Source organism: Mobula hypostoma, chromosome 7 (assembly GCF_963921235.1).
Source record: "Mobula hypostoma chromosome 7, sMobHyp1.1, whole genome shotgun sequence".
Taxonomy (NCBI): Eukaryota; Metazoa; Chordata; class Chondrichthyes; order Myliobatiformes; family Myliobatidae; genus Mobula; species Mobula hypostoma.
In genome coordinates, this window is record NC_086103.1 from 168,465,196 (window position 1) to 168,609,374 (window position 144,179).

The window sequence follows — 144,179 nt, forward strand, 5'->3', positions numbered from 1 at the left end:
TCTGATGAAAGGCCTAAAACATTGACTATTTCTCTCTACAGATGCTGATTTCCCCTGCTTGTAATTATTTCAGATTTCCAGCATATTTTATTTTTGGGTCAGCATGAGAGCAACAAGGTAAATGGGAAGGAGGAAGCAGAACTAGAACAGATACAGAGATGCTGAAGATATAGACAAGGGCAAGTTGACAATCTGCGAAAATTCAAGGGAGAAATGATTGGACAACCACAGAAAATATATTGCACAATAAGATAATGGAATTTGATAAGAAACACATCCTCTAAAATGTTAGGTAGCAGGAAACAAAACATTGATTTGATATTGTGTAAATTTCTGTCAGAAATGAAAGGAATACAAATAGTGTAGAAATATTAACATTCACATTGCATGGGAATAAGCAAACAATATGAACCATCAGTGAGAAGGTATATGGAAACATAGAAACATAGAAAATAGGTGCAGGAGTAGGCCATTCAGCCCTTTGAGCCTGCACCGCCATTTATTATGATCATGGCTGATCATCCAACTCAGAACCCCAACCCAGCCTTCCCTCCATACCCCCTGACCCCTGTAGCCACAAGGGCCATATCTAACTCCCTCTTAAACATAGCCAATGAACTGGCCTCAACAGTTTGCTGTGGCAGAGAATTCCACAGATTCACCACTCTCTGTGTGAAGAAGTTTTTCCTAATCTCGGTCCTAAAAGGCTTCCCCTCTATCCTCAAACTGTGACCCCTCGTTCTGGACTTCCCCAACATCGGGAACAATCTTCCTGCATCTAGCCTGTCCAATCCCTTTAGGATCTTATACGTTTCAATCAGATCCCCCCTCAATCTTCTAAATTCCAACGAGTACAAGCCCAGTTCATCCAGTCTTTCTTCATATGAAAGTCCTGCCATCCCAGGAATCAATCTAGTGAACCTTCTTTGTACTCCCTCTATGGCAAAGATGTCTTTCCTCAGATTAGGGGACCAAAACTGCACACAATACTCCAGGTGTGGTCTCACCAAGGCCTTGTACAACTGCAGTAGTACCTCCCTGCTCCTGTACTCGAATCCTCTCGCTATAAATGCCAGCATACCATTCGCCTTTTTCACTGCCTGCTGTACCTGCATGCCCACTTTCAATGACTGGTGTATAATGACACCCAGGTCTCGTTGCACCTCCCCTTTTCCTAATCGGCCACCATTCAGATAATAATCTGTTTTCCTATTTTTGCCACCAAAGTGGATAACTTCATATTTATCCACATTAAATTGCATCTGCCATGAGTTTGCCCACTCACCCAACCTATCCAAGTCACCCTGCATCCTCTTAGCATCCTCCTCACTGCTAACACTGCCGCCAAGCTTCGTGTCATCCGCAAACTTGGAGATGCTGCATTTAATTCCCTCATCCAAGTCATTAATATATATTGTAAACAACTGGGGTCCCAGCACTGAGCCTTGCGGTACCCCACTAGTCACCGCCTGCCATTCTGAAAAGGTCCCGTTTATTCCCACTCTTTGCTTCCTGTCTGCTAACCAATTCTCCACCCACACCAATACCTTACCCCCAATACCGTGTGCTTTAAGTTTGCACACCAATCTCCTATGTGGGACCTTGTCAAAAGCCTTTTGAAAATCCAAATATACCACATCCACTGGTTCTCCCCTATCCACTCTACTAGTTACATACTCAAAAAATTCTATGAGATTCGTCAGACATGATTTTCCTTTCACAAATCCATGCTGACTTTGTCCGATCATTTCTCCGCTTTCCAAATGTGCTGTTATCACATCCTTGATAACTGACTCCAGCAGTTTCCCCACCACCGACGTTAGGCTAACCGGTCTATAATTCCCCGGTTTCTCTCTCCCTCCTTTTTTAAAAATTGGGGTTACATTAGCCACCCTCCAATCCTCAGGAACTAGTCCAGAATCTAACGAGTTTTGAAAAATTATCACTAATGCATCCACTATTTCTTGGGCTACTTCCTTAAGCACTCTAGGATGCAGACCATCTGGCCCTGGGGATTTATCTGCCTTCAATCCCTTCAATTTACCTAACACCACTTCCCTACTAACATGTATTTCACTCAGTTCCTCCATCTCACTGGACCCTCTGTCCCTTACTATTTCTGGAAGATTATTTATGTCCTCCTTAGTGAAGACAGAACCAAAGTAATTATTCAATTGGTCTGCCATGTCCTTGCTCCCCATAATCAATTCACCTGTTTCTGTCTGCAGGGGACCTACATTTGTCTTTACCAGTCTTTTCCTTTTTACATATCTATAAAAGCTTTTACAGTCCGTTTTTATGTTCTCTGCCAGTTTTCTCTCATAATCTTTTTTCCCCTTCCTAATTAAGCCCTTTGTCCTCCTCTGCTGAACTCTGAATTCCTCCCAGTCCTCAGGTGAGCCACTTTCTCTGGCTAATTTGTATGCTACTTCTTTGGAATTGATACTATCCCTAATTTCTCTTGTCAGCCACGGGTGCACTACCTTCCTTGATTTATTCTTTTGCCAAACTGGGATGAACAATTGTTGTAGTTCATCCATGCAACCTATAAATGCTTGCCATTGCATATCCACCGTCAATCCTTTAAGTGTCATTTGCCAGTCTATCTTAGCTAATTCACGTCTCATACCTTCAAAGTTCCCCTTCTTTAAGGAAATAGCAGGGGCTACCTTGGTGTTTCTCGGACACTGGCCTCTTCAGGAAGAACATGTTGCAGCTGCCACTGAGATTCATCAGCCTGGGTGATGAACCCTATTGGTCGCTAAGCTGAGGGAGACCACTGACCCACTGGTGAGGAGTGCCAATGCCCCAATCCCTACTGGCTGTAAATGGAGAGCTCAAGCTGAAGTAGACTAGGCCATCAGCAGGCTGCAGCACTGAGGTTGTTGGCAGAGTCCAAGCTGAACATGCAGGACGTAGTTGGGGGAAAGCAGCATGTTTCTGGTCCAAGACCTCAAAGAAAGAGAGGAAACCGTGGTAGTGGAGGAGGCGACAAGGACAGAGCAGGAGCACTACAGGGTGAAGGCAGTGGCAGAGGGCTGCCAGGGAATTTGGACAACATGGGAAGATACAATCAATAGGTCATTCAGCTGGTCTGACCTGTGGAAGCTCCCACAAGCCAGACTCAGCTTCCTCATCAGGGCAACATATGACACCTTGCCCTGTCCCCGAAATCTTCACCAGTGATTCAGCAGTGAGGATAGCTGCCACCTGTGTGATACCAGTGCAAACCTCCAACACATTCTGGCAGGATGCAAAAGGCACTGCAGATCACAGCATGACCAGGTCCTAAGGAAGCTGGTGGAGATCCTAGAGGAAGGATGCGAAGAGCAGCCTTTCCCCAGCAGGACAACTCATGCCATTTGTTAAGGCTGGTAAGAGCGCTGAATGCACCCGCCCAACAGCTCCTTCAGGACTCCTCTCCACAGGCAAGGAATGGAACATGGGGGTGGATCTCGGCACACAGCTACAGTTCCCCGCAGAAATCACTACCACATCTCTCCACTCAGAGTACTGTGGGCCATGGCTGCCAAGACAGTCCTCCTCATTGAGTTAACCATCCCATAGAAGGAACGGGTGAAGGCTGCCCACGAGTGGAAGAGGCTGAAGTACCCAGACCTGGCAGCTGAGGGCAAGAAAGCTGGCTGGAGGAGCATCATCTACCCTGGAGGGAAGATGCTGGGGATTCATCAGCTCACCGACAAGGTTTCTCCGTGATATAGCAGTGACTGGAGTGAGGCCCAGGAGGGCCACCAGAGTTGGCTGAAGAGGCAGAAAAGGGCAGCTTTTGGCTGTGGCTGAGGAGGAAGGACAGAAATTGAGGGACCATTGGAAGCTGCAGGGGGTATCCCTGCCACTACTCCGCCAGCAGATGTACCAGAGCTAAGGGAGCGAAACATCAATGCGCATTGGTCCCTGCAGCTGACCTGAAGACACTGTTGGAGGTGCAGCAGGCAGCAATGCCCAGCAGGAAACAACATCTCCCTGTAAATCTCATTGAACAGAAAATTATAGGTAGGGTATCACTTCCTTGTGAAGGGATTGCCATGTCCTTTGCCCAGAACTTTCCTAGCAGAAAGTAATAAACCATCTTTACTTTTTATTTGATTCTGCAAAATTTGAAGCCTATCACAGAGAAGGATTATATTCATTTTACTACATTAGTTATATCGTTGCAGGCTGAGTTTTTCCAGCAATTTTACTTTGGTACACATCCTTCGATCAGCAGCAAAGATATATTGAACTCATGTAAGGCTGAATTTAAGAATTTTGTGCATTGCTCAAGTTTCCATATTAAAAAAAAGAACTTAGAGTGGTCAAGATTTATCGAATGGTACCAGGACAAAGAAATTACATCCACTGAGAACAGATTGTAACATTTTACTTTAGAAGATAGAAGACTTGTGGGACACATGACAGAGATCTTTGAAATTATTAGTATTGTGGAGAGCTACACTGGTGAGTTAGGGACATGCCGGTCATAGCAGGCAAAGTCAGCTCTAGTGGACTGGGTGGATGAGATCAACAGTAAGATCCAAAGGTCAGAAAGGCAGTTCTGCAACGCTTTGTGGATAGTAATGGAATGACAAGGCACAGAAGTCGCGGTCATAAACTGCAACTAAGGAAGAGCCTAGTTGTGATGACTATTCGTACCACTGGACCTGGACTTCTGAGGTCAAGAGAGTGAAATTGCCCTGGTGCAACATCTTTTCCATTTTAAAATCTCTCCCACACCAAGGTTTCCTTGTGAAATTCACGTCAGAAGAACTGAACAAATTTTAACTGTCTTTGTCCGATACAATGGACAACCAATCAATCACTGGTTGAAGTTTTGCTGAAGGATTTCGGCCCAAAATGTCGATTATACTCTTCCCCTAGATGCTGCCTGGCCTGCTGAGCTCCTCCAGCATTTTGTGTGTGTTGCTCAGATTTCCAACATCTGCAGATTTTCTCTTGTTTTGAAATCATTGTGGAGAGAACATTTTCACAAGAGACTCTAAGATAAGCTGTAAACTACAAATAAATCCTACAGGAAATGTTAGTGCTAGTTAGTGCTACTACCTTACAGCCCCAGGGCATTATCTTGACCTTAGGTGCTCCCTGTGGATTTCCTTTCAGTGTTCCAACTTCATCCCACGTCCCAAAAACATGCTGGTAGATCAATTGACCCATTATAAATTACATCTAATTATAGTCAAAGCTGTTTCTATAAAAAACAAAATCACAAACATGTAAATATACATAATTTCTTAAAAGGCATCAAAAATTAACACAAAATCCTTCAACCATCAGACTCCTGAACCAGCATGGGCAACTTCATTCACTTTAACACAGAACTGATTCCACAATCTATGGACTAACTTTCAAGGAAGGACTCTACAACTCACGTCTTTGGTATTATTTATTTATTCGCATGGTTCATCCTTTGCACATTGGTTGCTTGTCATTCTTTGCGTGCAGTTTTTTATTGACTCTATTGTACTTCTTTGTTCTACTATGAACGTCTCCAAGAAAATTGATCTCAAGGTAGTATATGGTGATATATACATTTGAAGAAATAACACGCAAGACAGACAGAAGAGAATTGGTGGATGTTGTGTACTTGGATTTTCAGGAGGCCTTTGACAAAGTGCCACACACAAAGTTGCTTCACAAGTTAACAGCCCATGGTACTAAAGGAAAGATACTAGTATGGATAGAGCATTGGGTGATGGGCAGCAGGCAAAGAGTGAAAATAAAGGGAGTCTTTTCTGATTGGCTGCCAGTGATTAGTGGTGCTTCACAGGGGTCTGTGTAGGGAGCGTTACTTTTTACATTATATGTCAATGATTTGGATGATGGAAGTTTGGACATGATACGAAGATGGGTGGAAAGGCAGATCGTTTTGAGAAGTAGGGAGGCTACCCAAGGACTTAAGACAAATTAGGAGAATGGACAAAGAAACGGCAGATGCAATACAGTGCTGGGAAATGTATGGTCATGCACTTTGGTAGAAGAAATAAAAGACCATAGGACACAACTACAGAATGGAGATGAGGAAGAATTTCTGCAGACAGAGAGTGGTGAATCTGTGGAATTCGTTGCCACAGGCAGCTGTGGAGGCCAAGTCATTGGGTATATTTAAAGCAGAGGCCGATAATTCTTGACTAGTCAGAACATGAAGAGATTTGGGGAGAAGGCAGGAGATTGGGGCTGAGAGGGAAAATGGATCAGACATGATGAAATGGTGAAGCAGACTGGATGGGCCAAATGGTCTAATTCTGCTCCTATATCCTATTGTCTTATATACATGTACTTTGATAATAAACTTACTTTGAACTTTGAAAATGTTGTACATTCTGACCAGCATGAACCACAAAGAGGGAAGTATAAATAACATGAATACTTTTGTGAACAGTATCAGTTTTGCACTGTTTCTTTCCATTTGACTTAAAACCACAAAAGACAGCATTGAACTCAGAACGAACAACAGAGCAGAAAAATGGAACTAACAATTTGAATCCATGACCTGCAAAATAGAATCAACGCCATCAAAAAAATTCTTCAATTAGCTACAAAATGTTTATGTATTATTTTAATAGCTTTAACCTAGTGAGAGAGAGAGATTTGAGAGATTTATAGTTATACTCTTAAAAGTATACAGTGAAAGGCAGAGTGGTTTCTGTTCCCTTGTCACAAACGCATCAACACTTATGAAAGTGTAAACAGGCCAAATGGCATTTGCAGTTACATACAGCTGAATTCTGGTGAATGCATGTGTATGCTGTCACTTAACATTTTCGGTTAACAAAACACTGACGGATTCTTGATTTTTCCAAATGAAAATCAATAAAACTGATGATGCTGGAAATATTGAAACAAAGCCAAAAGGTGCAGGAAACACACACCCGTGGAAAGAGAGAGTCGTTGTTTCGAATCAAACAGCCTCTGTCAGAATTAGATAAAAGAGAGAAATACCAAGTTTGTTTTAAGTTGCTGGGAAAAGGGGTATGGATAGGTAAGAGAGAGGAACAGCTGTGACACCACGACACGGTCACCTGACCAGTTGGCTACGTTTGTTAGATTTTGCACTTTCAAAGGCTACCAATAAAATCATAAGTCACCTATACAAGCCATTATGTTTAACCCAACTTTCATTTTGAATCCAAAATGCTTCAAATTTAAAGTCTTAAATCTCATCTGCTGAAATTTGCCCAAAATGTTGCAATAACCATTGCACAATTTAATTAATGAGGATTCTTCCCTTGCCAGATACCCGTTTCATTAGCTTTATTCAGCAGTATAAAGACAATTATTTTTTTATTTTAGAATAAACTTATAGACAATGCAATGAATATTAAACAGGTTCCTGTCTCACTGAGACTACATGAATATTACTGAAAATGACTGAAAAGTTAGCATTAATTTATGATGATACTTTATAATGTAATACCAACCAGCAGCCATCTAGTAATTGTGAGCACATGCTTTTACATTTTGGATTGGCTTTTGAAAAAACTTATCAAGACTTATTAACTACAGCCACCGCTCTTAGATGGCATCACAGTTAGAAGGTATTTTTGTGTAATCGCCTGCCACTGAGGATTGTAGCAAGTACAACTTTATGAGCTCATTTAAAAGGGTTCCAACACGGCAGTCCGAGGATATTCCAATGCAATGCTTTGTCGAAGCATCTTCATGATAGCCACCATTAACTTTGTTCCATTCCTGCCATTAAAGATGATGCCAAGGATTCCACTGTTGAGTTAAAAAGAAATCAGATTATCTGTTAAAGTCATAACTGGCCTTTATTATAAAAACAATGCAGGTACACTTTAATAAGATTCAACATGCAAATTAATTTGTTCAGTTCCTTGTAATTTCAATGTTTCACCACAAAATTTCAGACATCACATACAGTACTCAGTTTGAGGATAAAGGGGAAGCCTTTTAGGACCGAGATTAGAAAAAACTTCTTCACACAGAGAGTGGTGAATCTGTGGAATTCTCTGCCACAGGAAACAGTTGAGGCCAGTTCATTGGCTATAATTAAGAGGAAGTTAGATATGGCCCTTGTGGCTAAAAGGATCAGGAGGTATGGAGAGAAGGCAGGTATAGGGTTCTGAGTTGGATTATCAGCCATGGTCGTACTGAATGGCGGTGCAGGCTCGAAGGGCCGAATGGCCTACTCTTGCACCTATTTTCTATGTTTCTATTGTGACGAAAGTACACATAGACTAAGATGTTAACTGTCCTGTGCTGGCACCAGTGGGATCAGCAGTTTGTCTGCCACTTGTCTTCAGGAGAAAGAGAGATAAGGAAAACAATGGAGCAGCATTTGGAGATGTTAATAAAGGGACGGGAGAGTTTAACGGAAGGAGACACGGTCTGAGAGCTGTCAAGATCAGCTCCTCTTTGAACCCTGAACTGTTTGAAGTGATGGACAGGCGATACCCCAGCAGGGGGATAAAAAGGGACAGGTTCGCTAAGGCAACACACACGACACCACAAGGTAACGAGACCCTGGAAGCGGTGCGCCTCCCACAAGTTGGTGGGAGTTTTGGAGGGCTGGTCGCGGGACCAAGCCATAGACGCACAGGGTGGAAAGGTACGATCGGCGGGAACCTGGTGTGTGTCCGCCCTTGCCTGGGTGCCAGGTTCACCACAGAGGAGCGATCGTATCTGAAAATAGAGGGGTCACAGTTGGTGACCTCAGAAGACATTACAAAGGGCTCGCCCGAAAGTTGACTGCGAAGAATATCGAAGGTCTGTGTGGGAGCCGTTTGAATATTCATTGGCTTTTGCTCTCTCTCTCCTTCACCCCCCCCCCCGTCCATCGCCACGGCAGTGATTACTGTGAACTGAACTGAACTCAATTGAACTGAACTTTGCGTCACTTTGAAACTGGTCACTTACCCCTAGACGACGATAGAGCTTGATTGATCCTGTAATCCTAATTCTGTGTACATGTGTGTTTATCATTGCTGAACTGTTGCATTTATATCCTTACTATTAGAGTACTGTGTTGCTTATTTCTTTAATAAAACTTTCTTAGTTCCAGTAATCCAGACTCCAACTGAGTGATCCATTTCTGCTGGTTTGGCAACCCAGTTACGGGGCACGTAACATAAGTGGGGTTCTCGTCCGCGATTTTGAACGCTAAATTTGGGACGGAGTAAATTGATTGGGTTAAAATTCCCGAAAGAAAGAAAAGGCAAACAGCAGAAATGGAGATTGAGGAATTTCTAAAGGCGCCGACCTTGGAGGCATTAGAGGATGCCAGGAAAGCGGAATTGGCAGCTGTGGCCAAACGGTTGAATCTTGTTAAGGGGAAGTCGACAATGAGGAGAGAGGAGATGCACAGAGCTATCTAGAGCACTATGTATCTAAAGGTGTGTTTCCCCAAGGGGAGCTGGAGGTGGTGTCTATTGAAAAACCTGCTGAAGACACAGTACAGGTGCAGATTGAAAAATTGAGACTCGAGCACGAGTTCCGGGTACGGCAGCTAGAACATGAAGAGAAACAGTTAGAACGACAACGGCAAGAGAGAAAGAGGCAGTTGGAGCGAGAAGAGCAGCAGTTAGAAAGGCAGGAGAAAGAGAAACAGTTAGAACGACAAAGGCAAGAGAGAGAGAGAGAGAGAGGCAGTTGGAGTGAGAAGAGAGGCAGAGGGAAAGGGAATTTGAGCTGGAGAAATTAAAGATAAGGGCAGAGCAGGGGCCCATGCCGAACCAAGGTGGAGGGTTCAGGGCGACCCAGGAGGTTAGGCTGGTTCCCCCATTTGATGATACCGATGTGGATCGGTACTTTCTCCATTTCAAAAAAGTTGCTACAAGTCAGGACTGGCCGAGGGATAAGTGGGCTGTTTTGCTTCAGAGTGTACTAAAAGGGAAAGCCCAACAAGCTTACTCAGCTTTGTCCGCGGAAGATGCCCAGAGGTATGAGGTGGTGAAAGAGGCCACCCTCAGGATTTATGAGTTGGTCCCGGAGGCATACCGGCAGAGGTTCCGGAATGCGAGGAAACAGTGGGACCGCACGTACTTAGAGTTTGCCCGTGAGATGCGGACATATTGTGAGCGTTGGTGCGCCTCGAAGGGAGTGGATGGGGATTATGACAGACTGCTACAGCTGATCCTAATTGAGCAGTTTAAAGGTTGTGTCCCTGAGGGTATGAGACCCTACCTAGATGAGAAAGAGGCAGCCACGTTAGCCGCAACTGCTAAGTTAGTGGATGAGTACACGTTGACGCATAAAATGAAGTTTGCCCCAAGTAAAGGCTACCAGAAGGGTAGTCAAGACGGCGGGGAGAGTCCGCCAGAAAAGTCAGAAAGTAAGCCGGGGACTAGTGAGAAGGATAAAGTAGACCGGGAGCAGTCTGGTAGGAAGTCTCCTGGGGTCATCTGTTATAATTGTGGGAAAGTCGGACACTTTGCGTCCAGCTGCTTTGCCCCAAAAAAGGAGACGGGAAAAGGAAAAACGGCGATTTTGACTGGCTGTATCGAGCTGGTAAACGAACCGCTGGGAGAGGAAAGATCTGCCAAAGTTCAGGAAGGGCGCGGGAGGTTATCTCGACCGGATTGGTGTCAGTGAAGGAGGGGTTAAAACCAGTTCCAGTGCAGATCTGGAGAGACACGGGAGCGTGTCAGTCATTGATATTGAAGAGTGTATTAGAGTTTAGCTCAGAGACCCAGACTGAGGAGGTTAAGGTCAAAGGTATTGGGGAAGGGACAGAGGCAGTCCCTTTGCACCAGATACACCTACAAAGCAACCTGGTCTCTGGACTAGTCACGATCGGGGTGAGGCCCGAATTACCGATGAAAGGCGTGGAAGTCTTGCTCAGTAATGACCTCGCCGGGAGAATCGTGTTCCCAGCCGTGAGATTGACAGGTCAGCCTGTCAGCATTGAGGCCCCGCCCATGGACTCACAGGTTCATCACGGGACTGCCGAAGTAAATTTAGCTGAGACGTACCAGGAGGAGGTAGAAAGTGAAAAGAAGGAGTGTAGTGAAACAAGAGGTAGTGAGGGAGCTGAGACAGACTTGGCATTAGCCAGGAAGGAATTTGTGCAGGCGCAGGAGCGAGACGAGGGGCTGATGGTTTTGGCGGAGACAGCTCTCTCTGACGCAGAATTAAGAAGGGAGCCAGTAGGCTATTGTGTGGAGGAGGAAGTGCTAAGGAAGAAAGGGAGACCAAGTACCGTACCCGCAGATGAGGAATGGGGGGTGGTGCAAAAGAGTTATGGGGATGAGATTTTTAACCTGGCCCACAAGGTACCCCTCGGTGGACATTTTGAGGTGCTGGAGGAAACAGTTAGTGGAATCATGAAAGAGGTTTACCGGCTGCACAGGAGGAAGGATGTTATTGATTATGGCAGACGCGAACTGAGACGGTCACAGGCTTTTGATATGCTAACAAACCTAGTCGGTGTTAGCGCGGAAATCAATGAAGCTAGGGTCCTCCTGATAAGAGAAAAAAACCATTTTGAAAAGATGAGTATGGTATCGACCAGATGGGAGAAGGCTATTGTTTTGGCCAGCTCTGCTGATAAGGTCTCTCCCTTAATCCCCGAACAAAGCGACTCTTTAGGAGAAGTAATTAAACGGCTCGCACACGTGTGTTTGATTGTCCCGAGGCGATGCAAAGAACTGGGACGTTGGGTGGTGTTTGTCACGCTGGGTCAGCCTAGTGAGCAACACCCCTATAGAATGAGTGATTCAGTGATGAAAGGGCTGACGAACACAGAAGTGTGTATTGGTGATATGATACGGCTGTCTGAAGCCAGCTTGATAGTGAACCTTGAAAAAATTGAGTTCGGCCACACGAAGGTCACTTATCTGGGAATTGTGGTAACACAGGGGCAGCTGGCAGCGATGCAAGCTAAAGTGCGGGCTATCTCTGACATCCCAACCCTGACAGACAAGAGGGCCCTCAGAAGGCTCTTGGAGATGGTGGGGTACTGTAGGAAGTTTTGCAATAACTCTGCGGTTACTATCCCTCCCCCTCCTACTAAGCCCTTGCGAGAGAAAACTAAGTCGGAATGGGACGACCCTTGTTGTTGTGGTCCGGGACGAAACCCAATGAGAGGTTACATTGATCGCAATTCATCGGTATTTTTGGCCACTATGAAGTTTGCTAAGTTGGAGCCTGGTTTAAGGGATTATTAATAACACATATAAAAGGAACAGAAAATGTGATCGCTGACTGTCTGTCAGGTGTTCACAACTTAAAATTCGCTGTATTAGCCAAATAGCTGATGAAGATGTATATCTGTGTGTATCAAATAATGTATTCATGTTTGTAATTTTTACCCCGGTAAAAATCCTTAAAAGTGAGGGGTGTGACGAAAGTACACATAGACTAAGATGTTAACTGTCCTGTGCTGGCACCAGTGGGATCAGCAGTTGGTCTGCCACCTGTCTTCAGGAGAAAGAGAGATAAGGAAGACAATGGAGCAGCATTTGGAGATGTTAATGAAGGGACGGGAGAGTTTAACGGAAGGAGACACGGTCTGAGAGCTGTCAAGCTCGGCTCCTCTTTGAACCCTGAACTGGTTGAAGTGATGGACAGGCGATACCCCAGCAGGGGGATAAAAAGGGTCAGGTTCGCTAAGGCAACACACACAACACCACGAGGTAACGAGACCCTGGAAGCGGTGCGCCTCCCACAAGTCGGTGGGAGTTTTGGAGGGCTGGTCGCGGGACCAAGCCATAGACGCACAGGGTGGAAAGGTACGATCGGCGGGAACCTGGTGTGTGTCCGCCCTTGCCTGGGTGCCAGGTTCACCGCAGAGGAGCGATCGTATCTGAAAATGGAGGGGTCACAGTCGGTTACCTCAGAAGACATTACAAAGGGCTCGCCCAAAAGCTGACTGCGAAGAATATCGAAGGTCTGTGTGGGAGCCATTTGAATATTCATTCGCTTTTGCTCTCTCTTTCCTTCACCCCCCGTCCATCGCCACGGCAGTGATTACTGTGAACTGAACTGAACTCAATTGAACTGAACTTTGCGTCACTTTGAAACTGGTCATTTACCCCTAGACGACGATAGAGCTTGATTGATCCTGTAATCCTAATTCTGTGTACATGTGTGTTTATCATTGCTGAACTGTTGCATTTATATCCTTACTATTAGAGTACTGTGTTGCTTATTTCTTTAATAAAACTTTCTTAGTTCCAGTAATCCAGACTCCAACTGAGTGATCCATTTCTGCTGGTTTGGCAACCCAGTTACGGGGTACGTAACACTATGTACTGCTAACTTTGTGCTCTTGACACTTTGTGAAGCTGTTGAATTAATATTGACAAATGCAGCACTAATTTGATACAAGAAACCAGAAATAAAGGGAAATTTTTTAAACTGGAACTTCATTCCTTAGAATTAAGAAGATGCCAATGTGTTTTCTGTGCCTTACATCTTGGTTTGAGGAAAAGTTGTCTTGTTTCGATATACACTATATGGTTATATACATAATATACATGTATATAGTTAAATGACAATAAACTTGATTTGACCTGACTTGACTTTTAGGATTTCAGTGAAGTGTTCGAGTGAGTTTTTTTGGGTAGGTGATTTGTTTATACTTAAATGAATTTGGCCACCAGACTTCTATTTTAACTGTTTGACAATGCACTTCCTAAAAGGGTGTGAACACCAGGTGCTTCTGGCACCGTAGTTCCGTAGTTTGACCAGATGCCGTAGTTTCGAAGACAGTATTATCTATACATTAAAAATATTAATTGTCTTCTATGTTAGCACATACGCCAAATAAATGTATCGTAAACTTAACTTACATTCCTAAAGGCTGTAGATACCAACCCAGATACGTTGGCGTCGGAAAGGATGGTGTGATTTGTGTGTGTAGCTTCAATAGGAGCATTATCTATGCATTGTCTATAACTTTTTAAGTAGCGATTGCCTTTGTGTTTCGTATAGAAATATCGAGCCCACATTGAGCTAGCAAACCTTTCTACCGAAAGCATCTCCATACGTAGATGCCTGCTGTACCTTGTTGTGTTGAATAAAGAAGCTGCTTTGTATCTACCAGTGACTCTGTCTCTCCGGTAATTTCATCCACGTGACAACATGAAGCAAGGGAAACTGCGTAAGTGCAGAAAAGCAGCAGAGATAAAAGATCAGCAATCAGCTTACTGAATGGCAGAGCAAAAAGAACTTAGTAGCCTTCTTGTTCTTCTGTTTCGGATACAATGTTATGAAGCTATTAAGAATTAAACAAGGGTCATAACAGCACAAACGTAAAAGGTGCGTTCAGTGTCACTCTTCAGCAAGAGATCCAGTCACAAGATTCAGCGAAAGAGCTTATTGGAGATGAGAGGGAAATTTTGATCTCAAATGGGAACAGCTATTGAACTCACTTTTGAAGTTTGACTGAACCAGTGAACAGATCAACAGTGAAGACAGAATTAAAGGAAGAAATCAAGGGACGGAGAAGTATACCTTGCAGGATTAGAACTAAGGCTTGGATTGTGTTGAGTGCCAACACAGAATCAGGCGAATGGCCTCTGTTTATGTTGGATTATTTCATCTAACACCCACCAAGCCAAAATCAGAATCAATAACCCACATCCGTGCCATAATCAATGCATTCTGCAGAGATGAAACTAAAATAATTAAAGACACAATCCATATACTGATCGCTGCTCTAAATACATTACCTTGATGGCATCTAACCATAGTCCCTGATTATATCTTGTCATGCATTGCAGTTCAGGCAGAAAACCAATAGTTGTCGAGAAGTGGGAACCTTATAAACTGAAACTTACAATATGTACTAAATTTAAAAGTTGATTTGACCATATTTCTAAACATTTCGAAACAATTCCACACAATCAAACTAACTGCTTGTACACATATCACTGATTCTGTAAATCACTATTTACAAAACAGGTACTCTTGACAACAAATTCAAAACAGTATTCAACACAGGAAAGGCATGAGCCAGAAATCTGTAATGAAAATGGAAAATATTAGAAAGGCTCAACGGGGTGGGCATATGTTCACATTCTCTCTGAACATGATGCTTTCATCTGCTGAATACTTTGAGAAAAATTGTTTTTGTTTCAAAACAATGTTTGATTTTTCATTTTAGTTTCTGGAATCAATTGTGCACAGAAATCACCACTGCTAAATAGTTGATATTTAAATAGCTGATTTATAGTACTGATATTCTGTGACAGATTTCAGTTAAGCTATTACAGCAATCGATGGGCACTGAAGTGGAAAAAACCTTGTTGACGGTTATTTCCCTTGATTTAAAAGGGCATCTATAAAATCAAAATGACCTTAAATATTTTCTTTGCAGCAAGCACAAGGACAGCTGTTCTATAAACAGCAATGTGGTTAAGCAAAATGAAACCATAGGTATTTTTCTTATTATTTTGGCATTCAACAATTCATTCTCTCATGAAGGCATTAGCCCCTTGACCAGAGTAGACTTGATAGCTACTCTCAACAATTTTTAAAAAACAAGTAGACTTACGGTGAGGAAATGATCCTCGACAAACAGCCTTGTTTAGTACTGTCACCAGAAACATATGGCAGTTTTTGAAGTCAGATTCCATTTTCTCAATAGATTCAATCCTAGAAAAAAATAAAAGGTGGTGACATGCAACTTCAGCTCTAGAATCAGTTCCACATATGTGTTATGTTTTCTATAAATTTCTGAGTGAGATATAAATATAAATAAATGGAGAGAGAGAAACTGCAGTCATATCTATATACTTTTTTAGATTAGTATATCATATACTTTTCAATTTATCAGGCCAGGCAGCATCAATAGGAAGAAGTAAAGTCGACATTTCGGTCCGAGACCCTTCGTCAGGACTAACCGAAGGAAGAGATAGTAAGAGATTTGAAAGTGGGAAGGGGAGAAGAGATCCGAAATGATAGGAGAAGACAGGAGGGGAAGGGATGAAGCTAAGAGCTGGAAAGTTGATTGGCAAAAGGGATACAGAGCTGGAGAAGGGGGAGGATCATGGGATGGGAGGCCTAGGGAGAAAGAAAGGGGGAGGGGAGCCCAGAGGAAGATGGAGAGCAGGCAAGGATGATTGAGAGAGGGAAAAAAAGGGAGGGGAAATAATAAATAAATAAGGGATGGGGTAAGAAGGGGAGGAGGGGCATTAACGGAAGCTAGAGAAATCAATGTTCATGCCATCAGGTTGGAGGATACCCAGACAGAATATAAGGTGTTGTTCCTCCATCGTGAGTTCCTATATTGGTGAGACCTGACGCAGACTGGGAGACCGTTTCGCTGAACACCTACGCTCTGTCTGCCAGAGAAAGCAGGATCTCCCAGTGGCCACACATTTTAATTCCACGTCCCATTCCATTCTGATATGTCAATCCATGGCCTCCTCTACTTTCAAGATGGAGACAGGTTGGAGGAATAACACCTCATATTCCGTCTGGGTAGCCTCCAACCTGATGGCATGAACATTGAATTCTCTAACTTCTGTTAATGCCCCTCCTCCCCTTCTTACCCCATCCCTTATTTATTCACCCCCCCCCACTTTTTTCCCCTCTCTCTGTCCCTCTCACAATCACTCCTTACCTGCTCTCCATCTTCCTCTGGGCTCCCCTCCCCCTTTCTTCCCCCCCCCGAGGCCCCCATGATCCTCCTCCTTCTCCAGCTCTGTATTCCCTTTTATCAATCAACTTTCCAGCTCTTAGCTTCATCCCTCCCCCTCCCATCTTCTCCTATCATTTCAGCTCCCCCCCCCAATCTCTTACCATCTCTTCTTTCAGTTAGTCCTGACGAAGGGTCTCAGCCCGAAATGTCGACTGTACTTCTTCCTATTGATGCTGCCTGGCCTGCTGCGTTCCACCAGCATTTTGTGTGTGTTGCTTGAATTTCCAGCATCTGCAGATTTTCTCGTGTTGCCTTTTCAATTTATACCAGCCTTTCACACCTTACCGCAAAAAGTGTAATCATTCAGTGTACTATTTTGGTTGCGAAGAATCCTCAAATAATATAGTTGCACCCTTCCATTGCTCAACTATAAAGCAGAACATACAGGCAATAATACATGATACAAACACAAATAACTGTAGATCCTGGAACCTGGAGAAACACACTAAAAAATGGAGGAATTCAGTAGGCAGCATCTATGGAGAGAAATGGACGATGGACATTTCGGGTCAGTCCAGCTGAAGGGTCTTGTCCTGGAAGGTCTATTTTTCTCCCTGGATGCTGCCTGCCCCTTAATTCCTCTGGCTTTTGTGCATTGCTGCAGGTAATAATGCATAAATTTAAAAAAGGTTTACCGCAAATAGGTAATATCTGACAAAGTTATGTAGAAATGAAAACACTTCATAAGACCTATCCTTGAAAAACACTGAACCCATGATCAAAATAAAAATTACATACTTCGTGATTTGTTATACCAGGTGCAACAGAACTTTAAAAATAATATGAATAAAAAGATATAAAATACATTTTTTCTATGGCCAACACTAATTCAAAAGGTGATGCAAAAATAGCCAAACAGTTGGAATGCATCACTGTAACACGGAGATCAGGAAAATAAGTCAAAGTTGAGGAATGCGCACAGCAATTAAATGTTCAAGACCAGTAATCTAGAACTCTACAAGACGACAAGGTGCAACCTACTGAAGACTATCTTAAGAGTGATAAAGCAAAACCGAGTGAAGTAGAGATAAAGTCGGATGCATGTCAGCTCCGGCAGGGTTTTCAAGCCATCACTTCCTACTAAGTGAAACTTAACATTATAAACGGCTACATACATCAAAGTTGCTGGTGAACGCAGCAGGCCAAGCAGCATCTATAGGAAGAGGCGCAGTCGACGTTTCCTATAGATGCTGCTTGGCCTGCTGCGTTCACCAGCAACTTTGATGTATGTTGCTTGAATTTCCAGCATCTGCAGAATTCCTGTTGTTTGTGATTATAAACGGCTGTTAGTCTTCATTCCCAGATGAGCTCAACACTCATCTTTCAAGAGGTGAACATTTGCAAGGCCTCAAGCCCCAATGGTATATCTGGTAGGACACTGAAAACGTGCAAATCAATGGACTGGAGTGTTCAAGAACATCTTCAATCTCTCACTGCTGCAGTTGGAGGTTCCTACCTGCTTCTAAAGGTCATCAAACCTACCAGTGCCCAAGAAGAGCTACCTCATGATCATTGCCCAATTGTCCTCACATCTACTGTGATGAAGTCCTTTGAGAGGCTGATCATGTCTAGAATTAACTCCTGCCGAAGCAAGAACCTGAACCCATCTCAATTTGCCTACCACAATAGGTCTAAAATGGATGCAATCTCATTGGCTTTCCACTTAGCTATGGACCACCTTGAAAACAGCAATACCTATTGAATGTCAGAATGCAGTTTATTGATTACAGCTCAGCATTCAACACTATCATACCCTCAGTACTAATCAACAGGCTTCAAAACCTAGGCCTCTATATCTTCCTCTGCAACTGAATCTTTGACTTCCTCGATGGGAGAGCACAATCAGTGCAGATCTGAAACAACATCTCTTCCTCACTGACAATCAACAATGGCGTACATCAAGGATTTGTGTTTAGCTTGCTGCTCTACTCTCTCTACAACCATGTCTGAGTGGTTAGACACAGTGCAAACACCATCTATAACTTCATTGATGATACAACTGTGGCTGGCAGAGTCTTAGAAGATGACGAAGAGGCGTATGGGAGCGAAATAGTTCAGCTGGTTGAGTGGTGTCACAAAAACAACCTTGCACTCAACGTCAGTAAGACCAAGGAATTGATTGTGGTCTTCAGAAGGGGAAAATCGAGGAAACACACACCAGTCCTTAATGACTGGTCAGCAGTGGAAAGGGTGAACAGTTTTAAGTTCCTGGGTGTCAACATCTCTGAAAATCTATTCTGGGCCTAACATTACAAAGAGGGCAAGCAGGCAGCTGTATTTCATTTGAAGTTTGAAGAAATTTGGTATGTCACCAAAGGCTCTAACATATTTCTACAGATGAATCATGGAGAGTGTTCCAACTGGTTGAATCACCTTCTGGTATGGAGAGGCCACTGCATAGGAATGAAAAAAGCTGCAAAGGGCTGTAAACTCAGCCAGCTCCATCATGGGCACTAGTCTTTCAACCATTGAGGACATCTTCAAAAGTTGGTGCCTCAGAAAGGGAGCATCTACCACTAAGGACCACTACTACACAGGACATGCCCTCTTCTCATGACTACCATCAGAGATGTGGTACGGGAGCCTGAAGACACACACTCAGCGTTTTAGGAACAGCTTCTTCCCCTCCACCATCAGATTTATGAACAGACAATGAACCCATGAACACCATTTCACTATTTTTGCTTTCCTTCTTTGCACTACTTACTTACTTTTTTAAATATCTATTTCCTACAATAAGTTATAGCATATTTTATGTATTCCACCATTCTATTGCTGGAAAACACCAGATATCACAACATATGTCAATGATAATAAACCTGATTCTGAACCTGCAGAATATGATAAGACATTATTTCTCATTTTAAGGAATTACTCCATATCATCAGAACAAAATACAAACACATTTTACTCCATTTTAGTAACTTCTGGGCTGCTTCAGTAATGCTGAATTTTCAATCTATAGGTGGAGGATTGAAAGAAGTATTTTAATGTACAATTGCCAATATTTAAAGATCATAAACATAAGATACATGCTACGTACTTTGAAGCTCCTAAGCTAGTTTGCCAGCGATCTGCAAACATTAGAACCAAATTCAGAACTTTCATGATTGCTTCCTTCACAAAGCTTATCTGAAAGAAATTTCGTAACACATTTATTAAATACCACATGTAACAGCATAATCTGTTCAAGTGACTATAATTGAAATATATTAGGCAGATTTGAAAGGATTTGTTTTGATAAAATTACTTACTGGCTGTCTTTCTGATTACTGCAACAATGTTTCATGCAAAAATGTTATATTACTTGTTAGAAAATTCCTTCTAATTGTTACATGGTTAAAATCTACCTCAAAAGCGGTCTCAGAACATCAAGATTCAAATTTCAGGGAACCTTAAACTCGGAACAATCAAATTAGCTTACTTTTTCCCGCAGTAAACAACGATCATAAATTGTAGATAAATATCTGTAATGAATTTTTATCAGTTGGTCCAAATCCTTAGCTTCCTCAATTTGGTGCTGAAACTCCAGACCTGTACTATGTAATATCTAAAAACATAGTAAAGAACAGTTAGTATCAATTAGTTATTGAGTAGTCATATTTAAAAACATACATCATGTAAAATATATGAATGTTACAGTAAATATTACAGCCTTGAAACAGAAATCAATGGATTTCAAAATAGTTAAAATTAAAAATAAAATTATGTTTTACTACATGTATTATTGCTTTCACAATGTGACAATTAAAATAATTATACTTAAGTTTGTAACAGTGCGAATGTTTGCTAGATAAAGAAACCAATCAGTCTCTTGTAGCTTTTGATGCCACTTATCAATGTAAAGTTCCTTCCAGTTAAATGAGTTAACCCCAAACCCACTAAATTTTGCAATTTTTAATATGACGAAGTTAGGTTACAGCTTAATAAACCACATAGAAGTATTTCAGGGTAACATGCTGCCAAAGCACATGAGTGTTTACAGACAACTTGTATAGGTATAGTTCATACTACTCACTTTTAATAAAATTAAATTACATCAACAGAAAAAAAATCTGCTTTGACAGGCAGTTAAATGTAAAGCTGTATTGCTGTTATATGGGAATTTAGGATGACAGAAAATTCCAATTATTTTCTCATTAATTTGCCTATAGCTATTAATTTCAACAGAGTTAAATATCTTAAGCTTAGGATTTATCCACAAAAAAAGCTGAATCTGAAGCAGTTTTATTATTACTGACATATGTCATGAAATTTGAGTTTTGTGTCAGCAGTACAGTGCAAATTATAAAAATTACTATAAGTTACAACAGCCCAATTACAACCATTTCCATGTCTCAAGTGGCAGAAGGTTTAATAAACAGAGAAGAAGGGAAAAAATAAATTAGGGCTTAGTTTACTGCACTTTGGAGGTTGGTTTGTCAAATTTTTCAAAGCTATGCAAGCCCTGTGTTCTAGGCTTGCAGTGTCTATTGTGGGCATATGCTAATTCTAGGCACATGGAGTTCAGAAGGAGAATCAATGTGAGGGCTTAAACAGATACCATGAATGAACTAAATTCTTCTGTCACAATCTGACTGATTTGAAATACTAAATTTATAACATTAAAATGAAAACAAACTACCCTAGAAGAATTGACAAAAAGAACAGATAGTGCTTTGAGAAATTTACATAGGGAAAGATGTACAAATAAATAAAAAGAAAGAAACAAGCTAACAGGTTAATTCTCGGAAAAGTGAAAGTAAAATTCAGCTGCAAAGAAGTTAACACATCAGACAATTACCAGGAAAAAAAAATCAAATTTATGTTGGCAAGAGTAGAATGGTTTATACTTCATCAGAACAATCACTACAATAATTTAACTTTTCTCATTTACAAAGAAAGCCTCACCCGTGTCATAATATAATTATGTAAGCTGTTGACAAAATGCATAAGTTTAACTCTAAGCAGAAACATCCTGTGAATTTGCTGTCTGACAGATGTCTTCTGTGCTTGAAATGACCAACTGGAATCCTTAATAAGAGTTGCTTGCGCTTTATCATAAGCTTCATCACATTCTGTAATTACAATTGTTTGAACAATAAATAATTTTATAGTTCACAATGTACATACACATTACGATGCATTTAAAATTCCCATGGAACAGAGTTCGAGGTTGTCAAATATTTTGTTCCTTCTCGGATTTTTTTCTTCACATTAAATTCAAGTAAAATGGAGCAGGCACAACGGACCTAATTCTGTTCCTATGTCTAATAGTCTTCAATTTTTTTTTTCCTCTCTGCAAATTATACACAGGGCAATCTGAAAATTTAGACAGCTAGCCATCTAGTTAAGGACAAGCAGTATATTACTCCCTCATCAAATTAGATGAACTAAAGTTAAAATTGTGAGAGAAAATAAAGAAAACAAAGTTAGATTAAATGAGAGTTTAAAAAGTGGATAAAAAATAAAAATTATTAAATGTTAATCAGGAATGTTTTATCTGAACTGATTTCCTCTTCACTTATCTAGGGACATAAAGCATGGCAACTGCTGCAGCTGAGGTTTTTAGTGAGTTAGTTGAATAAGTATGGAAAGCTTATTTTCTCAGTGCCTGCAGCCCAATAATACCCACGAGCAATTGAAAATGCCTCAAATTTTGAACTGATATTTCAAAAAAATTTTACCCAATCTATTTAAAAGGGAAAAGACTCAGACTTTTATCAACATTATTCATGCCAATTCAAAGCTCTCTGATTTTATTAAATGATGTAACAAGCTCAAAGACCTGATTGGGCAACTCTGTTCCTGTTTCTTATGTTCCAATTAGCTGTAGGTAAATTAAATTGGTCTTTCATCTGGTACAATTTCTACAACTCAAATTAATCGCATAAAAATAACCAAATCAATTTCTGGGAGAAGATTTAATACCAAGAATCATTCAAAATTACAGCAAATGCCTAAAACTCTCCAACTACATTGAATAAAATGACATGGATAATTTGGAAAATAATTGCAAATGCATTTTTTTGGTAAGTAGATTCATGCAATTCAATACTCAGACAAGCACTATTACAAAACGGCATCCCAAGGAATGGAAATGGATAGAAGAAAGACACATTTATCATATAAATGTTGGCAACGGCTTATCTGGTAAGCAAGACAACAGTTTTCTCTGGTAATGACAACACTTTGATAATGGTAACAACCATTTACATTTTCACATAGATTAAGAGGACAAAAATAACTTTCATTCCTTAATCAGTAATGCTTAAAGCAGCTGCAGTAGAATAGTATTTAAAAATTTTACTGCATTCATAAATACTTTTAGAACATTATCGGGCATATTTATTTTTACCTGGGGGTAAGGGTAAATGTACATAGAGCAGTACTAGACTTTACTAGACAGGTATATGGAGGAATTTAAGCTGGGCAGGGTTTGAGGGTCAGCACAACATTGTGGGCCGAAGGGCCTGTAATCTACTGTAGTATTCTATGTTCTAATACAGCGTGGAAACAGGCCCCTTAGCCCAGCTTCTCCGCGCCAACCAAGATGCCGATCTAAACTGGTCCCATTTGACTGTGTTTGGCCCATATCCTGTTCAAACTTTCCTATTCGTATGCTTATCTAAGCTTTATTGGATATTACTAGCACATCACTACCAATAAATTTTTCTTATGAAAAATTAGTCTATCTTACCATCAAACCTCAGAACATCAAGACTGTATTTAGCCCATTTAATTTGCAACAGAAGTATAAACACTTGATTATAAATCTTCTGGTATTCTGAGCTGATAACAATATCAACAGGCCAAGGTACCTGTTTTCAAAAAGAAAGAAAACAATTTGCAACCTTTTGAGCAATACTGCAAACCAATTCAAATTGATACTTGAATGTCTGAGAGAAAGAACCTTAAACACACCTTGTAGCTCAATGTGAGACCATCAATAGAATGCACAGGAAGTCTCTTTTTGCCGATGTCAACATTTTCTAAATAAATGGACAACCTAGAAATGAAAGTTCAAAGACAGATGAAAATACCAAGCAAAATATAAACTACAAACAAAATATAATTATTGGATAAGAATTAGTCACTGAAGTCCAATTGCATAACAGTGGATGGTCATGCCTTACAAGATGTGCGTCAGACTCTCATTTTATCAAGTGGCTTGTCAGGAGCTTCAGGACAAAAGTTTAAATTTAAAACAAAAACAAACGAGGAATATTCAAACAGGGGCAACCTGTGCAAGATGGACAGATTGCAGCTAAACTAAAGGGGATCCAATATCCTGGCTGGGATTGCTAGTGCTACTCAGGAGGGTTTAAACTAGTTTGGCATGGGGATGGGAACCAGAGCACCACATCAGAAAGAATAGGGCAGATAGTCTGAAGTGTGTATATTGTACTGCTTGGAGTATTACGGGTAAAGGCGATGAACTTAGAGCATTGATCAGTGCATGGAACCATGATTTTGTGGCCATTATAAAGACTTGTTTGAAAGAGGGACAGGAATGGGTGCTTAATATCCCAGGGTTTTGATACTTTAGAAAAGATAGAAGGGGAGGTAAAAAGGTGGGGAGGGGGTGTTTCACTACTAATCAGGGACAGTATCACAGCTGCACTCAAAAGGGACATAATGGAACTGAGTCTATATAGGTAGGACTCAAAAATAGGAAGGATGTAATCACTGATGGGATTGTACAACAGAATTAATAATCACCAGGACATCGAGGAACAGATATGCAGTCAGAATAAGGAAAGGTGTAAAAACAATAGGGTTGTCATGGGGTCTTCAACTTCCCTAATATAAACTAGGATCTTACCAGTGCAAGTGGTTTAGATGGGGCAGGGTTTTTTTTAAGGCACATTCAGGAGGGTTTCTTAAATTATTATGTAGATAATCCAACAGAGAAGGGGATATACTGGATCTGGTGTTGGTAAATGAACCTGGGCTGGCCAGGTGACTGACCTGTAAGTGGGTAAGCAGTTCATGAACAGTGACCACAACCCCTTCAGTTTGAAGATGATTATTAATAAGGATAAGTATGGACCTTGTGGGAGAATATTAAACTGGAGTAGGGCAAATTACGATGGAATTAGGCAGGAACTAGGAAGAGTTAATTGGAACAGCTGTATATGGGCAAGGCCACATCTGATATGTGGAGGGTGTTGTTTAAAGACCAACTGTACAGAATACAGGACAGACATGTTCCAGTCAGAAGGAAGGACAGGGACGGTAAGATAAGAGAATCTTGGATGTCAAGGGATGTGATGAACTCAAGAAGAAAAGGAGAAGTATGTAAAGCTTAGGAAGCTAGAATCAAACAGAGTCCTGGAGGATTATAAAGAAGTCAGAGAAAAAAAACTCAAGAAGGGAATTAGGAAAGCCAGGAGGGGCCATGAAAAGTCCTTGGTAAGCAATTTTAAAGAGAATCCCAAGGCATTCTCTATGTACATCAGGAACAAGATGATAACTAGGGAGAAGGTGGACCACTCAAGGATAAAGGGGAGAACACTTGTTTAGATGCAAAAGATTTGGGTGAGGTCCTTAATGAGTACTTTACATCAGTATTTACCAAGGAGAAGGACGTGGAATATAGGGAGATCAGCGCTGAGAACATTCATATGCTGAGGCATTTTGTAGTAAAGGAGGAGATAATGTTGGGTCTCTTAAAGAACATTAAGTTGGATAAAGTCCCCAGGGCCTGATGATAAATACTCCAGGTTACTGAGAGAGGCAAGTAATGAGTGCTGGAGCTTTATCCAATATCATTGTGTCCTCTCTAGTCACAGGCAAGACCCCGGAAGACTAGCGAGTAGCTGATGTTGTTCCACTGTTCAGGAAGGGAACTAGGGATAATCCTGAAAACTATAGACTGGTGAGTCTCACATTAGTGTTAGGGAAGTTACTGGAGAGGATTCTTAGGGACTGGATTTATGAGCTTTTGAAAAACCATAGCCTAATTAAGGAGAGCCAGCATGGCTTTGTATGGAGCAAGTCATCTTTTACTTATTCGATTGAGTTTTTTTTAAAACCAGGTGACAAGGGTGATTGATGAAGGTACTGCTGTAGATGTTGTTTGCATGGATTTTAGTAAGGCGTTTGACAACGTCCATCATAGGAGTCTCATCCAGAAGATTAAGATGTGTGGGATCAATAGTGAACTGGTTTGCCCAAAGAAGACAGAGGGTGATGGTCAAAGGGATTTATTCTAGCTCAGGGTCTGTAATTAGTGGTGTTCTGCAGGAATCTGCACTGGGACCTCTGCTTATTGTAATATATATAAATGCCCAGATTAAAACATAGATGGTAAGTTTGCAAATGATATGAAATTTGGTAATGTTGTGAAAAATTAGATGACTGCCAAAGAATACAGCAGGATATAGATCAGTTGCAGATATGGGCGGAGAAATGGCAGATGAATCCAGTGCGCATGCGCCGGTCGTGCATGCTGCCTGTTACAGCCATTCCAACCAGTATTCTTACTTTTTTCTTCTTACTTTTTAACACGTTTTTTTTTTGTTTTTTTTCACGGTAACACGTGGAAGCTGCATCCTCTCTCACATGCTGGTAGAGAGAGTTTTATTTGGGTTTTTAGCGCTGGAAATAGTTACATTCCGACACGTTTCATTAGCGGGAGAGAAGCATGGTCGCATTGTGTACTCCAGGGACCAGCTGACTGAGCTTATGCCAGCCGGTTTAGCGAGCAGAGCGGCGGACTCCCCTGCTGAAATCTAGAGGAAAACACACAGAGGATGCAGAGGGGGATCACAAAGGCGAGAAAAGAGGACCGGGTTGAGACAATAGAGACTTATGGAGAAGAGGAGTTCGGTGGGTAATAAAATAGACAAGTTCACGGCACTAGCCAGGCGTCAGGGAACATTTCAGGAGTGCAATGTTATGTGTTTCATTGGAACGGGGCTGCACGAGGACATACCCCATCAAAACTTTTCCATGGACGGCTTCCAGACCATTCGGGTTGACCGGAAGTGCACTGAGAACGGTAAGCGTAAAGGAGTTGGGTGCTTACTGTTCTGGTTAACAACAGATGGTGCAATCCGGGTCATATTACGATCGAGGAACATGTTTGTAGACCGGATATTGAACTTTTTGCTGTTGGACTTCGGCCATATTCCACTGAGATACAACACTGGGCGGCACGGGAGGTTGTTCCTGCCTGTGGCCATCGAACTTTGCAGCTCCTCCTGTGGAGGGTCAGACACCCTGAGCCAACAGGCTGATCCTGGACTTATTTTCCATCTGGCATAGTTTGCATTTTGTTGTTTGACTGTTTGTGGTTTTTGTATTGCTATATTTATGCTCTATTCTTGGTTGGTGCGGCTGTAACGAAACCCAATTTCCCTCGGGATCAATAAAGTATATCTATTTGTCTAAACCCGAGCAAATGTAAAGTTCTGCACCTTGGTAGGTCAAATGTTGAGTCAGTACACTGTTAACGGCAACACCCTCAACAGCGTTGATGAGCAGAGGGATCTTGAGTCCGAGTTCATAGCTCCCTGAAAGTGGCTGCACAGGTTGATAGGGTAGCTAAGGAGGCATATGGCATACTTGTCTTTATTAGTCGAGGCACTGAGTTCAAAGGTCAGGAAATTATGTTGCAGCTTTATAAGACTCTAGTTAGGTGGCATCTGAAGTATTGCATACAGTTCTGGTCACCCCATTATAGGGGGAATATTGAGGCTTTAGAGAGGGTGCATAAGAGGTTTACCAGGATGCTGCCTGGATTAGAAGGCATGTGTTATAATGAGAGGTTGGACAAACTTGGGTTGTTTTTCTGGTGGAGACTGAGGGGAAATCTGATAAAGGGTTACAAGATTATGAGAAGCATAGATTGAGTAGACAGACAGTATCTTTGTCCCAGAAGGCATGCATTTAAAATGAGGGGGGTAATTTTAAAGGAGTCGCGAGAGGCACGTTTTTATTAAACACAGAGTGGTTGGTGCCTGGAATGCGTTGTCTGGGGTGGAGGTAGAGGCAGATACAGCAGGGACTTTTAAGGAATGTTTAGATAGGCACATGAATGCGAGGAAAATGGACATTATGTAGACATAAGGAATTAGTTTAGTTGGCCAATTGATTACTAACTTATTTGGTTTGGCACAGCACTGGAGGCCAAAGGACCTGTTCCTGGTCTGTACGTCCTATATTCTCATTTGCTTGTCATTTTTCTACCTACTGCAAAGAAACTTTTCAATGTCCTGATCTAGAACAAGATTTTGGAGAATAGGGAATAAATTTCAATTAACTAATTTAAATGTATTTCACTACAATTCATCAGTTTTGGAACCAAATGTTGTTGGTGAAACATGGCTGTAATTTCAACCTAACAGATGGATATCATAGAACCATAGAAACTACAGCACAAAACAGGCCTTTTGGCCCTTCTTGGCTGTGCTGAACCATTTTCTGCCTAGTCCCAATCATGGTACTATTTGAAGAACATCAAATCCTCTCCAAGGTCACTAATACTTATAATGTCTTTGATTAAATACCTTCAGGAAATCGAAAGACGTGAACCTACCGAGAGCTATCTTCAGGATAGCGTTGTCCAACTGCCTCTTGTAACCGGCCGTTTAAAAATGACAAGTGTTGCCAGGATTCTTTCTCCTTTACTTTATCAAAAATAGCTACATAGAAGTCATACATGGTCTCTCCAGCTTCCAAGAGAAAGAAATTTCTCATGGCTTGAAGATATTCCACAAGCCTGAAGGGAAAAACAGTTATTAATTACATTATTTTTAAACACCTTGCCCTCAAAAATTGCCAATGTGGGAAAATGGTTTAATTCCATTAATTTCAAATGAATAATTAGCCAGAGTCAGGCAAGAAAAAAATGAGAATGAGCTTTAGGTGGCAAGTTCAATAAAGCATTGAAAAAAGTTCAACAATTCATTCCACTCATTTCATTTTCTTGCTGTTAATTGAAGCATGTGAACCCCTAGAAAAAGGGCACTGTTGGCTGGGGTATAAAATATTTCTCATTGCACCAAACAATAATTAGTCTCGATATCAGATATCTGAACTTGCAGTTAAAGTACTTGAAATGTAAATTAATTATGGAATCAATAAAATCATGACTATAGTCTTTGTCTTTTTAACAAAAATATAAAATAACATAAACTAATGTAAATGCAAAACTCAGAAAGAAATTAAGCTAGACTTTTAAATATTTGTCTATTCTTGTAGAAATGAAAGACCAAACTGGATATACAGTCTAATTTTGAGGCACGTTTATCATATATGTTGTTTCTGATTTGTTTGCCAGTCAAACAAATTGTGCCAATTAACCCAACATTGGCCTTGCTGTTCCCTCTAAAGTACCATTTATTAAAGCTTCAGACAGCTGAATTTTTATTATAAATTAGGATATGAACAGTTGAATAATTTGTGCTAGATAACTGCAAAGCAATAACTTTAGAGCACAAACATGTAACTTTAATTTGCCTTTAACTAATTATATTAGCTTAATCTTAACTGCATCTCAAGTACAAGAATAATACTACGTTTTCTCTTACTTGTAATCTGTCTTCAGAGTTTGCATTAATTTTCCGCAACATTCCAGGTACCGTTTCTCTATGTGAGGATACAAACATGAGCGAAGCGTGAGCTCAAATGCCTGGCAGGTCACTGATTCTGAGGATCTATCCACATTGACATCGCCACTGCTGAATCTTTCATGAAAATCATTTTGTTCCATGTATAACCTGCAAAAGTTAAATCAATGACAATAAATTGTCACATCAGGATTTTTACTACAGTTGAATTAGTATTCATACACCAAATGCATTACATTTTAAATACCACAGAAGGATTCTATAGAATATTCAAGATTTCTGTGTAATATTACTGTGGCATACTTTTTTCATTGACCAATAATATTTTAAATATTCAAATTTGAGAAATCAGTTAATATATTTTAGATGCTGAACAGTAGTAGTACCTTAAGTCTCTAATAAAATTAACCAACAGCATTAGCACAAATTTACTTATAGACTTCTACACTATAGAAAACATCTTCTATTTATGCTTTGCAAAATTACAGCTATCAATGCAAAGAAGAAGAAGAAGAAAGCCCTTAACTCCAAGTGGAGTAATTGGGACGCCGTCATGATGGCATTTATTTTTAGCAGGCTTTCTTATTTTTATGAGGCCAAGTTGCTAGCTTGACACTCAACCCAGTACGGATGGAAAGCGTGCAAAGGAGCCGGCTGGATTTGAACTCGGGAGCCTTCGCTCCGAAGTCCGGCGCCGATGCCACTACGCCACCAGCTGACCAATCAATGCCAAAAAAGTGTTCTGATATTATCAAGAATAGCCACAGCTAGATCATGTATCATGTAACGGCGAAAACGCCACAGATACTTTGCTCTTATTATTTAGAGATACAGCGCAGAAAAACTCTTTTGGTCCATTGAGCTGCACTGCCCAGCAACCCATTGATTTAACCCCAGCCTAATCACAGGACAATGTACAATGACCTATTAACCTACTAACCAATACATCTTTGGATTGCAGGAGGAACTGGAGAACCTGGAGGAAACCCACATGCACACAGGAAGAACATACAAACTTTCTTACAGAGGAACTGGAACTGAACTCTGAACTCCAAGCTGTAATAGCATTGCATTAACTACTATACAACCGTGGTGACCCATATCTAGTAGTGTATTTGAACTCTGAACTTCCACTATATCATAATATATTCACATTAAATTACACTTAACATCTTTGGACAAGGATGTTAAAATTTGCTACTTATTGAGAAAATCCGCAGAATGGCAACTATTCCATTCCCAATAAACTTGATAAGATCCAGAAAAAAAAGGTTACTACTAATATATATTAGCTCATTTGCACTTTGTAAAGTCCCACATACTTATCGATTTCCATATTATAGAAAGCATTTTCTATTTATATTTTGCAAAATTACAGCTGTCAATGCAGAAAAAAATATTATGTTCTAATATTATCAAGAGCAGCCACAATCTAGTATCACGTGTCAGATAACGGTGAAACTGAAGTTGCAGTTTTAAATACACAGACTTCTTCGGCAAGTGCAACTTCCTGTGATAAGGGTTTAAGAGATGGTAAAGTCTCCCCAATCAATGTACTATTGAGAAATGTACTTGCTGGAATTTCATTTTGGTACCAAGACTATGAGTTAACTCAGCAGACTGGGCGAATACAAGAAACAGTCATGTCTAAATGAAAATGCTAGGTTATGCACCATGAGTTCCAAATGATGACAATGCCTATCACAATTATAAGTGATGTACTTTTGATGTCTGTCAATAGCTCATTACTGCAGACTAGGATCATCTGCTTACTGATTCTTCCTCCTCTGTCTGTAGGAAGCACATCTTGTTTTCAATTTACAACAAAAAGTCTTTTTGAAATTATGCCTAAGCTAATGAGTCATTACTAATGTGCTTTAGGAAAATGAGACTTATGGAGTTGTTGTGTAGTTACTAGTGGGAGAAGCCTACAATAGCAAAATGTACAATTATGCAGATGTTAATGTCTAATCTGGGAGCATTTGAAGTGCAGTATGTACATTCACAATGCCAATCTTGATCAGTACAAAATGTGGGTGAAAGGAAGTTACCAAAAATAAAGTATCCAAATGCCAGTGGCTCACCAAATATATACAGTATACAGTAACACTTGTGCTTACAATAATCATTGTTAATCATTGAAGCATTACCTTGCAAACGTTATTGCTAATAAAGGATCATGAACATCATCGAGTTCAAGGTGCCGAGCAACTATAGACTGCACCTTGATCAAGCTTTCTTTAGTGGCTTGTTGCTCTGGAACCGTACGTTCACAGGATTCAGCACCCTCCCCATAACGAAGGCAGGACTGAAGTGACTCCAGGAATAGCGCATACAAACTTTTTCTTTCAGCATCTACAAAGAAAATGTGCCAAGTGAATTTCATAAAACTACATCTATTCCCTTAATAATATGGATGTATGATTTGTATGAAGAATGAAAGAAAAAAACACAAATGGGAAGTGAGGAGGCATGAATTTCTTGAAGGCTCTGAAAATTTAAAACAGTATCTCTTGTATTTTTTTCTTCAGTATATTTCTGTCCTCACTGCCAACCAGACTGACAGGCTGCTCGACTAACTGATTGGACAGTTGCCAAAGGGAGTGGATGCATCAGTTAAGTACAATTCACAGCAGGTATAGAAAGACATAGGGAATGAAAATGGGAGGAGCATGGGGAAAGGAGGAAAACCAGGCACATCAGGGAGAGGTCAAGGCACTTGGTCATTACAGGACAAATTTTTAGGGAAACTATGAGCAAGGCATCGAGGCTAGTGGCACACTGCTTCGATTCCTCAACAGTGTTTCAAGGGCAAATCTGTTATGCTGAAATTAAACTAGTTAAAATGAAGCCTCAAATAATTTAATTACTGACCAAATCCAGAGAGCAAGATGTCTGCCTTCCTGTCTTAAAACTGGAAGTACAGAAAGTCATTTTTCATATCATTGATCTGAACATACCCATTTTCACACAGCGAATTTTATGCTTTTTACCTGATTTATTAAACTACGCACGTAAGTAATTTTATTGTGATACAAAATACTGAGGCTTTTGTACTAAATAAAATAACACAAGATCACTGCTCAAAAATTAATTATTAAATATAACAATCAAATTCAAATTGTTCAATCTAATATCATAGAATGTATACAGTATGCAACCTGAAATTCTCACTCCACAGATATCTGCAAAACAAAAATGCCCAAAGAATGATTGCTAGTAACATCAGAACCCCAAAGTCCTCCCTCCCCCATACACAAGCAGCAACCAAACCATCACCCCTCCCCCTCCCATACACTGCACCTGCAGAAGCACTGACCCCCCCCAACCATGCAAGCAATAGCAAAAGCCCCCAGACATTAAAGCCTTGCAGACGACCTATATCTATACTTGCCTTGCTTTCATTTAGAATACTGCAGCTTGAATCTCTTGCTCACAGAGAAACTATGGTAATTACTCAATTCTCACTTAAACAAGTATACTGCCAGACATTAAGCTAATAAACTGTTACCCAAATCCTTATCTCCACTTGGCTGGACTAGCTGGAGTCAGTTCAAACTCAATAACCAGATTTAAGGCAAAAATTGTTTCCTGTATTAAAGTAACTATTTATATGGGCTGATGAATTTAACCACCAAGTTGAAGTAGATGTTCTCACTCCCTATTCATTTCACTTTTTTAAATGTTATTTCACACAAGGGCAAAGTGGAATCTTAACAACATATTGTGCAATAGCAAATGATTTTTTAGGCTCATGAAGCTATTACCAGATATGAGGTCCTAAACTACAAGAAAAATGCACGGGGTAAAGTTCAGATACTTTTGTACAATGCACATAAATGATAATTTGCCCCATAAGCCTCATCTGACATGAGCCATTAATTGATTGTGAATAAATAAGCACAGTGATGGAGCAAAGGTGTGTCCAAGTTCCAACTCCTTCTGTTGGGGGTCAAGAGAATAAATTAGTCATTTAGGACACTCAAAACATTACATAAGTAGATTCTTAATACATCAACTTCTTCTCACTCAAGTTGAGTGAGTAAGAACCTGAGTTATTAAAACAAATCAATGATCCCAGGATAGTATCAGAACTTGCAATTTTGAAATGCTTTCTATTACAATGTACGCCAGATCAGACTGGTATTCTGATTCTCCTCTTCAGGCACACTGCTGGTGTCTTCCCCAGTGAAGACTAATGTAAAATACTTAAGAGTCCATCTGGTCATTTCTTTGTCCCATTGCAATTATTTTCCTTACCTCGGTGAGTGTTTTCCATTGGGAGGCCTTGGTTGTCCTTACTTTCCAGGTTCTTGAGCAGCTGCATTGATTTGCCAGCCATAATAATCTGTTTGATCACTGGTTTCAGGAAAGAGACCATTGTGTGTTGCTTACTGGAATTTTCTTGATCAATGGTGCCACTGCTGCCTGCACCATCATTCGTATTTTCATTCATTCCAGTCTTTTCAGACACGCTAAACAACGTACAAGTAGAATGCCAGAAATCTCTATGATTCACTGGGACATCTTTGTTTCTAGTGTATAAAATAAATTGGTGATAAAAACATCATTTAAGGAATAGCTTCAGTTTCTCGTTGCCATTGTTTTAATACGTTTCCTGAAATATCATTAGTACCATTGTACAGTTACTCATGCCTTCTACACAACACCAGTAAATGGCAGGCAAATTATTTATTTTACCCTTGATGACATAATTATCCCTTAATAAATATTTACTATGGTGAGTCAGTTGCAGAAGTTTTAAAACATTCTCTATGGGTAAATTTATGCATAAAGCAACGCAGAGGATTGAAATGATGTTAGTGAAGAATGAGGTAATTTTGAACTTTAATTACAACTACATAACAGCTCAACATGAAACTAAATAGTACAGTATGTATATGCTCACCTATTTCAAGAACAATCCAAATATAAGTTATGCATTTTCTGCCAATGAACGAGTTTTTTTTCCTGAAAAACTACAATGGCGTCTACTTGATGTAAATGCTTGTGCAAATCACTCAATGCTCAATATCTCCTGTCTTCATGACAGCTTTGACACTGATTATTTCTTTCTACAAGCCAATACGCTTTTAAATTCACGTCTGTACATTGTAACAGAATCATAACGCAGATTTTTACTCCCTCACATTGTGGGATGGGTGTATGATTTAGATAAATTCAATCAGAGCTTTTCCTCATTTAAAAAGCTGGCCTACCTTGCCAGTGGAAATGATTCCAATATCAATTTTGTATAGTTTGCCATTCTCAGAAATTATTCCATGCAAGTTCCATGAATTTACTCTCAATGGCTAGTTTATTAGATACTGGAGTGGATCCCAGTGCTGCTGTAGCTCATCCACTTCAAGGTCTGATGTGTCATGCATTCAGAGATGCTCTTCTGCATACCACTTAAGTGGTTATTTGAGTTAGTGTCACCTTCCTGTCAGCTTGAAACAGTCTGGCCATTCTCCTCTAACCTTTCTCATTAACAAGGAATTTTCGCTCATAAAGCTGACACTCACTGGATGTTTTTTTTTGTTTTTGCACTATTCTCCATAACAGAGACTGTTGTACCTGAAAATCCCAGATCAGCAGTTGCAGATCACCCCGTCTGTCACGAACAATCACTCCACAGCCAAAGTCATTTGGATCACATTTCTTTCCCAGTCTGATATTCAGTCTGAACAACAGATGAACCTCTTGACCATGTCTGCATGCTTTTATGCATTGAGTTGCTACCACACGATTGACTGATTAGATATTTGCATTAACGTGCAGGTATACAAGAGTACCCAATAAACTGAGTGTATATTAGCATAGTAGTTTATCTAAGTCCTAATCATATAGGTACTATAGATTTATTACGTTTAGCCTCATTTCCTTAAAACTCAAAATACCAGATGCCTTTTTTTAAAAAACAAAACACATCACCGTCTTGAAATACCCAATCTTAGGAACATGAGCCCTTAAGTAACACAATTCAGTTGCACCCTTCAGCATTTTGTATTTTGCAGTGCCACACAGGGTTTCCTCTGTAAACCACCTTACTTAACAACTTTTCATATTAGATGGCGAATGACACAGTGCTGGATTGGGCTGAACTCAGCTGGACAGAGTATGCCTGGAATCTTGATGACATTTGTGGTTTGGTGTTCTTCACTTGTTTTCTTTGTTGCTTGCATGGTTTGTTTTTTTTAATGCGGGGGGGGTTGGTGTTTTTCTTTGAACAGGTTCAATGGTTTTTTTGTTTCATGGCTGTCTGTGGGAAAATGAATCTCAGGTTGCATACTGTATATGTACTTTGATAGTAAATGTACTTTGAATCTTTGAAATGGCAAATGTCCAATCGATTTACAATTCTCTCCAATGTTTGCTGAAAGACTAACTTGGATGCCCCGAGCAAATTTCCAGAATGTATGCTTAAAATCATCTCTACATGTAACCAAACATGGGTCCTAAATGACAATGCAGACCCAATTTTTCAGTTTAAATAATATTGGACTCGGAACGGCAGCTACAGACAATGTAGTGGAAAAAATCAAGAAGGGAACTTAAGCTGAAGCTGTCAAAATCACGTACCCCTTTTCTAGAAGGGAAGCGGATAAGGAGAGAATAAGAAAAGATCTACTTATTCCCTTTTCTTTCACCATAATATTGTCCAGCGATGTCTTAAATACTTGTCAAATTTTTACCTCTTAATTTGTCATTTTTCTGTTTTCTCCAGTCTTGTTCTTCCTCTTCAGAAAATATTGAACAGTAGTTGAATGCAATGTGTAATGCATCTTGCTCAGAAAGTATAATAATAATAATAATAATCTTTACGGCTTATTTATTTATTATTATTATTTATTCTTTGTTTTTGTATTTGCACGGTTTTTTGTCTTTTGCACACTAGTTGTGTGCCCAGTCTGTGTGGTCTTTCATTGATTCTATTACGTTAATTGGATTTATTGAGTATGCCCGCAAGAAAATGAATGTGGTGATATATATGTACTTTCATAATTAATTTACACTGAACTATTAATGCTTCAGAATTAAAAATGAAGATTTCATCATTTTAGTTCTAGCCAACTCAAGATTAAAATCATCTGTCTCTGAAGTCACCAAGATCATTGAGGTTGTCAAAAGCCAGGAATTGAGCTAGAAGCCTCTCTGGTCTGTCAGATCAACAAGTAACCACAAAAACCACTCAAGTAGTAGAAAAAATGTTCCCTTTTCTACCCCCCCACCCCCTCCAAATTTGCTCAGCCTCTTGTCAGTGAACTACTTATTAGGACACAGTTTCATAGGCAGCTCAGGGTCTTCAAAGCTCACACACAAAGGTCTACCGTATATGAGTCGTGCAAGCTATCCATCTATGGAAGTATTACAATGAAGCATAACTCTTGTCTTCAGTGCACAAAATTCACAGACAAAACTCCAATCAAGTTAGCCAGAGATTCTGAGTATCAATTTTGGATCACTTTTCCGTTCTAACCAGTGTACATAAGACAATGTAACAACTTTACCATTACCTAATTAAGACAAATTAACTGCACTACACACTGAATTAACCAGCTGACTCATCAATGATCTTAAGTATAGATTTCTCTTTCTAGCCATGCACGAGAGGGCAAGGAAGACTAAGAGGAAATTTATCTATCCAGAAAAGCTTAGCACATACTCAAACTACAAAAAGTCTTATTTTTCCCCCTCACTGCCCATACAGACAGTTCACCCATACCCTTCTATGAAATGGTATCTCTTTATGTAAATAATACTAAATGCTAAATTTATCAGATCAGTTAAATGCAGAACAGAATCATAAATAACTCCTAAAAAGACTTTGCCCAGTAAATTACAATCAGTAACAAATATAACATCATACAATGTAATGAAGGTGATTAACAATTTTGTACCTCTGGATAATGAATTCTTTTGCAGGGTCAGACAGATTTCCATGGACTATCCACTCATCCACAATTTCAAGATAGGGCCTTACAGTTTCCACCCACAAAGAGAAGAGAAGAGACACCTGCAAAGAGAATGTTAGAGACAGTTCAACTCAAGATAGCCTCACATCCAGGAGGTACAAGAGCCTCAGGACTCGCATTACCAACTTCAAGACCAGCTACTATCCCTCAACCATCAAGCTCTTGAACAAAAGGGGATACCTACACTTAACTTCAGTTACTCCCATCATTGAAATGTTACCACAACCAACCACTTCACTTTCAAGGACATTTTATCGCATGTTCTCGTTGGCTATTGCTCTGTATCTATAATTACATTTCTATAGTTCGCTGTCTTCTGCGCTCTAGTTGATCTTTCATTGATCCCGTTTTAGTTACTAGCGATAGATTTATTGAGCATGTCCATAAGAAAATGAATCTCAGGTTTGTATATACATGTACTTTGAAGAATAAAATTTACAGTACTTTGAACTTTGAATTGTTCTGACCATATTCAATCTCCAAGATTGTGATAACCAACTGCCTCTACAACCAGTCCTTCTTTTCCAACCAGATACCAGGTCAAGAAAATGCACATAAAATTAGGAACTTTACCAATAAATATCGCCATGTTTATTGTGTAGTTGAAAGCAGTATCATAAGCTTAAATGCCCAGGAAATAAACAGGGAAACTAAGTACATGTAATAATAATAAACCAATTTCAAATTACTTAGTAACAGATACTTTATACTTTATTGTCGCCAAACAATTGGTACTAGAACGTACAATCATCACAGCGATATTTGATTCTGCGCTTCACACTCCCTGGATTACAAACATTAAATATTTAAAATATTAAAAACAGTTAAAATTAGTAAATATTAAAAATTTAAATTATAAATCATAAATAGAAAATAGAAAAATGGGAAATAAGGTAGTGCAAAAAAACCGAGAGGCAGGTCCGGATATTTGGAGGGTACGGCCCAGATCCGGGTCAGATTGCAGATAAATACATACTATGTTCTTTAGATTTTTTTTGTGATGGCAATTCTGCTAAATATGAGACACAGCAGTTAACACACCCCTTCACTACCACTACTTCATCATTTACTGTCAGTCTATCATGTAGCCATGTGGCTTATTTGCCAGTCGAAAGCCGCTTCCGCTGTGTTAACCGTTGATTGGTCCGTTTAAAAACTGCCACTGCTCTTTCTCATTGTTTGGACTGCGCACACAGCACTAATTTCCGGTTCTAAGTTCCTCAGACGGCATCTGGTTCCGGGTGCCTCAGAGGGTAGCACATGTGGGTTTCTCTCTCTCTTTCCCTTTGTCTCCAGGGCATGTTTCACAGAACCATTGGGGAGTTATGCTTTGCAAGCACTTTTCAATAGATAGATAACTTATTGATCCTAAAGTTAATTACTGTCACAGTAGCATTACAAGTACATAGATATACAAATATTAGAAGTAAGAAAGAATAAAAAATAAGTTACTTCAAACAGTCTAATAGGAGGGGGTCATCACCTCCCCGGCGATAGGTTGACTCATTAGAGACTAATGGCTGAGGGTAAGTGTGACCTCATATAGTGATCTTTGGAGCAGTGCAATTGTCTTAGTCTATTACTGAAAATGCTCCTCTGTTCAGCCAAGGTGGCATGCAGAGGGTGAGAAACATTGTCCAGAATTGCCAGGATATTCTGTAGGTTCCTTTGTTCTACCACAGCCTCCAGTGTGTTCATTCCCAGTCCTATAACAGAGCTGCTTTCTTATCAGTTTATTGAGCCCACTGGCATCACCTGTGTTGATGCAATTGCCCCAGCACAGCACCGCATAGAAGATTGTACTTACTCCAACAGACTGGTAGAACATGTGAAGGAGAGGCCTGCATACTCCAAAGGACCTCTAAGTAAGAATCTGTTTGTCGAATTTTTAGTTTTGTTGTTTGTGTAACTTGGGGGGACTTAAATGTTTGGTCAAACCTTTTACTGTTTGTAGATAAATGATTAATATTTGTTCATAGTCAGTGTTTTCTGTCTCACTCACCAAACCCATGAACCTGCTTCCATGTTACACAGTCACCTTATATACAGATACTCCTGTGCCAAGCATAACTTTACAGACATAAATCAATCTATGCATAAGCTATCTTATGTATTTGTAATTATTGTGTTCTTCATCTTTCTTTTGTGCTACATTGGATCCAAAGTAACAATCACCTTGTTCTCCTTTACCTTTGTGCACTGGAAATGACATTAAACAACCTGAAATCTTTTACACAAGAACGCTGTTGAAGGTAAAAGTGCTTCAACAGGGCCATCTACATGGGAACTATGGTTTTCAATCGGAACACCCATGCTGCAAAACACAAGGCTGACAATAGGAGGGTACTAAAAACACTTAGCTGAATGTAAATATGCACCTGCCAAATTCAGCTTGAATGGGTAGTTATAACAACAATGTAAAGGGAACTAGGAAATAAGCAGTTGGTCTTGTTTTTGTTAATGATGTTCTTACCTCTGCAGGGAAATAACTTGACTAACATTAACATGCATTAACAGAGATGGAATAGAACATGGGTTGGTTTGTACGTGGCTCCACAGTTACAGAAATGGCTCCAAAAAGGTTCTTCAAGGAAAATGCGAAGGCAATTAAGCCAATGGGCATGACACGGCCAGAGTATGGGATCTTCAAATGCAATCAGTCACTTGCTCCCCTATACCTTATTGGCTGCACTGCTAACTACTGTACATACCTGTGCTTTGAATGAAGATACTGTAATTTTATCACTAAAATGTTGAGATCTGTTTCTAGTCGCTCCTTTTGTTTTAAACATTGCTATTCTGCATGATTTTGATTGGGATGGCCTGCAGATAAAGAATGACGCACTGGATTGAACTAGAAATGAGACAAACTGAATGTGTCTGGACTCTTTCAATTTTATGTTTTATAGTCTGAGTTTTTCACTATTTTTTCTGCCATTTGCGTGATTTATTTTTCTTTTACACATGGGGGGGGTTGGTTTGATTTTTTTTTGAGAATGGCGTGCTTTGTAAAGTCAGAGGGGACAGATCTGGGCTAGACGAGATATCCCCCCAAGTTATTCCAGGAAGTAAAGGTGTCAACAATATTTGCGTCATCCCTGGCCATAAGGGTAGTACAAGAGGATTGGAGGATGGAAAATACCGTTTCATTATTCAAGAACGGTAATAAAGATAATCCAGGGTACTGCAGACCAGGATCAGTGAGTCTTATGTTAGTGGTGGGTGAACTATTGGAAAGGATTCTTAGGAACAGGGTATATAAGCATTTGGAGAAGCATTATCTTAGTGGGGATAGTCAGCACAGCTTTGTGGCTTCACAAAGGTCCTGTCTGATGAGCCTAACTGAGTTTTTCAAAGAGGTGACAAAACAAATTGATCTGGGAGAGCAGTAGATATTGAGCATATGGATTTTAGTAAAGCATTTGACAAGGTTTCCCTTTCCAAATCCATGCAGTTAAGTTACCATGAGGCATGAGATTCATAGTAACTTAGCTGTGTAGATTTGGAATTTGCTTACCCACAGAAGTCCAAGGCTGGCAGAAGATGGAACATATTCTGCCTGGAGGTTGGTGACAAATGGGCTCTGTCTGAGACCCCTTACTCTTTGTTCTTTTTATAAATGACTTGGATGAGGAAATGGAAGGACGAGTTAGTAAGTTTGCAGATGACACATTGTTGATAGTGTAAAAGGCTGACAGAGGTTACATGTGGAATTGATAGGATGCAGAGCCGAGCAGAAAAGTGGCAAATTGAGTTCAATCTAGAAAAGTGCAAAGTGATTCACTTTGGAAGATCATATGTGAAGGTGGAGTACAAAGATAATAGCAAGGTTCTTAACAGTGTGGAGGAACAGAAAGGATCTTAGGGGCAATGTTCATAGATGCCTCAAAGTTATAGCTTTATAAAACTTTGGTTAGATCACACTTATTGTGTTCAGTTCTGGTTGTTCCAGTAAAGGAAGAATGTGGAAGCTTAGAGAGGATGCAATGTAGAGCTGCCTCGATAATGCCTGAATGAGAGAGGTCTTATGAGAAAAGAGTAAGCAGGCTAGTGTTTTTCTCTTTGGAACAGAGGATGATGAGAAGCAACATGATCGAGGTGTATAAGATTATGAGAGGTATAGAGTGGACAGCCTTTTTCCCAGGGCATCAGTAGCCAATACAAGTGGACATCCACTTAAGGTGAGTGGAGAAAAGCTTAGGGGAAATGTCAGAGGTACATGTTTTTTTAAATTTTACAGACTGTCAGATACTCTCAGATAGACACATTGCTATAAGAAAATGGAGGTTCATGGGCTGTGTAGGAGGAAGGATTGGATTGATCACAGAGTAAATTTATATAGGTCAGTTTATCATTTGTGGGTAGAAGGCCCTGTACTGTGTTGTGCTTTACTGTGTTCTATGTCGTAGGACATGGATTGCATCCAGCAACCCAAATGAGCCACTCACACTATTGAATGGTTAAAATAAATATCCTTCCGCTTAACCCAAGAATCAATAAGAGTAATTAATTATTTACTCCACAACAGTGGGATTGCTTTTAAGAGCTGATCAATTAATAGGGCAGAGTGATCATACTGTCAAAAGTGTCTGACCTTTAGCAACATGCACAAAATACTGGAGGAACTCAGCAGGTCAGGCAGCATCTATGGAGGGAAATAAACAGTCTCAGCCTAAAACATCAATGTTGTCTGACCTGCTGAATTCCTCCAGCATTTTGTATGTGTTTCTCAAGACTTCAACGAGCCTTTGGGAAATGCAAGGAAAGCCAAGCATCTGGAAAAACCAACAAGGTTACAAGGATACAGAATGTGCAAACTCCACAAAGACAGCACCAAAGGTTAGGACTGAACCTGCACGGTTGGATTCGTAAGGCAGCATCATTCTATTCTCCTTCCCCTCACATTCCAATGACTTAGATGAGGATATTAAATGTAATATCTCCAAGTTTGCAGATGGCATGGTGGGGTGGGAGTGGAAGCTATGAAGAGGATGGAGAAAGCACCACTGTGATTTGACAAGCTGCGTGAAGGAGCAAATGCAGTTTTATGTTACAAGTAGAACACAACTTAAAATATTTAAGTTGCCTGTCCACAGAGTTCTCATTATCACCATGCAAGTTGATAGGGTTGTTAAGAAAGCATATAGTATCTTGGCCTCCATTAGTTGGGGAACGGAGTTCAAGAGTCATGAGGTCATGTTGCAGCTCCAGAAAACTCTGCTTACATTACACTTGGAATATTTGCTCAGTTCTGGTCACCTCATTATAGGAAGGATATGGAAGCTTCAGAGAGTGTGTAGAGGACATTTACCAGGCTGCCTGGATTAGAAAGCATGATTTATGAGGATAGGTGGAGCAAGCTAGGGCTTTTCTCTTTGGAGCGAAGGAGGAAGAGAGGTGAAGTTAGAGGTATACAAGATAAGAGCCATAGATAGAGTGGATAAGCAGAGACATTTTTCCTAGGGCAGAAATGGCTAACACAAGGGGTCATAAGTTTAAGGAGATTGTACGAAAGTACAGGAAAGATGTCAGAGTTAAGTCCACTCCCTCACAGAGTGATAGGTACATAGAACATACCACCAGGAGTGGTGGTAGAGGCAGATATATTAGGCACATTTAGGAGAATCTTAGATAGGCACATGGATGATATAGAAAAATGGAGGGCTCTGTGGGAGGGAAGGATTAGATTGATCTTAGAATAGGTTGAAAGGTCAGCAAAACATTACCAAAGGGTCTATACTGCGCTTGAATGCTGTATGTTCCATGTTCCAATTCACAGCATATTCTGTAATATGGTTATCACACTTTAATTCAATATCAGTAGAACAACAAGTAACTTAAAAATTATTTCACTCCACTGCACAGCTACAAATGATCACCTCCTTTGCTACTCAGACATTTTTCCAAAATAGGAAAAATGGCAAACAGGTTAATAAGATACCATGCCCCGTAACTAGTGCAGTCTAAATTATGCATTTCATAAACTTGTTGGTGGGCGGTGGGAAGGAATAGCATGAAGATAGTAAAGTGATCATATCAGAAGCATTACTGAAATTATCAAAGTGGATGACAACAACATGAAATTCAGATAAAATAGATTGCATACAGATATATAGATAGCTAGGGTGCCCAAGACGTTCACGTCTTTCTAGTTACCAAATAATAATACTATTGAGCTAATACAAAGCTTCTAGTTTCTGGTTCCCAACCACCTTCCTATTTTAGACCATTAGACCATAAGTCATAGGAGCAGAATTAGGCCATTTGGCCCATCGAGTCTGCTCCACCATTCAATCATTGCTGATCCTTTTATTCCCTCCTCAACCCCATTCCTGTAACCTTTGATGCCATGTCCAATCAAGAACCTATCAATCTCTGCCGTAAATGCACCTAACGACCTGGCCTCCACAGCTGCCTATAGCAACAAATTCCACAAATTCACCACCCTCTCTCCGCATCTGTTTTAAATCGATGTCCCTCTACCCTGAGGCTGTGCCCTCTTGTCCTAGACTCTGCCACCATGGGAAACATCCTTTCTACTTCTACTCTGTTTAGGCCTTTCAACATTTGAAAGGTTTCAATGAGATATGCCCCCCCACCCCATCCTTCTAAATTCCAGCAAGTACAGACCCAGAGCCATCAAACGTTCCTCGTATGATAACCCTTTCATTCCCAGAATCATCCTTATGTACAGCCTCTGGATCCTTTCCAATGCTAGCACATCTTTTCTTGGACGAGGAACCCAAAACTGTTCACAATACTCAAGGCAAGGCCTCATCAGTACCTTATAAAGCCTCAGCATCACATCCCTGCTGTTGTATTCTAGACCTCTTATAATGAATGCTAACATTGCATTTGCCTTCCTCACCATTGACTCAACCTGCAATTTAACCTTTAGGTGTTCTGAACAAGGACTCCCAAGTACATTTTCATCTCAGATTTTTGGATTTTCTCCCCATTTAGAAAATAGTCTGCACATTTATTTCTACTACCAAAGTGCACAACCATGCATTTTCCAACATTTTATTTCATTTACCACTTTCTTGCCCATTCTCCTAATCTAAGTCCTTCTGCAGCCTACCCATTTCCTGAACACTACCTGCCCCTCCACCAATCTTCATATCATCTGCAAACTTGGCAACAAAGCCATCTATTCCATCATCTAAATCATTGATATACAGCATTAAAAGAAGCAGTCCCAACACCGACCCCTGCGGAACACCACTAGTCATTGGCAGCCAACCAGAAAAGGATCCTTTTATTCCCATTCACTGCCTCCTACCAATCAGCCAATGCTCTATCCATGCCAGTAACTTTCCTGTAATGCCATGAGCTCTTAACTTGGTAAGCTGCCCCATGTGTGGCTTCTGGGAGTCCAAATATACAACATCCACTGCACCCCCTTTAACTATACTACTTGTAATCTCCTCAACAGCTTCATCTGGCATGATTTTCCCTTAAGGAAACCATGCTGACTTTGTCCTATATTGTCCTGTGTCATCAAGTACTCCATAACCTCATCCGTAAAAATTGACTCCAACATCTTCCCAACCACTGAGGTCAGGTTAAATGGACTATAATTTCCTTTATGCTGCCTTCCTCCTTTCTTAGAGTGGAGTGACATTTGCAATTTTCCAGTCCTCTAGCACTATGCCAGAGTCCAATGATTTTTCAAAGATCATTGCTGATGCTTCGACGATCTCTAGCGCTACCTCTTTCAGAACCCTAGGTGCAGTTCACCTTGTCCAGGTGACTTATGTACCCTTAGGTCTTTCAGCTTTTTGAGCACCTTCTCCCTTGTAATAGTAACTGCACTCACTTCTCTTCCTCCACACACTGGAACATCTGGCACACTATTAGTGTCTTCCACAGTGAAGACTGATACAAAATACTCATTTAGTTCATCTGCTATCGCCTTGTCCCCCGTTATTATTTCTCTAGCCTCATTTTTTAGCCGTCCTATATCCACTCTCATCTCTCTTTTTTTTACATACTTGAAAAAGCTTTCACTATCTATTCACTTTGATATTGTTTGCTAGTTTGCTTTCATATTTCATCTTTACCCTTCTAATTCTTTTTGTTGCTCTCTGTAGGCTTTTAAAAAGCTTCCCAATCCTATTTCTTCCCATTAATTTTTGCTTTGTTGTATGCCCTCTCTTTTGTTTTCACATTAGCTTTAACTTTCCTTGTCAGCCACAGTTGTACTATTTTGTCATTTGAGTATTTCTTCCTTTTTGGAATACATCTGTCCTGCACATTCCTCATTTTTCCCAGAAACTCACACCATTGCTGCTCTGCTATCATCCCTACCAGAAGCTCCTTCCAATTTACCTCAGCCAACTCCTTTCTCACACCACTGTAATTTCCTTTACTCCACTGAAATACTGCTACGTCAGACTTCACTTTCTCCCTATCAAATATCAAGTTGAACTTGTGATCACTGGCCCCTAATAGCCTCCAGTTCATTGCATAACACCCAATCCAGTATAGTTGATCCTCTAGTAGGCTCAACAGCAAACTGCTCTATGACAAACTACTCTAAAAAGCCATCTCGTAAGCATTCAACAAATTCATTCTCTTGAGATTCATTATCAACCTGAATTTTCCAATCAACCTGCATGTTAGAATCTCCTATGTCTATCATAACATTGCCCTTTTGACACAGCTTTTCTATTTCCTGTTGTAATCTGTGGTCCACATCCCAGCTACTGTTGAGAGGCCTGTATATGACTGCCATCAGAGTCCTTTTACCCTTGCAGTTTCTTAACTCAACCCACAACGATTCAACATCTTCCAATCCTATGCCACATCTTTCCACTGATTTGATGCCATTCTTTACCAGCAGAGCCACGCCACCCCCTCTGCCTACCTTCCTATCCTTCCAATACAATGTGTAATACTGGACATTCAGCTCCCAACTACAACAATCCTTCAGCCGTGATTCAGTGATGGCCACAACATCATACCTGACAATCTGTAATAGTGCAACAGGATCATCCACTTTATTTCCTATACTCTGTGCATTGAAATATAACACCTTGAGTGCTGTATTTGCTACCCTTTTTGATTTTGCATCCCTAATGCACGGATACTCACCTTGCTGCCTCAATTTTGTCCTATCATCCACTTGCCCTTCCACGCAGTCTGACTGCATGCTACCTTTGCTTTTCTACCATCCGTCCTATCCTGAGCCCCTTCATTCCAGTTCCCACCCCCCCTGCCAAATTAGTTTAAACCCTTCCAACAGCTCTAACAAACCTGCCCGCAAGAATATTGGTTCCCCTCTGGTTCAGGTGCAACCCGTCCCTTTTTGTACCGGTCATACTTCCCCCAAAAGAGATCCCAATGATCCAACAACCTGAAGCCCTGCCCCCTGCACCAGCTTCTCAGCCACACACTTATCTGCCAAATCATCCTGTTTCTACCCTCATTGGCACGTTGCACAGGTGGCAATCCAGAAACTACTATCCTGGAGATCCTGCATCTCAGCCTTCTGCCTAGCTCTCTTAATTCTCTCTTCAGGACCTCATTGCTTTCCCTTCCTCTGTCACTGGTACCAATATGTACCAACACATCTGATCCTCTCCCTCCCGCTCTAAAATGTTGTAGATGTGATCAGAGTTGTCCCTGACCCTGGCACCTGGGAGGCAACATACCACCTGGGTGTCCTGTTCACATCCACAGAACCTCCTGGTTGTTCCTCTGGCTATTGAGTCCCCTATCACTACTGGTCCCCTTTTTACCTTCTGCTCAGTGCCAGTAACCCAGTCTCCGTGGCGTTCCCCTGTGAGGTCATCACCCACAACAGTATCCAAAACTGTATACTTATTTTTGTGGGTAATGGCCTAAGGGGTGCTCTGTGTTAACTGTCTATTCACATTTCCATTTCTCATGACAGTCACCCAGCTCCTCGCCTCCTGTAACTTCAGGGAGACTACCTCCCTGCAACTCTGATCGATTATCTCCTCACTCTCCTACACAAGTTGAAGGTCATCCAGCTGCTGTTTCAGATCCCTAACACGATCTTCAAGGAGCTGCAGCTGGATGCACTTCACACAGATGTAGTTCTCTGGGAGACTCTGGGTCTCCCAGGACTCCAACATCCAGCATGAAGAACACACAACAGCTATTTACTACATGGAGTACAGCAAGACAGAGATTAAAAAAAAAGGAATCTTAACAGAAACTTACCCAGAGCCAATGCCTCTTCCAAGCCGAAGCCTCTTTTGAGCCAAAGCCTGACACTCCTACTCTCACCACCAGCTTTCTCCCAACAATAGCCACCCCGATAACAGCTGCCCTGTTGTCCCTTCTGTATTTTTAGTTAATTCGCTACGCTCTGCTCCTGCAACTAACTGGGCCTCCAGAATGTCCAAACACCAACAAAGCTCTCCTTTTAAACAAGCATCGCCAACCTGTGAGAAACCTTGTTGCTGTGTTCCGTTCTCATTGACTGGGCCTCCAGAATCCCACTGATTGGGCCTCTGGGACTTTTAACCAATATACTGTCCTATGCAAAAGTCTTACACACCCTAGATACAGTGCTTTGAAAAAGTATTCAGCCCCCACAACTATATATTTTCACATTTTACTGTCTCATTTTCTAAATCTAAATTTAAAATATATTGAAGTATGATTTTTAAGCTAATCTACAAAACATCATATCAAAAGAAAAACTTCAAAACCTGTCAATAATTCACTAAAAATTAATAACCAAAATTGTGAGGTTGAAGAAGTATTCATCTGCTCTGTAATTACCAAGCTAACTTTCCTCAGGTGCAATACTACATATTACCTGACCAACCCACTCAATTTCAAGTCAGGGAAATGATAATAGAGAAGCACAAATCTGGGGAAGGTACAAGACCATCTCATAGGCACTAAACAACTCTTGGAGTTCAGTACAGTCTATTATGAAAAAGTAGGAAAAATATGAAACCACAGCCACACTGCCTATGTCAAGCCGCCCCTCTAAATTTCATCACTGGAGAAGAATGGCACTTGTAAGAGAGGATACTGTGATGCTAACTGTCATGAGTGAGCTGCAAAAGTCAGTGGCTGCAACTGGATATGAAGTTCATGGCTCTACAATCCCAAAGACCCTGCACAAAAAGGGTATTTTAGAAAGAGTGGCAAGAAAGAAGCCCTAGCTTTAAGAAAATTGTCCTTGCCTGTAAAATGTGGAAAAAGATGAGATTAAAGTGGAACTTTTTGGCTTCAAGACTAAGTAATATATGTGGCATAACTCAATAAAGGCTGACTACCAATTTTCTGGAAACTGATGGTTTGATACTCTTTTAATTTTGATGAAATTATGTGATGTCGTTTACTGGGCGGCCACCAGATGGCACTGTGTGAGGTGCACGCAGCACTATCTGTGGCGAGACTCATTTTGACAAAAGCACACTATTTTTATTATTTACATTGCACTCATTGGTGGTAGTTCCAATATTTTATGCTTATTTTATGCGTTTAACCCTAGCTATGGCTTCTAAAATAAATACAAGTCCCAGTGGTGGTATCAAACATAAACATCAGTCCATATCGATCTAAGAGAAGGTTGAAATGTTGTAAAAGCTGGACCAAGGTGTTTCTGTGCGTAAGCTGTGTGGCTTATATGGCATTGGGTCGCCAAGTGTGTATGACATAAAGCACCAAAAAGAAAAAAATGCAACTCAATGCAAATGGTGATTTGCTAAAGCAAATGAGCATTAGAAAATCTATAAAAGTTGGTAGGAGCACTAAGTATGATTGAGTAATGACTGAATGGTTTCACCAGCTCCAGAATGATGGAGTTGACTTATCCGGTAGTATGATAATGAACCAAGCTAAATTGTTAAAGAACATATAGTGAAGAATAGCTTCAAAGGTTTAAGAAGCACCATGGAATTTCCACGCATAAAGTGTGTGGAGAAAAATGTTCTGCAAACCATGAAGGAGCTACCGAGTACATGGATGAATTTGCAAAGCTCATAGCTGACGAAAATCTCAGTCCTGAGCAGGTGCATAATGCAGATGAAACTGCATTATACTGGCGATGCACACCTCGGAAAACGTTAGCAACAGAAGACAAAAATGTTCCCTCAGGATTCAAAGAGCACTGAGGCTGTCTACAAGAACAGTCAGAGCCGTCTCTATTTCCTGAGGAGACTGAGGTCCTTTAACATCTGCCGGACAATGCTGAGGATGTTCTACGAGTCTGTGGTAGCCAGTGCGATCATGTTTGCTGTTGTGTGCTGGGGCAGCAGGCTGAGGGTAGCAGACACCAACAGAATCAACAAACTCATTCGTAAGGCCAGTGATGTTGTGGGGATGGAACTGGACTCTCTGACGGTGGTGTCTGAAAAAAGGATGCTATCTAAGTTGCATGCCATCTTGGACAATGTCTCCCATCCACTACATAATGTACTGGGTGGGCACAGGAGTACATTCAGCCAGAGACTCATCCCACCGAGATGCAACACAGAGCGTCATAGGAAGTCATTCCTGCCTGTGGCCATCAAACTTTACAACTCCTCCCTTGGAGGATCAGACACCCTGAGCCAATAGGCTGGTCCTGGACTTATTTCATAATTTACTGGCATAATTTACATATTACTATTTAACTATTTATGGTTTTATTACTATTTATTATTTATGGTGCAACTGTAACGAAAACCAATTTCCCCCGGGATCAATAAAGTATGACTATGACTATGACAATCAATCTAAGGAGTTACCATTTTAGGGTGCTCCAATGCAGCAGGTGCTCACAGAAAGAGTAAGTGCCCTAAGGGGCTTGAAAGGTGTTAAAATGTCCCGGTAGCATATCGCGCAAATAATTACCATCGATATTATGTTAGAGTGGTTTGAAACATATTTTGTGCCAGAGCCAGAGCACATTGCACATCTGTAGGGTTACCCGAAGATTGCAAAATTCTTATTTTGGATAACTGTTCAGCTCACCCCAAAGTTGAACTCCTGTATAAGAATGTTTTACAGTGTAATAGCCACCAAATTGTACATTCCTTATCCAACACCAAGACCAAGGAATACTGCACTCTCTAAAGGCCAAGTATCACTCACTTTTCATGAAGAGGTGAATGCTGGCAATTCTGTACAGACATTTATTAAAGAATTTAACATGAAAGATGTTCTTTGGTTCATTGCTCGAGGGTGTGAGAAGGTAGAACCTTTAACACTAAAGAATGGCTGAAATAAGTTGTCAACAACTGACGAAGGGTCTCGGCCTGAAACGTCGACTGCACCTCTTCCTAGAGATGCTGCCTGGCCTGCTGCGTTCACCAGCAACTTTGATGTGTGTTGCCTGAAATAAATTGTGACCTGCCTTGATGTTTGATAATGCACCTGAAGAAAAACTTGAAGATGATTTTACAGGATTTCGTGTACCAAAGGAGAAAGCAGTTGTTCATGATTTGCCTGCGTATGCAAAAAGCGTGAGAGGACCCGCTTTCAAAAATACGGCAAGTAGTCTTAACGAAGAAAATCTACGTAAGTGGATAACTGTTGATGACGAAACACCTGTTGTGCATCACCTTATGGATTCGGGAATTATAGACAAGTGTTCTGAATGCTGATAAAAACACTGCAAGGAATGAAGATGGCAGCAATGATTATGAAACAAATGAAACTGAAAGATTTACTATTGACAAGTTAACTGAGTTGTTGGGTGATTTAATCAAAGGGTTAAAGAAATGTACCTTTGTGACAGGAACAAGAGCTAATGAATTTTTATTTGATGCAAGAAAAAAAATACACAGGGAGAGATTAAAACACATGAAACAATTTCGGCTGGATGAAATGTTTAAAAAGATAACTGAGAAGCAACCGTTTTTGTAAGCACAGTAATTAATAAATCTACATTTAATTTTTGTGTAATTAACAATCCTTTTTAAGCTTCTACAATCCATTTGGGCCAATATTATTGCATGACCTCTTTGAATCCAGCAAAAACATTAATCCAGCAAGGCTCAGGAACTGAGGGTCCTGAAAAATTGGTGGTCAACCTGTACTGCACATCAGCCAGGTAGCACCATCCCTACTGTAAAATATGTTGGAGGTAGCATCATGCTAAAGGGATGCTTTTCAGTATTAGGGACTAGAAATCTGGTCAGGATTATTGGAAAGAGGAATGCTGGATAAAAACCTACTGGCCTCTGCCAGGAAGTTTAAACTGCGGAGGAACGACAGCAACCCAAAGCACTTTGCCAGAATAAACATGGACTGCTTTCAAATGAAGAAAATTGATGTCCTTCAGTGGCCCAGTCAGAGTCCTGACCTTAACCCAATCGAAAACCTCTAGCAAGACCGAAAAATTGCTGTCCATTGCCACTTCCCGACTAAACTTGCACAGCTTGAGCAATTCTGCAAGGAGGATGGGCAAACCTGGCTCCATCACATTGTGCAAAGCGAACAGACACTTATCCACAAACACTGCTAGCTGTAATAGCTGTGAGAGGTGGGTGGTTCAACTAAATACTGAGCAAAGTGGGACGAATACTTCTGAACTGCTGACATTTCAGTTTTTGAATTTTTAGCTTTTCCATGATTCACAATTTCCCGTTTTTTGGGCTCTGCTGTGAAAAGGGAACATGTGATTCACAAATAAAAATTCTCAGTTAAATTGATCAAAATCCCTGATTCTAATACTTACTTATGTGAACAAAGGATTGGGGGCAGAATACTTTTACCAGGCACTGTATATACAGTATAGGTGCCTTATGACTTTTGCACACTACTGCAGATAAATACATAAATAAAACCGGAACATGAGTTGTAGAGTCCTTGAAAGTAGGTCCATGGCTTATGGAATCAGTTCAGAGTTGAGGCAAGTGAAGTTATCCACCTCAACAGCACCTCCTGTCAAAAACTGTCCATTGGTCATTACCTGCCATAGATCACCAACTTCCCAAAAAAGGAAGAGAATATTACACGTGGGAACGAAAGTAAAGTTACATAAATCTTGTATTTTACTTTTTTTTTTAAATAGTCCTGACCCACCTCGCAACCCAGCTATGTGATAATAAAAGATGCACTCACCGTCCGTTCAGCAGCTTCTCCTACACTGTCATATTCAATAATAGCTTTATACAGTGTATTCAGTAAATGGGAAGCTCTTATTACATTTGGAGTATCGGGCGGAACCTCTGCTACTCCTGTGCTGAATACTCTTTGAAGCATCTTAAGTTGTGACAATCGAGGAGCCAGTTTCTCAAGTACTGCTGCCAGGGTAACCGTCTCATCTTAAAACAAAAATACATACACACAATAAGTAACATAACATAGGAGCAGGTGATAGCCAATTGGTAAACCAAAGTCTGCAAAAGAAGGGATAAAATGTTATATATATTGCCTTCAATAAGTATGTATTCAATCCTATGAATGCTATGTAGAAACCAGGAAAAATTAAATTAATGCTCAACAATAAGATCAATTAAGAGTTTGAAGTTAATAAAATAGGTAAAGCTGAAGACCAGACAGTGGTGGCATGGTAGCATAGCGGCTAACGTAGAGCTTTATAATGCCAATGGCCCAGGTTCAATTCCATTGCTGTCTGTAAGGAGTTTGTATGACTTCCTGTGACTGCGTGAGTTTCCTACACAGTTCCAAAATGTATGGGTTAGTAAGTTGTGTTCAAGCAACACACATCAAAGTTGCTGGTGAACGCAGCAGGCCAGGCAGCATCTATAGGAAGAGGCGCAGTCGATGTTTCAGGTCGAGACCCTTCGTCAGGACTAACTGAAGGAAGAGTGAGTAAGGGATTTGAAAGTTGGAGGGGGAGGGGGAGATCCAAAATGATAGGAGAAGACAGGAGGGGGAGGGATAGAGCCAAGAGCTGGACAGGTGATAGGCAAAAGGGGATACAAGAGGATCATGGGACAGGAGGTCCGGGAAGAAAGACAAGCGGGGGGGGGACCCAGAGGATGGGCAAGAGGTATATTCAGAGGGACAGAGGGAGAAAAGGAGAGTGAGAGAAAGAATGTGTGCATAAAAATAAGTAACAGATGGGGTACGAGGGGGAGGTGGGGCCTTAGCGGAAGTTAGGGAAGTCGATGTTCATGCCATCAGGTTGGAGGCTATCCAGACGGAATATAAGGTGTTGTTCCTCCAACCTGAGTGTGGCTTCATCTTTACAGCAGAGGAGGCCATGGATAGACATGTCAGAATGGGAATGGGATGTGGAATTAAAATGTGTGGCCACTGGGAGATCCTGCTTTCTCTGGCGGACAGAGCGTAGATGTTCAGCAAAGCGGTCTCCCAGTCTGCGTCGGGTCTCGCCAATATATAAAAGGCCACATCGGGAGTACCGGACGCAGTATATCACCCCAGTCGACTCACAGGTGAAGTGTTGCCTCACCTGGAAGGACTGTTTGGGGCCCTGAATGGTGGTAAGGGAGGAAATGTAAGGGCATGTGTAGTACTTGTTCCGCTTACACGGATAAGTGCCAGGAGGGAGATCAGTGGGGAGGGACGGTGGGGACGAATGGACAAGGGAGTTGCGTAGGGAGCGATCCCTGCGGAATGCAGAGAGAGAGGGGGAGGGAAAGATGTGCTTAGTGGTGGGATCCCGTTGGAGGTGGCGGAAGTTACGGAGAATAATATGTTGGACCTGGAGGCTAGTGGGGTGGTAGGTGAGGACCAGGGGAACCCTATTCCTAGTGGGGTGGCGGGAGGATGGAGTGAGAGCAGATGTACGTGAAATGGGGGAGATGCGTTTAAGAGCAGAGTTGATAGTGGAGGAAGGGAAGCACCTTTCTTTAAAAAAGGAAGCCATCTCCCTTGTCCTAGAATGAAAAGCCTCATCCTGAGAGCAGATGCAGCGGAGACGGAGGAATTGCGAGAAGGGGATGGCGTTTTTGGAAGAGACAGGGTGAGAAGAGGAATAGTCCAGATAGCTGTGAGAGTCAGTAGGCTTATAGTAGACATCAGTGGATAAGCTGTCTCCAGAGGCAGAGACAGGAAGATCTAGTTGTGTTCATGCTGTGTTGCCACCAAAAGCATGGCAAACATGTACACATTACAAATAAAATCGATCTAATCTGGTATACAATATTTGCCCATGATACAATGGACAGGTTGGGTACCTCTTATCTGAAATGCTTGGGGCTGGAAGTGTTTCAGATTTTGAATTTTGGAAAATATAATGAGATAGCTTGGGATCACCATAATTTCCAACTCTGAATTTACATGCTAACAGTAAGCAGTCTTTGTCTTATGCTTGTTTATCACACTATACTGATGCAGCCATTTAGTGTAAAATTTTCATCACCGATGATCCCAGCGGAACTGACAGGAGAAGAGGCAAAGGCGGGTTACTGGCACCTTAAACCCAGTCGTTTCGGACAGATGAGGCTTGTCAGCTGTGCTTGGCAGCTCATCTAGGAAAAGGAAAGCTCTGATCTCAAACCTCCGCTGCCTTGCGGCTACATCCACTCATGGGGAAGGCTTCGGGAGCAAAACCCGAGGAAAAAATCTGGAACTGGAGTCCCTAAGGCAGTCCTACGTAGAGTTCAATGTTGACCGGCAACTCCCACAACACTGTTGGTACCAAAATGCCCAGTCTCTGCTGTTCCTTTGGGTTCATCAGATGCGTGGAGAGAGGTAGCTTTTTACATGGGCAACTGCTTACCCTCCATATCGTACTGCCCAGGCTTGCTTATCTAGACAGCTAGGACACAACATCCATGGTCGACTCTGACTGAAGGAAGCCTCAGAATACCATTAGGTAGCATATGTTCACTCTGATGCTGACGAATCCGTTCTTTCAATACACGATCAAGATCCTAACTTTTCACTTTATGCAGTGTTTTTCTATTTTTTCATTAACTTCTGTTTGTTACATATGTGAGGTAACTTTTGTGGTGCACAGAGACCTGCACATCACTTGGGAACCTCGTGGAATCTTCCATTTGTGACATCATGTTAGCACTCAAAAAAAGTTTGGATTTCTGACAGTTTTGGATTTTGGAATTTTGGATATTTTGGATCCTGCACTGCTATCTGGAAACAAGACATATAGTTTACCGCATTATTTTACTCATTGTTCTCCCAATTTATCACAAGCATCTGGCTGCTGAAAACCACTGGATGATCCCGTGAAAACTGCACCACTGGCAGCACCATGTAGTCAGAGTGCCAGGACCTAAATACAAGGATAATTTTCTTACTTAAAGAACTTGAAACTGAGAAAATCATCAACTGGAACTTGTAGATTACAATGCAAATACAAAACAAACCACCACATACTGAAGTAAGACTGATAGCTATGTTTGACTGTGGAAAATTGTCACTTTCATTTTAATCATTTTAAAGAGTCATATAGCATGGAGATGAATTCTTTATCCCATTGACACCTACTGAGACCACAGGAACACTAATCCAATTTACACTAATCTAATTGTAATCTCCACATGTTCCTATCAACTCCCTGCAGATTCTACCGCTCAAGTATACTATAGGGGCAATTAACCTACAAATCCAAAGAACTTTAATGATGTGGGAAGAAAATGGACACTCAGGGAACACCCAGTCATAGGTTCTTGGCCTGTAACGTTGACTGTTTATTCACTTCCATAGATGCTGCCTGACCTGCTGAGTTCCTCAGCATTTTGTGTGTGTTATTTCGCATTTCCAGCATCTGCAGACTTTTGTGTTTACAAATGGAACTGGAGGATGGAATCAAAACAGGATAACTGGAGCCAACCCTTCTAGCTCCACCACTCTTTTGTCATTCTGCATCAGATTTGAGAAAGTGACAGTACTTTGCTACTGATCATATCCAATGAAAAGCATGTTTTTATAGAAAATGGTCATGGACTGATTGAAATAGTTATGAAATACAATGAAGAAAGTAATATTTTCTGAAACATTGCAAGCTAAACAAAGTGTTTTTAACATTTCAAAAGAATAAAATACCTTTAGTAATCATGCACTTTTCAATGCTGACAAGCTCTTCCTTGAAGTTGATAAAATATTTATACAGGGCCCAGACAAAAGACTGATATGTTCGGAAAGGTGGCTCAGTAAACTTTCTCGATGTAGGAATAGCTCCAAGTGAACAGCTTTCAGTGCTGTGCCCAATAACTTCATCCATGAATTTCTGTAGCCTGAAAACAACTTGTCCATAAGCTGCAATCTGTTCCAATACTGCTCTTAGACAATTCTATGGAAAAGATAAGGGAAATAAGTTAGAGGATTCACACAATTCAATAACTAAATGTTCTGGTCCAGTCTTGTTTTTTATCTGCTAATTCGCTACCAAACAAATTCAATAAAATAATCCACAAATGACATCTCCAACTGTGCAGCATTACATCTATCAGTCAAGAGTATCAGCCTAAAGTTTTCCTCTCAGAGTTCTGAAATGGGTAGCCTTCTGTTCAGAAGCAATGGGATGCTTACAGCAGCTCATCATATGACTATACTGGGTTACAACCAGTTAAGGATAACTGTATAGGCAAAGTCACCTTTAAGTTAAATTATAACGAATGATTAACTTAAAATTGTTTGAACTTGCCTTTGAATTCTTAAATTAACTCTAATTTTATAGTTACATATTTTTAGAAAGGCACTTAAATTCATGCAAACATGCAAAAGAAGGAAGTCTTGTCAAATCAACAAAGCAAATGAATGCATGTTATGTCTTCCACAGTACACCTTGCACTAGTAATAGAGGGACTCTTATTCAAAGATGATTTTTCAGAACATTTGCACAGAAAGCCAAACTTCGGTCACTTGCAGTGACGGGCCCCCCCCCCAGTAATGACCAAGTTATTTACCTGGGTCAGGTGAGCCACCATGACATCATTCCTCACTGATATTTTCCCATCATGCACTGTGTACAGGAAAAGTTTATTAACTCCTGACAGCAACCTATACACAAAAAATAGGTTAAAATGTAAATAATCTTTTGTTAGACATATTTTGATAATGCATATCAGCGGTCCCCAACCACCAGGCCGCAAAGCATGAGCTACCGGGCCTCGAGGAAATGATATGAGTCAGCTGTACCTTTCCTCATTCCCTGTCACGCACTGTTGAACTTGAACATAGGGTTGACAACTGTCCCGTATTAGCCGGGACATCCCGTATATTAGGCTATTAGGACCGCCCTTGTCCCGCATTTCCCGTGCTAAGGTAGACAATAGACAATAGGTGCAGGAGTAAGCCATTCAGCCCTTCAAGCCAGCACCGCCATTCACTGTGATCATGGCTGATCATCCACAATCAGTATCCAGTTCCTGCCTTATCCCCATAACCTTTGATTTCGCTATCTTTAAGAGCTCTATCCATCTCTTTCTTGAAAGCATCCAGAGACTTGGCCTCCACTGCCTTCTGGGGCAGAGCATTCCACACTTCCACCACTCTCTGGGTGAAAAAGTTTTTCCTCAACTCCGTTCTAAATAGCCTACCCCTTATTCAGTGGCCTCTGGTTCTGGACTCACCCATCAGCGGGAACATGCTTCCTGCCTCCAGCGTGTCCAATCCTTTAATAACCTTATATGTTTCAATCAGATCCCCTCGCATCCTTCTAAATTCGTGTATACAAGCCCAGTCGCTCCAATCTTTCAACATACAACAGTCCCGCCATCCCAGGAATTAACCTTGTGAACCTACGCTGCACTCCCTTTTTGCTGACGAAAGTTCCTTATGATCTTGGCCATTTGTTTGGGGTCATTGTCCTGCTGCATAATGAAGTTGGGACCGACCAGACACCTCCCTGATGGTACTGCTTTGATGGATGAGAATCTGCTTGTACTTCTCAGCATTGAGGATTTCATTAATTCTGACCAGATCATCAACTCCATTTGCAGAAGTACAGCCCTAAGCCTGCAGGGAACCTCCGCTGTGCTTCACTGTTGGCTGCAGACACTCATCCATGTCGCATTTCCCAGCTTTTCTATGGACAAACTGCCTGCTGTTTGAGCTAACAATTTCAAATTTTGGTTTATCAGTCCAGAGCTCTTGCTGCCATTGTTCAGCATCCCTATCCTTGTGTTTCTGTGTATCCGTCTCTTGGCTGTGTTTCCACTTCAGAGGAATTACTTTTTGGCAGCAACACTTTCCTGAACTCCTCCATCCTGATCAAAAAGGCGCAACAGCACCTTTATTTCCTGCGGAGCATCAAGAAAGCTCACCTCTGTCCCAGGATACTGACGGACTTTTACCGCTGTACCATTGAGAGCATACTCACCAACTGCATCTCAGTGTGGTATGGTAATTGTCCCGTATCGGACTGCAAAGCACTCCAGCGTGTGGTGAAAACTGCCCAGCGGATTATCGGCACCCATTTGCCAACCACTGAGAACATCTACCATAAACGCTGCCTGGGCAGGGAGAAAGCATTATCAAGGATGCATCTCACCCTAACCATGGACTTTTTACTCTCCTCCCATCCGGTAGGTGCTACAAGAGCCTCCGCTCCTGCACCAGCAGGCACAGGAAGAGCTTCTTCCCTGAGGCTGTGACCCTGCTGAATCTCACATCACAGCGCTAAGCAGTATTGCACCCATATTGTACTCAGTACTTTTATGTTTGTGTGCTGTAGCACTTACTTTTTATTCAGTTATTTTGTAAATAACACTATTCTTTGCATTTCTGGTCAGATGCTAACTGCATTTCATTGACTTTGTATCTGTACTCAGCACAATGACAACGAAGTTGAATCTAATCTAATCTAATGAAGACCACTTCTGACAAGACTTCTCTGAACTGTAGAGGGGTGTACTAGGGTTCCAGTGGTTTCTGTGAGTTCAGAGCTGATAGCAGTGCTGGACTTCTTCCGATTTCGATGAGACATCAGTTTGATTTATCTCTCTCGTGCTGCACTCAGTTTCCGCGGCTGACCACTGAGTTTCCTTGTGCTTCTTCAGAAGAGCTTGGACAGCACATCTTGAAACTCCTGTCTGTCATGAAATTTCTGCTTGGGAGAGACCTTGCTGATGCAGGATGGCCACCTTGAGTCTGGTTCCCATGCTCACTCTTGCCGTGGTGTAAGAATCAATGATTTGAAGGTTCTGTCACATCTGCCACACCCTCATCTTTTTGTTTGGTTGTCCTTCACCCAGTTTGATTCTTTCTACACTTATTTCGGTTTCAGCTTACTTGTTTCATTCAACTCATTACCATCTAATTGTTATCTTTGTTTAACCGTGCACTGGGTTACATACCAACAAGGTAATCAATTTTTTACTTGAACGGTCAGTAGCCTACGACTTAACATGTTACTTTCATTAATAAAATACAAATTTCTATGCAACATTTACTTTTTTTGGAAAATTTGTTCTTTTCTACTGACATACTAATGCAGAAGGCAAAAAATAGGCATCTGAAACCAAACTTATTTTAAAAAAATAAAGGGTGCTTAAAACTTTTGCACACAACTGTAAATTGTCCAATGATTAGATTAGGGTTAAAACATGGTTGTCATGGTTAGCCCACACATTCCAGTCTGAGGATTGTGCTGGGGGAAGCCCACAAGTAGAAGTATAGCATTCAAATGACAGCAAGAGGTAATACATAAATGTTTTTCATAAAGGCTTCGCCATCTCTGATCAACACAAAAAAGGTTTTCACTATACTGAGGTAAATGTGACAATTATAAATTAATTTACAAGAGCAGCCAGACACCAACTTCAACTTGAACACAATGAAAAAAATGGCACTGAAGTTTCTTAGATGCCAGTGAATTGGCAATTAAGAAGTCATAACAGTTCAAAGTTAATGCAATACAGGAAAATGCAACAGTCATAGCAGAGCTGTGCTGGAAAATAGTTGTACACAATGAATACAGGAATTAAATCCACTGAATTTCTTAACTCAATCTTCTTTTTGTCTGCTGCCAATGGTCCTTTTGATCCAGACTGGAACAACTGAATTGTATGCTAACCAGCAACCAATGGAACTGTGGAAAAAGCTGTATAAACCTATGGACTTGTTGTGTGATTATCACTAGACAGTGAGATTTCTAGAAAGTGAATCTCAAAATTAGTTAAGCATTCAAGATCAATAAGTCAGCAGCTGCAGAGATGTACAAGATACCTAGAAGTAATAACTGGTACTCACCACAATGTTTCTCGTATAACTTGGGCTTCTGTAACAAATTTTCGATCATCTGAATAATATAGCGGATCAGAATTGTATAAGTGCTGCTCCCTAGAGGTAAAAAATATTAACAAAAAATATTAATAAAAAATTCAAACTACTTTAAGTGATTAGTACAAATACACTCGGTTATGTCAAAATTTCACATTAAACATCGTCCAGAAAACAAGTTACTAAAAAGCAGTGGCAGATACTTTCTTACCAGACAGCTGCTAAATTGGAATGTAGGTGAAAGCTGTGACTAAATTTCGATGGTTTGTTTGTCCAATACTGAGTGACCACATGCTGATCCAGCCACAACTGTACTTCTGATTCATTGGCTAAGTCAAGAAGCAAATACATTAAACAAAACAATACATTTTGATGACAAATACTCTATCAATAATAATTCTAAGGAATTGCGTTCTAACATCTGTTAAACCAATGCACAAGACTACTTGCTTCAATCAGTTTGTCCATGTTTGTTATTTTGAGCCCCCAAGAATACAGTAAAAACACAAATTAGGATGCCTGGCAGTTTCCGTGTATGTTTTTCTCCATTAATGAAGCCAAGACAGAATGCCAGCCAAGCTCAATTGAGTCCTTTCTTGTCTACTCTATACTGAACACCCACTCTATACTCAAAATTCTTGTTTTTTCCAAGAGTGAAAAAAAACAGGGAGAAAATACACGGTACTTTTCTAACATCTTTTCTAGGATGCACGGCTTGTCGTCAACACACCCAACCTGGACGAGATTATGTCACCAATAAATAAAACTCCAGTTAGACCACACTTGGAATATTGTGTTCACTTCTGGTCGCCTCATTATAGGAAGGATGTGGAAAGCTTTAGAGAGAGTGCAGTGGAGATTTACTAGGATGCTGCCTGGATTGGAGAGCATGTCTGATGAGGATAGATTGAGCAAGCCAGGGCTTTTCTCTTTGCAGCAAAGGAGGATGAAAGGATAAAGCTGTACAAGATGATGAGAGGCAGAGAGTAGTGGACAGATAGAGACTTTTGCCCAGGTGGAAAAGGCTACCACAAGGGGGCATAATTTTAAAGTGCCTGGAGGAAAATATGAGTGGGGAGGTGGATATCAGAGTTTTTCTTTAAAAACAGCATAGAGAGAGGTTAGTGCTTGGAACATGCTGCCAAGAGTGATAGTAGAGACAGATACATCAGGGACATTAAGAGACTCTTAGAAAACTATACGGATAATAGAAAAAATGGAGAGCTGTGTGAACGAGTAGGGTTAGATTAATCTTAAAGTAGGTTAAAAGGGTGGTACAATATTGTGGGCCGAAGGACCTGTACTGTTCTGGAAAGCTCTATGTGCTAAATAACCAATGAGGACAGCATCTTTTCAAAGCAGTTAACCCAAGTGAATCAAATACTGGCCTGAACTTCAGACTCCCACTACACGTACCCTTTAAAGAGATATGGGGCCCTGTGTTCTTAATGTGTGCTTGCTCTTCTGGTGGGGTTTTGTCAACCTGAATACCCGAATCCTCCCTACTCAAGGACTCTTGGAGTTCTTCTTCACTTTCTTCTTCGGACCACTCCTAAGAATTAAACAAAATATATAAATCCAGTGGATTATGGTTAATTGGACTATCGGTTAATCAGGGTAGCCGCTTATTTGGGGCAACTCTTAAAGAACAAAAACAAATAGAGAAAACAGCCGGGATTCCCTTCATTTATTTGCAATACTGTCACTTAATTGGGACAAGCAATGGTCGCCGAACACTTTCTAACTAGTGACAGTTGCATGAATGTCGCAATAATTTATTATTATAACATTTACTGATTAAACACAGAATAGGCACATCTGGCCCTTCCAACTGCACTGCCTAGCGATCCCTGACAGCCCTGATTTAACCCTAACCTAATCACAAGACAATTTACAATGACCGAAGAACCTACCCGATAAGTCTTTGGACTGTGGGAGGAAATCGGAGGACCAGAGAAAACCCCCACATTCCATGGGGAGGACACACAGAGACTCCTTAAAGAGGTCACTGGGATTGAACTCTGATGTCCTAAGCTGTAACAGTGTCAGTTGTGTGGCCATTAGACAATATACCATGCTTAGAGTGAACAGTTTTTAAATAGCAGTACTTGAATGCGTCTGTATTCGAAAAACAGTGAATTTTGTCACTGACAGTTGGCGAATGATAAGCAGTAAGACAATTCAGAACTGTTCTGTACACTGCAATTTCAAGCATTCTGGCCTGAAGGTGCCAGAAACAGCAGGGAGTGAAAATGAAACAATTTCACTACTTCGACAAGTTAGAAACTATTACGAATTTGAAGGTATTGATAATTATCTTGAATGTTACAGAAAAGATCTGGAGTACGTAAGCACCAAAAGCACTGTTTGAAGGCAGTCAATTATCTGCATTAGGTGTCTGCACTGATTCTGATCATTTACAGTCAATCAAATGAACATGGCAGCATACAATGGATTAATTCTACTGTCAATAACTACTGGGAACTAATATACAGCTTTATAGCACTGTAGTAGTTTTGGTAAGTGTTCTAATTTGTTCTGTATTTCATTTAAATACATAATTTGTTACTCAGTTAAATGGTAGTTTGACTTTTTTAAATAACTTTTTAGCTATTTCCATGAAACTTCAGCTCATTGGGGCAGCTGCCTAATTGGGTCAATGTGTCCCAATTAACCAGAATCCACTGTATATATTAAACAATCATAGAAATAATCTATTTTGTTCAGATTCAGATTAGTTTATCATCATATACACCAGGGTACAGTGAAATTCCTTGCTCACATTAAGCTCATACAGCAAACCGTCTATATGGTAATAATACATACAATAAATACAGTGTCCAGCACAAATCAATGAAATGTTGCAAAGTAGAGCAGTGCAATCTGAAATAATATAAAATGAAATGTTAAGTAACAGTAACAGAATGACTAACAGAGGTAGAATTTAGAGTCTGAGAACATGGCCACACCACCATAAAGGAGATGTGAAAAAGGTGATTGGCTCAGAAGTCTGAAAGCCATGGGGAAGAAGCTAATTAAACTTTGGACATATTCAAAGTGAAAGTTGATGGGTTCTTGATTAGTAAGGGTGTCAAAGGTTACAAGGAGAAGACAGGAAAATGGGTTGAAAGGGATAATAAAATCAGCCATAATGCAATGTCAGAACAGACTCAATAGGCTGAATGGCTTAATTCTGCTCTAATGGTCTTCTGCAACTGAGATATAAGAAACAGATTCAGAAAGGGGAATGGGAGACCTCCTTCGTATAATTTTCCTGCTCAAAATGTACATGGAAAGCATTGAGCTCAACTGGTAAGGAAGAAGTAGGAATATGGGGATGAAAACAGGCAAGGAAAAATATACAATGTGTATGAATTGACCAAAGCTCAGATGTAAAGCGCTTTTTATAAAGTAGTCTAAGGTTAGAGGAAAAAAAATCTTGATGGTGGAGTTTATAGACAGAATTCCAAAAAACACAATTCAAAAAGCTTATTTTGTTGTAATGGGACAGAGAAAAAAGGGGGTAGATGAAAAGTCAGCAAACAAATAAGGGAACTTTAACAGAGATTAGGTGAAGTGAAAGCATGAAAAGATTTGAAAGTCATGGAGAAAAATGTGAACTTAAAATGTTGGTTCAAAATGGATGGCAGTGAACTTAACCTTGTCAGGCTGTTCTCACAGAATTTTTAACACACATCTACAATGGCTTCAGCAGATCTGAAGAACACATTAATTCCACAGTAAAACAGCACAAGACAACCCACAATAAGGAAGACAGAAAGTAAGTTACTCACTGGAGTATCTGGATAAGGACCAATATCAATTTCTTCACCTTCCATCAGGTACTTCCCCCAGTCAAAATCATCGTGTTTTACTGCATAAAGACAGTACCTTTTAATTTTATAATTGTATTGACTGAAAAAAGGATTCAGTTAGAAATTGCACTTCTGCCTCATTCCTTATCATAAAATATCCACCCTCTAAGTGTGCCCCCCTATACATTGTCTCATCACTTTGTCTACTTTCGGTACATAGGCTCCATTTGTTACACACCCTCTCTTAATTCCCCATTGAGTTTCTAGAGAACAAAACACTTTAATCAAAATTCCTTTACACAAACATCAAATGCTAATTCCTTTCCAGCCTGAGCTACTGAATTCCTCCAGCATTTTGTATGTGCTACTCTGCATTTCCAGCATCTACAGAATCTCTTGTGTTTATCCTTTACACGAAAGACTTATGGCAGTCCATATTAACCTTCAGTCCATCAATCGTGTGGCTCCTCCAACCTTCAATTTGGAATTTTCTTCCAAAACTATTGCTCTTTGCTGCCTTTCCCTCAAACTGCACAGGATTGCCTAAAAGCCATCCACATAAACATGCTTTTAGTGTCCTCTGCTTAAAGTCGTCATTTATCCTTCCATATAGATTGCATTCAGACAAAGTGCAAGCTGCTTCAGTTGAAAAATTCTGAAGAAGCATTATTAACGAATCTATCCTCTTAACCGAGAATCACAGTCAAATCATGCACTTATAACATTATTTAAATTTATTTTACTGTAAAACCAATTGTCCACAATAGGAATTGCAACAAATGTAATACAACTTTTTTAAAAAAGAGATACAACACAGTAACAGGCCTTGCTGGCACAATGAGCCACACCACCCATTACACCCACGTGACCAATTAACCTCCAACTGACGTTGGAGAGTGGGGGAAAACCGTAGAGAGAAACCCACAGGGAGAACGTACAAACACCTTAAAGGCAGCGGTGGGATTGAATCCAGGTCGCTGGTGTTGAAACAGTGTTACTCTAATACTCTGCTACATTATTGGAGCATTTTTTTTAAAAAGTCTGGAAAAGTACAGAAGTTCATTTATTAATAAAATTACAATAGAAATGAAGAAAAATACTTGGAAAGGATAAAATAAAAAGTCTGTAAAATTAAAATAATAAACACAAGGATTAAAGAACATTAACAGAGAAGAACTATCAATCAGCAAACACTTCTGTAAAAATTAAGACTCCCAAAAATGGTCTGCATGCTTCTCTCAAAATCAGGAAAGCAGGAATTAAAAAAAGTTACACACAGGGGAAAAGCTATTTTGATTTCAAAAGGGCAAGGTACTATTAAGTACTTTTAAGAATAATAGATCATCTAGTCCCAATTCAACAGTATATATGATGAAGCGAGCACTTCTGATGCCTTTTACAATTTGAATGCTAAAAAGTCCCTATAAGTTAAAATTCAACAGGTTTGCAAAAAGCCGTATTTCGAAAGGTAGTATAGCATGGTAACAGCAGAAAGGTAAAATGAGATGGAATTACATTTTTTGGGTTTGCATTATCACTGCAAAGTTGTATAATAGCCACACTTTAAAAATCATTGAAATCATCTAGTGATCTCCTAAGTTTGCAGCATCTGACGGAAACAGAGCTTTATCCTGGCCTGGGCACTGCAAGCACTACTGAGACCTAAACATTATGGAAGTAACGGCCCAAAACAGTCAAACACTATTTCCAGTTTGCTTCTGAATTTCTGATGCAGGTCACCAAGGGAATGGCAGCGTAGGGGAAGGTCTCTCAATAAAAAAGAATGTAAACTGCCCCAAAGCCGAAAGTAGATCAATAATTAGTATTATATAACTGTATCAATAAAAAGGGCAAGGATGACGTCTAAGTATAAGAATAAAAAGTTCACTCAGAATGCTGATAAATATAACATGTCGCAGCAACATGAGGTGGCTAGTTTCCCCACGGCTAGCCAGGATGGAGATAATGAGGAAGAGTCAGTAAACCTAATTTTGATTCTCAAAGAGATTCGTGATTTCCAACAAGATAACAACAAACAGCTGGAAAATATTAAAGGAGAAATAGTAAAAACTAATTTGAGGTTAGATGAAGCCGAAGCGAGGATTGTAGGGACTGAGAAGAGGCTGCAAAACGCAGAGGAAACGATAGCAGAAATGCTAAAGCAACAAGAGCAGCTCCAGTGGAAGCTAATAGACCAAGAAGGCCGCTCAAGAGGGGAAAATGTGAGAATCTACGGAGTTCCCGAAGAAGCTGAAGGTGAACTCGGATTGATAATTCCCTTCACGGAGAAGCTGCTTAGAGAGAACCTTGACATACCAGGCGCAAAAGACCTACAGATAGAAAGGGCCCACTGCACGTTGGCACCACACCCCCCGGCAGATGCCCAGCCCAGATCGATTCTAGTCAGATTTCTTAGCTACAGAACAAAGGAAGAAATGCTTAAACTGACATGGCAAAAGAAAGGCTTTATGTGGAGCGATTGTAAAAATCAGCTTTGACCATGATTACGCACCGGGGATTCTTGCCAGATGGAAGGAATATGCGGAAGCACGGAGGGTCCTGAAGGAAAACAACATCAGATTCCAGACCCTGTATCCAGCTCGGCTAAGAGTCTTTTATGAAGAAGGGACAAAAATCTACACTATAGTGGAGGAGGCAACATCGGACCTGGTGGACCGGGGACTACCCATAAAAGTTAACACCCAACCGGAGTTGCTACTGGAGAAGATCCGGTGGTGGTCATGGCAGCCAGTGCGACGAGGACGCTCCACTCGAACCAGAGTATCAAGCTACAAGGAAAAGCTGCAAGTATACATATGTGAACGTACAGAGAGCACAGATTAATTAAGAGAAATGACTGAAAAGAGTAAATCGGACTTAAAGGTAAAATTAAAGCTGGTAACTGAAAATAATCTAGACAGAATAACTTGAACGACAACAATATGGTCAAGACATAAAAAGGAGAGAATTCTCCATGATTGTTCACACTGCGGAGGGCCCTCTAACACAGGGAGAAGATAGAGGTTATCCCTCTAAGCTGAGTCAGGTCAGTGCTCAGGCCTCACCGTTGGAAATCAGGGAAAATTTTCAAATGTTCTGCATTCAAAAATGCCTAGGGTTTGGTTTTGTGTTTGAATTTACTGTTGAGAAGGGATTGCTTACTGTTTGTTTAAAAAGAGAGAGTGTCAAATGCAAGTTGAACCTGTAAAAATAATCTCCTATAATGTTGATGGGGTTTTGAATCCAATTAAGAGAAGTAAGATTACATTTAAATTGAAAAAAGAGAGGGCACAAATAGCTTTCCTTCAGGAAATGCACATGAGCCAATTCGAACATGCAAAATTAAAAGGAATGGGCTTTAAGCATGTATTTTATTCATCATATAAACTGAGCCACAAAAGAGGAGTAGCTACTTTAATATCAAGTGCTCTTAACTATGAACACATTTCAGACACTAAAGACAAGGAAGGACGATTTGTAAAGATTACAGGAAGAATAGAAGGTACTGAAATAACATTGTTGAATGTTTATGCTCCACCAGGTAGTGAATGGTCATTCTATAGACAATCCAATTCATAACATAAAGAATCCAAAAACAAAGCTTGTTGAGAGTACAACAGGGAAAATTCAAGAGAGTTTTGAAATATATTATCGAGAGCTGTACTCTCAACCCCGGGCCTCCAATGAGTCCCATATAGACACATTTCTGAATTCTTTAGAACTACTCAAGCTCAAAGATTTACAGAATGAATGCCTATTAGAACCAGTAACTGATAAAGAACTGAACGTGGCCATCTTTAGATTAAAGGCCGGGAAGTCTCCAGGTTCTGATGGGTTTACCTCAGAGTGATACAAATCGCTGAAGTCACAGTAAGCTCCGTTATTACTTAACACCTTTCATTGGATTTTACAGAGAGGAGAAATTCCACCTTCCTGGAGAGCGGCGATTATCTCAGTTATTCCTAAAGAGGGTAAAGATAAACTAGAATGCGGTAATTACCGGCCAAATCAGTGTCCTTAATTTGGATTATAAATCATTTACATCTATATTAACTCGTACACTGGAAAAGCTTTTTTTTAAATACTTTATTTTCAAAATTTTCAAAAAACAATGAAATCAACAAAAATATACCAGCTCAGACGTATATAAAAAAGAAGTAAGCAAAAAAAACCGTAACATTAGAGGGATGCCTATTATACAAAGTGCTCAAAAATACTAAACATCAAATCTCAAATGAGGGCCGTGAGAAATCAGCTGGGGGGAAATTGCTCATCTGCCCCCGGCCTCGTCCAGGTAGGCAAGAAATGGATCCCAGATAGCCGAAAATTTTTTAATTGAATTGGATCTCAAGAACCTAAGTTTCTCCATCTGTATGACTGAGATCATATCAGCCATCCATCTCCAAAAGGAAAAGGGAGAAGGTGATTTCCATTCCCTCAAGATAAGTCTTTTCGCAACAATCATCCCCAGCATCAGAGACTGCTGTATGGCTGCAGGGAAACAAATAGTAGATTGCGAGCAGCCAAATATAGCAAGACCAGCTTCCAAGGGGAAGGATCTTTTATAGGCCTTTGAGTACCAGTCGAATATTTTGGACCAAAATCCAGTCAGTAATGGGCAAAACCAAAAGGTGTGTGACAACATGGCTTCCGTCCCTTGGCATCTATCACACAATGGCGAGACAGAAGGGTAAATCCTGAGCAATCTAATGGAGACGGTGGACAACTTTAAACTGGAACAGTTGGTGCCTGCTGTTAACAGAACAAGCCTGTATCATAAACAAACACTTATCCCAGGCAGCTTCAGATAATTCAATGCCCAACTCCTCTCTCCAGGCATCCCTAATCTTCACAGTAGACGCTACAGTGCAATTATCAAACAAACGTACAAACTTAGAAACGAGATGCCTGGAGTCAGGAGGGTTCTTTAAAATATCAAAAAACATATGTTTCCCCGGAAGGATTTCAAAATTACAAATCTTAGACTGAATGTAGTGTTTAATTTGTAAATAACGAAAAAAGTACGAATGAGGCAGCTCAAATATCTCTTTCAGCAGACTAAATGTTGCAAACTGTCCCTCTATATACAGGTCTTCAATAGAAACTAGACCCTTCTCCCTCCAAGCATGGTAAGTTTTATCTGACCATGAGGGTAGAAAGGAGTGATTGAAACAGACTGGTGTTTTTACAGAGGTCTCTGGTAAATTCAGGACGCTCCTAATCTGATTTAGAATTCTGACAGAATTTTTCAAATCAAACTTTTTGAAGTCCCAGGCTTCTCCAACTTGGAGAACAGCATGGTTGGCAATAAGGAATTGACAACTGAGTTAGACTCCATACATAGCCACAAGGGAGCCCCAGGGGCTAGGTTATCCAGAGCCCCCTGTTGCCAAAACATTAAAGGCCGAGCATTGACAGCCCAATAATAGTGTCTAAATACGGGTAATCCCAGCCCTCCTTCAGACTTAGGCTTTTGTAAGTGAATTTTCAAGATCTGGTGATTCTTATAATTCCAGATATAAGACACTATTATGGAGTCCAACTCTTTAAAGAAAGCTGATGTAAGAAAAATGGGGAGATTTTGACAACGATAGAGAAACCTAGGAAGGGAAACCATTTAAATTGAATTTATAAGACCAATCATGAACAGAGGTACGGTTTTCCAACTTTCTATATTCTGTTTAAGTTTTGAAATAAACTCCACGAAGTTTAATTTGAATATTAATTTAGGATCTTTGGGGATTGTCGAGCCGAGATAAGTAAAGTAATCTTTAACTACTTTGAACGGAACACTTTCCAAAAAACCTCACGTGTAGTTGGTGGAGAGGAGCACAAAGTCACTTTTTGTCCAATTGATTGAGTATCCCGATAGTCTGCCAAAAGAGGTGATTAAGTCTAGAAGAAGAGGGACTGACTTTTCTGAGTTTTGTAAGCAGAGTATCACATAGTCAACATATAAACTAATAAGTGTTTCAATACCTCCCACTTTCAAACCCAGAATATGTCCTGACGAAGGGTCTCGGCCTGAAACGTCAACTGCACCTCTTCCTACAGATGCCGCCTGGCCTGCTGCGTTCACCAGCAACTTTGATGTGTGCTGCTTGAATTTCCAGCATCTGCAGAATTCCTGTTGTTTATATTTGGGTGACTTCTTATTTTTAAGGCAAGGAGCTCTACCGCGACAGCAAAAAGGGCTGGCGAGAGAGGGCACCCCTGCTGGCTGAACGGTGTAGGGGAAACAGAGTTGACTTGTCACCATTAGTTATAATAGAGCACATTGGGCTGGCATATATCAGTTTTACCCAAGATACAAATGACTCCCTGAACCCAAACCTGTACAGTGACACAAACATGTGAGGCCACTCAATCTGGTCAAAAGCCTTTTGTGCATCAAGGGATAAAATTGCTGCCCCATTAGCTTTCCCATGATCAGCATATATAGTATTAAGGAGGCATCTGACATTGGAAAAAGAGAACCTACCCGGGACAAATCCTGTCTGATCAGGATGAATGATAGATGACAAATGCTTATTTAGTTGGTTAGCCAGATTTTAGTAATTACCTTTCTATCAAAATTCTGAAGAGCAATGGGCCTATAGCTAGCCGGGTCTGTTTCCTCTTTACCCTTCTTTAAAATGAGGGAAATGTTAGCCTCGTACAATATCCTAGGCAAGGCTTTATCTCTCTCGGAGCAAGATATCATTCTGAGGAGAAGTGGGGCAAGGATATCACAGAATTTCTTTAAAAATTCACAGCCAAATCCATCCAGCCCAGCAGCCTTGCTGGACGGAAATGACTTAATGGCAGAAGTTATTTCTTCCAATGTGAAGTCAGAATCTAAGTCCTACCTAGCAGCGTCACTGAGTTTCGGCATTACAAAAGAGTCAAAGAAGTTATTCAAATCAGATTGAGTGGCATTGCATTTAGAGGTGTAGAGTTCGCTGTAAAATTCTTTAAAACAGTCATTTATCTCCTTGGGGTTAGTTAACAGGGTACCCGCCCTCGATCTAATGCAATGAATTGACCTTAGGGCCTGGGCGCCTGGGCACCTCTGAGCTGCCTCGCCAGGAGCCCCTCAGGCTTGTCCCCCATTTCAAAATGCTTTTGTCTTAATTTTAAGATTATATACTTGACTACCCAAGATACAATTGTACTCCTACTTAAACTTCATTATTTTATTATAATCTTCAGAGGATTTCGAAGCCTGGTATGTTGCTTCGAGGGTTGGGAGAGTATTCTCAATCTCTAATAATCGCCCTTCTCTCTCCCTCTTAGCAGCGGATTCATATGAAATTATATACCCACGAATTACAACTTCTAATGTCTCCCAGGGTATGGAATCTGACACCTCGCCGTTATCATTAATTTCTATAAAATCTTTTAATCTGGTGGTGATATATTCTATAAATTTCTTATCGGCGAGTAGGGAGGGGTTAAAATGCCAGGAATAGATTCGTTTGGAAAGTGAGAGATTTAGGGACATTGTCAAAGGGCTATGGTCAGAAATTAATCTATTATGATATTTTGTATTGGTAACACGAGATATTAAATGAGAGTCAACCAAAATATAGTCTATTCTACTATAAGATTTGTGTACATGAGAATAAGAATGATCCTTGTCGGTGGGATGTTGAACTTGCCAAATATCTACTAAATTCCTCGATCTAATCAAATTATTTAGGACCTGCACTGACACGATATTTGAGGGCGGGCGGGAGGACAATCTATCTAAATATGGATCCAGGTAGCAATTCAAGTCAACGCCGATCATTATATTTGAATTACTGGCATCCAGAAGTAAATCAAAAACTTTCCTAAAAAAATTTGGCTCGACTGTGTTTGGACCATAAATATTAAGGAAGGTTAGTGGAAATGAATTAATGGTGCCAGAGATCATAATAAACCTGCCGAGAGGATCTGTGGTCATGGAAGTGAGTTGAAATGGAATATTTTTCCTAAAGAGGATAGCCATACCACAGGCATGAGAAGTAAATGGTGACTGGTAAACCTGCGATATCCAGCTAGACCTCAATCTGCGTTGCTCGGTTATTTTGATATGGGTTTCCTGTAGAAAAATCACATCTGCAGATAGAGATTTGAGATGTCTAAAAATTTTATCCCTCTTAAGAACATGACCAAGGCCGTTAACATTCCACGAGACTATTGTAATATCTTTATCCCCCAGCTGTGTTCTATCGCAAGGCCTCTGCATATGAGAATAAAAAAGAGATTATTAGAGTTGAGCGCAATCAACTGAAATGTGCTTCCCTGAGCAATTTGGGAATCAGTCTGGAAACAAATTCAGTAGGTTTACCATCCTCCTCACCCTCTTGTATCCCTACATGGAATGAGCCTCTAAGTCATGCACTTTAGAGATGCAACACGGAGCGTCATAGGAAGTCATTCCTGCCTGTGGCCATCAAACTTTACAACTCCTCCCTTGAAGGGTCAGACACCCTGAGCCAATAGGCTGGTCCTGGACTTATTTCATAATTTACTGGCATAATTTACATATTACTATTTAACTATTTATGGTTCTATTACTATTTATTATTTATGGTGCAACTGTAAGGAAAACCAATTTCCCCCGGGATCAATAAAGTATGACTATGACTATGACTAGCTTTAAGCTGGCTATTTTGTCTCGTTAGTTTTGAATACTTAACTTCAAGCTCTTGCATGCGTGCTTCAAGGTCACTTGTGGTTAATTCTTGATTAGTCACACGGGCTTGTAAGTCAGCCTGGGAGGCCACAAGCGCCTCAAAATTCGTCTCAAAAACATCAAAGCGGTCGTTAATGCCACGCAGAACTGACTCAGAAATCTCCTGACCTAATTCCTTACACGTGGCGTAAGTTTTATCCGGCGATATCTCAGACACAGAGAAGTGCTTTACCAACCCGTTATTAGCACTAACTTCGGTAGTTTGGCAGTCGGTGGTCTTGGCTTTATTTGCCTTCGGCATTGTCAAACTTTTCCAGACACTTAGTTTAGACATACACTGTTGGCCAATGAATAAATAAAACACCGTATAATAGTAATTTTATCGAGGCCTCGGAGAGGAGCACTCACCAAACACATCTAATCCATGTTGTTCGTCCATCGTTGACGTCGATGAGGACCTCGACACCATGAAGATGGTGTCGAGACTAGCGCGTGATTTGGATTTAAGTGAGGGAGAGTTGCGCAGCGTCAGCCTCACTCTCTCTTCCCAATTCCCATCTGGGTCCAGTGGCAAGACAGAGTCTAGACAGCTGGAGATGGGACTAGGCGCAGTGGATGACCTTGATTTTATCGAGGCCTCGGAGAGGAGCACTCACCAAACACATCTAATCCATACGCATGCACACTAGCCACACTGGAAAAGCTTCTACCTAGCCTCATCCACTTAGACCAGACTGGATTCATCCAGCAAAGACAAGCTCAGGACAAAATAAGGAGAACTTTACCAATATTAGAACAGGTTACTAAGAACGGGACAGAGTCAATGGTGGTGGGATTAGATGCCAAGAAAGCTTTTGATTCAGTTAGATGGGTATTCCTATATAAAGTGTTAAGAAGATTCGACCTTCAAGAAAAGTTTATTAAGGTAATCCAGACTTTATATGACAGCCCTACAGCTCGAATTAAGATAAACGGGGACCTCTCTGACTTTTTTATTTTAGAGAAAGGAACTAGACAGGGATGCCCAATTTCCCCTCTCCTCTTTGCACTATATATTGAACCTCTTGCCCAACTAATAAGACAGAGCAAAATTGTAAAAAGTATCAAGGTGGCAGGGATTGAACAGAAGGTGGCATTATTCGCAGATGATGTCTTAGTTTATTTGAGTGAACCAGAAAAATCATTCATAGGATTGTTTACACTGTTGGATGAGTTCGGGAAAATATCAGGTTATAAAATTAGTGTAAAGAAAACGCAGGTTATGTCCCTAAATTATACAGCATCCAAAAAACTACAGGATACATACGATCTTAAGTAGGAAGCTAAATCATTAAAATATTTAGGAATAACCCAGCCAAAAGAGCTTTCAACGTTGTCACAGGTAAACTATGGGCCATTAATTTCAGAGATAAAAGCAGATATACATAGATGGAATCTTATCCCTTTTTAAAGTCTAAATTCAAGGATAAATACCATAAAAATGAATATGCTTCCTCAGTTACTTTACTTTTACCAGACTTTACCTGTGGAGGTAGACGATAATCAATTCAGAGAACGGGACAAATGGATTTCCCGCTTTATCTGGCAAGGAAAGAAACCTAGAATCCGATTTAATACTTTACAGTTAGGAAAGGAAGGAGGAGGCATGGCACTTCCTTGCTTGAGAAATTATTTTTATGCTTCACAGATAACCCCTCTGTTATATTGGTGTAATGGGGAATACAAGGCCAGATGGAAGGAAATAGAATTTGGATTGACTGATAGTTTTCTTCTACAGGCCTCAATTGCGGGACAAAGGATTGATGGCACAATTGGAAAAGATTTAAAAAACAGCTGGATAAATCTCACACTAAAAGTATGGCAGAAAGTGGTTAGTTCATGTGGAATCTACAACATGTTAAAACTTTTCAGATGGTGTGCTTATGATACCGAATTCCTTCCCAGCAGAGAAGTTAAAAGATTTGAACTATGGATAAAGTAAGGTCTTACAACCTACCTCTCATTCACACATAAAGGTGCATTACAAAGTTTTCTATCCCTGCAGGATAAATATGGCTTAGAACACAATGATTTTTTTTTTAGGTACCTTCAAGTACGACACTATTTTAACCAGAGTTGTAGATGCACAGACTTATCAACAGCAAAATTTGAATTTTTCAAGATTCTGAAATTGGCTTACAGCTTAATTCCAAGTAAATCAATTTGCTGATTATATAATATCCTCTCTCGTGCCAAAAATGAAAACACATTGTATATTAAAGAGAAGTGGGAAAAAGAAGCGGGGTTGGTACTTTCAGAGGAGGCTTGGGGGAAAATATGCAGCTTTCAGTGGTCTTCAACTAACTCTTTGGTTTGGAGAGAACATTGCTGGAAAAATATTATAACATACTTCAAGACCCCATACCAGGAAAAACATAAAGACACAAACGTGGCGTGTTGGAGAAGGTGTGGCTCCAAGGAGGCAAATCATCTTCATATTTTTTGGGTTGCCCTAAATTAAGTTTATATTGGAAAGGTATACACAGAGCTTTAGTTAAGGTATTTACGACTCAGATACCTCTGAACTTGGAGACTATCTATTATACTTTATACTTTATTGTCGCCAAACAATTGACCACAAGACCACAAGACAAAGGAGCAGAAGTAGGCTATTCGGCCCATCGAGTCTGCTCCGCAGCTACCCCATGAGCTAAACTATTCACCCATCCAGTTCCAATTTCCGGCTTTTTCCCCATATCCCTTGATACCCTGACTAATTAGATACCTATCAATCTCCTCCTTAAACACCCTCAATGATCGGGCCTCCACAGCCATATGTGGCAACGAATTCCAGAATCCATGACCCTCTGGCTAAAAAAATTTCTCCTCGTCTCTGTTTTAACTGGGTAGCCTCTAATTCTAAGACTATGGCCTCTTGTCCTGGACTCACCCACCAATGGAAACAACCTTTCCACATCTACTCTGTCCAACCCTTTCAACATTCGAAACGTTTCTATGAGATCCCCTCTCATTCTTCTATACTCTAATGAATACAATCCAAGAGCCGACAGACGCTCCTCATACGTTAGCCCCTGCATTCCAGGAATCATCCTCGTAAATCTTCTCTGAACTCTCTCCAACATCAGTATATCCTTTCTAAGATAGGGGGCCCAAAACTGCACACAGTATTCCAAATGAGGTCTCACTAATGCCCCATAGAGCCTCATCAACACCTCCTTACTCTTATACACTATTCCTCTTGAAATGAATGCCAACATAGCATTCGCTTTCCTTATCGCCAATCCAACTTGGTGGTTAACCTTTAGGGTATCCTGCACAAGGACCCCCAAGTCCCTTTGCACTTCCGATTTTTGAATTTTCTCCCCATCTATATAATAATCTGCCTGATTATTTCTTCTTCCGAAACGTACAACCGTACATTTGTCAACGTTGTATCTCATCTGCCATTTCTTTGCCCACTCTCCTAAACTGACTAAATGTCTCTGCAACCTTTCCGTTTCTTCAACATTTCCTGCTCCTCCACCTATCTTGGTGTCATCCGCAAACTTGGCCACAAAACCATTTAATCCATAATCCAAATCATCGATATACATCGTAAAAAGAAGTGGCCCCAAAACCGACCCCTGCGAAACACCACTAGTAACCGGCAACCAATCAGAATAGGATCCCTTTATTCCCACCCTTTGCTTTCTGCCTATCAGCCAATGCTCCACCCATTTCAATATCTTTCCTCTTAATTCCATGGGCTCTCATCTTATTAAGCAGCCTCATATGCGGCACCTTATTGAAGGCCTTTTGAAAATCCAAATGCACAACATCCACAGCCTCTCCCTTGTCAATCTTATTCGAGATTACCTCAAAAAATTCCAATAAGTTGGTAAGGCAGGATCTTCCCTTCATGAAACCATGCTGGCTTCGGCCTATCTTGTCATGCACCTCGAGGTATTTCATAACCTCGTCCTTGAGGATTGACTCCAATATCTTTCCAACCACCGATGTCAGACTAATAGGTCTGTAATTTTCTTTTTGCTGCCTCCTTCCTTTCTTAAATAGCGGAACTACATTTGCGACCTTCCAGTCCTCCGGAACCATGCCAGAGTTTATTGATTCCTGGAAGATCATTTCCAATGCTTCCACAATCTCCAAAGCCACCTCCTTCAGAACCCTTGGGTGCACCTCATCCGGGCTGGGAGACTTATCTATTCTTAGTCCACTTAAGCTTCCCAAGCACTTTCTCTCTAGTTATCTTGACTGTACCTAATTCTATTCCCTGATACCTCTGGTTATCAGGTATATTGCTCATGTCTTCCACTGTGAAGACTGATGCAAAATACTCATTCAGTTCCTCTGCCATCTCTTTGTTATCCATTATAATTACTCCAGTATCATTTTCAATCGGTCCCATATCTACCCTTGTCACTCTTTTACTCTTCATATATTTTAAAAAACTCTTAGTATCCTTTTTTATGTTAATCACCAACTTCCTTTCATAATTCATCTTTTCTTTCCTAGTGACTTTTTAAGTTTCTTTCTGTAAGTTTTTAAAGGTCTTCCAGTCCTCATTTTTCCCACTAATTTTTGCTTCCTTGTACGCCGTTTCTTTTGCTTTTATTTTTGCCTTAACCTCTCTCGTTAGCCACATTTATGCCATTTTTCCATTCATGATTTTCTTTTTTCTTGGAATATATTTTTCCTGCATTTTCCTTATTTCTTGTAGGAATTTCATCCAATTCTGCTCCGCCATCCCTCCATTTAGTTTACTTTTCCAATTGACTTGGGCCAGTTCCTCTCTCATACCACTGTAATTTCCCCTGTTCCCCTGAAATATCCATACACCTGATACCAGCTTCTCCTTTTCAAATTTGAAACTGAACTCAATCATATTATGATCACTACTTCCAAGAGGTTCCTTTACCTCCAGCTCCCTAATCGCCTCAGGTTTGTTACATAGCACCCAATCCAAAACAGCCGGTCCCCTGGTGGGCTTCTGGACAAGTTGCTCCAAAAAGCCATCCTGTAGGCATTCTACAAACTCCCTCTCCTGAGATCCATTACCTTCCCGACTTTCCCAATCCACTTTCATATTAAAATCCCCCATAATTATCTGGACATTGTCCTTCTGACACGCTTTTTCTATTTCCAGCTGCAACTTGTAGTCCACATCCCGACTGCTGTTTGGAGGCCTGTATATAACTGCTATTAGTGTCTTTTTACCCTTGCCATTTCTTAATTCTACCCATAAGGATTCTACCTCTTCTGATCCTATGTCCCTTCTTTCTATTGATTTGATATCGTTACTTACCATCAGGGCCACGCCACCCCCTTTATCTACCTTCCTATCTTTCCTGTATACTGTGTATCCTGGGATACTCAGCTCCCAATCACATCCATCATTTAGCCATGACTCGGTGATGGCCACAATGTCATACCTTTTAACCTGCAGCTGTGCAGCAAGGTCATCCACTTTATTTCTAATGCTGCGTGCATTTAAGTACAGTACATTTAGATAGGTACCTGTTGCCACTTGTGCTATATATCTATTTTGCAGCAAATTATCCTGTATATTCACCGGCCTGTCATTCTTCCCATCTTTGCTGCACAGTATTTTTGACTTATTTCTATTTTCCTCTTCCTCGATCCTAACACCTTGGTTTCCTTCCCCTTGCCAACTTAGTTTAAACCCTCCCTAACTGGTACTAGAACATACAATCATCACAGCGATATTTAATTCTGCGCTTCACACTCCCTGGATTACAAATATTAAATATCAAAAATAGTAAAAATTCGTAAATATTAAACATTTCAATTATAAATCATAAATAGAAAATAGAAAAATGGGAAGTAAGGTAGTGCAAAACAACCGAGAGGTAGATCCGGATATTTGGAGGGTACAGCCCAGATCAGGGTCAGGATCTGTTCAGCAGTCTTATCACAGTTGGAAAGAAGCTGTTCCCAAATCTAGCCATACTAGTCTTCAAGCTCCTGAACCTTCTCCCAGAGGGAAGAGGGACGAAAAGTGTGTTGGCTGGGTGGGTCGTGTCCTTGATTATCCTGGCAGCACTGCTCCGACAGCGTGCGGTGTAAAGTGAGTCCAAGGACGGAAAATTGGTTTGTGTGATGTGCTGCGCCGTGTTCATGATCTTCTGCAGTTTCTTTCGGTCTTAGACAGGACAACTTCCATACCAGGTTGTGATGCACCCGTGAAGAATGCTTTCTACGGTGCACCTATAAAAATTAGTGAGGGTTTTAGGGGACAGGCCAAATTTCTTTAGCTTTCTCAGGAAGTAAAGGCGCTGGTGGGCCTTCTTGGCAGTGAACTCTGCTTGGTTGGACCAAGTCAGGTCATTTGTGATATTGACCCCGAGGAACAAAGCTTTTGACCTGTTCCACTTGCGCACCACCGATGTAAATTGGGTCACGCGGTCCGCTACTCCTTCTGAAGTCAACAACCAATTCCTTCGTCTTGCTGACGTTGAGGGATAGGTTATTGTCTTCGCACCATGCCACCAGGTTCTTAATTTCCTCTCTGTATTCAAACTCATCATTACCCGAGATACGGCCTACAATTGTTGTGTCATCAGCAAACTTATATATTGATTTGATGGAAACTTTGCTACACAATCATGGGTGTACAGTGAGTACATCAAGGGGCTGAGTACACAGCCTTGTGGGGCACCGGTGCTTAGAGTGATTGTAGAGGAGAGCTTGTTCCCTATTTTTACAGCCTGGGTCCTGTCTGTGAGGAAATTGAAGATCCAGCTGCAGATCTGAGTGCTAAGGCCTAGGTTCCAGAGCTTAGGAATCAGTTTATTTGGAATGATGGTATTAAAGGCAGAGCTGTAGTCAATGAAAAGGAGCCTTACGTATGCATCTTTATTCTCCAGGTGTTCTAAGGAGGAATGTAGGGCCAGAGAGACGGCATCTGCCGTTGACCTGTTGCTCCGGTAGGCAAATTGCGAAGTGTCAAGGTTGACCGGTAGGCTGTGGTTGACGTGTGCCATAACCAATCGCTCGAAGCACTTCATAGCAATTGATGTCAGAGCCACAGGTCGATAGTCATTCAGGCATGCCACCTTGCTCTTCTTCAGCACTGGGATTATCATTGCCTTCTTAAAACATGAGGGGATCTTAGACTGAAGCAAGGAGCAATTGAAGATGTTAGCAAACACTCCAGCTAGCTCGCTTGCACAGGCCCAGCGAACCCGTCCTGGGACGCCATCTGGGCCGTCGCCTTCCTTGGATTTATCTTCAGGAAGACCCTTCTAAAGTCCTCCTCGGTGACAATGAATCTCGTTAAAGATGGCACCGGTAACTGGCGACTTTGCATGTACTCTCCCGAGCAAACTGCCCTCTCCACTATCCTATACCCAAGAAACCCTTCTAAACCTCCAATTTAGCAAGATAAAGATCAACAATACCCTGGCGAAGCTACTGACTCAGCTGGAGACCACTGCGCCAGAACTGCTTCTTAAACTCTGGACCGCACCTGGACCCAACCAGCGAGGCCCACCACATTCCCGGAGACCCGCGGTCTTCTACCCTGCCAGAGCGCTTGGAGACACAGCCCATTCCGACCAGCAACTCTCTGGAGCAGACGACCACACAGACATGACGGCGGAGACCTCAAGGTGCCCCAGACGCTTCCCCGGAGCAACTACCATAAAGCCCCGTTGATGGCCATCCAAAGTTGCCGGAAGTGAGGCCTCCACCGACCTCGGAAATCAAGCCCAAGGCTCGACTGGAGCGGAGGCCTCCGCAGCCGTGACTCAGCTTAAGGACTTGTTTCAGCAAGGAGCCCGGCCATCAGGGATTAAGTGTCGGCTTCAGGGCCGGACCCAATCGACAGCCCGGGCCCCCAGCAGCTGTAAGTGGCAGCGGAGCCTCCCCCGTTACTCGGGGCATGTATTTTTTTTGGAGCAGAAGAAAGATATAAAGCTGCTGCAGACCCTTCTAGTGGCAAGTAAGAAATCAATCACCAGAACGTGGCTAAATCCAACATCACCTACATTAGAAGATTAGCATGAAATTATTTTGGAAATATTTAAAATGGAAAAGATGGCTTACTCTCTGAGAATTCAAAAGGAAAATGCAAGAGTTTTTACCTCCAGATATAAAAGGCAGCAAAATACTACTGAAACTAACATCAGAACATTCTAAAACAAATGCAGGCCGACAAGCAGCCATGGAGGAATGATGGAATGCTTCAGATCTAACTCATTTCTGAAACGAGAATGATGAAATGATGATTTTTTAGTTAAAATATTATCTGACTGACAAGTCGCACGTAAACTAAACATCTGAATTCTAGCACACTAATTAAGAGCAAAAGGACTGCAATTCCTTCAGAGATAGCCAAGGGCTCATGTAGCAGAGTGTGGAACAAATACAGTTAAAACTCATGATGATCCACTATCCAACTATTCAGAAATCCTGATGATTCAGCATCTGCCTCAGCAGGTGGACCTTTACCCTTTTATCTTTCCATTCAGAGATCACAGTTTTCATGCTCCGTTACCACTCACCGGGTCATCAGTTCCCAGAAGTCCTTCCAAATTAACTGGTTCACTGGACAATTTATTGTTCCGTGAAACATTTTAAAAGAAAGTAACTTAAGACTTTAGAGGTATTATTAAAAAGAATATGCAATAGTCTGGAAAATATAATAATCTGATATCACCAAAACCCCCAGGGTCAGTGGATTAGCAGAGTTTCACTGTTGATAGGACAAATAAAATGACTCACCCTCTTCCTTCTTTCTTGGTTTCTCAGTATATTGAGAATTGGAAGGTGAATCAGAAAGGGCAAGCAAGAGGGACAATATTGCATAGTGTTCCCTGGTCTGCAAATAACATTGGTAAAATAAAGCTGTTACAAATAGCAGTTACAAAAATTCATCACGAAGGAACTACTTGAGGCGAAGACTCAAAAATTCCAGTGTTAAGTTACTTTCAAGTCAACCAACTAGTAAAAATATTAACAAAATATTTTACAGAACTTGCTTTGCTTTCCAAAAAACATACCCACTTCTTTATACAATTTGTGGAAGGTTGATGATAATATAGGATTTGCAATAAGAACATAAGACAAGGAATTATCCAGTCCTACATGATCTTGCCTTTCCAAAGTCCTTTTCCTTAAAGATACTGACATGTCATTGGATATAGTTAGTTCACTCAGTTGTAATTGCACAGCTGTGAGTCTCAAAATTGAAAGTGTGTCCTCATTCAGCTTTGAAACCTTCACATCCACAAGAGTTCAATATATTATAAGAAAGTATTACACATTATCTCTTCCAAGGTCATGACTTCAGTTCTGACTAATTGCTAACCTAATTGACAATACAAACAAAACCCAATCTGGAAAATTAAAAAAACATGTAGAAAGCCTGGAAATAAAAACAGGCAATGGTGGAAACACTCAGATGGATCAGGTATCAGAGCAAAGAGAAACAAATAACTTTTGAAATCAAAGATCCTTTACTCACAGAGGGCAACCTTCCATCTGAGAGGGAAATGATATCACATGCACAAAACCATGTTGACTACTCTAAATCTACCCATCTTTCCAAATGCACTGGACAATGCAGGAGAGAATGACTTGGGTGTAGAGTTTCAGAATAGGCTTGGGACAAGGACCATTCTGTGTAGCTAAGGAAAAAGGAGGCATGGCTAGGGCCCATGCAAGTACTCGTGGTTACCCGTTCATCTGTAGAAAGTGAGAGGAATCTAAAGATAAGCCATCAAAGGTAAGAAAACTTCTGCGAAACAAATGAAAGAGTAGTGGGAATTAACCAGATCCTTGTTCAAGAAACAAACTGAGGGTGCTAAGATGTTCCTGATGGGGAATGGAAGTGTACAGAGACTGTTTATCCATGATAAGGATAAACTGGCTGGGTTCAGAGAATTGGAAGTTATCAAAATGGTGGATCATGAGAGGTATCCAGGATGTCAACAGAAGGGACTGGACAAGGAGAGACAAGCTTAAATCCAGATAAGAAGAACTAACTTCTGTGAGACAAGAACAGGCAAAAATTATTATTTTACCAAGTCAATCTTATTTATGGATCTGAACTAAGAGATAGAAGTGAGCAGTGCAGGGTTGGGGCACTCTGAGATTAGAGACTGTGCAGGTAAGATCTTCTGATATAATAAGATCTCTAACACTCTAAGAACTGGTGGCCAGAGAGGGGTGTGAGGGCATGTCTGCAAGATGGCACAGTGTCCGTGCTGTGCATTGAACGTCAGTAGCACCCCCTTTGTCAGGGAGCTTAATGACAAGGTTGGAAGTGGTCTGAAGAGAGTGGAGTGCTGCTTATTCAGATGGGGCAAGATCGGAATGGGCGAGGGAAGTGGCGGTGATGGTGGTCAATGTCACATCAGCAATTAGGAATGAATAGATCAAGAGAGGGTAAAAGGAAGGGCCATAAGGGAGAATCCAAGTGGAAGGAAAATGTGGGAGACAGGATAACAGGTTGTCAGTGAAGGTGAAATTTTGCTACCAAAGAAAGTGACTCATGATTGGTATCTAGTCCCACCAATCCAAACCAGGTCAAAAGACATCAGATTACCTTTGTTCCTTCAATGGTCTCCAGAGGCAACTCTAGAAGTTCCTCTGTTAACCTCCGCCAGCTTTCAGCTTTAGGGAGCTCTGAATGAATTGTCAGCTTTTCATGAATACTAAAAAGCAAAGACAATAAGCAACAATAAACACATTTCACAAATTTTGTAAAATAAGGCCACATGTTCGTGAGTGAAGAGGCTTACCCATCAATCACACGCGTTATTTTGTTGCTGTCAACATCAAGAAACTGATGGAATCTGAAAATATAAATTAAGAGTCAAATCTAAACTTGCACAACAGTGAAAAATACCAGAATAACAACAGATTTACTCTACAGATCAAAAACTGCTTCTTATAAATTATTACCAGAGGTCACCAAGCTACTTTTCTATAAGCAATATTATTATTAATAAAAGAACTTTTATTCCATTTACATAAATGTGATAACTGTTGTTTTGTATCCAAGTAGGCAACGTAGACTGCTCTGAAACTCATTCAAAATTATGTGAAAAGAGCAGATAAGCATAAATCAATAATAAGCTTCTCTTTTGAGAGTCCTAAACCAACCCTAACTTGGTTTCTTCCCTCACAGGTGTTAATTGATCACCTGAGTATTTCCAGCTTTTACTTGTTTGTTTATTATCTTCTTGCTTCTTTCACATTTTCAGCATCTAGTTATACTAAGATAAGGAATGCCCACCATTCCATGCCCAGACCACGTTTCAGGAAATCTGATCACTTCACTGTCCTTTTCCTACCAGCGCACAGGCAGAGGCTAATGGGATAACAAAGAGGTGGTCATGGTAGGCAGAGGAGCAGCTACAGGGTTGCTTCGAGTCGGTGGACTGAGCTATGTTCAAGGATTCATCAGTGGATCTGAATGAATACACCGCAGTTGTCACAGAGTTTATAAAAGCAGTTGTGGATGAGTGTCACTGTAAAATCATTCAGTCTTCCCCAACCAGAAATCCTGGATGAACCATTAGATCTGCAATCTGCTGAGGGCGAGATAAAAGGCATTCAGGTCTAGTGATAAAGAAAGTTATAAGAGGTCCAGGTACGATTTCCGGAAAGCCACTTCATGGGCGAAGTGGCAATTCCAAACTAAACTTTAATCAACGAAGGATGCTCGATAGTTGTGGCAGGGCTTGAATGCTATCATCTCTTATAAAGTAAAATTAACTGACAATAGAGCTTCGCTTCCAGTTGAGCTCAATGCCGTCTCCACTCGCACTGACCGTCAAAACACGGAGGAACTATCACAAACCCCCACAGCCCCTGATGATCCTGTGATTTCAGTCTCTGAGGCCGACATGTGAGCATCTTTCAGGAGGGTGAACACACGGAAACTGTTAGGCTCAGATGTGGTACCTGGCCAAGTACTAAACACCTGTGCTGATCAACTAGCTGGAGTGTTCACTGAGATCTCTAACCCCTCACTTCAGCAGTCTGAGATACCCATGTCTTCAAGCAGGCTTCAATTATACCGGTGCCTAAGAATGTAGTCCTGCCTCAATGACTATCGTCCAGCAGCACTTACATCCACAGTGATGAAGGGTTTTGACAGACAGATACCATCTCATTGGCCCTTCACTCTGCCCTGGAACAGCAAAGATGCATAAATCAGGATGCCCTTTCATCAACTACAGCTTGCCATTCAATACCATCATCCACTCAAAACTAATTATTAAACATCAAGACATTAGCCTCAATACCCCCTTGTGCAATTGGATCCACAATTTCCTCACTTGCAAACCCCAATCAGTTCAGACTGGCAACAGCATCTCCACCACAATCTCCATTTGGAACAGGTGCACCACAAGGCTATGCACTTAGCCCCTGCTCTACTCACTTTACACATATGACCGTGTGGCTAAATACAGCTCCAATGCCATATTCAAGTTTGCTGATGACACCACTGTCGTAGGCTAAATCAAATGTGGTAACGAATCATGTATAGGAAGGAGATTGAAAATTTGTCTGAGTGGTGTCACAATAACAATCTCTTACTCAATGTCAGCCAGACCAAGGAGCTGATTTTTGACTTCAGGAGGAGGAAACCAGAGGTCCATGAGCCAGTACTCATCGGGGGTTCAGAGGTGGAGAGGGTCAGCAACTTTAGCTTCCTTGGTGTTATCATTTCAGAGGACCTGTCCTGGGCCAGGCATGCAAGTGCAATTACAAGACAGCACAACAGCACCTCTACTTCCTTAGGAGCTTGTGAAGATTTGGCATGACATCTAAAACTTTGACAAACTTCGACAGATGAGTGGTGGAGAGAATACTGACTGGTTACATCACAGCCTGGAAAGAAAACACAAATGCCCTTGAACAGAAAATCCTGCAAAAAGTAGTGGATACAGCCCAGTACATCATGGGTTAAGCCCTCCACATCACTGAGCACATCTTCACAGAGCATCGTCGCATGGAGCATTATCCATCATCAGGACTCCAACCACACAGGTAATGATCTCTTCTCACTGCTACTGTCAGGCAGGTAGTACAGGAGCCTCAGGACTTACACCACCAAGTTCAGAAACAGTTATTACCCCACAACCATCAGACTCTTGAACCAAAGTGAATAACTTCCCTCAACTTCATTTGCCCCATCATTGAAATGTTCCCACAACCTTTAGATTCATTTTCAAGGCCTCTTCATCTATTGTTCTTGATATTTATAGCTTACTTATTTATTATTGTTTCTTCTTCTTGTATTTGCACATTTGTTGTCTTTTGTACACTGATTGTACGCCAGGTTGGTGCAGTCTTTCATTGATTCTATTATTGACATTTGATTTATTGAGTATGCCCTCAAGAAATGAAAATTATTGACATTTGATTTATTGAGTATGCCCTCAAGAAAATGTCCATGGTGACATATATACACTTTGATAATAAATTTACTTTGAACTTTGAATCTATAGTATATTGATGCTGGATGAAGTATCACTAATTCTGGTTGTCTACCCACTGTTTCATTTCAACTGAAAAGCACATACATTAAGCAGAGACTGCACATTAATCAGAGTTCATTTAAAATTGATAAATCAGCAATCCTGCACCACCCTCATCAGAATTAGGTTTATTATCACTATCTATATAATGCGAAATGTGTTGCTCCTGCTCACCCTTCCTCCTCTTCCTCACTCCTCTTCAGCACTCTCGCCCCTCTGCCCTTCTTCATCTATCATCTGCCCCTCCTCGCCCACACTATTACCCCTTCACCCTACCTCCCCTTCCCCTCAGTTACCTGACATTAGACCAGGTGTACTGCAATGCAATTTGGAACTCGGGATTCTCTTCTGCGAGTCCAGTAACCTGCCGGATCAAACTCTTCAAATCCTTTTCGAATTTATTCCAATGCGCCATGTTTGCAAACAGAACCAACCGGCTCTAAGACCGCGATTATCAAAAACTCTCCCAGAGGCGCGCGTCCCGAGCAAGCGGAAGCACTACCATATGCAGCCGGAAGTACTACCCACGGGTCCGCGCCGAGGCTGGAGTCGTCGTCAAGGAAACCATCTTCATGATGGATGCCACTTTCTTGAAGCATCGCCATTTGAAGATGTCTTTGGTGCTAGGGAGACTAATGCCCATGATGGATCTGGCTGGGTTTACAACCCTTGCAGTCTTTTCCGACGCGCCTCCATACCAGATTGTGATGCAGCCAGTGAAAATAGTGTCTGTAGAAATTTGTCAGAGTCCCTGGTAAAAAGAGTCAAATCTCCTCAAACACATTATGAAATATAACCAATAGCGTGCCTTCTTCGTAATTGCATCAAAATCTAGGCACCCAGAAACTTGAAGCTTCTCACCCCTTTCACTGCTGACTCCTGGACGAGGACTGGTATGTGTTCTCCCAATTTTTCCTTACTGGGTCCACATTTTTATTCCTTGGTCTTGCTGACACTGAGTGCAAGGTTGTTGTTGCAACACTAATCAATCAGCCTGTCTAACTCATGTATGCCTCCTTGTCACCATTTAAGATTCTGTCGATGAAAGTTGTGTCATTGGTGAATTTATAGATGGTGTTTAAGCTTTGCCTAGCCATCCTTATGACTACAATACTGATCCAGGATGTAGACTCGGCAACGAATAAGGGTCTAATATGAAAAAGGATCTAGTGCTTTCCTGGCATATATGATGAAGAAATTCTTCTCTGGCTTCCAGCTGGGTGCAGATATCAATTATAGCCAACGTTTCGATGACAAACTGCTATCTTTATCAGGGATGATGCCCGTGCATGTCTGGTACAGTGGTATTTATACCCCTGTAGTCTGTCCCTTCTGACTGGTTAGACCTCATTCAATCAGGTTTCCACTCTCCCACCTTGATTACAATCGAATTCCATTTCTTACTTAGAGAAAGACCTTAGCCTTCATTAAAATTCTTTTCCTCTAGTTTTATTTTAATGGCTTCCTTTACCAGGCAATTCCAAGAGCCATTGTGCTGTTTAAGTCAATCCTATGGCCATTGCGAATGCAGTATTCTGCTACTGCTGATTTCTCCGGGTAACCCAAACGGAAGCACCTCCTGTGCTCCTTGATGCAGGTTTCCACTGTGCATCCTTTCTGGCTGATACATGCTGCTCCGCATTCACAGGGAATCCTGTAAACACCAGCCAACCTGAGTACCAGGTCATCTTTGACCTGCATAAGCTGTGATTTGAGCTTCCTTATGGGTTTGTGGATGGCATTATTCCGGGACTAATATATTTCCAGGGTTTTTAAGTATGGTATGTGACTCAGTGGAAACACCGCAGGTGGTGGTGCCCAGCTGTATTTTTGCCCTTCTTGGATACTGAGATTGCAGAGATGTGGGTGCTATTGCAATAGATGCAGCAAATTCCTGTATTGCATTCTGCAGGTGATGAAGAGTGCTCTCAACTATGAATGCATGGTTGGGCAGTAAGATACCAATCAAGCGGCTGCATTGTTTTGGATGGTGCCAACCTTGCTGGGTGTTGCAGTGGCTATATTCCTCTAGGTAACTGAAGGGTACTGTGTTACATGGAACCTAAAATAGTGCAGCACAGTACAGCCCACAATGTTGTGCTGACCCTTTAACGCACTCTAAGATTAATCTAACACTTCTCTCCCACAAAGCCCTACTTTTTCTTTCATTCATGAGCCTATCTAAGAGTCACTTAAATGGCACTAATACGTCTGCCTCTATCGCCACCCCTGACAGTGTGTTCCATGCACCCACCACGCTGTATAAAAAGCCTACCTCTGACATACCCCCTAGACTTTCCTCCAATCATCTTTAAATTATGCCCTCAAGTATTAGCTATTATCCCTGTGAATAAGGCACTGGCTCTCTACTCTATCAATGCCTCTTATCATACACCTCTCATCCTCCTTCACTCCAAAGAGAAAAGCCCTAGCTCACTCAACTTTTCCTCATAACAAATGGCAGCATCCTGGCAAATCTACTCTGCACTTTCTCTAAAGCTTCCAAGTCTTTCCTATAATGAAGCAACCAGAACTGAATACAATATTCCAAGTATGGTCTAACCAGAGTTTTGTAGAGCTGCAACATTACCTCACGACTCTTGAACTCAATCCTTTGACTAATGTAGGCCAACACATTATATGCCGTTTTAACCACAGTTTCAACTTGCATGGCAACTGTATGGGAACTATGGAAGTGGACACCAGGGTCCCTCTGTTCCACCACACTTCCAAGAATCCTGCCATTTAACTGTGTACTCCACCTTCAAGTTTGATTTCCTAAGTGTGTCCCTTCACAGTTGGTATGCACTCCTCTTCCTAATGTTCTCATGCTCTAAAACAGGGGTTCCCAGACTTTTTTATCCCATGGATACCATTTTTTATACCATTAAGCAAGAGGTCTGTGGATCCCAGGTTGGGAACCCCTGCTCTAAAAGGATGTGAAAATTGGATGAGTTTCTAAAACAGGAAGATCCACCACAACAGCTGAAAATCTCACCCCACAGAATCTGCCAAATCTCTAAGAGGTACTGATTTTGGATTAAGGCTGGAGACTGCAGATAGTGGAAATATAGAGAAGCAGATGGCCTGAAGGAACTAAATGAGTCAAGCAGCACCTGTGGAGGCAAAGGAATAGTCAATGTTTAGAGTCAAGATGTTCCTTCAGATTTTGAGGTCATCCAACAGTTTTATTTTGTTGCTTTGGATTAAAGCTAACATGCTGCATCTCTTCATGTTATGGAAACTGCACTGTGGCGGACAGGAAGGTTCCACAACAGGTAGTCAAAACTGCCCAACACATGACCAGCACCAGCCTCCATCGGGGACGAATATACAAAAAGGTGCTGGGAAAAGGACAGCAATATCATGAAGGATGCCACCCACCCTGCTTGTGGTCTCACAAACATGAGAAAATCTGCGGATGCTGGAAATCAAAAGCAACACATACAAAATACTGGAGGAACTCTGCAGGCCAGGCAGCATCAATGGGAAAGAGTAAACAGTCAACGTTTCAGGCCAGTGAAGGGTCTCTCCCCAGGACATCGACTGTTTACTCTTTTCCATAGTGCTGTCTGGCCTGCTGAGTCCCTCCAGCATTTTGTTTATGTGGCTTCTCATGGTCTGTTTGTCCCATTCTCATCAGGGAGGAGGCTATATAGCATCAGCATCAGGACCACCAGACTCAAAAAGTTACTTTCCCTAAGCAGTAAGACTGATCAACTCCTCCCCCCATTATCCCACTTGACCATCACCTCTTTACCATTTCCCGTCAGAGCTGGCTTATGTAGGGACACTCCTGTACCTAGTGTCCCTTTATGTACCATCAGCTATGTATATAATGACTTAAGTATTTCTGTTTTTCATTATTCTGTTACTGTGCTTTTTATTATTATTTCTTCTTTTGCCTTTACACAGTTTGTTGTCTTCTGCACTCTAGTTGAACACCCTACTTGGGCGGTCTTTCATTGATTCTGTTTTGGTTATTATTCTATAGATTTATCGAGTATGCCCTGAAGAAAATGAATCTCAGCGTTGTAGTTGGTGACATATATGTACTTTGATAATAAATTTATTTTGAACTGTGAATTTTTATCTTATTATGTTTTTTTGGTGCTGTTAACAGATCCAGAGTAACAATTATTTTGTTCTCCGTTGCATTTGTGTACTGGAAATGACATTAAACAATCTTGAAACTTGAAAGGCTGCTATGTTCAGGTGAAGTGCGAGTATTTAACAACAGAATCCTAATATCCAGCCCATGCATATTTAAAAGCACACTTCTGTAACCTCTTATTTGTTGCTACAACAATCTCTCATTCAGCATCAACAAAACCAAAGAGATGATTATCATCTACAGAAGGTTAGTAGCTTTAAATACAGAGGATTTGTCCAGGAATCAGCACACAACAGCACCTCTACTTTCTTTGAAGTTTGCGTAAATTTGACGTTATCAAAAATTTTAATTATTCTAACTGGGTGCATCACAATCAGTTATAGAAACACCAATGCCCAGTGTTACAAACCCACAGGTTTTGTTTAATGTACTGTGGACTGTCGCTTTCCTAGTGAGGTGGGACTATGACGTCAGTCACAGGCTGAAGGAGTTTGCTGGGGAGGGAGGGAGGGAGAGAGAGAGGAGAGGAGAGAGAGAGAGAGAGAGGAGAGAGAGAGAGAGAGAGAGAGACACAGACTGAGACTGGGGAAGCCGGTAGCTTCAGCTTGTCGCAGCTGAGGCTTGGAACTCTCCAATGCCCACAAGGGTGGGTTGATCATCGGCACGCAGTGTATAACGAACGTGTGACCGTCACTTCGTAAAATCCATAAGAGTGGATTTTGGGGATATCTTGTGGGACCACTTGTGTAGCCCTTGCCTGGGTATGTTGTGTGGTAGCCACTGGAAGGTGATATTCCTGTGACAGGTCACTCTCGGTGATAATTCATATGTGGATTTGGAACAACAGGACAGACAAGATCTGTGGCAACTGTTATCTTGTTTTACCAGCGTAGAACCTGTGGAATACTTCGTACATACCTTTTCTCTATGTTTCACCCTGGATTACAAATATCTCTCTCCTATCATTTATTTCGTGGGTTACCAAACTTTCCTACCTTTCCATCTCAAGACTCTAAGCCTTGTTCCCCAAAGCTCAATAGTTTGGAAGTTATATTTACACATATACAGATACACATAACACTGTTAACTTTTGCTTATCTTGGTTAAGTTACTATATTATACTGTAAGTAGATACTAAAAAGATAATGGTTTCAACATTAAAACCTGACTCAGTGTGAAATATCTTGCTGCTGATTTGCTTCTAAAAACGTTACAGTTCATAACACCCAGCAATGTTAAAGACTACAGAAAGGGGCAGATATGGCCCAGTCCACCACAGGCAAAACCCTCCCTAAATGAGCACATTTGCATGGAATGTTGCTACAAGAGAGTATCATCCATCATCAAAGACCCCCAGCATCCAGGCTGAGCTCTTCCTGCTACAACCATTGGGCAGGAGGCCTTAGGTTCCACATCACCAGGTTCAGGAACAGTTATTATTCTACAGCCGTCAGGCTCCTGAACCAGTGTGGATAGCTTCACTCACCCCAACTCTAAACTGGTTTCACGACCTACAGACTCACTTTCAAGGACTCTTTACAACCAATGTTCTTGGTATTTTTTATTTACACATTTTGCTTTCTTTTGTATATTGTTTCTTTGTCAGCCTTTTGGTAATGTATAGTTTTTCATAAATTCTATTTTATTTATTTTCCTGTAAATGCCTGTAAGAAAATGAATTTCAAGGCAGTATTTGATAACATACATAATTTGATAATAAATTTGCTTTAGTAAACTTTGGGGAATGAACATCAAGATCAGCACATATTGTCTGCCCCTATCTTTTCTCTTACTTCTCCCCTCTTTGTCCTGATGCAGATTCTCGACTCAAATGTTTTTAACATTTGCCACTGCAGAAGCAGCTTGACCATCATTTTGTACTATTGCCTTCAATGTGAACAAGCAAACCATTCAGACCACATTAATATGTCTGGAGTCATCCAGAAACTGGATTGGGTGAGGATGGCAGATTCCACGTCAAGTTTATTGCCATGTGCACAATTATGGTGTGGTACAGGTATAATGAAAATCTGTTTACAGCAGCATCAAAGGCACATAGGTTCCAACAATTGGTTCTACTGTTCTTCTCTACATAAGTGAATTAACTTTTCACCAAAAAAATCCAATGGTTTCATAGTTACTGCCTCGGGTAGCAATTGTTTTCATTTCGCCATTATCCTGAATGTCCAGGCTTCTCTAGTTATTTAAAAGCCAAATGTAAAACGAGCTATTGTCATTTCTAATTTTCTCTTCCGACATTTTTCAATGACAAGGAGTCACTTTATATCAGCTTGTACAGTATTAATTACCCTACTCCTAATTGCTCTAATGATTACCTCCTATCACCAGAGCCATTGGAAGCAGGATAATACATGCAAGCCGATATGAATTCACAGATCCTTATGACGCAAACAGCTTTTCTCTAATCCGCAGGAAATACTAACAGAGCAAAACGCCGCTACAGGTTACATCATTGCTAGGCGCGCTTTAGCAGTTTGAGCTAATTAAACTTAACCCATTTTCCAAAAGTTGCAAATTAAACTATTATTAAAAACGTGTGACATACGTTTATTTATCTGATCAATATTTTCATTAACACAAATGTTGATTACACTACACCCACTTGCTTCATCGCAATTCCCCTGGCGACCGCGTCTGGAACTTCGGCCCTGCTCGGAATTGGCGCAAGATTCTCCCTTAAACACACATTCGCTCACCTGTCATACTGTACACACTCACACATCGTCCTTTTTCATTCCGCTGCTCTACCCCTCTCTTTGATCCTACCCCTCCTCTCCCCCCTCACATCCTCCCGCCCTCGAAGCTCCCCTCCCTTCCAATTATACGTCAGTTTCTTCTCCCTCCCTTATTACTCTCCCTCCGTATCGTTCCTCTTTCTCCCCCCTCCCCTCGGCTCCCTCCACCCCCTCCTCTCCTCTCCACCCCTCCCCGCTCTGTTCCCCTCACCCCCCCCCCCCCGCAGCGTGCACACGCCTTTCTCTCTCAGCGGCTGGGCGGGTTCCCGGCGGTCCTTCCCGCCCTCTTTATTCAGATGACGGGCGCACAACCGTCCGTCGCCGTCTCCGTTTCACGGTCAGCTCTCGTATCCGTGCGCTGGCGCGGAAGCATCGCAGAGGGGGCGTCCGTTCTCACACCGACGGCAAGATGATCAGAACGTGAGCCGCGAGGGGCAACGTAAACAAAAGGCCACTCGGAAAGGAGGAGAGTGAAGCACCGACACGAGCTGATGAGATGAAGAGGCTCCACAGCAGGTATCTGATCATCATTGTCGCTTACTCGGTGTTGCTGCTAACCGTTCCTTACTTGCTGGACTGCAGCAACTCCAGCCGGTCTTCCCGGGAACATTACTTGCTCCGGGTTTTCCCAAAGGAGGCGGAAGACCCTCGCTCGACGCAAGGCGGCGACGCCAACAGTTCGATTCCAGGGACGGTGGTCAACAAGAAGCAGCACGTGTACTTGCACGCCACTTGGAGAACGGGGTCCTCGTTCGCGGGAGAGCTCTTCAACCAGCACCCAAGGGTGTTCTATCTATACGAGCCCATGTGGTTGATGTGGCAGGCTCTGTACCCGGGCGACGCCGAGAGCTTGCAGGGGGCGGTCAGGGACATGCTACGCTCCCTCTTCCAGTGCGACTTCTCCGTGCTGAAACTCTACTCGTCGCCCGGCCCCTCGGGCTCGTTGACCACCCGCACCATCTTCGGTTGGAGGAACAACAAAGTCATCTGCTCGGCGCCTTTGTGCAGCGCCTACAAGAAGGAGCGCGTAGAGCTGGTGGACGCCAGTGTCTGCGAGAAACAGTGCGCGCCCCGGGACATCAAGGAGTTGGAGACCGAGTGCAGAAAGTATGACGTGATGGTGATTAAGGATGTAAGAGTCTTGGATGCGGGGATTCTGCTCCCCCTGATGCAGGACCCTTCCCTGAACTTCAAGGTAGTTCAGCTGGTCAGGGATCCCAGGGCAGTGCACAACTCCCGGATGAAATCGAAGCTCTCCCTCGTGAAGGAGAGCATCCAAGTACTCAGGAGCAGGAAGAAACACGGGAAAGATCAACGTGCGATCCCCAGTAGGTCGCAGCGGGCGGACACCTACGTGTCCAACGCTCTGGAGGTGATTTGTGAGGCTTGGAGCCGAGACCAGGCGCTGGTCAGAAGCTCCCCAGCCTGGATCACTCGGAGGTATCTCACCATTCGCTACGAGGACCTGGTGCTGGAACCAGTGGATGGGTTGAGGACACTCTACACCTTCGCCAATCTCACGGTCACTCCCTCTACCGAGGAATACGTGTTGAACATGACACGGGGGATAGGCTACTCTTCGGACAAGCCCTTCCTCATCTCTTCCAGGGACGCCAAGGAAGCCATCAGTGCATGGAAGAAAAGGCTGAGCTTGGTGCAGATCGAGCAGGTGGAGCAGAAGTGCCAGAAGGCTATGAAATTGCTGGGCTACCAATTAAAGAACGAGCACTACACGTAGACCTACCTCCCAGTTAGTGTTCCGAAGTCAGATTAAGGTAAAAAAAAAATCAAAATACACAACATGCAGTCATAATAGAAGAATAGATTGGTGGACTGTGTTAAATTGATCCCCACCGTGTTTTTGTGCATCCCTTGAAACAATTTCTGTGAATAAATAGTCATCAAAATTGGGGGTTAGCTTGATACATGGTCTGTAGTTTTCATTCTGAAAGGGGACAGTTCTGATGAAGTGAAAGTTGGTAGGTTCTAGATCGGTATGGGTGTCAAAGGTCGTGTATAGTAGGTGGGAGAATGGAGTTGAGAGGGGTAATAAATGAGCCATAATGGATTGGTGGACAGACTAGATGGGCCAAATGGCATAATTCTGCTGCTATACCTTATGGTCTTATGAATGGTTTTGGCCCAAAACTCTTTATTCTTCTCCATTGACGCTGCCGGACCTGCAGAGTTCAGCACTCTAGTACACCTGCAGAATCTCTTGTGTTTAATAGTTTTCATTCTGCTCCTTCCCTGCACGTCATGTACCAATAAATAGAGGCTCTCAGATGTTCACAATGGTAACCAATGTAATCGAGCATGTCTGGAAATCTTTCTCTGCTTTGCAAAGTGCATAGCTTGTATGTTTGATAAAGTACACCCCCACCCCCAAGATCGATGTTAAATCTTATGAAGCTTCTTATTACATTCACTTAAAAGGCACCACCTAGAGTAATATTTTCCAGGCTCGGCTCTCCCTGCCTCATCACATCCAACAAGGGCCTTGGACATTCTCTCACCAGCTGACCTGCTCCTCAATCCAGCCTGACACCCTGCAGATAGCACCATCATCCCAGCACAGTCAGTTGTGGTTTTCTGATGTGTCATCTCACCTTTCTGACTGCTGACTGCACCCTGCCTCGATGATTATTCACGATTAGTATCCCCAATCCACTCATGCTTCCAAACCTGAATCCCCTATCACCAAGGCAGAGAAGGGTATCAGGTGCATGGGTAAACAGCTGTCTGCTGGTTCCCCTTCAAATTACAAACCTGGTTTGGATTTCTGCCGCAAATCATCAAAATGGGAATAACTTCATTCAGCTTCACTTTCCCCATCATTGAAATGCTCCCACAACCAATGGACTTTCCTGTCACGGATTCTTCATCTCACGTTCTTGATATGTGTTGCTTATTTATTTATTATTATTTCTTCTTTTTCATTTGCACAGTTTGTTCTCTCCTGCACAAAATAATCTGCAGATGCTGGGATCAAAGCGACACTCACAACACGTTGGAGGAACTCAGCAGGTCGGGCGGCATCGTTTCCTTTCTTTCTTTTTAAATCTTTTTATTGAATAAGTACACAGAAGGTAGGCCATATAGGCACTAATACACTGTGAGAATATAATATATTACAGGAAATATTAAAACAGAAAAAAATTAATACAAACAGTGCAATTTAAACATAAAATAACGAGGTAATATAATAGTATACTAATTTTTATATATATCAATAGAAAAAAACCCCCAAAAAAACCCACCGTGCAACTAAACTAAAAAGCAAAGCAAAGCAATGGGCTAACTAGGAAACAAGTAGCGTTAAAGTACTTAAAATCATGTCCTCAAACCCGAGCTCCATTAAAAACAGTTAAAAAAAACAAGAAGGAAATATAAATATGGACCGAGAGAAAAAAAATTACATTAAATGAAAATGTTGAATAAAAGATCTCCAGGTCTGATCGAATTTAACTGAAGAATCATAAAGATTACTTCTAATTTTCTCCAAATTTAAACATAATATCGTCTGGGAAAACGAAAAAAACGAAGTTGGAGCATTAGTCTCTTTCCAATGTTGTAAAATACATCTTTTCGCCATTAAAGTAAGAAATGCATTCATTCTACGGGCTGAAGGAGAAAGATTACTGGAAATTTTAGGTAATCCAAAGATAGCAGTAATAGGATGAGGAGCATTGTTTCCATGGATGCTGCCCGACCTGCTGAGTTCCTCCAGCGTGTTGTGAGTGTTGCTCCGCTCTCTTCTGCGCTCTGTTTGAACACCCTAGTTGGGTGGTTATTCATTGATTCTGTTATAGTTATTATTCTGTGGATTTGTTAAGTATGCAAACAAGAAAATGAATCTCAGGGTTGTATATGATGTCATATATGAACTTTGATAATAAATTTATGTAGAACTTTGAAATCTAGTAGTGGTAGTGTGCTCACTCGAGTCGAGTATGATGTTCTCCTAAGGGGTTATCTGTCGATGGGTCTTGAAGTGGCTGCAGAGGCTGTTCCAAGATCCACATGTTCTGGGACAGTGTGGGCAAGCATAAGTGGTGGCTGTGGGGAAGGGAGCTGCACTACACGAGAATGACCTACACTGCGCCGTAAAGAACAAACGACAGCTGCGAAGGGAGACCCTGAACAACTGAAAGACCCAACCTCTAATCCTATATGCTGGAACTCACCTCTTAACAAAACTGTGGGAGTACCTTCATCCAGAAAAGTAGAGTGGTTCAGGAAAATAGTTTGCAGCTACCTAAGTAAGGATGGATAATATTTCAGTGATGTTGACATCTCAGAAATGAACACAAATAACACTAATTCATACCTGTGTTCTCCATCAAATCTTGGTCTGACCTTTCTACTGATCAATCGGACTCATTTTTTAAAATATTTTGTCTGATGGCTCCGGAGGGTTGACTGAGACCATCAATATCCTTTAACAAGTGCATACATGCTCTATTTTGCCTCTGGGTCAGAAGGTTGCGGGCATAGACTTGCTTTTGCCTGTTTTTACAGATGAAATTCTTCAGGCCTTAAAAGAGCTGGGCATTCACCTTGCAATCTAGTCAATCATTCAGTTCGCAACTAATACTTAAACAGATTCTCATGAAAAGTCATCTATCTACCTGATGTCCTGTTTCATCCTCTACAAAGACGGGGTATTTCTAACACTTTTTGGTTTTGTTTGAAATTTTCAGTATCTAAAGTTCCTTTGTTTCCCACTTACAAAAACATCCGAACAAGTCATTGCTACTTTTGGGAACCTGTACACATATTATGAGCTATTGAATTGAGTATCAAAGACAAATCATATTTTAGGAGGCAACACACACAGAATGCTGGAGGAACTCAGCACGTCGGGCAGCATCTGTGGAAATGAATAAATAGTTGAGTTTTTGGGCTGAGACCCTTCTTCAGGATTGGAAACGAAGGGGGAAGACGCCAGAATAAATAAGTGGGTGGAGAGGAAGGAGGATAGCTAGAAGGTGATAGGTGAAGCCAGGTGGGTAGGAAAGGTAAGGGGCTGGAAAGGAAGGAATCTGGTAGGAGAAAGGGAAGGAGGAGGGAATCCAGGGGGAAGTAGTAGGCAGGCGAGAAGAGGCAAAAGGTCAGAGTGGGGAATAGAGGAAGGGGGTGGGTGCGAAATTTGTTTATTGGAAGGAGAAATCGATATTTGTGCCATTAGATTGGAGGCTGTGCGGACAGAATGTATGGTGTTGCGCCTCCACTCTGAGGGTGGCCTCATCTTGGCACAACAGGAGGCCATGGACCAACAAGGCAGAACAGGAACGGGAATAGGAATTAAAATATTTGGCCACTGGGAAGTCCCTCTTGCGGCGGATGGAGCCGAGGTGCTCAACAAAGCGGTTCTACCTCCCCCCCCCCCAATTTACGATGGGTCTCGCCAATGTAGAGGAGGCCACATCAGGAGCACCAGGCACAAAAGACAACCCCAGCAGATTCTCTGGTGAAGTGTTGCCTCAATTGGAAGGACTGCCTGGGGCCCTGAATGGAGATGTGTGGGCGGGTGTAGCACTTCGGCCACTTACAGGGATAAGTGTCAGGAGGGAGATTGGTGGAGAGGGACAAATGGACAAGGGAATCGTGGAGGGATTGATCCCTGCGGAAAGCGGAGAGGTGGAAACATAAATATCTCAATCAAGGAAAACAGGGAGATCCATGATCCCAGTCAACATCCTAAAAAAAATTACCTGGTTATTTGCCTGGTTGATATTTCTATGACTTTCAAAAATTGACGTTCATGTGTATTCACATTCATTGCAGTGCTATAGAATTGCTGAGTAATGGGAATTTGCAAAATATAGGCTATTTGATTTAATCATGTGAATGCTTGCCAGAAAAGAACCACTGAGACTAACCTCACTTTCCAGCTGATAGTATGTATACCTCATGAGTAGTGGCACATTAAGGGCTCATAGAGTCAGAATACTACAGCACAGGAAAAGGCCCTTCAGCCTATCTAGTCCATACCAAACTATTAATCTGCCTAGCTCCATCAACCGGCACCTGGACCATAGCCCTTCATACCCTCCCATCCGTGTACCTGTCCAAATTTCTCTTAAAAGTTGAAATCAAACCCACAACCACCACTTTCCCTGGCAGCTCGTTGCAGAAACTCTCCCTCTAAGCAAAGTTCCCTCTCATGTTCCCCTTAAACATTTTACTATTCACCCTTAACCTTGCCCAACCTCGGTGGAAAAAAGCCTGCTTGCGTTTACCCTATCACCCAGGTACCAGTTTAGCCTCAACCACTGAAACCTATTTGTTAAGAGGAAATAGGTCTTTCCTGTTCATTCTACTAAACCTCTCATTGTTTATACACCTCTGTTAAATTCTCTTGCTGTTACTAAGAAAATAACACAAACCTAAGTCAATCTTCCCTTGTAACTAAAGTTCTTCATTCCAGGCAATATTTTTACAAATCTTGGAATCCTCTCCATAAGAGATAGGAGCAGAATTAGGCCATTCGGCCCTTTGAGTCCACTCTGCCATTTCATCATGGCTCATCCATTTTCACTCTCAACTCCATTCTCCTGCCTTCTCCTCAAGCCCTGACTAATGGAGAACCTATCAATGTTCCCCGTAAATACACCCAATCACTTGGCCTCCACAGCCGTTCACCACGCTCTGGCTAAAGAAATTCCTCCTCATCTCGGTTTTAAATGTATGTCCCTCTATTCTGAGGCTGTCCCCTCTAGTCCTAGACTCTCCCACTATAGGAAACATCCTCACCACATCCAGTCTATCTAGGCCTTTCAATATTACATAACTTACTTTCATATTCTAGTCCTCTTGAAATGAATCCTAACATTGCATTTGCTTTCCTCACTGCCAATTCAACTTGCAAGCTAACCTTTAGGGAATCCTGCACGAGGAGTCCCAAGCCCCTTTGCATTTTTTGAATTTTCTCCTCGTTTAGAAAATAGTCTATGCTTTTATTCCTTCAACCAAAGTGCGTGGCCGTACACTTCCCAACAAATATTCAATCTGCCACTTCTTTGCCATTCTCCTAGTCTGTCAAGTTCTTCTGCAGGCTCCCTGCTTCCTCAGCACTACCTGGCCCTCCACCTATCTTCATATCATCTGCAAATTTGGCCTCAAAGCCATCAATTGAGTCATCCAAATCATTGACATATAATGTAAAGAGACGTCCCAACACCGACCTCTGTGGAACACCACTCGTCACCAGCAGCCAATCAGAAAAGGCTCCCTTTATTTCCACTGTTTGTCTCCTTCCAATCAGCCAACGTTCTATCTATGTTGGTATCTTTCCTATAATACCACGGGCTCTAATTTGTTAAACAGTCTCATATGCAGCATGTTATCAAAGGCCTTCTGAAAGTTCAAGTACGCAACATTCACCAATTCTCCTTTGTTTATCCTGCTTGTTACTTCCTCAAAGAATTCCAACTGTGTTGTCAGGCAAGCTTTTCCTTTAAGGAAAACCATTGCTGACTTTGGCTTATTATATCATGTGCCTCCAAATGCCCTGAGACCTCATCCTTAACAATCGACTTGAACACCCCAGTGCATCTTTCCTGTGGTGACCTTATCTATCATGATTTGTTGCAGCCTTAATAGGTTTTTATACAACTCTTCAAGGTCCAGTATTCTTATACGAGACAACAGGGTGACCCGTTGGGGCACCCTTTGAGAGTAGGATAGTGCAGTCTGATGTGACCAGAATGAACATTAAATTTTCCTGAATGCTATTGGTATAGCTTTGTTTTGGAAACTGAAGTAGAAAACCTCAGTTTATTAAAGAAGAATGATGCATGGCAAAGCAAATACAGCTCCTTCTCATTTAACGAAGGACACTTTTGATGGCATCATTACTGGTTTATCTGCCACCCTCGTGCCTCTCGTTGTCATTCTGGAGACGTGCAGTCCGTTCATTCCCCGTCTCTTCATCTCTTCTGCTGTTTGTTCTTTGTCTCTGATTCTGGAGACGTGCATTTCTCAGCTGCTTTGTCTCTTCCTCTCTCCTCCTTCTGTGCCTGGTTTTGTCATTCTGGAGACGTGCAGCCCTTTCATCCCCGGTCTCTTCATCTCTTCTGCTGTTTGTTGTTTGTCTCTGATCCTGGAGACGTGCTTGCCTCTCCTCCTCTGTCTCTTCTTCTTTCATCTTTTTTTGTTCTGACTCTTTGATCCTGGAGTCGTGCAGCCCTGGCCTCATCCGATTCTTGTTCTCTCCCTCTCCTTGCCGCTTCCCGACGACGTTTGGCATCATCTCTTGACCATAGTTTCCCCCTTCCCTTTCCACGCGGCATAATTAGGCTGACCTTTTTTTTACCCTAATGCTGGATAGAAGATACAAAGCACTAACACCAAAGGATGCTGATTATTCTTGATGATGTGGTTGGTGCGCTCCTAAATGGACGTGATATAGTCACTGCTGTCCTTTGACTGCAGCAAAGGGTTTTATGGGTGTCTCAAAGTACGTCATTACAATAAGACTTAATTATCTCTTATTGATGGGCGGCAGTTAGATCTGTCCCAATCCTGCACATGCTGATGGTGATCAGCAGAATGTGACCCCTCGAAATAGAGCTGCCCTGCCCTTTTACTCCGGTAGGTGTCGCTGCTGAGGCTGGCCGTGCGCATGCGTCGGGCTGTCGCGTCCCGATTTCCATGATGGCCGATTGGGTCTCGGGTGAAAGCCAGCTTGTTGATTTTTGGCGTATGAGCAATTTTATATGAATATATAACCCTGAACTTTGCATTCTGTAAGTTAGTGCATTTTAATTTGATTTAGCCAAAAAAAAGTGCTGCTGTAATGCACCATTTGCGCTAATTGGAGGTCACAAACAGACAGACAGACAGAGCATGAGAGTTTTAGTAGTATATAGATTGTGTACTTTAATGTAGGTATGGGGTAAAAATTCAAAATTTGCAGAAGAGACCAAGCTTGGGGTGCAGCAAGCATTGAAAAGGACAATAAGAAACTGCCCAAGGCATTGATAGGCTGGTAGAGTGGAGAGACAAATGATAGATGAAATTTAATACAGAAAAATGTGGAGTATTATATTTTGGCAGCAAGAACTTGGAGGGAAAATGGAACAGATTTAAGGTGCCTTCTTTTGTTTTTCAAACAGCCCCTCATCTCCCTCTGAGTTTGCTGTAAAGTCTCATTAGCAGAATTTATTATTAGTTTTGTCCTCAAAATTAACAAAATCATGACAACAATTTTGTCAAATATTCACTTTTCTTTCAACTTGGAAACAAATGAAAATTCTGTTGCTGAAGAAAATAGTTCTTGGAACTATTTGAGTAAATCGATCTCTATTAATTTCACCCAAGTTCTAGAAGATTAAAATATCCCATAATTACAGCTGAGGTTTGTTTGCTATTGATTATGTCAGTAGATTCACTGTTTTTCTTTGTGATGGCCATTTGTAAAGCCTAAATTCCACCTGTTTTCTGTCTTTCAGATTCACCTAAGCAAATTTGGGACAGCATTCAGTTCCAAGCACACAGAAATAGATAAACCCACTCTCGTAACTGGCACCATTCACTTGCTCTCTCTTCTTTTCCACCTTCCTGGAATTACGCACCGTGTTGCATTTTCAAAAACTGATGAAAATGTTGCAGCAGAACATTTGAATTCTGAAATACTAATTGATTTGACACCAGAGAAGAGATTTTTATTTTGTTAAATGTAACAGGGCACACAGTTAAAGGGAGTATGGTTACACTCAGAGTTAGTTGGTGAGTAGAAAAGTAAATTGGTTTCTTGAAAAGAAGGATGAGATGCATGTTGTTCCACAAGACTGCATTGGGGTTCATCTCATTTTAATTTTCACGTTCACCAAGTTATTTGGATTTGCAAATTAGAAGGTTTAACTTGGAGAGAGTATTGTTACAAGTTTGTGAAAAATTCAAGAAGACATGCTTTCGTATGAATAATAACAGGTGAAGTTTGCAGTTTGCAAAAATGTTTTTTGAATGAAAAACTAGCGAAGAGAGATTCATTCTAAATTGTAAGATTTTATGTGGAATAGAAGTTGATAAAAGTAGCACTACAAGCAGATATAATAATATTAAGAGATAAATTATAATTGGCTTCCAATCTAGAAGCATAGAATACGAATACAAGGGTGTAAGATTGAACCTACACACAACCAAAAGTTCAAAGTAAATTTATTATCAAAGTATGTATATCATATACAGCCTTGAGATTCACCTTCTTGTGAGCAGCCACAAAACAGAAATGAAATAGAATCCACGGAAACCCCAGAAAACCAAGAATTGAAAAACGTCCAATGTGCAAAAAAAAAATCGTGCTAACATTTAAAAAAGTAAAGAAGTAATGCACAGAACATGAGCCACAAAGTCCGCTGAAAGTGAGTCCACAGCCACCATAATTAAGCTGAGGCTGGAAGACTGTTTGCACTTTTGTGTGTTCAATTATAATCAACATTTCTGGGTTGTGTATAAAGAGAAAACGGATTATGAGGTTAAAATTTACTAGATCTTTGAAGAGAAATTTAGGATTAAATGGTGCATTGCAATTCTCAGATTACTAGACCACAAACACATAGTAGATGACAGTTGTGAACAGGCTTGGAAAGTTAGGCTTTTAACCAGAGCTGAGGATTAGGGTTGAAGTAATTAAGAAGCACCATCATTATGTTTCTAAAGTAACTAATGAGAACCAGAAATGTGTTTAAGGAAGTAACAAAAGTTGAATAGGAGGGATGTTTGAGAAAGTCTCCTCGAAAAGTAAAGGCCGAATGCGATCTTTAACATTTTTCTTAAAAAAAAGGGTTCTTGAATGAGAACATACATTAAAAAAAGGAAATAAAAGAAAGGGATTGGACAGAAGAAGTTAGATGGGATTGAGAAAGGATTACAAGGCAGAAATGGCTAAAACAAAGGGCTGTTGTTTATTTATATACACACATTCTTTCTCTCTCTCTCTCTCTCTCCTTTTTTGCCCTCTGTCCGTCTGACTATACCCCTTGCCCATCCTCTGGGTTCCCCCCCCCCTTTTCCTTCTCCCTGGGCCTCCTGTCCCATGATCCTCTCATATCCCTTTTGCCAATCACCTGTCCAGCTCTTGGCTCCATCCCTCCCCCTCCTGTCTTCTCCTATCATTTTGGGTCTCCCCCTCCCCTTCCCACTTTCAAATCTCTTACTAGCACTTTCTTTGGTTAATCCTGACAAAGGGTCTCGGCCCGAAACGTCGACGGTACCTCTTCCTAGAGATGCTGCCTGGCCTGCTGCGTTCACCAGCAACTTTGATGTGTGTTGCTTGACATAATTTTAAGATGATTGGAGGAAAGTATGAGAGAGGTGTCAGAGGTAAGTTTCCACAGAGAGTGTGGGTTTGTGGAACACCTGCCAGGGGATGTGGTACAGGCAGGTGCATTAAGAACATTTAAGGAACATTTAGATGGATGTTAGAGAAGTGGAGGGCTATGTAGGATGGAAGGGTTGATTGATCTTAGAGTGGGTTCAAAAGTCAGCACAACATTGTGGGCTGAATGGCCTGGACTTGGCTGTAATGTTTTATGTACTATGCAGACAATCACAATGAAGGCACAATGAGCTGAATTTCTCTGCTGGGATATTCCATCTACTCAAGTGGTGGTTGGGATCAGCTGACTCAGAACGAACTGGGAATAGAATCTGACGTACAGTTCTACAGGTGCCCACATTCTTTGAACACTTCACTCCAGATGGCCCCTGATTCTCAATGGAACAGTATAAAAAAATCTGTGGAGCTTGTTGCTACAAAGAACTGTGGAGGTAAAGTTATTGGGTGTAATTAAAGCAGAGAGAGATGGGTTCTCGCCTGCTTATCTCTTCCCCCTCGTGCCCCTCCTCATTCCCTTTCTCCTGCAGTCCACTCTCATCTCCTACCAGATTCCTTCTTCTCTAGCCCTTTACCTTTCTTACCCACCTGGCTTCGCCTTTCACCTTCAGGCCATCCTCCTTCTCCTCCCTCCACCTTTTTATTCTGGAGTTACCATCATTCACATATGTCATGAAATTTGATTTTTTTTTTGGCAGCATTATAGTACAATACATAAAATTACTACTGTGAAAAAGTCTTAGGCACCTACATGTAGCTAGGGTGCCTACCACTTTTGCACAGTACTATCGACCATTCAGCCCATCTAGTTTGCTCTGCCATTTATTATTCCTCTCACCCTGAACCGCCCTTCATCGGTCGACCAGGCTGCTCTGAACCAAATCCCCCAACAGCCTATTCATGAGGAACTAGATGATCCTCCCTCGATAGATGAAGTCAAGAAGGCTATCACACAGGTGAGCAGTGGCAAGGCACCAGGCAAGGATGGAATACCTGCTGAACTGTACAAGGCACTCAGCAAGGAATCACTTGAGGCTTTCCACAGCACCCTGACTAGCATTTGGGAAGAAAAAGCGATGCCCCCTGACCTCAGAGATGCAACAATAATCACCCTCTACAAAAATAAAGGTTCAAGGACCGACTGTGGGAACTACAGAGGCATCTCACTACTTTCCATTGCCGGAAAATCCTCACCTGCATCACCCTCAACAGACTGATTCCAACAGTGTCAGAAGAGAACCTTCCCAAGTTGCAATGCGACTTTCGTCCCAAATGCAGCACTGTCGACATGATCTTCACAGTGAGACAGATACAGGAGAAGTGCCTGGAACAGAACATGATTATACTCTGTCTTCATTGATCTGACGAAGGCGTTTGACACGGTCAACAGAAACACGCTGTGGATCATCCTTAGAAAGCTTGGCTGCCCACAGAAATTCACTGCACTCATCCACCTGCTCCACGATGGCATGACAGGAGAAGTGTTCTCAGATGGTTCCCCATCTGAGACTTTCAACATCTCAAATGGCGTGAAGCAAGGGTGCGTTTTAGCACCAGTGCTCTTCAATCTCTTTTTCACCCAAGTGCTGAAGCATGCTGTTAAGGACCTAGACCTGGGTATTTACATAAGATATCGCCTAGACGGAGCTGATGTTTGACCTGAGACACCTTGCTGCAAAGACCAAAACGTTGAGGAAGCTCATCACTGAAGCCCTGTTTGCTGATGACTGTGCCCTCATGGCCCACCAGGAGTACCACAGGCAGACGATTGTGGACAAGTTCTCCGCAGCCTCAAAGCTGTTTGGCTTGACAATCAGCCTCAGTAAGACGGAAGTTCTCCTACAACCTGCACCAAACAGTCACCCTCCTCAGCCATGCATCACCATCGACGATACTGTCCTGAAGAATGTGGAGAGCTTCAAGTATCTAGGAAGCACCATCTCCATTGACGGATCCCTTGACAAAGAGATCATAGCAAGGATCCAGAAAACCAGCCAGGCACTTGGGAAACTCTGTGTCAAAGTTCTGGAGCACAAGGACATTCAGCTTTCAACCAAGCTCAAGGTGTACAAGGCTGTGGTCCTCGCCTCTCTCCTGTACGGCTGCGAAACCTGGACCCTGTACCGCAGGCAGATCAAACAGCTGGAGCAGTTTCACATGCGATCTCTGCGGTCGATCTTGAGGATTCAATGGCAGGACTGAATCACCAACCAGCAAGTCCTTGACAGAGTCAACAGCACAAGCATTGAGGCAAGGAACCTCCAGGCCCAGCTACACTGGACTGGCCATGTAATCCACATGGGTGAAACAAGAATTCCCAGGCAGCTGCTCTACTGTGAGCTTGAGCATGGCAGTTGCTATCAGGGCCGCCCCAAAAAAAGATTCAAAGACAATCTGAAATCGTACAGCAAATGGGCAGACCTCCAGCCTCGACAACTTGAGGTGTCTGCAGCCAATAGGGCTGCGTGGCGCGCCCTGATTAGAAACGCTGCATGTGACTGAGGATGACTGAAATCAGCGCCTTGCAGCAGCACGAGACCAATGCCACAAAGCTGTGTATGCACCTGTTCTAACAACCGCCATTCCACGTCCAACCTGCAACCGCATGTGTGCTTCGGCCTTCGGCCTCCGAAGTCACATGCGTATCCACAGATGAGTGCACAATGTTTAGTCTTCCTCAGACCCCGAGAGACAGCCATCAACAACCTCATTCTCCCTCCTTCTCCCCTTAACCTTTGATGCCCTTACTAAACATGAACCTATCAATCTCCGCTTTAAGTATACCCAGTAATATCAGTGATGATAATCCTGATTTTGATACACAACGTAGGTTATAGGAAACTTGCTCGTAGCAGAGGGCGTTGTTTTAAGAGACTGAGAAGGATGGTTGGAATCTGCAACGTGCTTGCTGGATGGCCGGTGGAGGCAAGAGATTCACAACATTTGATAAGTAACAACATCAGGATCAAACTGGAAGGCTGGAAAATATGATTAGTGTACAGAGGTACGACAGGGTGGGCCAAAGGGCCTATTTCTGTGTTATGCCTTCTTCACTCTTTGAAGGAACCTCACAAACCAGACTGACTAAGTTACTGCACTTGCATTTAGTGGGTTGAACAGCTGATCGGAGAATGAGTTCACATCCCATCATAGTGACAGGAATTTAAATTAAGTAATTAGATATCCCTGGAATTGAAAGAAGTTCATAGTAGAAAAAACAAAGCAACAAGACTGTGGTAAAGTTCATTTGTTTTTGCCCGTTATCCCTATACATGTAACTCCATACCAATCTATATACCTGACTCAACCACTGCCTCATTTTAGGGAATTAGTCCATAGCACCACAACGCATGGGAACAGAACAAGGCCACTCAGCTCACCGAACCCACCACACCACTCCACCAGGGTCGATCCACCACCCTTCTCAACCCCACTCTCCCGTCCCTGCCCACGACCCTCGACATCCTTACCCAACAAAAGCCTAACAACTTCTGCTTTAAATATGCCCGGTGACTTGGCCGCCTCAGCTGTCTGTGGCAATGAACTCCACAGCTTCACCATCCTGTGGCTAACAAAATTCCTCCTCATTTCTGATATAAATTCTTCAATTCTGAGGCTATGCCCTCAAGTCCTGGACACTCCCACTATAGGCACCATCCTCTCCACGTCCACTCTAGGCTTTCAATATTTGAAAGCACCCCCCCCCCCCCAGTTCTTCTAAACTCCAGCAAGTACAGGCCCAGGGCCATCATTTGCCCATCATTGGTTAATGCTTTCATTCTTGGGATCATTCCGTTCATTCCGGTGAACCTTGCCTGGACCCTCTCCAATGCCAGCACATCATTTTTTAAGTGGCCCAAAACTGCTCATAATACTCCATTCGTCTGACAAATGCCTTGTAAAGCCTCAGTATTACATCCTAGCTTCTTATTCTAGTCCTCTTGAAATGAATGCTAGCATTGCATTTGCCTTTCGTTCCATTGACTGAAACTTTAGGGAATCCTGCATGGGGACTCCCAAGTACCTTTGCACCTCTGATTTTTGAATTTTCTTCCTGTTTAGAAAGTAATCCATGTCTTTATTCCTTCTGCCAGAGTGCATGACCATGCACTTTCGTATACTGAATTCCATCTGCCACTTCTTTGTCCAAATAAACAACATCCACTGATTCTTCTTTGTCTATCCTGCCTTTTATTTCCTTAACGAATTCCAGCAGGTTTGTCAGGCAATATTTCCACTTAAGGAAACCATGCTGGCTTTGGCCTATTTTATCATGTGTCTCCAAGTACCCCTCACCCTTATTAAAGGACTCCCAACATCTTCCCAACCACTGAAGTCAGGTTAACTGGCCTATAATTTCCTGACTTTTGCCTTCCTCCTTTCTTAAAGAGTGCAGTGACATTTGCATTTTTTCCAGTCCTCCAAAACCATTCCAGAAGCAAGTGATTTTTGAACGATCACTACTAATGCCTCCACAATCTTTTCAACTACTTCTTTCAGAACCCTGGGGTGCCATACATTGAGTCCATGCGACCTATTTACCTTCTGACCATTCAACTTCCCAAGCACCTTCTCCCTAGCAATAGGAACAACACTCAGTTCTGCCCCCTGACACTCTCTAATTTCTGGCATTCTAGTGTCTTCCATAGTGAAGACTCATGCAAAATACTTATTAAGTTCATCGGCCATTTCTTTGCCCCCATTTCTAACTCTCCAGCATAATTTTCCAACATTCTGATTATACACTCTCGCCTGTCTTTTACTCATTATATATTTGAAATAGCTTTTGGTATCTGTTTTATATTATTGGCTGATTTCATATTCCATCTTTTCTCTCCTTATTTCTTTTTCAGTTGCCTTCTGTTGATTTTTTAAATCCTCGAGCATCCCACTAATTTTTTTCTATGTCATATACCCTCTTTTCCTTTTATGCTGTCTTTGGCTTCCTGTCAGCCACGGTTGCCTCATCCCTCCCTTTACTTATTCTTTGGGATGGATCAACCCTGCACCTTCTTAGTTGCTCCCAGAAACTCCAGCCATTGCTATTCTGCTTTCACCCCTGTCTCCTTACAAACAACTTTGGCCAGTTCCTCTCTGATATCTGTCTAATTCCCTTTACTCCACTTTAATTACTGATACATCTGATTTCAGATTCTCCCTCAGACTGCAGGATGATTTTTATCATATGGTCATTGTCTTCTGAGGGTTCCTTCACCTTAAGCTCCCTAATCAAGACTGATTCATTACAGAATACCCAGTCCACAATTGCCTTTGCACTGGTGGCTTGATCCACAAGGTGCTCTAACAAGGCATCTCATAGGCATTCTACAAATTCCTTCTTGGGATCCAGCACCAACTTGATTTTTCCAATCTACCTGCAGATTGAAATACTCATGAATATCAAAACATTGCTTTTTTTACATGCCTTTTCTATACTCCCACTGTAATTTGTACCTCATGTACAATTACTACTGTTCAGAGGCCTGTATACAACTCACATCAGGATTTTTTTTACCCTTACAGTTTATTAACTCTATCCACAAGGATTCTACATCTTCTGATCCTATGTCACCTCTTTTTAAGAATTTAATTTCATTTTTTACCAACAGAGCCACCTCACTCCCTCTGCCTACCTACCTGTCCTTTCAATACAATGTGTATCCTTGGATGCTAAGCTTCCAGCTATGATTTTCTTTCTGCCATGATTCAGTGATGCCCACAACGTCCTACGTGTCAATCTGTAACTGCTACAAGTTCATCTACCTTATTCTGTATACTGTGTGCATTCAAATATAACACCTTCAGTCCTGTACTCGTCACCCTTTTCAATTTTGCCCCAGTGTTACACTTCAACTCATCCCACCGACTACAATTTTGCCCGATCATCTGCCTGTCCTTCCTGACAGTTTCACTATGCACTATATGTACTTGTATACCATCGGCCCCATCCTTAGCCCTCTGGTTCCCATCCCACTGACAAATTAGTTTAAACCCTCCCCATCAGCCCTAGCAAACCTGCCGGCAAGGATATTGGTTCCCCTCGAGTTCAGGTGTAACCCATTCTTTTTGTGCAGGTCAGACAGAAGAGATCCCAGTGATGCAAAAATATGAAACTCTGCCACCTGCACCAATTCTTAAGCCACACACTCATCTGCCAAATCATCCTATTCTTACCAGTCCAGAGATTATTACCCTGGAAGTCCTGTTTTTACAGCTTTTTATCTAATTCCCTATATTCTCTCTTCAAGATCTCCCCCTTTTTCCTACCTATGTCATAGGTACCATCCTCCCCCTTTAGAATGCTGTGGACCCAATCCAAGACATCCCTGACTAGCACCTGAGAGGTAACGTTCAATCTAACTGTCTCTTTCATGTCCATAGAATCTCCTGTCTGCTCCTCTAACAATGGAATCCCCTATTACTACTGCACTCCTCTTCTTCCCCTTCCCTTCTGAGTGATAGAGCCAGACTCAGTGCCAGAGACCTGGTCACTACAGCTTTTCCCTGGTAGGTCTTCTCTCCAACAGTAATCAAAGTGGTAAACTTATTATTGACAGTTACTCTGCACTGGCTTCCTATTCCTCTTCTCACATCTGACAGTCACCCAGCCACCTGCCTCCTGCGTCTTAAGGGTGATTACTTCCCTGTAGCTCCTGTCTATCATCCCCTCATTCTCCCATGTGAACCGAAGGTCATCCAGCCCCAGTCCCCTAATGTGGTTAATAAGGAGCTGCAGCTGGATGCACCTCATGCAGATGTAGTTATCAGGGAGACTGGGGTCTCCCAGAGTTCCCACACCTCACACGTAGAACATACCACAGACCCTAGACCCATTCTCTCTGCGATAGCTATGTCCTAACAGACAAAGATAAAATCTTACACGGTTTACTTAGAGACTTGGTTTCTTCTGGCATCAGCCTCTTGAGCCTGACCACTCTTAACACTGTCCACTCACACTCTGACCGCTCAGCTTAACCTAAATTCTTTTGATTGGCCAAGTGCCCGACTAGACCGCTATGATTGGAGCCCGCAGAAAAGTCCTGAAAGGCCCCAAGCTCTTTTTAAACCTCACACCGCCTCCAACAAGCGAGTACTCATGATGATTGAAGCCCACCAAGCAGTAAGAAACAGCAAATAAAATGGTATCGAACAGCGTTGAACCGGAAGGATTTCAGTGGTTGAAGAAAATGACCCAAGAATAATTAGGATTGAGAAATAAATGCTGGCCTTGTCAGCGGTATCCACACCGTACAAATGATTTTTAAAACATAATTTTACGGAAATCCCTGTACAAAAATGTTAAGCATGGTAAATGGAAGATGTGATGTGTTGCATTAGAATGGCTAATTGCATCCATCAACAAGGCTCCTCAGCACACAGGACATGCTCTCTTCTCATTGCTACCATCAGGGAGGAGGTACAGGAGCCTGAAGATGCAGACTCAACGTTTCCCCTCCGCCATCAGATTTCTGAATGGTCCACAATGCTTGTAATATCGTATGGAAAGGGTTTGGAATATAGTCACGCACCCTGGCAGTGGTAAGAACTGGTAGCAAATCTCCAAGTGTAGATTCACTAGAGTTTTAAACTGGTATGATAGAGGTCTTCTTATAGCAGTTGGGAACCTCAGGTCGAAGTAGGGAGAGGTTAAAAAGGTCCACTGATAATCACACCAGCTGATCTGCAGTGGATGTAAAGATAAGTCTAGGGATACCATCCAGAAACAATGCTTTCACTCTTCAGAAGACTGATCTAATGTCTGCTACAGTAATAATCAGCCATAATTGAATGGCAGAGCAGATTCAATGGGCCAAATGGCTTAATTCTGCTCCTATGTCTTAAAACACATGTTTTATGGAGTGTAATGCCCTTCTGTATAATCCCTAGCTCCACTGGAAGACACATAAAAAGAATGAGATGACAATCCCCAGTTCGAAAGTGAGTCAAATATAAGATTTGTCTTCGGCCTGGTTGTCATAATAAGTTGGACCCCTTACTTCTTGCATTTATCAGGAGACTTTACAACCTCCCAAATTACAGTACGCATCTATAATTACTCTGGTATTTGTAGTTGATTACATTAACTTCCCAGTGAACTTTGGAATATGGGATTGATTGCTGCATTGCGATCCTTCGGTTTCCAAACCTGTTGCACTGTTTTTCACAGACAGAGTAAGTACCAGTCTTGTGCCTGTAGAACCATATAGTACAGGAACAGGTCCAGCAAGCCCATCACATCCATGATGCCAATCTAACTAATTCTATGCTTCCCATGGTCCATATCTCTCTATTCCCTACCTGTTCTCATGCTGTCTAAGTGCCTTGAAAATGATCATATCTGCATTTACCAGCATGTCCCACTCTTTGTACAAAAAATAACTTGCCTTGCATTTCTCACTTGAACTTTTTCCTTCTCATCTTAAAGTTCTACTTTAACATTTCCACCTTTAAACACTACAGCACAGAAAAAGGCCCTAAGGTCAAAGGTAAAATCTGACAGCAACATCATCTGTAGACTTGAATCCAGGTATGTACAGATAGGGAAATGTGACTTAAGGTTTTGAAGAATATTTAGACCATCTTTGGTGTATAAAGAAAATTGAAAGTCTCAAGAAATGAGCTCATATGAAATGAGTGTAAGGTTACACTTGTAACCTAAAGCCGGACGGCGGTGCAGAGGCATCAGCACTGCACTTCGAGATGAATAATCCCAAGTTCAAATCTGGCCGGCTCTTTGCACACTTCCCATTCTTGTTGGGTTGAGTGTCGAGCTGGAACATGGCCTCATAAAAAACAGTCAAATGCTACGGAAACAACAAAAATGCCACAAGGCACGAAAAGGAACAAAAACAACTTGTAACCTAAGTAAGGCTTCGGCAGAGTAGAAGACAAGTACCAGTCCACAACTCAGTTTTACACTAGTTCAGCTGGCAAAGGAATTAAAGGTAGATGTATCAGGAAAAAAAATGAGATATAGGAGCAGAATTAGGGCATTCGGCCCATCGAATCTGCACCAGCATTTAATCATTATTTTTAACTCCATTCTCCCACCTTCTCCTCATAATCCTTAACCTCCCCCACCCCCAATCAAGATCCTATCAATCTCCGCCTTAAAAACACCCAGTGACCCTATGTGGCAATAAGCTCCACACATTCACCAGCTTCTGGCTGAAGAGTTCCTCCTCACCTCAGTTTCTTGTATTCTACTAATGGAAACATACTCTCTACCTCCACTCTATCCAGGCCTTTCAGTATCTAGTAGGCTGCAATAAGACTGCCCCCACCCCCCACCATCCTTCTGAACTCCACAGAGAACAGGCCCAGAGACATCAAACACCCCTCAGACTGTATGCTAAGACAGAAAGAAGGCACTCATCAGTTTATGAGAAATCTTAGAAATGTGTCAAAACATTTTCAGGCAGTATTTGCACTTCCTTAAGACAACCCTCACTAGAAACTGGGAGAATCATAGCATTCTCAGAAAGGGAAACATCTTCGCAGTGGAGGCCCTGATCATCCAGCATGAAATGTGTTGGAACCGGATTGCACGCACACTCTTACCAAAGCAGCGGTTGAGAAAACATACAGGGAGGCTGAAAGAAACAGTTTCAGAACAGCCTCGAGACCGACATCAAGAGAGGTGGCATCACCAGCAACAATGGGAAACAGTAGCCCACAAGGCCATGTGGCAAAGACCAGTCATCTTTGAGGAAAATTATTTTTCATTAATCACCACCATAAAGGGAAGGCAATGGCCCAAACCTGCATTTTAAAACCGTGCGCACCCACCAACACTTGTGTGGCTCCAGGATAAGGTTCCTGGGTTACCTCAGGACCCATAGAGAGAACAAAACGATGAAAGAGACAATCCTTTCATTCAAAAATTGTTGGGCTCTGTATAGACAGGCAGTGTAGACTTTTTTTAAAAGATGAGCTTTATTTGTCACATGTACATCAAAGCATTCCAACATACAGTGAAATACGTCGTTTGTGTCAAACTGGTGAGGATTCTGCTGATCAGTCCACAGTGTCGCCACGCTTCGGGTGCCAACGTAGCATCCCCACAACTCACTGATCATCCCAGTTGTATACCTTTGGAATGTAGGAGGAGACCAGAGCACCCAGAGGAAAGTCAAACACAAAATACTCTGCAGATGCTGGGGTCAAAGCAACACTCACAACATGCTGGAAGAACTCAGCGGGTCGGGCAGCATACGTGGAAAAGATTGGTCGACGTTTTGGGCCGGAACCCTTTGTCAGGACTCGCGGTCAGAGGGAGAATGTACAATCTGGCACTGTGAAGCATTACGCTAACCGCCAGGCTACCTTGTCGCCAATCTAATGGTTCAGTCAAGTTGGTGCGCATGAACTACAGTACATTATTAATCTCAATTTAAAGTCTTCTGGAATTTATCCCTAACTGGCCATTACTAGATAAACACTGATCCACAGAAACAATTAGGTAATGGTCAAACACCTACCGTGTCTGATTGGATAAACAGTAAACCAACAGGAAGTGTGGAGGAAACAATTCCTTGCACAAGAGTTACAGCAAAATAGCGCTGTAATGCAACCTCTTTCAATTTCAAGGTTGTTGTTGCCTTAGGCCTACATATCCATAGCAATTAGCTGTTTGAATTTGCAGCAGCACAGTACATTACAAACATGACAAATATAAATTAACATAAATTATATGTAATTTAGACATGCACAAAGGTAAAGAATAAAATAAACAGTGGCTCTGGTGCAAGATTGAGCGAGAGAGAGAAAGAAACAGAGCCGCATCTCAGCCTTTTATTTATTTAATTATTGAGATACAGCCTGGGACAGGCCTTTCCAGCCCTTCAGGGTAAATTGCATTCCCCCAACTTAACCCCAGCCTAATCACGGGCCGATTTACAATGACCAATTAACCTACTGACCAGTAGGCCTTTGGACTGTGGGAGGGAACTGGAGCACCCGGAGGAAACCCATGAAGTCAGGGGTAGAACGTACAAACACCTTACAGGCAGCATCAGGAATGGAACCAGATCGCCTGTGCTGTAAAGCATTGTGCTAACCACTACACTACCGTGCTGCCCCTTGGCAATGATCAAGTGCAGTAGACTTATATAGTCAAAGATAGTGTTAGGGTTTATCCAGATTGGTTCAAGAACCTGATGGCAGTGGCGAAGAAGCTATCACTGAACCTTGTCCCATTCTATGTACCTCACCTCACCCTAATGATGTCCTCTTCTCTTCCTTCTCCCATGCTTAGCTAGCTTTCCACTTAATGCACTTCGAGGTGGCGGCACGTTAGCATAATCAAGCAACACACATCAAAGTTGCTGGTGAACGCAGGAGGCCAGGCAGCATCTCTAGGAAGAGGTGCAGTCGATGTTTCGGGCCGAGACCCTTCGTCAGGACTAACTGAAGGAAGAGCTAGTAAGAGATTTGAAAGTGGGAGAGGGAGGGGGAGATCCAAAATGATAGGAGAAGACAGGAGGGGGAGGGATGGAGCCAAGAGCTGGACAGGTGTTTGGCAAAAGGGATGTGAGAGGATCATGGGACAGGAGGCCAAGGGAGAAGGAAAAACGGCAGGGGGGAACAACACTTTGCATTCCGTCTGGGTCACCTCCAACCTGATGGCATGAACATTGACTTCTCTAACTTCCGCTAATGCCCCACCTCCCCCTTGTACCCCATCCGTTATTTATCTATATACACACATTTTTTTCTCTCTCTCTCCTTTTTCTCCCTCTGTCCCTCTCACCATACCCCTTGCCCATCCTCTGGGTTTTTCCCCCCCTCCCCCCTTTCCTTCTGCCTGGGCCTCCTGTCCCATGATCCTCTCACATCCCTTTTGCCAATCAAATTGTCCAGCTCTTTGCTCCATCCCTCCCCCTCCTGTCTTCTCCTATCATTTTGCATCTCCCCCTCCCCCTCCCACTTTCAAATCTCTTACTCACTCTTCCTTCAGTTAGTCCTGACGAAGGGTCTTGGCCTGAAACGTCGACTGTACCTCTTCCTAGAGATGCTGCCTGGCCTGCTGCGTTCACCAGGAACTTTGATGTGTGTTGCTTGAATTTCCAGCATCTGCAGAATTCCTCGTGTTTACGTTCGCATAATGTTACTGCAGCAGCAGCAACTCTGGTTCGAGTCCCGTCACTGTCTGTAAGAAGTTTGTAAGTTTCTTTCATGACCATGTGGGTTTCCTCCTAACACTCCAGTTTTTTTCCACGTTCCAGAGACATGCAGGTTAGAAGATTAATTGGTCACATGGGCGGCACGGGCTCATTGCGCTAGAAGGGCCTGTTAATGTGTTGTGCCTTCAAGATTCAAGATTATTCAATGTCATTTCCTGTACAGAAGTGGAAATGAGAATAAAATAATCATTACCACAGGTTGGACGCAGCACAAAAAAATACAAAAGATAATGGATATAATAATAAAAACACAATAAATATAAATACATCAGAAAGCTTATATACATATTGTAGATTTGATTGTATGCCCAAAAGGTTACTAACAGCTGTACGTAAGGTAACTGACAGGATATAATAAGGTAGTGCTGGAGTTAGTGGGTGGAGGTGTTGATCAGCCTTACTGCTTGGGGAAAGTAACTGTTTTTGAGTCTGGTGGTCCTGGCGTGGATGCTATGTAGCCTAATCCCTGATGGGAGTGGGACAAACAAGTTTGTGAGTAGGGTCGGTGCAATCCTTTATGAAGTTACTGGCCCTTTTCTGGTGCTTTTCTTTATATGCCCTTATGGTGGGTAGGCTGGTGCAAGTGATGCATTGGGCAGTTTTGACTACCCATTGTAGAGCCTTCCTATCTGCCACAGTGCAGTTTCCGTACCGTGCAGAGATGCAGCTTGTTAGGATGCTCTCTACTGCGCTTCTGTAGAATGACATGAGTATGGATGTGCAAAGGCTAGCTCTCTTCGGCCTCCTCAGAAAGTAGAGGCATTGGTGCGCTTTCTTGACTGTATAGGATGTGTATGAAATAAAACAAACATTCTATTTGCCGCAACCACCCCATGAGAGCATGACCTGTAAACAGGAATTGGTCTTATTCTTGTCACGTGTACTGAGATATAGTAAAAGGCATGTCTTACAGACTGTTAACACAGGTCAAATCATTACACAGTGCATTGAGATAGAACACGGTAAAACAATAACAGAATGCACAATAAAGTGTAACAGCTACAGAGAAAGTGCAGTGCAGGTAAACAATAAGGTGCAAATATTATGAGGTCAAGAGTCCATTTTATCATACTATGGAGCCCTTTTAGAAGTCTTATAACAGCAGGATAGAAGGTGCCCTTGAGTTTGGTGGTACATGCTTTCAGGCTTTTGTACCTCCTGTCTGATGGGAGAGGGAATGTCTAGGATGGGTGGGGTCTTTGATTATGCAGGCTGCTTTACTGAGGTAGTGAGAAATTATCTTTCATCTGCTGCATTGCCACATTTAAATTGGAATATCAGAAAATTCAAGGCAAATTAATAAAAGACATTCAATTAAGAGGTTACTGGAGCGTAACGTTTGTCAGAGGAACAATAATCAAGAATCCACAATTAAAATGCAGACATAGGTTCAAATCTCTTCTCGAGAGATTCCCCTCCATAGATGCTGCCTGACTTCCTGAGTGCCTTCAGAGTTTCGTGTGTGAGGCGCAAGATTTTCAGCATCTTGCATTCAAATGTCACCATGGCAGCTGGGGGATTTAAATTCCGTTAAATAAATAATTTATAAGATGAAAGATTTCCATCAGGATTGGCAATTTTAAAATCACAGGATTGGCATAAAAACCCAAATGGATAAGATGTTCCAGAGGTTTTCTGGATCAAATTTCTCCCCACCTAACCCCATAGCACTAAAGTGCATTACAACGCATCACCTACTGGTTGTAAATCATTGGTTGTAGGAACATTTCAATGATAGGGTAAGTGAGTGTAGTTATCCCCTTTTATTAAAGAGCCTGATGGCTGAGGGGTAGTAACTGTTCTTGAACCTGGTGGCGCACGTTTTGAGGCTCTTGTACCTTCTATGTGATGGCAGCAGCGAGAATAGAGCATGGCCTGGGTGATGAGGATCTCTGATGATAGATGCTGCTTTCCTACAACAGAATTTCATGTGGATATGCTCAATGGTTGGGAGAGCTTTACCTGTGATGTATTGGGCCGCATCCATCAACTTCTGTAGGATTTTCTGTTCAAGGGCATTGGTGTTTCCATTCCAGGCCGTGATGCAGCCAGATCAATATACACTCCACTGCACATCTTCTGAAATGTGTCAAAGCTTTAGATGTCACGCCGAAACTCTATAGACTCCTAAGGAAGTAAAGGTGTTGTTATGCTTCCTTTGCATTTGCACTTACATGCTGCGTCCAGGACAGGTTCTCTGAAATAGTAACACCCAGGAATTTAAAGTTGCTAACCCTCTCCACCTCTGATCCACTGATGAGGACTGCCTCATGGACCTTTGGTTTCCATCTCCTCGGGTTTATAATCATCTCTATCAATGTTTTGGATGAGAATGTACAAGACATGGTTAGTCAGTTTGCTGATAACGCTAAAATAAGTGGTGATGCAGATGGTGAAGATGGTTATCAGGATCTACAGAAAGATATTAATCAGTGAAGTGAGAAATGGCAAATGGAGTTTAATTCAGATAAGTGCGAGGCATTACCACTTGAGAAGGCAAATAAGGGTAGAGCTTTCACGGTGAATGCTAGGGCCCTGGAGAGATTGTAGAATGGAGAGACTCAGGGGTAAAAGTACAAGATGCCCTGAAAGTGGAGTAACTGGAAGACAGGTTGGTGAAGATATCTTTTAGTAGTCTGGCCTTCATCAGTCAGGGCACTGAATAGTTGGGATGTTATGCTGCTGTTGTACATGATGTTGTGAGGCCACATTTGGAATATTATGTTAAGCTTTGGTCACCATGGTATAGGAAAGATGACATTAAGCTAGAAAGGGTGCAGTGGAGATTTATGAGGATGTTGCTGGGACTGGAGGTTAAAGTTATCAGAGACAGTCGAGCAGACTGGGATTTTATTCATCGGAACAGAGGAGAATGAGATGAGATCTTACAGAAGAAAACTTGTATCAAGTATTCATAGAGATTGACACTGATGTGTTCATGTCCTCTAATAGTAAGCACATCAAGATATTTAATCAGAAAACACTATAAATCTTCTGATGAAAGATTTGAAGCCAACTCTTTCTCCATGGACACTGCCTGATCTGCTGAGCATTTCTGATTGCCATCCAGCTGCTTCACTTATAAATGTTACCCTGGAAACCAAGGACAATGGATTCTGCTTAATTGGGACACATCAGGACCAGTACATTTTGGCCCAATTAAGTGGCTGTCCCGAAGAGCCAAAGTTTCATGAAAATAGTGAAAAAGGTTGAAGAAAGATTTAACTGAGTAACAAATTATTTAGATGAAATACAGAATAAATTAGAACACTACCAAAACTACTACAGTATTAGTCTTTGTATTAGTCCCAAATTGTTATCAACAGAGGAATTCAATCAGGGTATGCTGTTGTGTTCTTTTGATTGACTGTAAATGAACAAAATCAGTGCAGACACCTAGTGCAGATAATGGACTGCCTTCAAACAGTGCTTTTGACAATTGCATCCTCCAAATCTTCATTTTAAATGTAACATACAAGATAATTGTTGATATCTTCAAATTCTTTGTAGTCTTAACTTGTTGAAGTTGTGAAATAGTTTCATTTTCACTCTGGGCGATTTCTGACATCTCCATGCCTGAATATTTGAACCTACGGTGAGCAAAACAGTTTTGAATTGTCTTCCTGTCTATTTCTTGCCAACTATCAGTGTCAAAAATCACTGCTTTTTGAACAGAAACACGCAAATGATGCTGCTTAAAAACTGTTTACTCTAAACAGTGTAGTATCTAAAACAAGCAGTGTAGTATCTAACAGTACATGACTGACTCTAGTTAGAATATGCTTGGCAACAGTCTCCTGTTCAATTCAGTGGCATAATGTCCCAAATACAGTAAGATAATCCTAGCTATTTTCTCAAATAGTTATTGTTCTTTAACAGTTGTCCCAAATAAGCGGCTGCCCCAATTAACTAGAATCCACTGTGTTGATATTGTAAAATATAATCTACTGTCAAATTTATTTTCAAAGACCCTGTCTATAGGATTTTGCATGCTGTGCTGATGCAAGTCATAGATCAAATCATGGATGGGCAGCACAATAGTTTAGCGTTCAGCACATCGCTTCACAGTGCGAGTAACATGGGTTCATTTCCACTGTTGTCTGTAAGGAGCTTGTACGTTCTGCCTGTGACTGCATGTGTTTACTTTGGGTGCTCCAGTTTCCTCCCACCTTCCAAAGACGTTTGCATTAGTATCAAAGACCACAAGACAGAAGAACAGAATAATTGGTCACATGGGTGTAATTAAGTGGTATAGGCTCAATGAGCTGGAACATCCTGTTACCATGCTGTATCTCTTAAAAAAAAGATTTTCTTTTTAGGAATTGGAAGGAATGCAGCATTTTGCAGCCTTACCAAAGCTAAAGAATAAAAAAAAGACTAACACGTATGTTGTACTTGGCATCATCACGGTAGTCAGCCGATAAAATAAATTTGTAATGTGCTCAATATACATGAAACTGCAATTAGTGTATTCACATCCATTTAAGAGCAACGTGATTTCAAACAGATTACATTTTTTTAGGAAAGTTAGTTGAGGGTGTAACCGATGCCCAAGATGCAAGAGCTCCCTTGCACTTCATCTAAGATAAACCTGACATCAGATAGTATTTTATCATGTCACTGGTTTCCTGTATTTCTGAGGGTAATGTGACTTTTGCAGCAATGACTGACCAACAGGAACTGTTTTTTGATGTACATTTGCTTTGACAATCACTTGACTATTGGTGTTTGCAATAATGATTAGACACGCTAGCTACAAGCAACACACACAAAATGCTGGTGGAACGCAGCAGGCCAGGCAGCATCTACAGGAAGAAGCACAGTCGATGTTTCGGGCCGAGTCCCTTCGTCAGGACTAACTGAAAGAAGAGATAGTAAGAGATTTGAAAGTGGGGGGGAGGGGAGATCCAAAATGATAGGAGAAGACAGGAGGGGGAGGGATGGAGCTAAGAGCTGGATTGGCAAAAGGGATACAAGGCTGGAGAAGGGAGAGGATCTTGGGATGGGAGGCCTAGGGAGAAAGAAAGGGGAGGGGAGCCCAGAGGAAGATGGAGAGCAGGCAAGGAGTTATAGTGATAATAAATAAATAAATAAGGGATGTGGTAAGAAGGGGAGGAGGGCCATTAACAGAAGTTAGAGAGGTCAATGTTCATGCCATCAGGTTGGAAGCTGCCCAGACGGAATATAAGATGTTGTTCCTCTGACCTGAGTGTGGCTTCATCTTGACAGTAGAGGAGGCCGTGGATAGACATATCAGAATGGGAATGGGACGTGGAATTAAAATGAGTGGCCACTGGGAGATCCTGCTTTCTCTGGCGGACAGAGCGTAGGTGTTCTGCAAAACGGTCTCCCAGCCTGCGTCGGGTCTCTAGCTACAACCTCTGTTGAGCAGTCTGTGGACTTATGAACGATTATACATTTTCAACTTAAAACTGCACCCGTATTAGAAGACACCTTTATAGTTCAATTTTCCACTAAGTTTTATTTTAAAGATAATATTCTAGGAGAGTAAGGTATAGAAACAGATTGAAAAACAAGAGAGCAGAGACATTAAATTGAGGGTTACAAATTCATGACAGATCCAGAGAGCATGAAGAGGAAATAATGGAAAAGTAGTTGATAACTATGAGGTATTGATTTAAGTTAATTGGTGAAAGGATTGCTGTGAAAGGAATTGTTGCTGAGAGTAGCAGCAGTTTGGAACACTTTGCTTAAAAAGGTTGGTGGAGGCAGATCTCTCCTTCTCGCCTTTAAAGTATTTTATTAAACTATGAAGAGTCATAACCTACAAATCCACAGATGGAGAGTTAAGAATCAGATTCAGGTTTAATATCACTGGTGTGTGTTGTGAATCGGATGGTCATCTAATCCCAGTTTTGACTGGAATGAATACAATGGATCAAATTGCCCCTTGATGAATTTCTATGATATTTGGCGTAAATCAAGTTGGACATCACACACGTCCAATTCATATATATATACTGTAAAATAGCTTTAATTGTGCTTGAAATCTTGTACAAAATAAACTATATATCCTTTACATCTACCTTTTTCATTCTTCATTAATGTACTGAAACTACCAAACTTTTCAGTCCTGTTGGGCACGTGGCCAAGTGGTTAAGGCGTTTGTCTAGTGATCTGAAGGTCGCTAGTTCAAGCCTCAGCTGTGGCGGCATGTTTGTGTCCTTGAGCAAGGCACTTAACCACATATTGCTCTGGTGTCTGTGCGAGGAGTGGCGCCCCACACAGACTTCCAACCTGCGCCTTGTAAGGCATGAAAATGCCCAACGCGGGCCTCTCATGGTCGACGTTCCCTCCTCCCTCCCCTCCCTCAGTCCTGAAGAAGGGTCTCGGTCTAAAATGTTGACTCTGTGCTTTTCCATAGATGCTGCCTAACCTGCTGAGTTTCTCCATGTTGCTTTGGATTTCCAGCATCTTCAGATTTTCTCCTCTTCAACCCCATTCTCCTGCCTTCTCCCCATAAACTTTGACACCCTTACTAATCAGGAACCTATCAACCTCCGCTTTAAATATATCCAGGTACTTGGCCTCCAGAGCTGTCTTTGACAATGAATTCCACAGATTCACCACCTTCTAAAGAAATTCCTCATCTTTGTTGTCTTCTGGTCCTAGACTCCCCCATTATAGGAATCATCATCTCCACATCCACTCTACCTAGATCTTTCAATATTCAATAGATTTCAATGAGATTCCCCCCCCCCCCCCACCTTGTAAACCAGGCCCAGAATCATCAAACACTCCTCATGCTTTCAACAGGTTTCTGGGTGATTGCACATTGTTTGCAAAGTAATTCAGAAGCTTCAGCCATGACTGGGCCCCCTTATCTCCTGTCAGGACATAAACAAGTATTCTCTGACAGACTGATTGCAAACATCTTGTCGTGTTTCTTCCACACCATTGATTTTATCTCTAACTGTACCACTGAAGCAGAAGCATATTTATTGTCACCAAATGACATGAAATTTTTTGTTTTGCCACAGCAGCAGTACAGTGCAAAGACACAAATTTACTATAAATTGCAAAATAAGTAAATAGTGCAAAGGAAGGAATAATGAAGCAGTGTTTATTGACCATTCAGGAATCTGATGACAGACGGGAAGAAGCCATTCCTGAATCATTGAATATTGATTTTCGGGTTTCTGTACCTCCTCCCAGATGGTAGTAACAAGACAAGGCATGGCCCAGATAGCGAAGGTCCTCACTGATGTATCTGAGCTGTTTGCACAAAGCTCCTGATTTTTAACAAGGCTGTACACAACAAACAAGCATGAAATGTGAGTATGTGAGCTTTTCTTGTTTCAAAATGAGGGCACAAACAATTAAAGCTGATTTATTGGAGGACTTCAGTTTCAGGCACAAAATAGGTTTGTGGAACACAAATCTCAGGTTGCAGTATTTTGTGTATTCTAAAGTTTGGATTAAATCCATTAGCTTTTTGAAGCAAATAATGGACATCCTGGCTCTTTGAAACATATCCAAGAACACCTTTTCCCCCATGTTATCAGTATCCAATCATGGATGTGCAGAGAATGGTGGAGCTTGGACAAGTGTAGGCAGACATGTGTTTAGTTAGACATTTAATTACCAGTTTAAATAATACCCCCCAACAGGAAGGGTCTGTTCCTGTGTTGCCCTGTTCTGTGCCCTATCAGAAGATAATGAATAGCACCTGGATCCCTTATATCCCTCCTCTCAGTGGGAGGAGAGAGAGCAGCACGCCACACGTGCGCGGCCCTCTGATGAAAAATGATATCGTATCTGTTAAATAGGGGCCGTGGACAATTCTGATTTGTAAACACAAAATAATCTGCAGATGCTGGGGTCAAAGCAACACTCACAACACGCTGGAGGAACTCAGCAGGTCGGGCAGCATCAGTGGAAAAGATTGGTCGACATTTCGGGCCGGAACCCTCCGGCCTGAAACGTCGACCGATCTTTTCCACTGATGCTGCCCGACCCGCTGAGTTCCTCCAGCGTGTTGTGAGTGACAATTCTGATTTGATGGAGATAGACGTGAAAGCACAAAAGAACATCTGGAAAAATTTCTGAAACGTTCGTTCGCTGCTGTCGTTACTGCGCGGTTGGGAATCTTTCAGAGGGAAGGCCTCAAAATCCCTGGCTTTGCCTGCTGTTGGCGACCGAGAAGGAGGTCGAATCGTTGGGATAGAGATGGCGCTCAGTACTCGGTGTCAGAGAGCTGATCAGAGCTCGAAGTTTTCGGATGACTCAGAGTCGGACCGTGGTCGGATATGGCAGGAAGAGTTTTTCTTCCTTCTCTCCGTCTGCATGAGATGTGGGACATTTGAGAGACTTTGAACTTTACTGTGCTCATGGACTTCTTCAACAAGTTATGGTATTGTTGCACTGTTGTAACTATATGTTATAATTATGTGGTTTCGTTAGTTTTTTCAGTCTTGGTCTGTCCTGTGTTTCTGTGATATCACACCAGAGGAAATATTGTATCATTACTAAGTGACAATAAAAGAGAACTGCGTGTCTACATAATCTAATATTGCTTTAACAAGACAACTCATTTTATGTGAAATTCTCAAAATACTAGGCATTAGATTCAAACTGTTGACTCAGGGCCCCTCTGGATCATGATTTGCTTTTGCGAAGACACCCAAAATAGATGCTGTATTAAGTTAATGCGTCTTACCAGAGGGAGGTAATAGAGAGGCTAAGAGATGGGATAAGAGGGGAGGCAGAATAGGGAATGAAAAAAAGGAGAGTGGGAGGGGGGAAGGGGTGGAGGGGAAGACAGGGGTGTGGGTGAGGAAGGGGGTTTGTGAAGGAACTGGGGGAGGAGATGGGGGGGATAAATACCAGAAGTGTGTACCAACGTTCAAGCTACACACAAAATGCTGGAGGAGCTCAGCAGGTCAAGCTTCTGTGAAATTGAATAATAAGAATCAGAATCAGATTTATTATCACTGGAATGTGATGTGAAATTTGTTAACTTAGCAGCAGCAGTGCAATGCAATACATAATCTAGCAGGGAGAGAGAAAAAAAATAAAACAATAATAAATAAACAAATAAATGAATTATGTATATTGGATATTAAAAATGTGCAAAAACAGAAATACTGTATATTAAAAAAAGTGAGATAGTGTCCAAAGCTTCATTGTCCATTTAGGAACTGGACGGTAGAGGGGAAGAAGCTGTTCCTGAATCACTGAGTGTGTGCCTTCAGGCTTCAGTCTCTCCTACCTGATGGTAACAGTGAGAAAAGGGCATGCCCTGGGTGCTGGAGGACCTTAATAATGGACGCTGCCTTTCTGAGACACTGCTCCCTAAAGATGCCCAGTGTACTTTGTAGGCTAGTACCCAAGATGGAGTTGACTACATTTACAACCTTCTGCAGCTTCTTTCAGTCCTGTGCAGTAGCCCCTCCCCTCCATACCAGACAGTGATGCAGCCTGTCAGAATGCTCTCCACGGTACATCTATAGAAGTTTTTGAGTGTATTGGTTGACATGCCAAATTTCTTCAAACTCCTAATAAAGTATAGCTGCTGTCTTGCTAGTTGACATTTTGGGCCAAGGCAGAACACCTTAACCCTTCTCTTCTCTACACCTGCCTGTCACTTCCCTCTGGTGCCCCTCCTCCTTCCCCTTCTTCCATCGCCCTTTCTCCTCTCCCATCAGATTTCACCTTTTCCAGTCCTTTATACTACTCCCCAACCCATCACCTCACATCCCCCTCATTTCACCTTTTCCAGTTCTTTATGCTTTCTCCCCACCCATCACCCCAGCCCCCCTCACCTGGCTTCACTTATCACCTTCCAGCTTGTGCACCTTCCCCCTCCCCCCACTGGCTTGTGCACCTTCCTCCTCCCCTCCCCCCACCCCCCCTTGCCACACCTTTTTATTCTGGCTTCTTCCCTCTTCTTTTCCAGTCCTGAGGAAGGGTCTCAGCCCAAAAGATCTACTGTTTATTCCCCTTCGTAGATCTACTTGATCTGCTTACAGCATTCTGCGTTTTCCTCTGGATTTCCAGCATCTGCTGAATTTCGGGCTTTGGTTGTGCATAACTAGGGGATTGCCACATAGACAGGCCTTCTTTCATACAGAGCTTTAAAAAAAAAACATGTTCACCTTCTCCAGTGAAATGGGTCCAAGACTCATGACAGTATTTTAAACAATATTTCTCTTTCGTTTAATGTCATCATTTCACTATCAACACCTTGAAATGATTATATACTGTGGTCATTATAACAATGCTTTTCAAGATTACTATGATTAGTTTTGGCTGGCAAGGGGGCCTAGAAGGGCCTACTCTCTGCTGTACCTCAATAAATAAAATTATATTAAAAAATGTTGGCGCGTGGGCAAGTGGCTAAGGCGTCGGTCTAGTGATCTGAAGGTCGCTAGTTCGAGCCTTGGCTGAAGCAGCATGTTGTGTCTTTGAGTAAGGCACTTAACCACACATTGCTCTGCGACGACGTTGGTGCCAAGCTGTATTGGCCCTAGTGCCCTTCCCTTGGACAACATCGGTGGCGTGGAGAGGGGAGACTTGCAGCACGGGCAACAGCCGGTCTTCCATACAACCTTGCCCAGGCCCGTGCCCTGGAAACCTTCCAAGGCGCAAATCCATGGTCTAACGAGACTAACAGATGCCTATATATAAAAAAAATATATATATATATTTTTAAGAACAGGCAATACACTTCAGGAGTACTTTATTCATTCTTTCTTCACGTCCTGTATTCTGTAGGTAATACATGCAGATCCCTGAATGCCCTTGAATCAAGTTCCTTGCAAGATTTTTCCAAAATTCAGCTGCAAGATACAAGATTTTCTTCGATGTCAGATCTGAAGAATGAAGGACGCAGAAGCACGCACACGTACAGTATCCAAAAGAGTAGATATACATCTTTACTTGCATTATTAAACCATAAGACCTTGGAGCAGAATTAGGCCATTCAGCCCATCATGTCTTCTTTGCCATTTGATCATGGCTGATTTATTTTCCTTCTCGACCCCTCTCTCCTGCATTCTCCCCATAACCTATGACACCCTTACTAATCAACTTCCTCTTTAAAGATACTCAGTCACTTGTCCTCCACAGATTCACCAACTTCTTGTGACTGAAACTTCTCCTGATCTCTCTTCTAAAGGGACGTCCTTCTATTGAGGCAGTGCCGTCTGATTCTAGGATGAGTTGTTAGATAAAATCATTTTTAAAAACTCAAAGTAAAGAATCTGCTTTGAATCCATTGGCGAGTCTATGGAATTCATGGTCTCAGATGGCTGTGGAGGCCAAGTCAAAGGGTATATTTGAAGCGGAGGTTAATAGGTTCTTGATTAGTAAGGGCATCAAAGGTTAGGCAGGAGAATGGGGTTGAGAGGGATAATAAATCAATTATGATGGAATGGCAGAGCAGACTCGATGGGCCGAATGGCCTGATTATGCTCCTATGTCTTTTGAAACATTGACAACAGAAGAGGGTGCCATGGTAGCGGTTGGCTCGATGCTATTACAGCTTAGGGCATCATAGTTGAGAATTCAGTTCCAACATCTCCTGTAAGTTTGTACATCCTTCCCGTGAGCTCATGGGTTTCCTCCGGGTGCTTCAGTTTACTCCCACATTCCAAAAACGTACTGATTTGGTAGGTTAGATTGCCCTGTGATTAGGTTAGAATTAAATAGGTGTGTTGCCAGGCAGTGTGGCTCATTAGGCTAGAAGGGCCTGTTCTGTGCTGTATCTCTAAATAAACCAACAGTGAGGACTTCACGTGGTCTGTACACACCGGCTGAGTGGGGAAAAGAGCACAACAGCACCTCTCTCACCTCAGACAGTTGAAGTTTGGCATGAGTCCCCAAATTCCAAGGACTTTCTACAGGGGCGCAACTGAGAGCATCCTGACTGGCTGCATCACTGCCTGGTATGGGAACTGTACTTCCCTCAACCGCAGGACTCTGCAGAGAGTGGTGCGGATGGCCCAGCACATCTGTGGATGTGAACTTCCCACTATTTAGGACATTTACAGAGACATGGACGTAAAAAGTGCCCGAAGGATCATTGGGTACCAAGAGATACTATTACTACTACGTCGACTCAGGCCTAGGGGGCCGGCGTTGGGCACGATGACAGACTCTCCACTTCCCCCTCTCTCTCATCCGTGTTCAGTTCATCTACATTACCTGCACTGCTGTCTTCTAGGAGGGTGTTGACCATAGTCTTGGGAGGGCGCCCAGGGTTCCTCCTCCCATGCCTGGGCTCCCATATGATGACTAGGTTGGCAGGTAGCTCGGGGTGGCGTAGGCTAGCGGTACCAGAGTTACCCAACCACAAACTGTTCTATCTGCTACCATCAAGGAAATGGTATCGCATCATAAAAGCCAGGACCAACAGGCTCCGGGACAGCTTCTTCCACCTGGCCATCAGACTGATTAACTCATACTGACACAACTGTATTTCTAAGCTATATTGACTGTTCTGGTGCACATACTTTTTATTACAGATTACTATAATTTGTACATTGCACATTCAGTCGGAGACATAACGTAAAGATTTTTACTCCTCACGTATGTGAAGGATGCAAGAAATAAAGTCAATTCAATTCAACAAAAAAACCTTGGTTTATAATCATTTTTATTTTTATGACAACATATACACAAATTTTTGTACCATGCATGAGTCATGATTACATTAGTACATTAACCTGCACTGCTGTACATATCAGAATTAGGAAAACTACTTAACTCACATTTTGATCGGAAACACAGGGTCAAGTTAGTGACCGTTCAACAAACGGATGCTGGTTATTTCAGTATTATTCTGGGTCCGTGTGGTCTAGGTAATGAAATCATTTGAAGGCATCATACGAGATAAGGAATCATTGTCTTTAGTGGCACAAGCACGTGATTAAGCTCAGAGTCAACACACAGCAATCATTAAACAGAGGATGAGAACTTGTCAACATGACTGACTTTTGCTGTACTGACGGCTGTTGAGATCGAGGCAAACTGCCATTTTCACAATGGACATAGTACATTCCACCACTCCCCCCACAGTATTATTTCTAGATTACATTCTATCAGAGTTAAAAAGTAATATTTTCTTCCTTTTTGGTTAAAGAAAGCAAATCAATGGCGTAACCAGAGTTTACAAGGGAAAAGCAATCAAACCCAATGAAAAGACCGCACAGCAAGGAGTTAACAACAGCATCCCCTGGTGTGCGTGACTTTTACATCTACAAATCTCCTGCATAGCAGAAAAATACAAATATCTATTTTCAAAAAAAAAAATCCAGTACTAAGGTGCAATGGGATTGGTCAAGAAGTGCTCATGATGGCATACTATCCCGCCTCAAACCCTCTCACGCTGGGGATGCCATTGGCTGGGATAGATCATCGAAGGAGCTAAGAAACAAAATTCTAGGTTGCATCAAATTAGACAGATAGCACATCTTAAGCATAAAAAAAAGTATCCAATCTCCTTCTTCCTGTTCACATCACCCTTCCTCGGTACCTGGGTTGAGCTGTTCGGGAGTGTTTAACATCATCAGTCCTGAGTGTGTTCAATGCTCTTTGTGATTTCCCACAGCAATGAAGACGATCAGAGTAGAAATGGTGATCACGTGAACTTGCCTACGCTCTGAGTGAGCTTTTCAATACTGGAAAGAGATTCTCAAAGACAGGAATATATCCCAACCTGGGGTCCACAGACCTCTCGGTTACTGCAGGGGTCCATGGCGTAAAAAAGGTTGGGAATCCCAGGGAAAATACCTATTTTCTCAACCTAACTGATGATGGTTGTGGAGAGGATTTTACTAAGAAAATTGGGCAACTGGTAGAAATTCCAAGAAGATTAATTCACTTTCCTTTTCCTCAATCTCTTCCACAAAACTTTCTCAGAGTTAAGCACAAGACTTACTGGGAACTTGGCGAGTGTTTCCTGCACTGGGTCTCATACGCGGTCTTTCTTGCCAGCAGTTGGCTCAAAATAGAGACATCTAATCATATACAATTCACAAAAAGACCAGATTGAAAACATTTGCTAACTTGCAATTCCAACAGAGACTTTACAAATGGTAAACTTCCACTCTGGCCCTGTTACTGTCAGTTAAAAGATACTGGGAAACCACATGCAGTTTTGTTGATAAAGTGCCAACTATATTGAAACAACAGAATTCTAACATCTAAAATTTGTATGTGTAGTGCAGTCACTTCTTAATTTCCCCTCCAAATATTGTTTCAGTACTGACCCTGCATGATTGTGTGCCACATGAGTTTAGCATACACTTTCAAGAGAGAATTTTTTTTACATTTGGAGATTCTAGGACAGAATATATTGGAGCAGATCTTTTTTTTAAAAAAAGAAATATTTTGTACTTAGTAGCTGCAGAAAACACATTAACAGAGCATGTACATAAAACAGCACAAGACATTTTGAACATCTGGTTCAGTATGCCCTTTATCACCACTGTAATACTCTGCTAGGCTGCCTGCTACAAACCCTTGTATTGTTCACTTCTGTGGAATAAATGGGATGGAATATTGGGAAGGTATGAGATCAAATAGCCAACACTGCTGTGCTCAGTGAACAGTGGTGGCCAAAGAGCATCTTCTTCCCCAGAGAATGAATATGCTAAACTGAAGCCTCAGGATTTGCAAAGTCACCCCAATTTTACAAAAGGGATGAGAAATTAAATTCAACAGAAATCACTTGAAAAGCTGCAGCTCCCTCCATCCCATCCGATTGTTGGCGAAAATGCCATAAGGACCAAATACTAATCATGTGATTTACACCAGAGATCACTGAGGAGTCTGTTGTCTAATAACATGAAAACATTTCCAAGTCATTCCACGAAGGCCATATACTTTAAAAAAAAATGCCATGTCAGAGGGGGCAAAATTAGCACTTGCGTCCATGCTTTGTGCATATACACTTCCAGGTGCAAATAAATTTTTATTTGGAGAAATGGGGTGATCTGCACCACTACAAGGAACACAATTAAGTTCAAAAACAATTCTAAAGCTTTAAAAGTAGAGTTTGGGCCAGTTGGTGGCAGTTATTTAACAAGGCTCTGGGGATAAAGAGCCACCCTGAGCAAGGTCAGTCAATTGGAGAAACCCATTTCCAGAACGGGTGCTGAAATACCACAGCTTCCATCAAAATTGGTAAATGCACGTCATTTTTAGCTGCGCTTGAATGCGTCCACGTCTCCAATGACTGTCTTGGTGTTAACTCAAGGTTTTGCAGCCAAATCACATTCATCACTAAGACAGTGTACCTCCGCTTCAGTAATATCACCTGACACCACTCTACCTTTATTAGTCCATTGGCTCCCTTGTCTACGCCCTTGTCAACAATGGATTTGGTAATTCTAATTGTTCCCTTGCCAGTCTTTTACACGCCTATATTTATCACCCAAAACTCTGTTGCTAACTCTTCAACTAACATGCAGTGATCTATTCCCCTATACCCCCACCCCCCGAGGTCACTGAACAACCGTGACTCTTGGTCTGTCACTTATTCCTAATTTATATCAATCTATTCCAACCAGAGACCAATCTCACTTCTGCTGTCATGTTAATCTCTCACTTATCTGTCTGAGAGAACAGCACATTTTAACAAGTGGCCCTGATTTTTCTCACCTTACCAAACGGCACAGTCTTCCATCTCCTTGGCCCTAATCTCTCTACTTCTTCCTCACCTTCATCCGAACTCTCCACTGTGCCCAAAGCCCCTTTCCCATAGCCCTTCTTTTGTTTAACACCAAGGTTCCCAACTTGGGGTCCACAGACCCCTCAGTTAATGCATAAATAAAATGGTTGTGAACCCCTGGTTTAGCAGGACTTAGCAGGAAGTAGACTTAGACTCAGATTACACTTAGAAATATTATATAAAGCAAAGTAAACAAATACAACATAATTTTAGCGATACAACTTTGCACATCTTTACGCTTCTAGAGGTAACACGGATACTTCAGTTTTGTTTTTCAGTGCAAATAAAATTGTAGTTTCCAGAATACAGTGTAATCACCAATCAAATTTGAACAACAAACTTCAAATGAAATAGGTTCTAGAATCACAATCTGAATGACAAAATAACATCCAATAAACCCACCAAAAGAAAATTTTAAGGAAGGCTGTTGGATCAGAGATGAGCCACTAAAATGTGCCTGGGGTATGTTTGTAACTTGCAAGGGAATCGTTCAGTATTCCTGACCAAAGCTGCCAGAATGCTTCTGCAAGCGTGGGGCATATTTTGGAAACAAGTGTAATAGAGCTCAATGTATAGAAATGCCCATTTCCTCCATTATCGTGACTATATATATACTCAACCCTGCTTTCAACTTGGTTCAGCTCCATTTTCGGTCCGTGGCATGACAGTGGAGAAGAACAAGCACAGAAGATGAGAACCAGGGTTTTGATGAAACCAACTTTCAAGATTAAAACACTACTGTGGCTAACAATCCCAAGAAAAACATTTAAATGCACGGTATCTGAGCCATAACTACAAAAATATTGACTTTGTGACACTCATTTACATCTTCAACTATTTTGCTCCCTCGAGCTTATTCTCCATTTTCGAATTTACATCTTTGTGAAATTGAAGCCATTACAAAGAACAATGAACTGAATTTTCCATAATAAATCCTTTCATTAAGCTAAAGCACCTTGAGGAAATACATACTCAAAGCATTAGATTTTGGGACCATCTTAATTAAAAACAACTAATTCAGACCAGCTCACTATTCCCTCTACACTACAAACCCTTGGTTGAATTGAAATTAAGTACAAAATGAAGTATGCCATGCCCACGAAGCTTTTGGCAAATAAAACACAAAAATCAAGAGAAAAAAATCAGTTCCAGTAAATCCTAATATTTGATTATTTCAAACAAACATTTTCTGGGAACTATCATGGACTTTAAAAACTCTTGCATTTGCCTTATGGAAATTTTTTTTTAATGGAACGTGCCCTCCAACTTTCACACATCATCAAAAAGGACGGATGAAAATAAATAGATTACAAGGCCTGATTAGGCTCTGCATCGTCTTTCACTTCAGGAGCTGCTGAACAAAATTGCTAAAACTCTGCTGCTGACCAACTCCATCAAGCAGTTCACTAAATGAACAAGTTGCAATGGACAGCAGCATACTTTGCTGAACATCTGCCACCTTTTGTCCTCTCACCATGTCCGCTTCAATGCATGCACTTCCTCTAACCAAAGCAGAGAAAAAAACCTGCCTCTTTCACCGCAAGGTACATTTTCCGATCAAGATTCTTTGAACAGGAGGAGGTACCTCCCTCAAATTACCTGGTTTTTACACGAGCAACATTGGAAATCTCCATCCTGAAGAATTCAACATGCTGCTTTATTTCCACAAAGATTGAGATCAGCTTAGTTTGACTTTTTGAGCCAAGTGAAAAGCAGGGGAAACGTACTTTGATGCCTACTGGGAGAATGAATCAATAATAGGTGCAATTGTAGCATCTGACCCTGATGGACAGTTGATGCTGGGAGCAGGAAGAGAAGCTAGTCACACCGATTCCATTCATTCTCCATAGAAACTTTCACCACCATCCTCCTGCTTATTTCCACTATTCCAATGAAACCCAGGAACACGGCCCCTTAAAGTGATAGGAAAAGGAAGCAAAAGTCAAATAATCTTACAGCCATTAAAAAAAAATTGCAAGACATACTCAGTAATTTTCTTTGGCTAGACATCGCTCCAATTCATCAGCATTTTAAACAGCCACTGTCCAGAAATGACCAAAAGGAGATATAAATTCTCAACCTTTCCACGTCCCTAGCAGGTGAAAGAGATCCTAGAGAAATGGTCAGTTATCCGCGCTGAGGTGAGAACAACAATGAAAAAATGTTTTGGTGTGGCGGTAGCACATTGTGACAAAGTCCAGTGAATTTAGGAAAATTCATACAATCTCTAAGTCTACTTCTCCCATTACATCTTTCTTTGTTTAAAGTAATTGTTGGCTAACAAGTATCAGTATTAAAACAGTGAACTTCATGTAATGACATTTTAAATATATCAACAAAAGGACACAGCAGCCACAAACTGCTCTGATGCAAGCACACAGGTGCATTTCGCAACATCAAAACCAACAGCAAGAAAACAATGTGCCTTCAGTTTAAGCAGTAAGCTTATAGTCCTTTCTCTATCACAGACTCTTTGAAGGATAGAATTCCATTTCACTGTTCACTGAGGTTTCAGTATCACTCAGAAGACATTTCTCCTGTAGTGCCAGTCACCTGAAGTTGGACCAACATGGGGGGGTGGGGAGGTGCAAACATGTGTTCGAAGCAACTGCTCACATCACTGGGGAGGTTTTTTTAAAAAAAGTGCAAACTGTAACATGCGACCAGAACTCTGCGCACCAGGAACTGAGGTCATGTCACCTCCAGTGGCAGAAGAGAGATGGCTGACGCTTCTCTGGGATTAGAAGTGTGTATAGTTGGTACAACCCCTCGCCCTCTCTTTTATTACTTTGAACCTAAAGGCTGGCCGAGCACTCACCGCAGCTGGCGCACGATGCTGGTGTCGACAACGCCAGAGGTCGACAGCATCATGTGACGCGATTGTTTTCGGTGCTGTCGTGCCACACCAGCGTACACGCACTCTTAACTGGGGTTTTAAGAGAAGCATCACAGTGTTGAGGCTAAGTCAGTCAGTCAATGAACTAATTGCACAGCGATGGCACCAACAATACAGTAGTCATGGCATTTTCATACCAAAGTTAAAGCTTAACGAAATGCCACACACAGATGTCTTCACATTCTTGCACTGTGAGAAGCTGAGCCAAGAGGTTTTGAGGAGAAAGATGAGGGGGAAAATAAAGAAAACACACAGGCAAACCAGTTCAGTCCCACTGCCAAGAACAAAATAGGCTTTGATCCTTCTTAGGCCGCTGTGCGCCTCACTGACGTTATTGCTGTCAAGCGTGATCTTCCAAAGGGAAAACTAATCTGGTGCCTCTGGTAATGAGTTCGTGGTCTTCTGTCCCGAGATCATGTTCCAGTGCATCTTCCGAGATGCTCTTGGTTCTCTTGCCGTCCACACTGTTGGATGCGGTGCCCGAGCCAGACGAGCCATTAGCAGTTAGTGTACTCCCTCCATAAGTCAAATTCAGGTCGCCGTCATTAAGTATGAGATCAGAGTCATCGTCCCGGAGCTGTTCTTGATTCTGAAAGATGACAAACAAGACATTCAAGAAATTACGTGACAGTAAACCATCAAACTTAAATTTATTACGTACACGTACAGGCCGAAGTATACCAAATGTATTTCTCACTACATTGGAATTCCTCAATCGCCTTGCTGTCAATCTGAAACAGTCCTTCTACCAAAAAGCTACATCCAAATAACTAATCAAATACTGTGTGCATGTGTATTGGTGGTGACAAGTGCATTTGATAACAGTTACTGACCTCCTATTACGTCTGAGGGCATGTGAATGGCACAATTGGCCACATTGTTGGATTTATTCTGAACGGTTACTTGGGCAATTGCTAACATTGTCAGCTAGGTATCAAAGTGGTAACAATACTCAGGATGTTATTGGGGCCATTGCCTTGGATGTAGACAATAAATTTAACTTTGATATTGCGGTGTTTACCGAGCCTGGCAATTAGCTTGCAGACATTTCCTCACCAGTCGAGGCGACAGACTCAGAGTGCAGTTGTTGACGTTTCTCTCTGAAGAGTACTCACGTTTATATAGACCCCCATTCACTTCCCTCGCTGCTCCTCAGCTGACCTTTTAATTCCATCGCCTCGCGTTTCTTTGGCTCTTCGGGGTTCGTAGATGGCGTCTATTTCAATTTGATTGTTTAACGGAGTTATTAGAAGAGAACCACGCTTCTAAAAAATTCTCATGCCTGCCTCATGTTTGCCACACCAACCACTGCGCACTGAAGATGTCACCGCGACTGGTGATGAAACGTCCGCATGCTGATTGCCAAGCTCGGTGAGCAATGCAATATTAAACGCCTCAACCCGAGCTACCAATATAAACCACCCTCCAAAACAATTGTAACCGTTTCATTGTATTATACAACGGTGGGGTCCAAACTAGATTATCTACATGACATTTCTTCTGCAAACACTTCACCCTCTAATTCTGGTTCTGTCAGCATTCAAGGGGGAGAATGTTGGCAGGCTTTTCTCTCCCATTCATTGTTTAACTGCCCAGCACTGCTCATTCGCAGATAAAGCACTGCTAGATTTAATGATCCAGAATTTTATTATGTCCATACTCTTCTGGATGTTTAGTTGATATCTGACTGTTGTAAGATAATATTCAGCCGTGGTAGATAAACTGAAATGGTCGAGTGGTGAGGAGGTGTTGGCAATGAAGTTAGAGAATGGAGGACTAGAATTGGACTGCAGTTGATAGCCACCAGTATGGACATCTAGTTTGAGCTGCTTTGGTCTGCTCATAATCTATCCCATTTACCCGGGAGGTAATGCTACACAACATTGTGGGAAGGGGACAGGATAAAGTATTGGGACTCTTCCTCAAGGATCTTTGGTGACCATTATGTATGGGATGATGGATCTAGGTAGATCTTAAAAGAGTTCAAACAGGATTTACTCTCATCAAGATTGATCTTTCACTTATCTCAGCCCACGCCTATCAGCCATATTCTTCCATACTCAGTTTAAATCTCTATGCACGCTACCAACCTCTTCTTGGTTGAGACCACTCATGTCAATTCAACCAGAAAACTGCTGTCACTGCTTCTTTTAAACAACATTCAGCATGGGAGAATACAGACTAACGAAGGGAAGGCAGAAGATGACGTGACGGAATCAGGAGTTTATTTTTTGTCCATGTCTGGCTTATTGTGATGGAACTCGTGGGGTCGAGAATCCAAGGACACCTCCCATCCGCACACACTGTTACTTTAAGCCTCAGTGAGTTTGTTGCTTATCTGGGAATAATTATGGATAATCATGGGCATTGGTTGGGAGATACAATCCTGCAAGGGGAATGGAGGCAGGTTATTGCTTGACAGATTTTCCAATTAAGAGGTGTCCCAGATCAGCCTAGAGCTGGGAAGTGACAACCCCTTCCTGTTAAGACTGTTATTAACCACTGTTTACAAGAGCTCCGTTTAGTTCTATTTACCACACTGCTATTGTGGACAACCTGTGCAACACTACCATCGCTTCTTATCTGGATGGTGTGAATGTACACCCATTAGTGTATAATATTACAATAATTCTTGCACAAACACCTTATCAGTGTGAACTTGGAAACCTTGTAATATTTGACTTGTAAATCTTGTACATCTTATAGATCTTATTTTTAAGGTAATTTTTTTTAATACTTTCTTCTTTTCTAATATTTGTATAGCTGTGCACTGGTAATGCTACTGTGACCCTGTAATTTCCTTTGGGATCAATAAAGTATCTAGCTATCTAACTGTCATAATGAAGAACATTTTACAGAGTGCATCACTCTTGCCCAGGAGAACCGTGACTCATTAGATCACCCGAGGGAAATTAAAATGCTGTTGTCTAGCTTTTAAAAAAAGCAATCCAATAATCTTATAGACTATTACCGATATCAGCCTTTTCATTTGATTAGTTGATTGAATTTTAAACTCTATAGCTGCCTTGAAGGTATTTGAATACAGAAATAAAATTATCTATTAAAACCGGTGGATCTTCAGGTGTGAAGGCCTTGGGTCGGAGGGAATTGGCTTGGCGGGCAACTTGGCCAATCAGATTAATTACTCATGGCCAGGTGAAGGCAATAATGGACAAGGGCAAGGCAGGCCAGCGAATGGCCAAGCCTTGTCCAACAGGATGGAGAACAGGGTCAGGTCAGGAGTACCTCCACATTCCCTTCAATCACTCTGATTAAGTCAACTTTAATCTAGCCCTCATGCAGGGCAATAACTGACAAGCAGCCCAATGAATGGCCAGATTGAGGGATTTGGTATGTCACCAAAGCCTCTAGCAAATGTCTACAGATGGACAGTGGAGAGCATTCTGACTGGTTGCATCACCCCCTGGTATGGAGGATCCAATGCACAGGAACAAAAGAGGCCACAGAGGGTTGTAGACCCAGCGAACCCCATCACAACACGATCCTCCCCACCATCCAGGACATCTTCAAAAAGCAGAGACTCAAGAAGGTGGCATCCATCATTAAGGACCCTCACCATCCAGGACATGCCCCCTTCTCATTACTACCATCAGGAAGGAGGTACAGGACCCCGAAGATGCACACTCAACATTTTAGGAACAACTTCTTCCCTTCCACCATCAGATTTCTAAATGGTCCATGAAGACCATCTCACTATTCTGCTAAAGCAATTTTTATCTTTGTAACTTAAAGAGTATCTTTTTATGCCTTGCCCCATACAGCTGCTACAAAACAAATAAAGGCATCTGTTAAGTCTTGCGAGACCATGGATCTGCGCCTGGAAAGTCTTCACTCTCCAGGGCACAGGCCTGGACAAGGTTGTATGGAAGACCAGCAGTTGCCCATGCTGCTTGCAAGTCTCCCCTCTCCATGACACCAATGTTGTCCAAGGGAAGGGCATTAGGACCCATACAGCTTGGAACCAGTGTCGTCGCAGAGCAATGTGTAGTTAAGTGCCTTGCTCAAGGACACAACACACGTTGCCTCGGCTGGGGCTCCAACTCATGACCCTCAGGTTGCTAGTCTAATGCCTTAACCACTTGGCTACGTGCCCTTACACACTACAAAACAACAAATTTCACAACACATGTCAATGATAATAAACAGGATTTCCTATGTCTCAGAATCCATGTCAGAATCCCAAACATGGATGAAAGGAGGAGAATTGTGGGCAGTAAAAACTAGCTTCGGTAACAATTGACCATGGAGTCAGAAGAAAATTTGATTTTGATTTTACATGCTCCAATCTGTATTCGTCCCTCGAATGCGACAATGTCATTGACTTTTCATGACTTTTCATGAAGCTTGGCGCCGTTGAGAGTAGAGCAGCCATTTGGATGGTTCTCATCCATTGTTCTTAACATCTATTCACTCCAAGTATGGAGCACAGAGACTGTAGTGTGTACCACCCACAAAATGTACTGCAGTTTTTCCGACAGCATCTGCCAAACCTGGGCCTTCACCATCATGAAGAATATGGCACATCGCCTCCAAGTCTCTTGCCACCCTAACCCCGCAACACACTGCCAGAAATTTCTCCTCGCAGAGACTAAATTCTGCAACTTCCTGCCCATACGTGTGGTGGTAGGACAATGAGCAGAAGCAATGTAGCAGTTCACTGCCCTATCAAAAGGCGACAAGCAATGGTCAATATACACTGGCAATACCCAATGACACTCAGACCCCACAAAGCATTTATGAATACACCTTACTGTATCATTTGCTCCATTTTTTTGCCCCAAGTGGTTACAACTTCTGAGGTTTTTGTTGCAATAAGTTAATCAAATGAAGGATATGTAACTTTCTAAAAATAAATTCAGCAGTAAATATCCTTCCTGTAAATAATCTTCAACCGTTTATATTTATTAGAGAACTTTGGAATGATTTACAGGAAAGAGCAGCTAGTACTTACTTCGCATGCTTGAGGACTTGTCAGGCACCGTGCAATTGGACCACACCAGCCGGGCAGAGTAGCTGTGAGCGGGGGACCACTGTGAGTTAGCATTGGCTTCAGATAACTGGAGGATTATCTGTTCAGGAAAAACTCCAAAAACCACAAAGGAAATTTAAATGTTTACTGAACTCCAGACACTTGGCATCGAATCGCAGTGAAGACCATAAGCCCTTAAGACTCCCGTAGGAGAATTAGGCCTACTCGGTCTGCTCCGCCATTCGATCATGGATGATTCATTATCCCTCTCAAACACATTCTCCCGCTTTCTCCCTATAACCTTTGATGCACTGACGAACCAAAACCCTATCAACCTAATGACTTGGCCACCATGTCCATTTGTGGCAATGAATTCCACAGATACACCACCCTCTTGCTAAAGAAATTCCTCCTCATCTCTGTTCTAAAGGAAGATCCTTGTACACTGAGGCAGTGCTCTCTGGTAGTAGACTCTGCCACTATTGGAATCGTCCTCTCAACATCCAGCCTATCTAGGCCCTTCAATATTCAACAGGTTTCAAAGACACTCCCCCTCATTCTTCACAACACTAGCGAGTACAGGCCTGGGGTCATCAGGGTCTCAACCCGAAACAGGAATGTCCATTTCCCTCCACAGATGCTGCCCGACCCGCTTTTGCTCCACATCCCAGCATCTGCAGGCTACTAGTATCTCCTTTTAGAATCGCGCATCTTACCTGGGAGATGCACTTATGACGAATTTCACCTGCTTTCTGACATTTTCATTACCTCTCTTAGTCTCCATCCTTTCTATTAACTCAGTGTGACCCAAACCCCTTGGAGATACCAGACCCAGATTAAACAAAAGGATGGTTCCCAATGCTCTATTTGCCCCTGTGGAATGCCGGCTGGTATCTGCATTCCCTATGGTATTGACACTGAGAATCCAGCACTTTGGGGACAGGGATCAGGTGGAGAACGGCTACATCTTCATTTCAAACCTTTCCCCTTTTAATATCCGCGCTGGTCTCCAATATGCTGCACACAAATAACCCAGTATTCCCCTATCCCTGTTGGGGGAAGGACAGGATGGAGGAGGGGTTCTTGGTCAGGATATCGGCCATGGAAGATATAATGGTCGACCGTAAGGTACACCGTAGGAGGAACACAGACCTTTAAAATCTGATGATCTAGTGACCAATGCATAGCAAGCAAAACAAATGCAAAAAGCGTCTTTCGGTGCACTGCTTAATAACAATGCATCAAGTCAGTTTGTGTGTTGAAGTTGTTGGTACTCAATTAAGAATTTTGTATCAATACGTGAAGCACTGCACTGTCGAGAGAAATTCATTCATTCTGAGAGCGTACAGATGTCACCATTTGCTACATGGAGATTATTTTCCCAGACTGACGGTCACCGTGCTACTGTTCTCACGTGCCCTGCTGCTACCGAGAAGAGTTCCTCTTTCCAAGAATCACTCTGCCACTTTATCACTTGCAGTCATCTTATGTACAAATACTCCTGCACTGAGTATCACTTTATGTATATACAATCAGTCTATATGGCTAAATTCAAACAATAACTTGTACATTGTATTTATAGGATGGTGTTTATGCACATATTTACTGCATTTTATCATTTGGTTCTTTATGCAGCATTGGATCTGAAGTAACTATCATTTCCTTTTCCTTTACACCCGTGTACTGGCGAATAGCAATAAATAATCTTACATCCTGAACAAACAAAGACTGAAAAACAACTAACGTGCAAAGATGACAAATTATGCAATGAAAAATGAAATAATGCTGAGAACTCGAGTCGCAGAGTCCTTGAGAGTGAGTCTGTAGGTGGTGGACATAGTTGCTGAGGTGAGTGAAACAATTCTTCATGGTTTTAAATGACAGCCCCTGGCTTTTCAAAACAGGAAACAAGATGCTCTAGCCACCCAACAGCCAGCAGTAAACAAAAATATGCAAACTTTATCGGAACTGACACGCCATTAAAGAAGTTGCAACCTGTTGGAGAGTTTAGTAACAACATGTGAGAATACATTGTTCTGAGAACAAGTACTGTTTCCATGGCAACCCTGCATCTGTTCAGTCCAATGAACTTGAACATCTGTAATACAGCTGTGCTACTACAAGACTTCTATGTAAAAACAATCACCAGCTGGTATTTCCTTGCATTTAAAGGGTTTGATCACAGATGAACTAAACTTGCCATATACATTTACATGTATTAGGAATTTGCTGTGGTGTGTTGGCATGACATGTAACAAAAAAAAATCAACATTCAACAGATATACAGAATAAAGAATGATTAAAAAAATAAAGTTACAAGTCCATATATGGAATAAAATGTGCATTAAATACACAATACCATAAGCTGTTGTAAACAGCATTATAAAAACACACACAAAATACTGGAGGAACTCAGCAGGTCAGGCAGCATCTATCAAAATGAATAAACAGTTGATGCTTCAGGCCAAGACCCTTCTGCAGCACTGAAAAGGAAGGAAGAAGAGGCCAGATTACGAAGTCTTTTAAGGAGTTTACAATGCCATGCAGTGACTGAGGTGGGGTTAAATTTTGATTAACATCATATAAAAAAACTGTCATATTGTTTTAAAGACAAGTTGCAGCTCGTTGAGACAATTTATACAATGTTTATAATGTTGTTTTGAAGTAAGAATACAAAACAGGATGATATACACAACTAAACATAGATCACGAAACACTACTGGAGAGAAGCAACTTCGATCATCTGTGAAGATGTCTGACGTCCTCATACGACAATATTACTTTATAACCAATTGCCATAATTTGTTCCATCTGCTTCATATTAACTGAAGTTTATCCTCTAAACTTGTAGGTGGAGAAACATTCAAAATGACTGAACTGGAACACGCTATTCAGATTCAAGGAAACAGGAAAACTCCAAAGATGTTTATCTCATTGATGCCAAGTTCCCCTTTTGTTAACTGAAACGGTTCTTTCAACCATGCCAGTTTATTTTTATATTCCAAGCTGAGCCCACTTGTTATTTTGGCAAGAATGAGAACATATTGAATCTACTGTACAAACAGAACAAAATCCTTTCCAAAGGAGACTGACAGGGAGGAGCAGGGCAACAGAACCATCTAACAGCTTTTATTTATTCATAATCACTTGCCAAAAAAGCAAGACTATTCAGGCTGAGGTGCTTTTTCTTTAACAAAAGGCTGCAGTGTTAATGACACGGCAATGCTCAGACCCAAGGAGAAAAGAGTCTGTGCTCTAGCCTCAGCCAACGTCTCATTAAGTAAAAATGAGCCTCTCCAGAAAGGGCTCTGTCTCTCCCCCCCCGTCCCCCGACCCCCAAATAAACAAATTGAAACTGGCCAATTTCAGAAAGCAAACAGGACTAGGTGAAACCTAGACTGTATAGGCTAAATGTGTAGACTACTTTCTAAAGGGGGAGCCAAATTCAGAAAAAAGAGGTGCAATCGTAAGGTAGGCAAATGCAATGTTAGCACTCATTTCAAGAGGATTAGAATATAAAAGCAAGGATGTAATGTTGAGGCTCGACAATGCACTGGTCAGACCTCTCAGAATTAGGGAGTATTGAGAGCAGTTTTGGGCCCCTTATCTAAGAAAAGCTGTGCTGGCATTGGAGAGGGTCCAGTGGAGGTTCTCAAGAATGATCCTGGGGATGAAAGGGTTAATGTATGAGGAGTATTTGATGGAATGGCAGAACAACTTGATGGGTCAAAGGGCCTAATTCTGCTCCCACATCTTATGGTCTGAGCTATTATATAAAAAGAGAACGGTTCAAGGGCATTCCCCTGTTGTGTTAAAATTGTTTTTTTTCTGTTATTTAGGTATATTGAGTCTGGACCAGCCGGACAAAAATGTGTGAAAGAGGAAATATTACATTTAACTCAAAGCTAAATTCTTCAAAATTTGGGGAGGGAATGTTAAAAGAGTGAGAGCCATG

General features: G+C 41.7%; 3 protein-coding genes across 7 annotated transcripts in view; 1 reads left to right on the plus strand and 2 right to left on the minus strand.

Annotated features, from left to right (window-relative positions):
- Positions 1–5,362: 5,362 nt before the first annotated feature.
- On the minus strand, positions 5,363–86,713 carry tubgcp5 (tubulin gamma complex component 5). 3 transcript variants are annotated; one of them, XR_010018763.1, is made up of 24 exons: positions 86,539–86,713; positions 83,492–83,545; positions 83,296–83,404; positions 81,471–81,567; positions 64,046–64,125; positions 61,668–61,803; positions 60,463–60,580; positions 60,222–60,311; positions 56,936–57,029; positions 56,073–56,319; positions 52,197–52,399; positions 37,083–37,198; positions 33,442–33,716; positions 31,332–31,536; positions 29,143–29,331; positions 28,149–28,331; positions 23,528–23,612; positions 23,304–23,424; positions 21,515–21,681; positions 20,049–20,174; positions 19,668–19,756; positions 16,726–16,904; positions 15,476–15,576; positions 7,707–7,737 (listed from the first exon to the last, which is right to left on the minus strand). XR_010018763.1 is itself a non-coding variant. In XM_063054536.1 (23 exons), the coding sequence occupies exons 1-23, from the start codon at positions 86,655–86,657 to the stop codon at positions 7,691–7,693; spliced, it is 3,051 nt and encodes a 1,016-aa protein (XP_062910606.1). In that variant the 5' UTR covers positions 86,658–86,713; the 3' UTR covers positions 5,363–7,690. The 3 variants fall into 3 exon arrangements, 1 of the variants encoding a protein (XP_062910606.1); XR_010018764.1 differs by having other exon boundaries at positions 16,726–16,991; XM_063054536.1 differs by lacking the exon at positions 16,726–16,904 and having other exon boundaries at positions 5,363–7,737.
- A 6,649-nt stretch (positions 86,714–93,362) lies between these two features.
- Positions 93,363–110,883, plus strand: chst7 (carbohydrate (N-acetylglucosamine 6-O) sulfotransferase 7). The gene is made up of 2 exons (XM_063054537.1): positions 93,363–94,887; positions 102,571–110,883. Exon 1 carries the CDS (start codon positions 93,609–93,611, stop codon positions 94,848–94,850), a length of 1,242 nt encoding a protein of 413 aa, XP_062910607.1. The 5' UTR covers positions 93,363–93,608; the 3' UTR covers positions 94,851–94,887; positions 102,571–110,883.
- A 20,111-nt stretch (positions 110,884–130,994) lies between these two features.
- Positions 130,995–144,179, minus strand: part of slc9a7 (solute carrier family 9 member 7) — a 164,884-nt gene continuing 151,699 nt past the window's right edge. For all 3 annotated transcript variants that reach the window (XM_063054540.1, XM_063054538.1, XM_063054539.1), the window contains 2 exons: positions 140,207–140,312; positions 130,995–135,823 (listed from right to left, as the gene is read on the minus strand). In XM_063054540.1, the coding sequence (XP_062910610.1) occupies positions 135,575–135,823; positions 140,207–140,312 (355 nt within the window). In that variant the 3' untranslated portion in view covers positions 130,995–135,574. The remainder of the gene's footprint in view (positions 135,824–140,206; positions 140,313–144,179) is intronic.

Excerpts from the sequence above, each read along its gene's own strand:
- chst7 (XM_063054537.1), top strand. The coding sequence starts at position 93,609 with ATGAAGAGGCTCCACAGCAGGTATCTGATCATCATTGTCGCTTACTCG.
- tubgcp5 (XM_063054536.1), bottom strand. The coding sequence starts at position 86,657 with ATGGCGCATTGGAATAAATTCGAAAAGGATTTGAAGAGTTTGATCCGG. Across the intron at positions 23,613-28,148 it reads TATCCTGAAGATAGCTCTCG|GTTGTCCATTTATTTAGAAA; the intron begins GTAGGTTCACGT and ends TTTCATTTCTAG. Across the intron at positions 20,175-21,514 it reads ATAATTATATTATGACACGG|ATATTACATAGTACAGGTCT; the intron begins GTGAGGCTTTCT and ends CTATGTTTTTAG.